We start from the raw sequence: 144,179 nt of genomic DNA on the forward strand, positions 1-144,179 counted from the left end.
TTCACATAATGATGAAACTCTAGGTGATGGCCTGTTAAAACCTACTGCCCATGGAATAATAAATAATATTAAGCATATATCTGCTGCCACCTACTGGGCACTTCAGAAAATAGCTGCCCATTTCTCCTTCTTTGAATGTGCTGCCCTCTAGTGGACACGTTGCAGCATCACTGACCTTTCCTTTTCACATTACAAGACTTTATCCTGTTCTGAAATATACTGGCCACTATGACTGACGGTTGTAATGCTGCGTAATCGAACCTAGGTGCAGCAGATTTAAAGAAATGAGCAATCTATTGCTTTGTTCTTACCCTCTGCTCTCTTCTGGAGTTAACTACAATGGATTTTGTAGCTGCCTCTTTCCATCCTTGATGCTCTTGTGTCCCCGTTGGTCATTGTTCCACCATGGTACACTTTTCCTCTCTTTAGGTAGTGTTGGTAACCTAGGACTAGCTAGGCTGGTTGTCTCTGATTCCCTTATGAATACAGCTTCAGAATTCCTCAATATCTTCAATTATACATTGCTCACTCACATGCCTCACTTTGGTTTCTAAAGATATTTCCAGTTCATTACATAGCAAAATTATTGATCCATTGATCCGCAAAATTATTTCCTCACCATTTACACTGATGCCTTCTTGACTGTATTATACAGCTTTACCTCTGTCCACTTCCCTTTGTGCGTCATTTGGCAACATAACTTCTTACATGACTTCCACTTTGGCTGCTATCCACTGGGTAACACCGCTGCACCTTTCCTATATCTCTACCCTCTAGTGACCCTAGAGAGCATAATCACATCTTTCCTCATTTCTTAGGTGTGCGCTGTTCCAAATTAGAGCCACTGGGAACAAAACTGTACAACAGCATGATTGCAACATTAGTGGTTACAAAAGCACATACAAGAATAGCAGTGGCTCTCAAAGGTTTAGCAGGGGTTTCCCATCCATCCAGTGCATTGCTGTTGCTGTGGGGTCTGCTTCCAATGGAAATGCATAGATTGAACCTGTGTTAGAGAGAGTCTGAGACTGTGCAGCGCGGAGACAACACAACACACACACGCAGCCGAAAAACATTTGAGAGAAGCTACTGTGACAGAATCCCAGTGACTCTTGAAGCTGAGATTCTCAGAGGCATCTAAGAGAGTTAAGCATCCAACAACCATTTCAAAGGGATTTGGTTTCTGAAGGGCTCAAGTCCTACCATTCTCACTGGTGCCCAGCTCCCCTGCCCCTGGCCAAGCCCTGATGTGCTCCCAGTGATTGAGCCAGCACTGCCATTTTGACATCACATGAGTTCTGCCCATTGGTAGGTTGTAGCCGCTTCATCTTGCCACAGCTTGCCTCACACCCCGAGGGGAGGGCCCTCCATGGAGCAGAGCTATCTAAGGCCTGGTCTACACTACGAGTTTAGGTAGAATTTAGCAGCGTTAAGTTGAATTAACCCTGCACCTGTCCACACAACGAAGCCATTTCCTTCGACATAAAGGGCTCTTAAAAATCGATTTCTGTACTCCTCCCCGACGAGGGGAGTAGTGCTAAAATCACCATTGGTTCGAATTAGGGTTAATGTGGCTGCAATTCGACGGTATTGGCCTCCGGGAGCTATCCCACAGTGCACCATTGTGACCACTCTGGACAGCAATCTGAACTCGAATGCACTGGCCAGATAGACAAGAAAAGCCCCACAAACTTTTGAATTTCATTTCCTGTTTGCCCAGCGTGGAGAACACAGGTGACCACGCTGAGCTCATCAGCACAGGTAACCATGCAGTCCGAGAATCCAAAAACAGCACCAGCATGGACCGTACGGGAGGCACTGGATCTGATCGCTATATGGGGAGAGGATTCCGTGCTAGCAGAACTACGTTCCAAAAGACGAAATGCCTAAACATTTGAAAAAATCTCCAAGGGCATGATGGAGAGAGGCCACAATAGGGACTCACTGCAGTGCTGCGTGAAAGTTAAGGAGCTCAGACAAGCCTACCAGAAAATGACAAGCAAACGGAAGGTCTGGGGCAGATCCGCAGACATGCCGCTTCTACGCTGAGCTACATGCAATTCGGGGGGGGGGGCACCACCCACCTCTGACCATGGATTCTGAGCAGGGGGTACTCTCAAACATGCCTGAGGATTCCCTGGACGGGGAGTAGGAGGACTAGGATAAGCTTGTGGAGAGCACACAGCACTCTGTTCTCCCCAACAGCCAGGATCTTTTTCTCAGCCTGACTAAAGTACCCTCCCAACGTGGTATCCCAGACCATGAAGCCATGGAAGGGGCCTCTGGTGAGTGTACCTTTGTAAATATAAAACATGGTTTAAAAGCAAGCGTTTTTTAGTGATTAATTTGCCCTGAGGACTTGGGACGCGTTTGCGGCCAGTACAGCTACTGGAAAAGTCTGTTAACGTGTCTGGGGATGGAGCGGAAATCCTCCAGGGACACCTCCATGAAGCTCTCCTGGAGGTACTCCAAAAACCTTTGCAGAAGGTTTCTGGGCAGGGCACCCTTATTCTATCCTCCATGGAGGACACTTGACCACGCCGTGCTAGTAGCAAGTAATCTGGTATCATTGCCTGACAAAGCCTGCCAGCATATGGTCCCGGTATTTGCTGGCATTCAAGCAACATCCGTTCTTTATCTCGCTGTGTAATCCTCAGGAGAGTGATATCATTCATGGTAACCTGGTTGAAAGACGGGCATTTAATTAAGGAGACAGAGGTGGCCGTTCCTACTGGGCTGTTTGCCTGTGGCTGAAAAGAAATCCTTCCCTGCAGTTCACCAAGCGGGGCGCGGTGGGGGGGCATTGGTGCTGAGCCTTTCGCATTTGGCTAGCAAGGACCTTCTCTGATACCAGCCACCGCGTGGAGGGGTAAAGCGGTCATTCCAGATAATTGAATTGAGGGGATATTACTTTGGTTTCTGCTTTTGCACGTTAACAGGAAAACCGCAGCACTCAACGGGCTTTGCTTTTTATGTGGGAAAGGAGGTCGCTGCTTTTAGGAAGGTTGCAGAAGCTGAAAGAAAATGGCTTACCATGGCCGCATGGAAGCCGAATTCTGTTGCCCAGACCTGCATCTGTGATCTCTAACACTGAAGCCGCAGGCACTCAATATCAAGATGCAAAATGCAACCTTGTACCAAAATCACATATGCTATGTAATGTGAATAGCGTTGCTCACAGTGAAAGAGTACAAGCATTGCTTGGTAAAATGTATCTTATAAAATATTTCTCTCCCTTTTTCCATCCCTCCCACAGCTGCAAATTTTTCAAGCCTCCCTCCTCCGTCCCGAAGGCTATCTCAGATAAGGCGGCTAAAAACATACACACGAGACAAAATGTTCTCTGAAATCATGGAATTGACCCGCAATGAAAGAGCTCATCTGAATGAGTGGAAGGACATGGTATCACAGTAAAGGAAAGCTGCCAGTGAACGAGAGGACAGGAGGGACGAACATGAGGACAGGAGGTATGAATGTGAGGACAAGAGAGATGCCCGAGATGAGAGGTGGCGACAGGAGGATCAGAGGAGGCAGAATGCAATGCTGGGGCTGCTGCGTGATCAACGGACATGCTCCAGCATCTGGTGGAGCTTCAGGAATGGCAGCAGGATCACAGAGTGCCGCTGCAGCCCCGTATAACCACCCTCCCCCATCCCCAAGTTCCATAGCCTCCTCACCCATACGTGTAAGAACGCAGGGGTGGGAGGCTCTGTGCACCCAGCCACTCCACCCCAGTGGACAGCCCAAGCAAAAGGCTGTCATTATTTTGAACTTTTGAGGTGGTCTTTTCCTTCCCTCCTCCCTCCTCCCAAACTGCACCTGGTCTACCTTGTCAGTTCTCTCCCTCTTTTTATAATCAATTAATAAATAATACATGATTTTTAAATGATAGTAATTTTATTTCCTTTGAAAGCAAGCTGTGATTGAAGGGGGAGGGTCGGTTGCTTACAGGGAATGAGTCAATCAAGGGGGCGTGTTTTCATCAAGGAGAAACAAACAGAATTTCACACCATAGCCTGGCCAGTTATGAAACTGGTTTTCAAAGCTTCTCTGATGCGCAGCGCTTCCTGGTGTGCTTTTCTAATCGCCCTGGTGTCTGGCTGCGTGTAATCAGTGGCCAGGCGATTTGCCTCAGCCTCCCACCCTGCCATAAAGGTTTCCCCCTTACTCTCACAGATTTTGTTATTGCTGCTTGCTGTGTGCTCCAAAATGGGAATATTGGGTTGGCTGAGGTCTGAGCGAGTCGGTAAAGTCCACCGGCGACCCTTTAAACATCCAAATGCACATTCCACAACCATTCTGCACTTGCTCAGCCTATAGTTGAAGGGCTCCTGACTACTGTCCAGGCTGCTTGTGTATGGCTTCATGAACCATGGCATTAAGGGGTAAGCTGGGTCCCCAAGGATACCTATAGGCATTTCAACATCCCCAATAGTTATTTTCTGGTCTGGGAAATAAATCCATTCCTCCAGCCATTTAAACAGTTTAGTGTTCCTGAAGACGCCAGTGTCATGAACCCTTCCCAGCCAGCCCACGTTGATGTTGGTGAAACGTCCCTTGTGATCCACCAGTGCTTCCAGCACCATTGAAAAGTACCCATTGCGGTCTATATACTTGCTGACCTGGTGCTCCGGTGCCAACCAGGGATAAGGGTTCCATCTATTGCCCCACCACAGTTAGGGAATCCCATTGCAGCAAAGCCATCCACTATGACCTGCACATTTCCCAGAGTCACTACCTTTGGTAGCAGCAGCTCAGTGATTGCTTTGGCTACTTGCATCACAGCAGCTCCCACAGTAGATTTGCCCACTCCAAATTGATTCCCGACTGACCAGTAGCTGTATGGCATTGCAAGCTTCCTCAGAGCTATCGCCACTCACTTCTCAACTGTGAGGACTACTCTCTTCTTGGTACTCTGGCGCTTCAGGGCAGGGGAAAGCAAGTCACAAAGTTCCATGAAAGTGCCCTTACTCTTGCGAAAGTTTTGCAGCCACTGGGAATCGTCCCACACCCGCAACACTATGTGGTCCCACCAGTCTGTGCTTGTTTCCCAGGCCCAGAATTGGCGTTCCACTTCATGAACCTGCCCCATTAACACCATGATCTCCAAAGCGCCGGGGCCTGCGGTTTGAGAGAATTCTGTGTCCATGTCCTCATCAGTCTCATCGGCGTGCTGCCATCACAGCCTCGTCCTCGACTGGTTTTTCAGGTTCTGGTTCAGCATAGACTGCACGATAATGCGCAAGGTGTTTACAATGTTCATGACTGCTGCGTTGAGCTGAGCAGGCTCCATGCTTGCTGTGGTATGGCGTCTGCACAGTTCACAAAGGAAAAAGGTGTGAAAAGCTTGTCTGCCATTGCTTTCATGGAGGGAGGGGTGAGGCTGTACCCAGAACCACCAGCGACAATGTTTTTTGCCCCATCAGGCATTGGGATCTCAACCCAGAATTCAAATGGGCGGGGGAGACTGCGGGAACTATGGGATAGCTATGGGATAGCTACCACAGTGCAACTCTCTGGAAGTCAACACTAACCTCGGTACATGAATGCACACCGCCGAATTAATGTGCTTAGTGTGGCTGCATGCATTTGACTTTATACAATTGGTTGCACAAAAACAAATTCTGTAAATTTGGAGTAATCCCATAGTGTAGACATACCCTAAGGCACGCGGGCTGTCTGGACACCGTGCCCTGAGAACTAGCCCTTTCGGGACTTGCATTCATTGCAATCAGTTTTAGGGACACTCATTGTAACAGGTCCCCTCCTTTTGAAATGCTCTGTGCAGCTGGCAGCAGCAAAGCAGCTTCTGCCCTGCAGGGTCACATGACGAATCCCTCCTCGGTGCCCATTTGACAGATGCGACCCCTGAAATGGCCTCCGTTCTACGTGTGCTCTGGCAAACCCCCACCTGGGTCTGGACAGTCCCAATGCCACTGACTTGTGAGTCTTCCTCTTTGTTTGCCCAAAATCCCTGCCTCCAAGGGCCCTGTGAGCCTGGGGCTGGTGCTTTGTCGGAGCTGGTCCCAGCTGGGCTTAGCCCAGATAAGAGCTATGAAGCTGTTTCTTGTGAAGTGTCCAAAGGACACTGCTGGGGCCTGGCTGTTTGCATCTGGCCTGTGTGAGTGCAATGAAGGTAGGTTTGCAGAGGGCTATGATGGCAGTAATCTCAATTTCAGGGGTGGTAGATTTACCAGGTTTATGTGCCCATCTATGCTGCACCAGGAGTTAGTATTTTTATTGTCCAAAAAATAATTATGATCAAAACCAGCTTTTTTTAATGGAAATAAAAAATTGGTTAAAATTGTCTCCACTCTGCCTGGTGCCTAATTAAACTCCATGATGGAAACATGGTTATGGCCACCTCCCTCCCTGGTCCTTCCACTAGATTGACAACACTGTCCCGCGTTCCGGCTGGATTTTCCATTGTGTCCTTAGGGGCATAAGAACTGCAGCAAAAAAACATGATGTCACCCATTGTGTTTTATTTTCTATTTGACTATCTGAATTAGATTACAAAACTTCATTATCTAACAGAGAAACAATGAACAGGGCATATACACAGGGATTTACTTTGTGTAAGGTACAAAATCCACTAACAATCAATGTCAGCCCTGTGCATTTTAAATGTCGTACACACTCCTCACGTAGGGTGAATGTTTAGACAAGACCATGGACAAAAATACCATCATACTGCGTATATCAGTCCTGAACATGAGAAAGTGACAGATGACCAGAATCATGCCATGAGTTAGGAGTCAAAATCAATAAATACATTAACTAAAATGTTGAACTGAAATTTCCAGTGCAGTCTATTTTCCTTAGGCAATAAGCTTCCGCTATAATTAATGAAAATTAATCTAACAATGTTTCCTGGTATATTCAGCATTTCAACGTCCTGTAAGAGAAGGAACAATTCCCGCTCCCCTCACAAGAGATCAGTTTATGCCATAAATTTATGAAGTGGAATAAATTCTCCCTTAGTTCCTGTGGTGGTGATGGTGACGTGGTGAGGGACTTGTCACACCTCAACGGTCCCCTCCCTCCCATAGGTCCCTGGGGAGGGCAGATCAGCATTGTATGTGGCTAACACTGTTGCAAGCATTGCAAAGCATGCTGGGAAGGGTTAAAGGTGTGAGTGAGGAGTGACAGTTTTCTTTGTAGGTTACAAGATGCCGAGAAGGGGGGAAGAATAAGAAAAGAGCAGAGAACGAGGAGGAGGAGGGATAACTCAGTGGTTTGAGCATTGCCCTACTAAACCCAGGGTTGTGAGTTCAATCCTTGAGGGGGCCACTTAGGGATCTGGGGCACAAATCAGTACTTGGTCCTGCTAGTGAAGGCAGGGGGCTGGACTTGATGACCTTTCAAGGTCCCTTCCAGTTCTAGGAGATAGGATAACGAGTTAACTCAACACTGTAGCTAGCTCAGTGTGAAGATAAGATGCTTGCCCCTGCCCAAGGACAGTGCTCACAGCCAAGAAAGACGGGGGCTTGAATGTGCCCGAGCGGCCGTGAGAAAGAAAAATCCAGCTGCATAGACCTGTACAACAGCAAAGCCAGCAGGAAGGAAAACAAAGTCTAGGGGCTGAAGAGATGGAAAACACAGATGAGATAGCGAAACGGGGAGCCGAGCCTCGTGTTCCTGGAACCGTGGTGTTTTGGGAACATCGAAGAGACCACAAAAAGCCGGTTTGGATTGGCACAGTGGGCACCAGGAACAGAGGTCCCCGAATGGAGTATCCCTTCTCCTCCCCCCCCAGAGGAGCCAGGACTTAAAACCCTCCTGAGAGCTGGAGCAATTTGGAGAGCAACAGCAGACCTGGATGGCCTGGGCACAGGACAGTACTCTCGTCCACCTCCCCGCACTTTCTTCTGAGGTTACACCCAGGCCTGGCCAGTCTTGGGTAGTGCGTATGTGAGTATGAAAGTGGGTTAGGGCTTGGGGTGCTAATGCTTTCTTCTCCCCCCGCCCCCCAGAGTGTCATGGGAGAGTTCCCAGAACTCTCTGCTGTTGTTTTTGTATTTTATTAATAAAGCTTTAAAATTTAGATGCTTGATATGTTCCGTCATCTCTTCTCCAAAAGATACTGATCACCTGACACTGCAGGCAGATTGGTAACAAAAATCTGTCACAGACTGGCAATGCCTTTTCTGTTTCCTGACGTTCACTATGTAGCTGTAATAAAATACAGCTCTTTGGAGAGTGGATCTTAGGAAGAGGCAAAACCAGGCTGATGTAAAACCCTAACTAAGTAGTGACCCTCACACTTCATAATGATTGTGGGATGATAACACAAGAACAAGAAAGGCACTGGGGCGGGGGGGAGGAAAGACACTGTCCCTGAACTCAAAGTCTCGAAACAATCTGGCATGTGTAATCTGGGCTAATAAGACTATCAGCATTCACCACCTCATTGGGGCACACAGTGAGCCAGATCCCCAGCTGGTGTAGATCAAGGTATCTTCATTTGTGTCAGTGGGGCAGATCCCCAATTGAGGATGTGTCACAAGACATGGATCTCAAGCTCCATCTATGTGAAATGGTCCTATGAACGCTGCTTGGCACTGCGGTGGGAAGGTGAGGCTAAGGGTCCATCTACAGTACGAAATTAATTCGAAGTTATTTTATTTGAATTTCGAGAATTGAGTTCATACATTCGATGTTATGTGTCCTCACTAAAGCGTGTGAATTCAGCAGAGTGCATCCACAGTACCAAGGCTAGCACTGAATGGCAGAGCGTTGCACTGTGATAGCTATCCCACAGTTCCTGCAGTCTCTGCTGCCCATTGGAATTGTGGGTTAATCTCCCAGTGCATGATGGGACAAAAACATTCTCCTGGGTTTTTCTGGGTGTGTGCCGTCACCTGCTCCTCCCTCTGTGAAAGTTACATCAGATGCCATGCTGCCAACAGATGGTGCAGCACGTCTCCTGGTATGTTGAATCCACTTCGAATGTCCTCTCCTATTTCTATCTATTCTTTCATCTTACCATTTCCCGCCATTTCTCAGCCATCGTGAACAGAACCGCACAGCTTCTGACGCTTTCTCCAGATTGTCTGTCCTGTGCTCCCATGGAAGCTACAGAACGCAACAATTCCCCACCATTTCTCGGCCATTTCCCTCCCCCTGTCCCCGCTAGCTGGGGCACATCTGCAGGGCAGAGAGTCCCCCTGCACCCTGGCTTCGGCCACGCCACAGGTTTTTTTTTTTTTTTTTTTGCTTGGGGCGGGTAGAAAGGCAGAGCTGGCCCTGGACATTCCTAGATGCACAGCATGTGGTGATTGGAAGATCATGGTGGCATTGGGCCAGGTTCACGCCATGGAACGCCAATTCTGGGCCCGGGAAACAAGCACAGACTGGTGGGACTGCATAGTGTTGCAGGTCTGGGATGATTCCCAGTGGCTGCGAAACTTTTGTATGCATAGGGCAACTTTCATGGAACTTTGTGACTTGCTGTCCCCTGCCCTGAAGCGCAAAGACACCAAAATGAGAGCAGCCCTCACAGTTGAGAAGCGAGTGGCCATAGCACTGTGGAAGCTTACAACGCCCGACAGCTACCGGTCAGTCGGGAATCAGTTTGGAGTGTGGCAAATCTACTGTAGGAGCTGCAGTGCTGCAAGTAGTCAACACAATCATTGACCAGCTGCTATCAAGGGTAGTGACTTTGGGAAATGTGCAGACCACTGTGGATGGCTTTAATGCGCTGCGGTTCCCTTACTGCTGCAGAGTGATAGATGTAACGCATATCCCCATCTTGGCCCCGGCACACCGTAGCGGCCAGTACATAAACCGCAAGGGGTACTTTTCCATGGGACGTTTCACCGACATCAACGTGGGATGGCTGGGAAAGGTGCATGACGCTCGCATCTTCAGGAATTCTGGTCTGTTTGAACAGCTGCAGGAAGGGACTTACTTCCCAGACCAGAAAATTACTGTTGGGGATGTTGAAATTCCTATAGTTATCCTCGGGGACCTAGCCTACCCCTTAATGCCATGGCTCATGAAGCCGTACCCTGGACAGTAGTAAGGAGCAGTTCAACTATAGGCTGAGCAAATGCAGCATGGTAGTAGAGTGTGCTTTTGGATGTTTGAAAGGGCGCTGGCGCAGTTTACTGACTTGGTTAGATCTCAGCACAACCAATATCCCCATTGTAATTGCTGCTTGTTGTGTGCTCCACAATATCTGTGCGAGTAAGGGGGAGACTTTTATGGAGGGGTGGGAGGTTGAGGCAACTCGCCTGGTGGCCAATTTCAGGGCGATTAGAAGAGCACAGCAGGGAACGCTGAGCATCAGAGAAGCTTTGAAAGCCAGTTTCATGACTGGCCAGGGTATGGTATTACAGTTGTGTTTATTTCCTTTCATATGTATAGGGTGTGGGTAACTTCAAGAGAAACAAAGTCAAAATTGTTTAAAAACTGTTCTTTATTATTTGATGCACAATGTACTGAGGAAAATTAGAAGGTAGACTGGGGCGGGGGGGGGGGGTTGGGTTAGGGTGGTGGAGGAGGAGGGAAGGACAAGTTCAGAAACTAAATCAAAAGTTTGCATATGCCAGCTTTATGGTGCTTGGGCAATCCTCCTGGGTTGAGTGTGTGGGTCCCCGTAGCCTTCCCCCTCATGTTCTTGGAGGCATCTAAGTGAGATAGGCACCCAAATCCTTTTGAAATGGGAGATGGATGGTTAACTCTGTTAGGTAACTTAGAAAATCCTTTCTGCAGTGATGAAGTCCTACATTTCTCACTGGTGCCCAGCTCCCATGCCTCTGGCCGAGTCCTGACGTGCTCACAGTGGCAGAGCCAACACTGCTGTGTTTGACACCATAGGCGTTCTGCTCGTTGCTAGGCGGTAACCACTTCCTCTCACCGTAGGTTGCATCATGCCTTGAGGAGAGCCCCTGCATGCAATAGAGCTGTCCAAGAAACCTGGGGGTGGTTGGACACCGGGTCCTGAGAACTAGCCCTCTGGGGACATACACTTACTGCAGTGAGTTTTGGAGACACTCATTGTAACAGGTGCTCTCCCTTTGAACTGCTTTGTGCAGTTGGTGGCAGCAGAGCAGCTGGTGCCTTGCATGGCCACATACAGAGTCCCTCGTCAGTAACCGTTTGACAGACCCTATCCCAGAAATGGCCTCAGTTCTGCGGGTCCCCTGGCAAACCCTCAGCTGGATCTGGACAGTCCCAGTGTCCCTGGCTTGTGAGTCTAGCTCTTTGTTTGCCCAACCTCCCTGCCTCCAAGGGCCCAGTGAGCCTGGTGCTGTTGCTTTGCTGGAGCTGGTCACAGCCAGGTTTAGCTCGGATAAGAGCTATAAAGCTGTTCCTGGTGAAGTGTCTAAAGGTCACTGCTTGGGCCTGGCTGTTTACATCCGGCCTGTGTGAGTGTAATGAAGGTGGTTGGTTTGTAGGGGGGTATGGTGGCGATGGAATTAGTCACAATTTCAGAGGTAGCAGATTTCCCCAGCTTACATCCCCACATAGGCTGCAGCAGAAGTTAGTATTTTTATTGTCCAAACATTATTTTGATAATAATGGCTTTTATAGAGATATAAATAAATGGTTAAAATTGTCTCCACTCTTCCTGGTGCCCAGTTGAAAACTCCATGATAGGAACATGGTTTTGGCCACCTCCCTCACTGGTCCTTCCACTTAGATGAACAATGGGAGTTTTCAACTTAATTTTAATGGGGCTATGCAACGGGACCCCCAGTGTACAACCTGGAGCTGTGGGACCGCAGTGTCCCCCTTACCGCTCCAACCCAAGCTGTTTCTCATGATGCTTTAATAGTGAGAACCAGCAATATCCCCCCCCCCCACCACCACCACCACCCCTTCCCAGTTACTGTTATCACTCAGTCACACTCAACTGAGTTGCATGAATGCTCTCCAAGCTACTTATGAACTATACGGAGGGAGACACCAACAAATCCCCCCAGCCTTGCACCCCTATAAATGTATCATCTTAAACTGCTTAAGAGACTTTCTCTTGAACAATGCTAGCTCATTAATTAGTTCACCACTATCAAAAGATAGTGGACACGCACCAGCCCTTGTTATCTGAGGAGATTCCCCATGCAATGTAGACAAACTCACTGGTTAAGATTAAACATTGAAATAAGTTTATTAACTACAGAAAGATAGTTACCTAACACTTATAATAACTTAAAATCTATCTATGACATTTATGCCTAAGAAAGAAAAAAAATAAAAACACATTCTAAATCCTAAACTTTCTCAGACTCAGTAAGATCTGAATCAAACAGCTTTTCTCACCCCACTGGATGTTTCAGGAAGATTACAGTTCTTAATACACAGGAAGAATCCCCTCTCAGCCTGAGACCAACCTCCCCAGTTCAAAGTCTTTGTCCTCCCAGTGTTCTTGTTGCCTCCAGAATAGGTGGGGGAGGAGAGAAGTGGTCTCATGCTGCTACTGTCACTTATTTTATACTCTCAATTCATGTCCCTGGAAAAATACTGGCCCAGACAAGTCCTGGTGGGCCTTGCTGAGTTACAGAGTTGAGCAATTCCCATTGTGTAGTGCTTGCATAACTGTCTCTTACAGAATTGTGAATTTCTTGTTTACAATATGCCTGCTGGTCAATGGTTGGTTTTAACACCTGCCTGGTGTTAAACCTCCTATGCTGTCATTGGAGAACTAACAGTGGGCGACTCCTAGATACCTAAAATATTTCAATAACATCCATATAACAAAATCTGATAATGACACATACAATGATGATATACATATTTTGACAGAAGAATGAGTTTCAGCAGATCATGATGTGTCATATGATACCTTACAAGGCATGTTTCTTTATGAAATATCACAGCCAAATACAAAAGGTGAATATGGGAGTTACAGGGGACTACTTTGAGGTACAGTGCATCACAGGCTCATTACTTCAATCACACAGGCAGCTTTCAAAATCTCAGGCTATTTTATTATCTCAGAGTCTCTGCATGTTTTTGTGAAAGCCACATTTACTGACTGCTTTGCTCAAGGCTTCCTTGACCTCTCTGTTTCTCAGGCTGTAGATGAGGGGGTTTACCAGGGGAGTTAGGACTGTGAAGCAAAGAGAGAGCACTTTCTTCAGATCTCTGAGTGTATCACGTTTCGGCAGCATGTAGAAAATCATTAGACTGCCATAGAAAATTGTCACCACAGTGAGGTGAGAAGAGCAGGTGGAAAAGGCCTTTTGTCTCCCGGTGGTGGAAGGGATTCTCAGGATGCTGGCAAGGATAAACACGTAGGACGTCAGGGTTAGTAGGAATGGAGGCAGGGTGAATACACAGGCTAGTATGAAATCCACCAATATGCTCAAGTGTGTGTCACTGCAAGAGAGTTCTATCAGTGGGATGGGATCACAATAGAAATGGTCAATTTCATTCGGGCCACAGAATGTTAACTGTGATAGGAATAAGACAAGGATTATAGTAGCCAAACAACCATTTAACCATGACCCAGCAGCGAACTGGAGGCAAAACCTGTTATTCATAAGAGTTGAATAGTGCAGGGGTTTACATATCGCTAAATACCGATCATAAGACATCGCTGCTAGGAGATAGCATTCTGTACCTACCAGAGCAGAAAAGAAATACAGTTGTGAGAAGCAGCCACTGAATGAGATGGTTTTGTCCCCAGTCAGGAGACTGGCCAGCATCCTGGGCAGAAGAGTGGAGGTGTAGCAAGTCTCCAAGCAGGACAAGTTCCCCAGGAAGAAGTACATGGGGGTGTGAAGGTGCTTATCAGCCACAACTAGTGCAATGATGAGCATGTTTCCAGCCACGGTTGCCATGTAGATCACTAGGAACATCAGGAAGAGAAGAATTTGCAGGTCAGGGAGTTCCCCGACTCCCAGGAGGATAAATTCTGTGACAGCCGTTTGGTTTCTCCAGTTTCTGTCTGCCATGAGTAGAGTCTAGGAACAATAAAGGAAACTGTGCAATTGAATGAGAAGAACATAGAGCTGAAAGGTAATCAAGTGTCTTGAATTAATTCCATAAATATTCAGAAACTATCCCTCTCTCTCCTAGTTACCAACTGAAATTTTAAGGCTAAATGTTGACTTCAGTCCATGTGCATGTAGTCTCAATTCGAGAACAGATCTTTGTATCTATATAGACCACCCTCTGCCACATCAGAGCAATGTCTAATATAACAGTCCATTTTTCTGGTAGTTGAGTACTGATACGACAGATCAGACTCTTTCTTTATCTACTATTGTATCCCATCTAGTGACATAATGAGGCTTAACAATGATGCTTAAATGCAGTATTTCACTTCTGGCAATTGCCAGAATCGTGCCATGACTTAGGAGTCAAAATCAATAAATACATCAACTAAAATGTTGAACTGAGATTTCCAGTGCAATCTATTTTCCTTAGGCATTGATCATCTGTTAGAATTAATGGAAATTAATCTAACAAAGCTTCCTGGTATATTCAGCAACTTCCCTGTAAGAGAAGGAATAATTCATGCCTCCCTCACAAGAGGTCAGTTTATGCCATAAATTATGAAATGGAGTAAATTCTCCCTTAGTTCCTGTGATGGTGATGTGGTGAGGGACTGGCAATGCCTTTTCTGTTTCCTGATGTTCACTATTTAGTAGTAATAAAATACAGCTCTTTGGAGGTTGGATCTTAGGAAGGGACAAAACCAGGCTGATGTGCAACCCAAGCTGGAGAGTGACCCTCCCCACTCCATACTGATTGTGGGATGATAATATAAGAACAAGGAAGGCACTGCGGAGGGGTGTGTGTTGGGGGAGATGCTGTTCCTGAACTCAGAGTCTAGAAACAATCTGGCATGTGTCATCTGAGCTGGTAAGACTAACAGCACCCCATTGGGCACATGGTGAGCCAGATTCTCAGGTGATGTAAATCAAGGTATCTTCATTTGTGTCAGCGGGGCAAATCCCCAACTGAGGAACCGTGACAAGACATGGATCTCAAGCTCCATCTCTGTGAAATGGTGCTATGAACGCTGATTGGCACTGCTGTGGGAAGGTGAGGCTAAAATTGCTAATATTCACCTGAAGAAGAGCTCTGTGTAGCTCAAAAGCTTCTCTCCTCCACCAACAGGAGTTAGTGCAATATAAGGTATTACCTCACCACCTTGTCCATCGAATATTCACAAAGCACATTTATGTCCCTGTTTGGTGGCAGTATAGAAATACAGTCAGGATGATGGTGCTCACCTGTAACCAGAGCACAGCCCAAGCTTGAAGCCATGAGCCCTTATTTCTCAGGGCTTGGCTGCCAGGACGTAGGTTCATTAGCTGAGGTTCTTGTCTCTCCTCTTTCTGCAGAAAGGGATTTTCTCATTGAAGAGACCTGCAGTTACCTGAAGGGATAAGCAGGTGCGTTTAATCTACCTTTGGATAATGAGCTTCTCCTTCAATTTACAAAGTGTAAATGCTGCGTCATATTTTTATTTGGTCTTCACGCTTTTTAATATGGTCCCATTTCAACCTCTCTCCCACTTGGTTCATTTTGTGTCTCCAAAGCTTTATAGCTAACAATGCCCAATGGGACCTGTACAGCATGACTTCTATAATTGCAACTTTTTTTAAGGCTAATGAACCTATGTGTAAAATATTTGAGATCATGAACAAACACCGCCTTACATTTTTGGGAGATGCTTATCCAAGGTGATGGCATGTTATATGGGCAGCTATTTTCAGAAATGCCCACTAGATGGCAGCATATTTTGAATATTATTAAAGGGGTGGTGTAAGTACATTATATCACCCTGACAACATGCTTTCACTTAGGGAAGAAAAACTAAATGCACAAATACAGAATGGGGGATAACTGGCTTGGCAGCAGCACTGCTGAAAAGGATCTGGGAATTGTGGTGGATCACAACCTCAACATGAGTCAGCAATGTGATGTTGTTTCAAAAAAAGCAAATGTAATTTTAGGTTTCATTAACAGAGACATGGCATGCAAGTCTCGGGAGGTGATAGTATCCCTCTGCTGGGCTCTGGTTAGGCCTCAGCTGGAGACTGTGTGCAATTTTGGTCACCAATGTATAGAAAATATGTAGAGAAACTACAAAGGATCCAAAGGCGAGCGACAAAGATGATAAAAGGGATGGAATGCAGCCATATGAGCAAAGGCTGAAGGAACTGGGTGTGTTTAGTTTGGAAAAAGAGGATATTAAGGGGGGGATATGATAGTGGTCTTCAAATACTTGAAAGGCTGCCATAAAAAAGATGAAGAAAAGTTGTTCTCTCTTGCCACACTGGACAGGACAAGATGCCATGGGTTCAAACTGCAGCATAGCAGATTTAGATTAAATCTCAGGAACAACTTCCTAACTTTAAAAACAGTAGGACAATGGGGAAAAAACTCATAAGGAACTCGTGGAATCTCCTTCACTGGAAGTTTTCAAAAGGAAGCTGGACAGCCATCAGTCTTGGATGGCTGAGACTCAACAAATCCTCTATCTTGGCAGGGGGTTAGACTAGATGACCCTTGTAGTCCCTTCTTACCCAAAGGTTCTATGCTGCCATCTAGTGGCCAATTATTTTATTGTCTGCAGAAATGTATTTGTCACTAGTCAGAATTTCTGACCGCCCTCCCCCTTCATTTCCTCTACTCTGCTGCCATCTAATGTCAATGTCCCAGCATTGCAGCCTGTTACTCTGCTCTCCTCTAGTGGATTTTTTGTCCAATAGCTGCCTCTTTCCCATTTTCAACTATAACTCACTCAATAATATCGGCTACTATCCACAGTTCATTACATACTGTAGAGTTCCTTTTCTCTTCAATGCTCTTTCCTCACCACTTATGCATCATTATACAGCTTCACCTCCCTTTCCACTTCCCTCTGTTGGTGATTTGGAAACATAATTTCTGCTTTTTTCCCCTTCCACTTTGGCTGCTGTCCATTGGGCTGCACCTCTCCCATTCCTCTGCCCTCTAGTGGCCCTACACAAAATAACTGCATCTTTCCTCATTTCTTACCTGGAAACTGGAAAGGATCCAAACGGTGAGCAACAATGATCAAAGGGATGGAATGCAAGCCATATGAGCAAAGACTGGAGGAACTTGGTATGTTTAGTTTGGAAAAGAGGAGATTAAGGGGGGACATGACAGCAGTTTTCAAATACTTGAAAAGCTGCCATAAAAAAGATTGAGAAAAGTTGTTCACTTTTGCCACATTGGGCAGGACAGGAGGCAATGGGTTCAAACTGCAGCATAGCAGATTTAGATTAAATCTCAAGAAAAACTTCCAAAATGTAAGAACAGTAGGACAATGGAACAGTCCACTTAGGGAAGTCATGGAATCTCCTTCACTGGAAGTTTTCAAAAGGAGGCTGGACAGCCATCAGTATTTGATGGCTGGGACTCAACAAATCCTGCATCTTGGCAGGGGGGTAGACTAAATGACCCTTGCAGTCCCTTCTAACCCTGTGGTTCTATGCTGCTATCTAGTGGCCATTTTACAGTATAACTTCCCCATTATTTTATTTGGTACTGAAATCTATTGATCACTAGTCAGTATTTCTAACACCCTATCCCCCTTTCATTTCCTCTAATCTGCTGCCATCTAATGTCGATTTCCCAGCATGACAGCCTTTTACTCTGCTCTCCTCTAGTGGATTCTTCTTGCTATAGCTTCCTCTTTCCCATTTTTGACTCTGTCACCTGGTGTATATTATTTAGTATAAAGCAACAGAGGGTCCTGCTTTTTACAGATTCAGACTAACACGGCTACCCCTCTGATACTTGACATTATTTAGTATAAAGAACAGGAGTACTTGTGGCACCTTAGAGACTAACAAATTTATTAGAGCATAAGCTTTCTTGGACTACAGCCCACTTCTTCGGATGCATATAGAGTGGAATAAATATTGAGGAGATATATATACACACATACAGAGAGCATAAACAGGTGGGAGTTGTCTTACCAACTCTGAGAGGCCAATTAAGTAAGAGAAAAAAAAAAACTTTTGAAGTGATAATCAAGCTAGCACAGTACAGACAGTTTGATAAGAAGTGTGAGAATACTTACATGGGCTTGAATAGAGACTGGGAATGCCTGAGCCATTACAAACATTGAATCTATCTCCCTTTGTAAATATTCTCACACTTCTTAGTCCAGTACAGAAAGTTTGATAAGAAGTGTGAGAATATTTACAAAGGGAGACAGATTCAATGTTCGTAATGTTTGCCTGGGGCGGCAAAAAAGCCAGAGCCGGCCCTGGTGATATAGAAATACAGTCAAGAAGCTGGTGCTCACCTGTAACCACAGGACATCCCAAGTTTGAAGCGATGAGCTCTTATTTCTCAGGGCTTGGCTACCAGGACATAGGTTACTCAGCTGAGGTTCCTGTGTCTCTCCTCTTTCTGCAGAAACTGGATTTTCTCCATTGAAGAGACCTGAAGTTACCTGTGCATTTGATCTACCTTTGTAAATCGAAGGAGAAGCTCATTTTCCAAAGTGTAAATGCTGCCTCATATTTGTATTTATTCTTCACGCTTTTTAATATGGTCCCACTTCAGCGTTTCTCCCACCTGGTTCATTTTGTGTCTCCAAAGCTTTGTTGCTAACAATGACCAATGGGACTTGTACAGCATGACTTCTATAATTGAAACTTTTTTTTAAGTCTAATGAATCTATGTGTAAAATATTTGAGATCATGATCAAACACCAGCTTACATTTTTGGGAGATGCCTATCCAAGGTGATGGTCTGTTATATGGGCATCTATTTTCAGAAATGCCCACTAGATGGCAGCATATTTTGATGGTGTAAGTACATTATATCACCCTTACAACATGCTTTCACTTAGGGAAGAAAAACTAAATGCACAAATACAGAATGGGGGATAACTGGCTTGGCAGCAGCACTGCTGAGAAGTATCTGGGAGTTGTGGTCCATCACAAGCTCAACAGGAGTCAGCAATGTGATGCTGTTGGAAAAAAAGGAAATGCAATTTTAGGTTTCATAAACCGAGGCATAACATGCAAGTCTTGGGAGGTGATAGTACCGCTCTGCTCAGCTCTGGTTAGGCCTCAGCTGGAGACTGTGTCCAATTTTGGTCACCAATGTATAGAAAGGATGTAGAGAACTGGAAAGGATCCAAAGGCGAGTAACAATGATGATCAAAGGGATGGAAGGCAAGCCACATGAGCAAAGGCTGAAGGAACTGGGTATGTTTAATTTGGAAAAGAGGAGATTAAGGGGGGACATGGTAGTGTTCTTCAAATACATGATAGTGGTCTTCAAATACATAAGTCTTGGATGGCTGAGACTCAACAAATACTGCATCTTGGCAGGGGGGGTAGACTAGATCATCCTTGCAGTCACTTCTAACCCAATGGTTCTATGCTGCCACCTCGTGGCCATTTTACAGTATAACTTTCCCATTTTTTTTTTTTATTGGCTACTGAAATCTTTTGGTCACTATTCAGTATTTCACCCCCCTCTCCCCCCCCCACCCCCGCATTTCGTTTTCTCTACTCTGCCATATAATGTCAATTTCGCAGCATGACAGCCTGTTACTCTGCTCTCCTCTAATGGATTCTTCTTACTATAGCTGCCTCTTTCCTGTTTTTGACTCTCATGTCACCTGGTGGACATTATTTAGTATAACAGCCCATTTCTGAATCCGTAACATCAGCTACTATCCACCGTTCATTACATAGCATAGAGGTCCTTTTCTCTTCAATGTTCTTTCCTCTCCACTTATACAACATTATACAGCCTCACCTCCCTTTTCACTTCCCTCTGTTGGTCATTTGGCAACATAATGTGTCCTTTCTTGGCCTTCCACTTCGGCTGCTGTCCATTGGCCATTGGGCTGCAGCTTTCCCATACTGGGAGGAAACACAAGGAGGAGGGCAAAAGACAGGAAGCCTTCTGATTCATACTGAGAAAGTAGGGCAATTGGCTAGATACCTTAGGTGCATGTACACGAATGCAAGAAACCTTGGAAACAAACAGGAAGAATTGAAGTCCTGGAACAATCAGGGAAATATGATGTGATTGGAATAACAAACTTGGTGGGACAGTTCACATGACTGAAGCACTTCATGGAAGGGTATAAACTGTTCAGGAAGGACAGGTACGGGAGGAAAGGTGGAGGAGTTGCATTGTATGTAAGAGAGTGGTATAATTGCTCAGAACTCCCATCTGAAACTGGAGAAAAACCTGTTGAGAGTCTTTGGGTTAAGTTTAGAGGCAAGAGCAACAAGAGCGATATCGTGGTGGGTGTGTGCTATAGACCACCAGATTAGAAAGACGAGGCTTTCTTCAGACAACTAACTGAAGTTTCCAGATCACAGGCCCTGGTTCCAATGGGGGACTTGAATCACTGCTGGGAGAGAAACACAGCAACACACAGACAATCCAAGAGGTTTTTCTATTGTGTTGGGGAAAACATCCTGGTACAAGTGCTGGAGGAACCCACCAGGGGTCATGCTCCTCTTGACCTGCTGCTTACAAATAGGGAAGAATTGGTAGGGGAAGTAGAAGTGGATGGCAACCTAGGCAGCAGTGACCATGAGATGGTTGAGTTCAGGATCCTGACAAAAGAAAGAAAGGAGAGTAACAAAACACAGACCCTGGACTTCAGAAAAGCAGACTTAGACTCCCTTAGGGAACTGATGGGCAGGATCCCCTCGGAGGCTAACATGGGGGGAAAGGAGTCCAGAAGAGTTGGCTGAATTTTAAAGAAGCCTTATTGAGGGCACAGGAACAAACCATCCTGGAGTTCAGAAAGAATAGCAAATATGGCAGGTGACCAGCTTGGCTTAACAGTGAAATCTTTGTTGACCTTAAATTCAAAAAAGGAAACTTACAAGAAGTGGAAATTTGGGCAGATGACTAGGGAGGAGTATAAATATATTGCAAGAGCATGCAGCGGTGTAATCAGGAAGGCCAAGGCACAATTAGAGTTCCAGCTAACAAGGGATGTGAAGTGTAACAAGAAGGGTTTCTACAGGTATGTTAGCAACAAGAAGGTGGTCGTGGAAAATGTGGGACCCTTAGTGAATGGGGGAGGCCACATAGTGACAGATGATGTGGAAAAAGCTGAAGTACTCAATGCTTTTTTGCCTCGGTCTTCACAGACAAGGTCAGCTCCCAGACTGCTGCACTGGGCAACACAGTATGGGGAGGAGGTGAGCAGCTTTCAGTGGTGAAAGAACAAGTTAAGGACTATTTAGGAAAGCAGGACATGCACAAGTCTGTGGGTCCAGATCTAATGCATCCAAGGGTGCTGAGGGAGTTGGCTGATGTGATTGCAGAGCCATTGGCCATTATCTTTGAAAACTCGTGGTGATCGGGTGAGGTCCCAGATGAATGGAAAAAGGCAAATATAGTGCCCATAATTAAAAAAGGGAAGAAAGAGAACCCAGGGAACTACAGACCAGTCAGCCTCACTTCAGTCCCCGGCAAAATCATGGAGCAGATCCTAAACGAATCCATTTTGAAGCAGTTGGAGAAAAGGAAGGTGATCAGGAAAAGTCAAACTGGATTCACCAAGGGCAAGTCATGCCTAACCAACCTGATTGCCTTCTATGATGAGATAAATACTCTGTGGATAGGGGGAAAGCACTGGGTGTGATATATCTTGACTTTAGCAAAGCTTTTGATATGGTCTCCACAGTATTCTTGTCAGCAAGTTAAAAAAGTATGGATTGGATGAATGGACTATAAGGTGGACAGAAAGCTGGCTAGATTGTCAGGCTAACCGGGTAGCAATCAATGGCTCGATGTGTAGTTGGCAGCCGGTATCAAGCGGAGTGCCCCTGGGGTCGGTCCTGGGGCTGGTTTTGTTCAACATATTTATTAATGATGCGGATTACGGGATTAATTGCACCCTCACCAAGTTTGCAGATGACACTAAGCTGTGGGGAGAGGTAGATATGCTGGAGGGTAGGGATAGGGTCCAGAGTGACCTAAAGAAATTGGAGGATTGGGCCAAAAGAAATCTGATAAGGTTCAACAAGGACAAGTGCAGAGTCCTGCACTTAGGAAGGAATAATTACATGCACCGCTACAGGCTGGTGACCAACTGGCTAAGAAGAAGTTCTGCAGAAAAGACCTGGGGATTACAGTGGACAAGAAGCTGGACGTGTGTCAGCAGTGTGCCCTTGTTGCCAGGAAGGCAAATGGCATATTGGGCTGTATTAGTAGGAGCATTGCCAGCAGATCGAAGGAAGTGATTATTCCCCTCTCATCAACACTGGTGAGGCCACACCTGGAGTATTGTGTCCAGTGTTGGTCCCCCCCCCACTACAGAAGGGATGTGGATAAACTGGAGAGAGCCCAGTGGAAGGCAATGGAAATGATTAGGGGGCTTGGGCACATGACTTACAAGGAGAGGTGGAGGGAACTAGGGTTATTTCATCTGCAGAAGAGAAGAGAGGGGGGATTTGATAGCAGCCTTCAACTACCTGAAGGGGGGTTCCAAAGAGGATGGAGCTCGGCTGTTCTCAGTGCTGGCAGATGACAGAACAAGAAACAATGGTCTCAAGTTGCAGTGGGGGAGGTCTGCATTGGATATTAGGAAACAGTATTTCACTAGGAGGGTGGTGAAGCACTGGAATGGGTTACCTAGGGAGGTGGTGGGAATCTCCATCCTTAGAGGTTTTTAAGGCCTGGCTTGAAAAAGCCCTGGCTGGGATGATTTAATTGATGTTTGTCCTGCTTTGAGCCAAGGATTGGACTAGATGATCTCCTGAGGTCTCTTCCAACCCTAACGTTCTATGATTCTATGGAAAGCTATGGGATCGCTACAATGTGGAGCACAGGGAGTCCATGACTGAAGTTGCCTTTAGAGAAAATACAGTCCAGGAATTTGACCATCGGGACTAGTTTGGACCTTTCCTCTGCTGTGAGGTCTCTAGCTTGGAATTGTATTTCTTCTTGGCATTCAAGATATGATTCATTTCTATCCAAACACTTGATCCTGCAGCATGTATTAATGCCAATTATTTCCATGAGTACATTTCAGGACTTCCAGTATTTCTTTAGGTGTCATTTTTCCTAGGAGGATATGGTGCATTTTTAAAATTTCCCAGTGCCGTGAGCATATGTCAGGGTCTGACAGGAAGAAAATCTCAGTATAAGCTCAAAAGCTAGCCTTTTGCCAAGAGAAGCAGGTCCAATGAAAGATATTGCCTCACCCACCTTATTTCTCTAAGGGTATGTCTACACTACGAAATTAGTTCGAATTTATAGAAGCCGGTTTTATTGAAATCGGTTGTATACAGCCGATTGTGTGTGTCCACACAATAAAATGCTCTAGGTGCTCTAGTCGGCGGACCGCGTCCACAGTAGGAGGCTAGCGTCGACTTCCGGAGCATTGCACTATGGGTAGCTATCCCACAGCTATCCCACAGTTCCCGCAGTCTCTGCCGCCCCTTGGAATTCTGGGTTGAGATCCCAATGCCCGGATTATGCAAAACAGTGTTGCGGGCGGTTCTGGGTACATGTCGTCAGGCCCCTCCCCCCTCGTCACAGCAACGGCAGACAATAGATTCGCGCCCTTTTACCTGGGTTACCTGTGCAGACAACATACCACGGCAAGCATGGAGCCCGCTCAGCTCAGCTGAGCTCACCGTCACCATATGTCCTCTGGGTGCCGGCAGACATGGGACTGCATTGCTACACAGCAGCAGCTGCTAACTGCCTTTTGGCGGTAGACGGTGTAGCATGAGTGATAGCCATGGGGCTGGCAGCCGTAGGGCTGCATTGCACCAGCCCCTTGCCAGGAGATGGTATATTGTGACTGGTACCCATCATCGTCGTACTGGTGTGGCTGTCAATCATGGCCACCTGGGCAGACATGCTACTGTTTCGATGATGATGGTTACCAGTCGTAATATACTATTTTCTGCCAATTGCCCAATATTGTCTGCTAAGCACCCAGAAGAGGCCGAGGGCGATGCTGGGTGCTGGCGGAGGTGGGGCTGGTAGACGTGGGGCTGCATTGCTACACAGCAACAGCCCCTTGCCTTTTGGCAGATGATGGTATATTATGATTGGTACCCATCGTCATCGTACTGGAGAGGCTATCACTCATGCTGCACCGTCGGCTGCCACCTTAAGATGTAAAAAATAGATTTGTTCTGTATTCATTTGCTTCCCCTTCCTCCATGAAATCAATGGCCTGCTAAGCCCACGGTTTTCAGTTTAATCTTTGGGGGGACCATTCTGTGTGACAGTTGTTTGTGTTTCTCCCTGTTCCTGTACCTGTACGCCATGTCGTCACTCGGCCCTCCGTCCCTCCCTCCCTCCCTCCCGCCTTCTCCTGGTCCATCAGATACTACTTTCGCGCCTTTTTTCAGACCAGGCGCCATAGCTAGCACTGGGATTATGGAGCCCGCTCAGATCACCGCGGCAATTATGAGCACTATGAACACCACGCGCATTGTCCTGGAGTATATGCAGAGCCAGGACATGCCAAGGCGAAACCCGGACCAGGCGAGGAGGCGATTGCAGCGCGGCGACGAGAGTGATGAGGAAATTGACATGGACATAGACCTCTCACAAGGCACAGGCCCCAGCAATGTGGAAATCATGGTGTCACTGGGGCAGGTTGATGCCGTGGAACGCCGATTCTGGGCCCGGGAAACAAGCACAGACTGGTGGGACCGCATCGTGCTGCAGGTATGGGACGATTCCCAGTGGCTGCGAAACTTTCGCATGCGTAAGGGCACTTTCATGGAACTTTGTGACTTGCTTTCCCCTGCCCTGAAACGCCAGGATACCAAGATGAGAGCAGCCCTCACAGTTGAGAAGCAAGTGGCGATAGCCCTGTGGAAGCTTGCAACGCCAGACAGCTACCGGTCAGTCGGGAATCAATTTGGAGTGGGCAAATCTATGGTGGGGGCTGCTGTGATCCAATTTGCCAGGGCAATGAAAGACCTGGTGATAGCAAGGGTAGTGACTCTGGGAAACGTGCAGTCAATAGTGGATGGTTTTGCTGAAATGGGATTCCCAAACTGTGGCGGGGCCATAGACGGAACCCATATCCCTATCTTGTCACCGGAGCACCAAGCCACCGACTACGTAAACCGCAAGGGGTACTTTTCAATGCTGCTGCAAGCCCTGGTGGATCACAAGGGACGTTTCACCAACATCAACGTGGGATGACCGGGAAAGGTACATGATGCTCGCGTCTTCAGGAACTCTGCTCTGTTTCGAAAGCTGGAGGAAGGGACTTTCTTCCCGGACCAGAAAGTGACCATTGGTGATGTTGAAATGCCTATCGTGATCCTTGGGGACCCAGCCTACCCCTTAATGCCATGGCTCATGAAGCCGTACACAGGCAGCCTGGACAGGAGTCAGGACCTGTTCAACTACAGGCTGAGCAAGTGCCGAATGGTGGTGGAATGTGCATTTGGACGTTTAAAAGCGCGCTGGGGCAGCTTACTGACTCGCTCAGACCTCAGCGAAAAGAATATCCCCATTGTTATTGCTGCTTGCTGTGCGCTCCACAATATCTGTGAGAGTAAGGGGGAGACATTTATGGCAGGGTGGGAGGTTGAGGCAACTCGCCTGGCCGCTGATTACGCGCAGCCAGACACCAGGGCGGTTAGAGGAGCACAGCAGGGCGCGGTGCACATCAGAGAAGCTTTGAAAACGAGTTTTGTGACTGGCCAGGCTACTGTGTGAAACTTCTGTTTGTTTCTCCTTGATGAACCCTCCAACCCCCCCCCCCCCCCGACCCGGTTCACTCTACTTCCCTGTAAACCAACCACCCCACCCCACCCTCCCCTCCCACTTGCAGAGGCAATAAAATCATTGTTTTTTCACATTCATGCATTCTTTATTAGTTCCTTACAGAGGTAGGGGGATAATTGCCAAGGTAGCCTGGGATGGGTGGGGGAGGAGGGATGGAAAAGGACACACTGCATTTTAAAACTTTAACTCTTATTGAAGGCCAGCCTTCTGATGCTTGGGCGATCATCTGGGGTGGAGTGACTGGGTGGACGGAGGCCCCCCCCACCGTGTTCTTGGGCGTCTTGGTGAGGAGGCTATGGAACTTGGGGAGGAGGGCTGTTGGTTACACAGGGGCTGTAGCGGCGGTCTCTGCTCCTGCTGCCTTTCCTGCAACTCAACCATACGCTCGAGCATATCAGTTTGATGCTCCAGCAGACAGAGCATCGACTCTTGCCTTCTGTCTGCAAGCTGACGCCACCTATCATCTTCAGTCCGCCACTTGCTCTGTTCTTCCCGCGATTCAGCCCGCCACCTCTCCTCTCGTTCATATTGGGCTTTTCTCATCTCCGACATTGACTGCCTCCACGCATTCTGCTGTGCTCTATCAGCGTGGGCGGACATCTGCAGCTCCGTGAACATATCGTCCCTCGTCCTACGTTTTCTCTTTCTAATGTTCACGAGCCTCTGCGAAGGAGAAACATTTGCAGCTGGTGGAGGAGAAGGGAGAGGTGGTTAAAAAAGACACATTTTAGAGAACAATGGGTACACTCTTTCATTACAAGGTCGCATATTTCGGCTTGCAGGCAGCCATCGTAGGCCACAGTGTTTTGGCTTTTTTAACCTTCTTAACATGCGGGAAAGGTTGCAAACAGCAGCGCATTTCCCATATCAAGGATGAATTGGGTTGTCCATTTAAAATGGGGTTTCAATGTAAAAGGAGGGGGCTGCGGTTTCCCGGTTAACATGCGGCACAAACACAAGTAAACCACCCCCCCCCACACACACACACGATTCTCTGGGATGATCACTTCACCCCTCCCCCCACCGCGTGGTTAACAGCGGGGAACATTTCTGGTCAGAAGAGCAGGAACGGGCGCCTCTGAATGTCCCCTTAATAAAATCACCCCATTTCAACCAGGAGAGCTTTCTGAAGATGTCCCTGGAGGATTTCCGCTCCATCCCCATACACGTTAACAGACTTTTCCAGTAGATGTACTGGCCGCGATTGCCAGGGCAAAGTAATCATTAAACACGCTTGCTTTTTTTTGTAATGTTTACAAATATTTACAAAGTTACACTCACCAGAGGTCTCCTGTGTGCCCTGAGGGTCTTGGGTGAGTTCGGGGTTACTGGTTCCAGGTCCAGGGTCACAAACATATCCTGGCTGTTGGGGAAACCGGTTTCTCCGCTTCCTTGCTGCTGTGAGCTACCTACAGTACCTCCATCGTCATCTTCCTCGTTCCCCGAACCGTCTTCCCTGTGTGTTTCTCCAGTGAGAGAGTCATAGCACACGGTTGGGGTAGTGGTGGCTGCACCCCCTAGGATCGCATGCAGCTCCGCGTAGTAGCGGCAAGTTTGCGGCTCTGCCCCGGACCTTCCGTTTGCTTCTCTGGCTTTGTGGTAAGCTTGCCGTAGCTCCTTAATTTTCACGCGGCACTGCTGTGTGTCCCTGTCATGGCCTCGGTCCTTCATGGCCTTGGAGATCTTTTCTAATACTTTTCCATTTCTTTTACTGCTACGGAGTTCAGCTATCACTGCTTCATCTCCCCATATGGCGAGCAGATCTCGTACCTCCCGTTCGGTCCATGCTGGAGCTCTTTTGTGATCCTGGGAGGACTCCATCACGGTTACCTGTGCTGATGAGCTCTGCGTGGTCACCTGTGCTCTCCACGCTGGGCAAACAGGAAATGAAATTCAAACCTTCGCGGGTCTTTTCCTGTCTACCTGGTCAGTGCATCTGAGTTGAGAGCGCTGTCCAGAGCGGTCACAATGAAGCACTGTGGGATAGCTCCCGGAGGCCAATAACGTCGAATTCCGTCCACACTACCCCAATTCCGACCCGCAAAGGCCGGTTTTATCTCTAATCCCCTCGTCGGAGGTGGTGTAAAGAAACCGGTTTAAAGGGCCCTTTAAGTCGAAAGAAAGGGCTTCGTTGTGTGGACGTGTCCAGGCTTAATTCGGTTTAACACTGCTAAAGTCGACCTAAACCCGTAGTGTACACCAGGCCTAAGAAGAGAGAAAGAGAGATACAACTTGTATGGAGTAACCCAGATGGCTCCAGTCAGTTACCATGGAATAACTAAGCACTAAAGTCCAGATTTAAAAACAACAACAGGTATTTAGGCACTGAGTGGGATTTTCAACAGCATCTAGGCACCTAATTCACATTAATTTAAACAGATGCTTTTGAAAATCCCACTCAATACCTAAAGATCTTTAAAAATCTGTCCCTAAGTTATTTCCATATGAGAGCAGTTCCATGTGCCTGATGTGAAGTGAGCTAAGGAAATTCAGTTCTGATGGGAGCTCAGGAAGGTATCCTCACAGAAATAAAATTGATGGGCAATTAGCCATACTGGCTGGCCTTTACTGGTCCTTTTTGTAGAGTCTCAACAACACATGGTGCAGGACAGAATGCCCTGGAATAGAGTAAATTCTTCTTTTGGCGCTGGAAAGGGGATATCCATAAAGGGGTCTGGGAGTCACTGGCAGGGCCATCTGATGGAGCTACCACAGCCCATGTTACGTCTGATGTGTGGATGCTGAGAGACTATTCATCCTCCAGGGCTGTCAAGCCAGCACCTTTCATCAAAATTGAAACTTTTGAGGGGAAAATACCAGTCTGTACCACCTCAGATCACTGGTCCACCCCATCTGGGTTACCATCTCCAGCTGTGGCCAATATTGCATGTTTCAGAGGTGGTCAAAAAATCCCCCCCAGAATCTGTGACCAGTTGTGCATTGGGGAAAGAATACTTGCTGCCCCCCCTGCAGATAACCAGCTGACATCCTGAAGCATGAGCTTTGATGATACGAGTGTAGGCTTTTGTTGATTTGAAAACTAAAGAAATTATTTTTAAAGGTGTCTGCTAGTCAATTTCATTGGCCACAGGTCCCTGGAGGGAGGAAATGCAGGTGCCTGAAACCTAGTTGGACCCGCAGGATGATAAGAACACTACCCCACGTACCAGCTGCTTAGGTCCTGGTCTAAGAGTGGAGGAACCGTGAAATTCCACCCTGTGGCAGCTGAGGGTAAGAAGAAAAATAAAAAAAAAGGCCCCGGGGGGAACAATTTCAGTTCATGAAAGATGAGAAATAGCCTAACCACCTTTGACTTCAAAGGGAGGAGAAAGCAGGGAGGGGGAGGGGAAAGTGATTGCTCTATGCAATGCTCAGCTAGTAAGTGTCTGAAAAGGAAAGATTTCCCCACTCACTAGTGCTTGTAACAGGATAATAGAGAGAGTGAAGTACTCAGAGAAGGAAAGGTCCTGAGCTCATCCACGGAGTCTGCAGGAGAAGCAGGAATTGAAGTTAGAACTCATGACACACATGCTCATGCTATCCTGTCTGCTGATGAATAAGCCGAGTCCAAGTGATTGCAATTCACACAGGGTCTTTCACTAGAGGGTTAGGGGCTCCACTCTGACCCAACAGACATTACCTTGGGAAGAAGCTGCATCCTAACTAATATGAACACAGGGAAAATGAGGCTTAGCATAAGATTTTGAAAGCGATTAGTGATTTGGAGAGCCTCAAGTTGGGCACCCCCCAAACATAAGACACCTTTAAATGAGCCTGATTTTAAGGACAGGTCCTGTGAATCAAGACCCTTTAAAGGGTCTCAACTTGGCTACCCAAAATCTCCAATCACTTATGAAAATTTAAGCCAATGTGCTAATAAGATCCCCTGGCTTAGTCACCGAGTTTTGAGTGGTCTGTATGAAATTCCTTTTGGAATTTCTAAAGTTGTCTGTTATTTGCAATCATTTACACCAAGATGGCGAGTCCTTGAACATGACTTGAAGAATGGATTCCCTTAACTACAAGCAAAAGGGCACCCTCTAAGGAACGGCTGGAACACACTGCAACATTGCAGACTAGGATGGGGTAGAGTGAAGGGGTTAGTGGTGTTAGTGCGGATACGGAGATCCTGGTAAGAATCCCAGTGCCGTAAAAATATAGGTCAAAATTCAGAGTAGTGACAAATCAGTGATATCATTTTACATTGGAGCAATATTAATCAATTAATCAGGTTTATGCTTTTACATTTGGAAGCACATCATGTCACCTATGATTTGCTGGGACATGGCATAGTCACTTACATTTTTCTCCAGAGGCCCATGGGGGGCTATGATATTTTGGGATGTAATCCAGATGAGTGAGGGGCTGTAATACACCTTCCCTGCAACTGTGGGTGCCTTACAATGCCTTGCTGCTGTCACTCAAACCTGGGCCGCTCACAAAACAGCCACCAGCAAGCAAGTCACACCCTGCATATCTGTGTATAGCTGCAGCCTGCCAGCACACTCCAGTCACACTCTGGTTTCCACCAGCCTTGGTTACCACATGAAGGGTAACCCCAATATGTGCCCAGTCCTGGATTCCACCTCCCCCCCACCCCAAAGTGTATATTCTGGAACCGCACGGTCCAGCTCTCTCCTGGACAGTTCAGATAGCAAAGGTCTGTTGTCCAGGTAAGGGAACATTATACAACAACTTTCCACTTTAATGGGGGTTACCCACACAGTTCACAACACAGGCATTAATTTTGATTAGCGAACAAAACAAAGTTCAGCTACAAAGGGATAAATTTTAAGTGAGTACAAGTATTAAGGTATTAGAGTCAGAAAAAGTTACAAGAAAAACAAAGACAAAATACTTCCTAGTACAAAAACCTTTACAAACTAGGTTTGGATCAAGGTAAAATTCTCACCACATGCTTCCAACAGCATTACTGAACAATCTTCAGGTCAGGATCCCTTCCAGAGGGAAAGAGCTGGAGTCTTTTCTCTTCTTAGGTTCAAGAAGAAGAATGGATAGGGAGACATAATTTTGTGTTTTTGCCCCTCACTTTTATAGTTCAGTTACCCTTTGAAATGCATCTTCCTGAGAGTGACCCCTAGATAACGTTCTTTCCAGCTGAAAGCAAGGAGATAGAGTCTGGTGGTGGTGGTGGAAGGTTTGCTAAGGTGTTTGCCAAGATGCAGCTCTGTTTGTTCTTGCCCCCTTCCCTTGCCAAAGAATGGCCACTTGACAGGTGATGGCCCATCAGCTTTGATGACACCTGGCCAGATGTCAACTTGTCATTTGTCTTCGAGAAACAGCTTTACTCACTTCCCAGACTTGTCTGGTAAACACACTTCAAATCATGATTTCATCTTATGTTCATAACTTTGCATGCAACTACATTATATGAATTTGACCATAATATTGACCAGCAAGTTGTTAGTTTCTAAATGATAACTTTCCAGGCATATTTTGTACAAAGATTATTACAGTAGTGTGTAGGGTGTCAATACAGGGGTGTATGCCATCACGGGGCCCAAATCTATTCCTTATGTAGCTCCACAGAAGTAAATGGATTTGCACGAGGGATGAGTCCAGCCCTTTCTGTTGAGTTATTTCCTCCTGAATCCACTTCAGTGCCCACTGGGACAACCAGAGCACTGTGCTCCCCATAAGTACCTCCTCAGGGAAACTCCACATGGTCTGTTTGGTTTAGTAGCTATAGATACCTGCATTCCTGAGATGATGGGATGATCCCTGTGCACTGAGCAGAAACTGAACATTGGGGCACAGTTTGTGCCCCAGTTATCCTGAGAAAGCATAACAGTTCTTGCTATTAACCCTGCTCTGGCCACTAGGAAGCAAATGAGGTCTCATTTTACACTACATTTCCCCATGAACATTACAGAGAGCTCAGTGTTGACAGGGAATGGCTGGCTCGGGGCACAGGGAATGAGATAGGCCCCTTCATCTATAGTGAACTTATGCAACCAGTCTAAGTAAGTAGTGCCCCAAAACTGTTATTTTTGACTCCTGTGTGCTGAGCTGTTGAAAGCCTGAGATTAAGCCCACATTTATTACAGAAGGAGCCAGCCCTAAGAAGGATCATACAATCCCCTTGTCATGGGGTTTACTAGTCACCACTGGGGCACCTCCTTGTGCCTCATCTAGTCTAATGCCCCCTCCTTTGGTTGCTTGCCCAGTAATCTCTTTCTCTCTGGACTCAATTGCTCATTCTTCATGACTCAGTCCTCCAGCCACATAACTATAATCTTCCCCTTCTGGGGGTAACAAAGTCCCTCTAAACAAACTATCTCTAGCAATCTTCCAATCCACTATGCAGTTTATGTCGCTTTCCTAGAGACAGGTAGAGAGACCCATGCCTGCTCATTACTCCAGGTTCTAACCCAGGGACCCTATGCTCAGCAACCATGGTCTGCTCAAGTTCTCACCCTATTGGTGTTTCACCTGGGCTCTTTCCTGCTTCCCTTCTCTAGCCTCTAATGCTTTTTTCATGCCTGTGGCTACTTCACCCCTCTCAGCTTCTTACCAAAGCTGATAGTCCAAGACAGGATCCCAGGGCTTACTCAATACCTAAAACGTCTCCTTGTGCCTAGCCAACTCCACTCCTTTCTAGGAAATGACTACAGAGATCTTCCCTACAGACTCTCCTTTTGCACACTACCTCCTGCTTTTATACAAACTCAACCTGTCTCTGCCCAGGTGGGCTTCGTTGTCCATTAGACCTTATCAGCCCTGACTCTCATTCAGGTGCAGCTTGTCAGACATTAATTGGCCCTTTTTAATCTGCTCAGGCATTATGTGAGGGTGGATACCCTTTTACAACCCTGTAAAGAGTAGCTGGAAACTGCAATGGTGCTCAGGAAGAGCAGAGGCTATTAGGAGTAAGCAAAGTTCTAGGTTTGGGAATTAAGACTCTAGCTAGGAAGGGTTGGGGGTAGCCTACTAAGGCAGGGGAGACCCTGAGCAAGCACAGAACTCACAGAGAGCACAGAACACTCAAGGCAGAAAGGCTTAGGAGTAGAAAAAGAAATGTTTATTTGTTGGACTTTAATTGGGGACTTTGAGTTTTATTTTGAGATTTTCTATGAATGAACCCAAACACCAAAAAGGGGGCTGTGAATGTATAACCTTTGAGTGGACTAGAGTTTACTTCACTGCCCTTCTCCAGTGCCTAAAAACCCCCAACTCCCATAGAAAAGCACCTCGTGACCCAAAATTCAGTCATTGAGGATTTTCATCAAGGATTACGCAGAGTCAACTTCCCCACAATCAAGTCCAAAAGAACAAAGGAATTAACTTAATTCTTAAGTACCAATTTTCTAAAATCTTATAATAAAGAAATATAATTAATAACTTGGCTAAGTTATAAGCCACATACGTTATTCTCAATTATACATAAACATAAAGAAAACAAATGAAATCTAAACAGGTCAGTCCCCCCAGAAACACAGTGAGAAGAAACTCTGAGTTCCTAAAAATTTGTCTGAGTTCACCTTAATCTCAGTTAGAGCCTTTGATCACCAAACATATATAGTCTGAGTCAAAAGCAACATCTTCCCTCCACTTGTTTGTAGAAATCTTCAGTTGGAATCCATGCAGACTCTTCCTCCTTGGTAGCTAGTCAACTAACCAATTAACCAACCACTCACTTAAGTATATAGATTAAAAAAAAAAAAAACTGTTACAGAAAAAATACAAAACTGAGAAGAGCAAAATAAATGACTTTCCCCAGTATTACATTTAAATAAAATAAAAGTTGGCGAATCCTACTAGTTGAGACAATTTAACTAAAACAGTTTGTCTAAAGTCAAACAACATTCAAAGTATTAAATTAAAATAAAAGAAATTAGTTTTCCTTTCCTGTAATTAACACTGATGGGGCTTCCCTGCTGGACAGTTAACAATATCACTAACCTGCTGCAAAATGCTTCAGAGTTTGGGAAACCAGCCTGCTTACTGCTCCTGGGCTCAGCTTCTCCCAACTCACACAGGGCATGTGGCCTTTTGCAAAACAGCTACCATCACTACTCGCCTTCATGGAGGCTGAGTCCAGCAACAGGGATTGAGCCTACTCAAAACTACCACACCCAATTCCAGAAACATCTGATTGTGGAGTGCTAATTGTGCATCTGCCAAGCAACAATGAGCTAGACGCAACACATTCTTGCCCCCTGCCCCCATATAGATCTCTTAAAAAAATATCTCCCTATTAGGCATGTGGGTTACAAATGGACCAAAAAAAAAGTGTGTGGAATCTGTGTTAAGGGCCTGAAGAGGGGAAATTGAGGCAGGCTGCCTATAGTGTGACCCTAGGCCATGAGGAGGTGCTCAGGAGGCAACTGACCCTGTTACAGGGACATTTCTCAAGGTCCTGAATGAGAAACCACAGCACATATACCAACCAACCCATCTGAGCTACTTGGTTCCTTTGAGACACTCAGCAGAGAGCAAGGACCAGCCCTGACTTGGAAAGACCTCTCTAAGCAGGAGAGAGAATTCAGTTCCCATTAAGCCATTGGATTCTCTGGAGAACGCACCAATTGCCTCCCCCCCCCCCCCCCCGCCCCAAGGCAAACATGACAGGGGTGGGTTTTCTAGAAGTGGGATAGAGCCAGAACCCTAGATCATAACCCTCCTCTTGACCCAGTTTAGATATTCCAGCCAGGAATATTCATCTTCTTTCTGCTTTATTATTCCCAGTGTTTATAAAGAAAGAAAGGCCCAGTTGCCCTTTAGAAACATTGGTGGGAAGGGACTCCTTAAATGGGACTAGATGTTGACCCTTACAGAGGCATTCCTGTTCCTTGAGGCTGTTTGTGTGTCTCTTTGTGTGAGATGTTATGAAAGTATATCCCAAGGTATAACTATAGCCAATCAAAGAGGTGAGCAATGCCTGCACCCATTCCAAGACCCAACTTAGGCCTGCTTCCATTCCAAACTCTAACTAAGGCCTACAAGCTTTCCAAAGCCTAACCAAGGTCTACAGCCATTTCAAGGCCTAATCAGGGCCTATAGATATCCCAAAGTCTAACTACAGCCTACAGCCACTCCAAGGTCTAACTATGGCCTATAGTAAATCCAAGGCCTAACCAGAGCCAACAGTCTTTCTAAGCTGAACATATAACCATTCCAAGGCCTAGTCAAGTTCTGTCTCCATTCCAAAGCCTAACGAAAGACCTGCACCCACCCCAAGGTCTAAATAAGGGCTGCATCCATACTAAAACATAACCAGGTACTGCAGCCATGCTGATACCTAACCAAGGCTGCAGCTATTCTAAGGCCTAACAAAGAGATGTCGCCATGATACAGGCTAATCACTGCCTGAAGACATTTAAATCACTGACCAAGGCCTGCAGTTATTCCAAGGCCTAACCAAAGCCTGAAGCCTTTCTAGGGACTACCAAGCCTTGCAACCACTGAAAGGCCTAAGCAATGAGCAGGACTGAATTCAGATTACAGGATACACATGTTGTTTAACAGTTTCATAGAGTTTAAGGCCAGAAGGGAATCATCTGTTCATCTAGTCTGGTTTATTGCATATCACCAACCATATATGTTACCCAAATATCCCTATGTTAAAAAGCAGAGAATACTTGGGACACCGTCAATAGATAGCTAACGCATATGTATTTTACCTATGGCTGGGATTATAACTCAGGATGCTTTGGATGCAAGCGCTGAGTTCAATTCTCTAGGCCTTTTTCTTTGTCTTTTCTCTCATTCTGTTTTGATAAACTGTAGAAACACATGGGACAGAGAAGTTATATTTTGCTCTGGGGCCTCTGCTTGCGGCCCTGCTCTGTACAGGGCTCTAGAGAGCATGTCCCCTAAGTCCCTGGGAGAAAAGACCTGGATAAATCTCCTTCCCCAGCACCAACAACCCTTTATTGAGAGTAGAGGCCAAAGTCAGCTATATGCAGCTCATCTGCAGAGAGCAACAGATGCCGGTTTGCTTATATCAGTTAAGTCTTAATGTGACGGGTGAAAGGGTCTTAGATAACTGTGCCTTTGACATCTGGATACTATCATGGTAATTTTTATTCCATTCTAATAAGGGAGACATTTAGGTGCCCAGCTCCCATTGGAATCAATAAGTGTTAGGCACCATTTGCTTTTTAAAATCCCAGTAGGTGTCTAAATATCTTTAATAATCTGTCCCTAACTCTAGAATGTAATATTTCCATTGCTCTTGAATTTCCACAGGAGTTTTGAGGAATGAGACATTGATCCACACTGAATAACTGCTCAAAAATCACCAATTTCTCAAATTCCAGGGAAATCTCTCACTTTTTAAAAATAACCTTCACCAAAGAAAATGTTCCACCCTAAGTTCTAACACTACAGCGACACATTGCTGAGGGGGCATTCCATCTACAATACCTGCTTTTAGGACCTGTTATTGGTTATCTCCCTCTCTTCCCCCCCCCATGACTGCAAAAACACCACCAAGGTATCACTACCACACTCACAAATGATGATATAAATGCAGTGGTGTGGAGAGGTCTCACTTCAGGTGTGGTCCTGGGAAGACCTCTACAGGGGACTTGAGGGCTTTCATAGAGGCTGATGATGTGCCATGGGCCAAGCAGAGGTGTGAGAGTGTAATCAATTTGTGAGTGTGTGTTACAGGCTCCCAGTAACACAGAGGATGTTCCCAGTAACATAGTGCCCAATCCACAGAGGATATGAGTATGTAAGAGTCACAGCTCAAGAGCCTTAGCTCCTGATCTCAGGTGCCCCAGGCCTTGAGTTCAAGCTTCTATTTTTATCTCTGGAGGTCCCCATTTCAGTCTCTGGTCTATCAACCACGATGACAACTGTCATAACAGCTCATTCCTTGCTTGTGATAGGTGTTCACTGAGGTGTTCTCCCAACCCAAGAAGGCCCCTCACCTTGTGGCTGGCTGGACATTGGGGAGGGACATTCATCCCACCTTGCATGTTCCCCCTTCTCTGCTGCACTGTATTCCAGATGTTGTGTCTTCCATTGCAGTCTCTCCCACATGTTGTGTCTCAGGAGGGGCCTGGGGACACTTCATTCTCCCTCATGGATGCCCACCATCTACACCCTCCCATTCAGCTGTCCACCTGCCCCACAGTAACGGCCCCTTTTATGCTGGTGTGATGGCCGACACTTTGGCAAACAGATCAAGGGCTAAAATGGGGACTTCCAGTGCTACATGAGTTGCTAGAGCTACCACCTGAGCCAAAGCTCCCTAGTCAGGGCTGTAACAGACTCAGATCCTCTGTGGACTGGGCACAGAGAGGGACCCCTAACATACACTGACCTCTGGGTTACACTAGCTCTTCTGAGCAGCCTCCAGAGGATGGCCATCTGCTTCCACCAGCTGGTGACCCACAGGGAGGAACCTGACAAAATCAACTGCCTGGATATTGGGGATGATGTCTCATCACCGCACAGAGACTCAGATGCCAACATTCACCCTCAGCATGCAGTGGGACACATTGCCCCAGAGGCTGGTGTTAAATGGATGGGTGGACAGCATGGATGGTGGTCTTCAGTGAGTACCTCCAAGTCCCTTGGAGTCACAGTACAGGACAGACAAGGGCAGGGGCAGCACTGTGAGATACTCATAGGTCTTGGCACAGATCTTACAACAGGAGAGGGGAGAAGGAAGGGTAGTAGCCTCAAAGGGGACCAGGGGAATATCCTTCCTTCCTATTCATGCTAACCCCACAGTGGCAGACATGCTGGGGTAACTTGCAATTTACTGAAAGGTCAGAGCCATGCGTGCATGTGTGAGTGTGTATGTGGGTGGGTATACTAGGGTACAATGCAGTGTCCCCTTCACAGGGAATAATCTGAGGGTTTTATTTGCAGGAAGATCCAAGGTAGACTTTCCTCTTAACTCGTTAAGGCTAATTATCTGGAGTAATTAATGTCACTCTTATACAAAATGTATAAATTACATTTTTCCAGCATTATTATTGAAAGAATGTGAATCATTAACACCACCAGAAATGACCAACAAAATAAATGCACACACTTATGCTTATGCTAGCAACACTGAAATTATGACCAAAATTGAACAAATAAAATTTAATGTACACCTTTTAGCAGCCACCTGAATTTAAGACAAGATATGTGAATGCATTCCTTCAAAATCATTATTTTTATTGTATATTTGATCTACAGCATTCTCAACTTTCATCCTAAATCAACAAATCCAGTCTTCAAATTCATTTTTATTGCTCTTCTCTGAACTCAGTCCATGTTTCCAAAATATTTCTGACATCAGGTTGCTCAGAAGACCATTAATTTCTCTGCATTGGGTGATACCAGAGGAATTGGACTTGAAGCAATAATGAGCTAAAACACATGAAACAAATATTGGAAATCCTATTGCTTCGTATTTCACAAACAACACTGAACATGATACAAGAAAATGTCCCAGAGATAGCAATCTTATACAGAACCCAGGAAGATGGGCTAGATGGCTCAATAGATTTTTCCATCCTTTACGCTTCTGAATCTTTGAAATTGTGAAGAGACAAATTACTAAGTCCTTGCTGTGGGATAAAATGTCTTTAGAGAAACGTGTCAATGAAGAATATCTGTGTATCCTCGTCTGTAAAAATTTAGACTGAGATTTTCAAAGTCACCTAATAGATTTGGATGATCAATTATTAATAAAATCGTGAAAATGGATTTCAAAACCCCTTTGGCCACTTTGAAAATCTCAACTGCTGTCACTGAGGGCAGAAAATAAAGAAAATAGAGTTGTACTGGGTAGATTGTGAAATAAATGATTAGCATGTGTCAAGGCTGTATCCCCACTTTGAACTTTAGGGTACAAATGTAGGGGCCTGCATGAAAACTTCTAAGCTTAACTACCAGCTTAGCTCTGGTCCCGCTGCCACCATCCCAATGAATTCCCTCCCTGGGAAGCCTTGAGAAACCTTTCACCAATTCCCTGGTGAATGCAGATCCAAACCCCTTGGATCTTAAAACAAGGAGAAATTAACCATTCCCCTCCTTCCTCCCACCAACTCCTGGTGAATACAGATCCAACCCCCCTGGGATCTAGAACAAGGAGAAATTAACCATTCCCCCTCCTTCCTCCCACCAACTCCTGGTGAATACAGATCCAATCCCCTTGGATGTAAAACAAGGAAAAATCAATCAGGTTCTTAAAAAGAAGGCTTTTAATTAAAGAAAAAGGTAAAAATAATCTCTCTAAAATCAGTATAGAAAATAACTTTACAGGGTAATCAAACTTAAAGAGCTCAGAGGACTCCCCTCTAGTCTTAGGTTCAAAGTACAGCAAACAAAGATAAACACTCTAGTAAAAGGTACATTTACAAGTTGAGAAAACAAAGGAAAACTAACACGCCTGGCCTGGCTATTTACTTACAAGTTTGAAATAGGAGAGACTTGTTTAGAAAGATGTGGAGAACCTGGATTGATGTCTGGTCCCTCACAGTCCCGAGAGCGAACGCACTCCCAAAGAACACAAACAAAAGCCTTCTCCCTCCCCCCCCCCCAAGATTTGAAAGTATCTTGTCCCCTTATTGGTCCTTTAGGTCAGATGCCAGCCAGGTTACCCGAGCTTCTTAACCCGTTACAGGGAAAAGGATTTTGGAGTCTCTGGCCAGGAGGGATTTTATAGTACTGTACACAGGACAGCTGTTACCCTTCCCTTTATAGTTATGACAGCATGTGTGTCACTGAGGGAGGAATTTGAAGGCAGCTGGGTTCAGTATGTGTGGAATTTAAGACAATGTTATAGCTCAGGTGTAAGTGAGGGCAAAACTGTCTGTTTTTGAAACTTAGCTAAGAATGCTCTTGCTAAAGCTGATCAGTGAGCCAGAATACTATACATGCTATTCTCCTATAGCTGTTTTGCTTCTACAGGGTTAACAGGAAAATAAATAATATAACTCATTTTGGTCAGTAGAGCCAGCAGATATGATTTGGAATATACACAGGCAGGCAGCCTGTTGAATAAAAATATATATTTGCTAAATTGTCATCTTTCAAAATAAAACTCCTCTTAACTATAATAAGAAATGTACATCCACATAGCAAAGCAAAAAAAAAGGAGAGTCCATTTGTAGTTCTTCAGTCCCCCGTATCTTTTCTGCTACATAATACTTATAAACAGTTTCTCTCCTTCTTTCTTTCTTTCCATGTCCATCTCTCCACAAAGTGTATCCAAGGCAAGAAATGTTCAACCAAACCACCCTGACAGAGTTTCTTCTCCTGGGATTCTCTGACATTTGGGAGGTGCAGATTCTACACTTTGTGGTGTTTCTAGTAATTTACTGGAAGCTGTGGTAGGGAATCGTCTCATCATCCTGGTCGTAGCCCTCAACTGCAAACTTCACACCCCCATGTACTTCTTCCTTGGAAACTTGTCCTTCCTAGATGTCTGCTACATCTGTTACTGTCCCTAAATCCATGGCCAATTCCTTAACCAACACCAGATTGATCTTTCTCTGGTTGTCACCCGAGTCTTTTTGGTTCCCACCTTAGCTTTTGCAGAGATGATTTTTCTAGTGGTCATGGCGTATGATCGCTATATTGCTATCTGCTGTCCCTTACATTACAGAGTGATCAAGAACAAGGCTTTATGCACCCAGATGGCATCTGGATACTGGATCAGTGGTGTCCTCTACTCGGTGCTGCAAACTGGTAACACCTTTAGGTTATCGTTCTGCCACTCCAAAGTTATTGGGCAGTTCTTCTGCGATATCCCACAGCTACTAAAGAGCTCTTGCTAGGATACATCAGCTAATGAAATTTTGATTGTTGTCTGTGTCTTATTTTTTGGTTTACTTTTCATTGTTTCAACCACCATTCTAAGAATCCCTTCTGCACAAGGCAAGTACAAAGCCGGTTCCACCTAACTGCCTCACCTGATTGTTTTTTCATTATTTGAGCACCACAATGTTCACCTACATGGGACCAAAGTCAATGTCCTCACTGTATCAGGACCTGCTGGCTGCTGTGTTTTACTCTGTTTTGCCACCACTGTGGAATCTGGTGGTTTATAGCCTGAGAAATAAGGAGAGAAAAGGTCCCCTGGGGAAGACGCTACTCCAGTTAGTCTTGATAAAAAATGCATCACGAAACCAATGTCAATGCAGCAGCATGTGCAGTGACAACAAATCCAGGCAAGGCTTCCTCTAACTTTCTGCAGCCAGAAGGATGGCAGAGATGCATTAAATTACCTTTTCAGGTAGTGCTAATTTCCCATCACAGTCTTGGGCACATTTTCATTCTCAAACCCCATCACTGAGAGAATGGGCTCACACACTCACAGGACATTATCCCTTCAATGTAGCCTTGCATATCCCAGGGCTGAGTGTTGTGAGCAGCAAGTTGCTTCATGCAATATTGAAGCTTGAATAATAAAGCCATTACCATATTTTACTAATGAAATAACCTATACTGGCAAATGTGTCTAGGGCTTTAGCACCCCTAACCGACATTACTATACCCACAAAAGTTTCTAAGGTAGAACTCGCCTAAGGATAGTGAGAAATGTAGCCCATAGGGCTAGCCTGCTAGCTTGCTATATTATATATCCTGTTTTTCATTATTGGTTTGATTATATTATTTTGGTTTTTATTTTTGTATTGAATAATTTCAGTAGACATTTATTCATTATATTGGGCTGTAAGGCAAGGAACCTACAGGCCTGTATCCTATATGATTAGCTAAAGCAAGTTAGCATGAGTTTTTGTAACCTTTGGCATAGATAAATGGCCTACCGGTTACCCTTTTAGACTTTGGGAAACTGAATGTGTTTACCAAAATTCTGGGACATACTGGGTAACCGCAAGAGACACCACAAGAACATGGAAATAATGGTTCAGGCCAAAGGTAACAGGTTTTGAGAATGAGATAATTGGTTTTAATATGCATGGATATTCTTTCAATATGTATGAATATGCTAGTCTATAGAGTAAGTGTACCCTAAGATTATGTGCGTGAAGAAATAAGATTTGGGGATGGAAGGCTGGGCACTGACATGAATATTTAGGATAGTGCCAAGACCCTATAAAAAGGCAAACCACCATGTGGAGAGAGCTTTTTAGTTCCTTTAGTTCCTTTTGTTCTTTTAATTTTAGCTGTTAGCTTAGCTTTTAAGTATAACTTAGCTATTCAACACCTGACCCTTACCACCACCATCTCGGCATTGAGGAACCTGGATCATCGGACTCATTTGCCTTGCCAGAGACAAGTCTGGTCCTTTGTCTCCCATCATCAAGTCCCCAGGGAAGGGTATTAGTGCGCTAGCCTAAATAGCCTTTTAAGGAATGTTACCACAGGGTTCCCTAGAATTGTATTATTTCTTTTTGGTTCTGTGGTTTGGAGCTTTGGTAACTTTTTCCTTTATTTTAATAAAAATCTTTAAAGCTTTGCTTTGTCCTCAGCTTGAGTGTTCTTAAAACACACCCCCAGGGTCCTTACAAAGTGTTGAACTCTCTACATTTAATTCTGTAGCCTGATTTTAGGACTAGAATCTGATTATCTTCTGGTCAGATCATTGGCGAGCCTATAATAAATCAGCCCTCTAAAAATCAGGTCAACAGAAACAAGGAGCTAAAAAATGTGCTGAGAAAATTGATAGGGAGGGTATTTTTCAGCAAGCAAAAATAATTCCTCATGTTGCACTCTCAGGCTATATCTACGTTTACTGTTCAGAGTTCCTTCTATGTAAGCCAGTATAAACCCTTTGCCATCTGCCCACCACATGTGGTCATTATTTCTATGTTCCTTAGCTTTGTTATATCACATGATACCCAAGTTCAGTGTTGTCTCTGAATCATGACCTGTTGTGTTCATTTCTGTGTTCTTTTCCATTGTTCCACCAGCAGTGAAACCAAACATTTACAAGTCTGAGAAACAAGAACCCACAGCTCCATAGATTCATGAGTATAGATGATGTGGATTAGGCTGTTATTCTCATCTTGTTTTTCTAGTTCTGTGATTTTGCTTATGTCGATCATGTTATTAATAAAACTCAATCTCTGTGTGTCTCACCAGTCATCTTCCTTATTAATCTCTAAGTAGCCACCAAAGAATGAAACTGTTATTAGTGACAAATTCATTTTGCACCCCAAATTAATTTAAAGGCTACAAGGTGGAGATTAGAGCTGGTTGCAACATGGAATTTACATTCCTTGTGAAATTCCGACATTTCAAAATTTGTTTTTATTCCAAGCCAAAATGAAAACAAAAATTCTGAAAAAAAAATTGATATGTAGAATGTCTGGATAGAAAAATAAGAACACAGTGTCAATGGATCGGAACCACATGCATCATTTCCACATGGCCAGAGCTAGAAATCAGGAGTCCCTGGCTCCCAGTCATGAACTCAGCCATTGAGCACTAGCCATTCTGCCCTGTATCTCTGTTTTCACATTAGTTTGGTGAAATTTTAGACCACACACACAGCACAAAAAAGTTAAGTTTTGCCTCTGGTCCTCTGCTTTTGAGTTGTGCAGGGCTCCAGGGAATGAGTCCCCCCAAACCCTTAAATAATGACTATGGATAGATCTTTCCAAAAGCTACCCCCTTTTGCTGCTAGTGAAGACCACAGTTAGCTATACACAACTCATCTGAAGACAGCAACAGAGTGCTAGATCAATAGATAGAGGGCCAGTTATAATGCAGAACAATCCATTTCCCTTATTGATCAGAAGAACATTGAAGTTGCAGGAGGAAACACATTATAAATCAGGGGTCATCTACAAACTCCATCACAGTAAGTTTTATTTAACTCACCAAACTTTATTTTATTTTACCTTTAAAATATAGGAAATTAAATTTAAACACCATACATCTTAATGATAGCATTAACTCACCTAATAGCTCACCTTAATTAATTACTCTCATTACAGTTGGTATGGCAACACCCATTTTTTTATGTTCTTTGTGTATATATATCTTCCTACTATTTTTCCAGTGCATGCATCCGATGAAGTGGGTTTTAGCCCACAAAAGCTTATGCTCAAATACATTTGTTAGTCTCTAAGGTTCCACAAGTACTCCTCATTCTATCTTGTGTAGTTTTGTATCATCTGCAAATTTTACCACCTCATTGTTTCCCTCTTTATCCAGATCATTAATAAATATGTTGAACAGTAGCTGTCTTTGCTATACCGCTAAACATGGTATAGCAGAGACAATCTTTCTAAGATCCTTCCCACCTCAGCGAGTGGTAGACATACACAGAAAACTCATAGTTAATTCAGACACAGTGCTAGACAAGCTGAAGTAGCAGCAATATATGTGAGGAGTCTTTCTTCACCACCTCTTTAAAATCTTTTTTCTAGGGTTAGTGCCTTGAAGCCAGGAAAAAGAAATATTGAGAGGTTAGAAACGTGAGTAAAAAATGTGATAATCTTTCACTCTCCTCTGGCTCTTTCCCCCACACAATATAACATGCTTTAGTCTCTCCCACCTGACCCCCCACTCCCCCCCCAAAAATCCATCTTTGACTCCTCTTGCCTCTCCAATCCTTCTCCCTTTCATCTCTAAGCTCATTGAATGTGCTATTAACAATCACTGATGGTAGTTCCTCTCTAGTTCCATTCTAGATACTCTCCAACCCAGCTTCTACCCTTGCTCTCCATTGAAATCACTCTCACCAAAGTCTCTAATGATCTCTAAAGCTCAGAACCAGTACTCCATCCTTATCCTCTTTGAACTGTCAGACCGTCAACACCTCTGATCATGCTGTTCTTCTTGAAAGCTTGTCCTCCCTTGGTTTCCATGTCTCTGTCCTCTCCTGGTTCTCCTTCTGCCTCTCTAATAGCAGCTTCAGCTTCTTCAGAGGATCCTTATCATCCCCTCTCCAATTTTCTATGGGGATTCTGTTGGGCTCTCTCCTTGGTCCCTTCCTCTTCTCCTTCTACATCTTACCTCTGGGTGATCTCATCCACAAACAGAAATTCAGCTACAATTTCTGTGCTGTTGTCTCATAGGCCTGGAATGGAGAGGTAGATCTATCTCCTTCTGTCCACATTAAATGTTGCCCTGTATGCCTATCTAGGCCAGGATTTTTAAACATGATTTAGGGTGTAGGGCACCTAGCTCCCATTAAAATCCCGAATTTATTTTGACATTTCTCTATCCTTATTATGGTATCTGAGTGACATATCAATTAGGTTTGATAAGGGATCACCAATCAGGCTTAAACTTTAGAGTTTGATATCCCTGCCAAAAAGACCCATGAAAAGCCGATTCATATCAGTGTACTATCAATTTTCCAGTAGGAGAATCAGAAAGAGCAGTAGGATTTTCCAAGGACCCTAATAGATTCAAGCACACAACTCCCAGTGAATTTCAGGTGGGATATTGAAAGGTGATTTAATTGGGATCAGAATTAGACCAGTGTTGATTATTTTGAAAATCCCAGGCAAAATGTCTATGAGAAATATGAACAAATACGAAATACTGGGGTTGGAGTGGGGTGGAGGTTAGAACAAGTTTGTTAACATTTCTGCACTGGTTGAGGATTAAAATAGCAGAGATGATCAAGTGAGGGAGACAGTTTCAGCTTCATGTCTGAATGTGTGTCTGGAGAGCTGTGCTTGGTCGCATGGCAGGATAATGATATAGTAGTGCTTAGCACCTAGAAAAGCACTCATTATCTATAGCACTCAAACCACTTTAAGCAGTATCTGTGTCCCCATTTTATAAATGAGGAAACTCAGGCACAGAGAGGGAAATTGACCGGTCCAAGATCATAAACAAGTTAGAAATGAAGCCCACAACTTTGCACTCCCATTTTGGTGCCTAGTCCACTGAACTACATCACAATCTCCAGTATAATAGTGGCTAAGTGACGCATCAGTCCAGAAACACAGTTTGAGACTATGATGGACTGAGATTTTCAAAGCTGTCTAGGAAAACTTGATATCCCTCCCCCATTAATATTAATTGGAATTGAGCATAGGGATAATTTAGGAAACTTTCTCATTTGTGATTTACAAGCACTATTCCAAATCTCAGCACTCTCTGCTATTACTTACACAAATCCCAGACAATTTCTAGCCTCCCCAACAGGACCCAGTCACCATCAAAGCAGTCAGGGTAAGATTTTCAAAGCCACCTTTGGGCTCAGTTCCCATTCACTCATCAGGAATTGTATGTCCAAATCCCTTTAGGAAGCTTTAGATTATGAGCCTCAAAACCCAACAGCAGATCAATGCCCAATTCCATAAGCCCTCCCCATCTCAACAGATTCAGGCTATTTCATATCAAGTGAGGAAGTGAATTCCAGCAATGTATGGCCCCTATGGACAGGGCTGGCCCTAGACCAAATGGTGCCCCAGGCAAGGAACGCCTTTGGCGCCCCCTCCATTTGATAAACTTTTGAATACCTTATTTGTATTGCATTTGTAGCCCGTTTCACGACTTTGCACAATTTGCCTGCATGATTTATCCCTGTCAGTCATCTGGGTAACCTCCCCTTAAATCCAGCCCTGCCTGTGAAGAATACTCTTCCAGCAGCTTCTCTGTATTATTTCAAGGAGGTAGTGGCATGATCTCTCCACGGGCTGCAGTTGTATCAATATGAGACAGAGAGACAGTCTCAAGTTTATAGGTTCTACCTACAATATAGGAGTAGAGCAAACATCTTTAAGTTCTACCCAGAAAGCCAGCAACCAATGCAGATGATGGAGCACATGTACCTTCTACTCTCACCAGGGGTGACAGGTGGTATCAGGTATGCATGCCTCAAGTCATTAAGGGTGTTAGAGGTTAGAATAAATTCTATCCAGAAGTTAAGCAGCAACCCATGTACATAACATAATGGCTGACGTACACCTATTATAAGACTCCGTTCTCTTCATGGCCCTATATATACAATGAAAAAAGGATGCTTTTAAAATTCATGTTAGCGAAACTTAATTGATTGAGCTAAGGTGACTGTGGAAAACTTAAACTCTGAATACATTAGGCATCTCAGGGTGTTTAGATCAGAATAGCTAACTCAACTTAACTAGCTATTTTTTTTTTAAATGGGACCTTTTTACATTATTCTCACATACCCCAAGAGTGCTTCCACTTTTTACACCAGTAACCTACCTCTGAATAGACAGTGGCATAGGTGATGGTAGCGAGAACACCAAAGAAAAAGCTATGTGCTCCTAGCAAGAATTAGGCAGGAGAAAATTGTCAGGGTCACTTCTATTTGGTCATGTAAACACGTTTCAGTCCAACCACATGCCTTTTTATGAAGTTGGGTAAAAAGTGGTGGGCAACCCCTTATCTGAAGTATTTTTTTTTTCCCAAACTCCCTAACATTTAATATAAAAGTAATAGGGAAAAAAAATTGCATCAGGAATACTTGACAGAGAATACTTGATCTTGAAGGGTTTTCATAGCATCATAGCATCTTTAGGCCAGAAGTGATCATTGTGATCACCTAGTCTGACCTCCTGTATAACATAGGCCATAAAAATGCTCCAAAATAATCCCTGTTTGAACTACAGTAGATCATTTAGAAAAACATCCAATTTTCATATAAAAATTGCCAGTGATGGAAAAGTCGATCCTCTCCAAATATTGGTGCCTGGCTCAATGATATGGCTGACCTCGCAGCTAAAGAATGACTGGCATTCCATAAAAAGGGAATGCCCTAACAATTCAAAGAAATTTGGGCTGACTTTTTTGTTTCTATAAGATCTGCTCTTGGATTTATTTTTTGGGAAGTTCTAGGGCCTGTGTTATCAGTCAGACTAGATGATCACAATGGGCCCTTCTGACCTTGGAATCTATACATCTATGAATATATAAAAACAAAGTTCAGATGTCTCCACCAGCAGAGACACTAGAATTAACCTTCCCAGTCTGGCTTCCTGAGCCAGCCATTGGGCTGGTAACCCGCAATGGAAGACAGCTTTTGAACAATTTGGAATTAAAATGTTAACATTATATTAAAATACTAAAAGTTTTGATTCCTTGAGTTTTGTTTCAGAGTTTGTTTTATTCCCTCGTAGACGCAAACCATAATAAATATAGAATGTGGAAATCACATATATGAACGACCATCACATATGTCATCCTCCTAGGATTTGGGGATCTCCCTGAGCTGCAGATTTTTCTCTTCCTGATGTTTCTAGCGAGGTACATTGTGACCATGGCTGTGAACATCCTCACTGTGATGCTAGTTGTGACTTATCAGCACCTTCACACCCCCATGTACTTCTTCCTGGGGAACTTGTCCTGCTTGGAGACCTGCTACACCTCCACCATCCTGCCCAGTATGCTGGTCAGTCTCCTGACTGAGCACAGAACCATTTCTGTTAGCAGCTGTTTTGTGCAGTTCAATTTGTTTAGTGGTCTTGTATCTACAGAATGTTATCTCCTAGCCTCAATGTCTTGTGATTCGTATTTTGCAATATGCAAACCACTGCATTATGCTAACACACAGGCACCTCTAGGAAGCAATAGACACTGGGTATGCGTGTGAACAGACTCCAAAAGTTTAGCCCATGTACGTCCTGACCTAACACCAGATAAGAGGGTTTGACAGAAGTGATGATTAGGGATGCTTTGCCCGAGACACCTGGAGCAAGGTACAAGAGGAGGTAACAAGCAGATGTCATGAAACATGTGAGGTGGGACATAAGGCTGTCTCAGTCTATAAATGTTAGGGTACCTCAGTTTAAACCTCTGTGTAGCCAAGGGACAGTAGAAATTCCCGCTGCTGACTGAGCCACTCCTTGGCACTGGGCACTCGTGTGTTAGTGTACCTGTAACCATAGAACCAGGATGCTAGAACTGTGCCTTGAGGCCAATACAGCTGGCCGAGTGCCTTTGTCACCGAACTGAGCCTGTGCTCTTTCTTTATGAGTAACATCGAGGTCTGCTGAATTAACATGCTGCACTGTCTGCTAGTGCCTCTGACATCAGAGCTCCAAGAACAGTAACAACATTGCAGGACCAAGAACATACTTCAGCACTTAACAACACTAACCTTATTGAGTATCTGTCCCTCTGAAAACAAGGGGAGTAACAGGTACTCAGCACCATACAGGATTTGAGGTACGAAGTTCTCACAGCTGTACCTCTCCCATCTTTTAGTTCAGATAGCTATCTATCTTGACTGGAGTACCATCTATACGTATTCACATGAAGAGAAGATATAGCGGAGGGCTCTTTATTATGGCAGACAAAGACAAAACAAGATCCAGCACCTGGAAATAGAAGTCAGCAAAACTCAAACAGGAAATAAGGTGCAAATGTTCATCTCTGAGGACAATTAACCACTGAAATGTTACACAGCATAATATTGTGATTTAAATGCAATGAATTGAACAACTCTGCAACTGTTCACATAATTTTCACCAATATCAATTCTCCACAAGTGTACATGCAAAGTGAGATTGAATTTCCAGGGTGAAGGATATAATAAACATTAGGTGACACTCACCTGGTTTTAGTCTTCTGAGGCAATAATGGAATTTTTCTCCTCCATCCAGTGGGGATTTCTCTGATAGGATTAAGAAAATCAGTAATATGTTCCTTCATTCCATCTGTGTGGACACAATAAAGCCATTCCACCTCCGGTCTGAGAGCCTCGGTGCTGTTGAGGAGGATGAAAGTCTTGGGGAAGGAGAACATCAAGCCATAGTGGAGGGCAATGATCCCATAGTTTGGACCCATCTTCCAGATGATGTCATGGTATCCTCTTGCACTGATGATACCCCTACAAGGGAGGGGAACCCAGTTATTAGGAAGAGATAGGAAACAGTAACAGGGGATTTGATTATTAGAAATATCGATAGCTGGGTTTACGATGACCGGGAGAACCGCATGGTGAATTGGTTGGGTGTGAAGGTTGCTGACCCCTTGAGACATCTAGACAGGCTTATGTGCAGTGCTGGGAAGAAGCCGTGGTTGTGGTACATGTAGGTACCAGTGACATAGGGAAAGGTAGGAGAGAGGTCCTGGAGGCCAAATTTAGTCTGCTTGGTAAGAGATTAAAGTCCAGGACCTCCATGGTAGCATTCTCTGAAATGCTTCCAGTTCCACACACAGGGCCAATCAGTCAGGCAGAACTGCAGGATCTCAATGCGTGTATGAGATGATGGTGTTGGGAGAAGGATTTTAGGTTTGTTTGACACTGGGGAATCTTTTGGGAAAGGACCAGAGTATAGAGGAAGGATGGGCTCCACCCAAGACAATAATGGAACCAGACTGCTGGCATGTAAAATTAAAAAGGTCACAGAGGAGTTGTTACACCAAGGTCTGGGTGAAAGCTGAAACTTACAGAAGAGTACATTGTTCAGACAGAGACATCCCTTAGAGGAGGATCTATTAATGGGGGTTCTTTATATCCTAGTAAAGAGGAGAGGATAGAAATTGATAAAGCACAGGTAGGAGGTGAAGAGAAACAGACAAATGAAGAAGAGTCCCATTCAATTACATCACATAAAGGCAGACAAATAAATATTGACAAATATTATAAATGCTTGTACACAAATGCTAGAAGTACTAAGATGAGTGAACTTGAGTGCCTGGTATTAAATGAGGATATTCATATAATATGCATCACACAATCCAATGGGAGCCTTTCCAATTACTTCCGTGGTCACTGGATCAATTCCATACTGAAGTGAGAAATTCAGGTCCTAGGAAGGGTTGGAAAACAGGGGGGAAGGAGAAAGCACTCACCATTCAGGAGGAAGAAGAGAGAGAAGAAACATCTTCCCCGCCCTTCAGCATGCAGAAGGGGTGCAGAATTTGGAAAGGGAGAGAGCGAGAGAGAGAAATGTGTTAAACCAGGCTTGATAGTTGGCCCAGGATAGCAAATAGTGTCACACAGGATCAAAAGTATCCCTGGTGCACCTTCCTGTCAATGTCTTGAGTCCTGATGGTGCATTAGCATTTCATAATATTACCTCAAGGTGGCATTTATTCCATGGCACAAATACTACAAAGCAACAACAGGGACAAGGATGGTACAGCTGTTCTTTGCAACTTTTTTCAGACACAAAGGGCCAGATTTTTAAAGATATTTGGCACCTAGTGGGATTTTCAAAAGCATCTGAGTATCTAATACCCATTGAAAATCTGTCTATGTTCCTAAATACCTCAAAAATTTGGTCCAAAGTGACTCTCTGTTTCCTTGAGTCTAAATCTCTTGTAATCTAAGATCTCCAGCTGTAAATCCATCCCTGTGGGAAATAGAGCCAGATGTTCCTTGCAGGATTCTGAATGTTTGATTTCTTTCCTCTCTTGTTACTAAGGGCAGTTGGAGTTTCTTGGCAACATCACGGCAGAAGATCTTTGGGGATAATTACCTCGTGGTCATGAAAACGTATATAAGTAATCGCAGTGTGGCACTTTGGGAATCCTGCTTAGGTTATGCCATTCACTTCTATCTAGGTGAATTAGGCCGGGATTTTTATTGAGGACATTAGGGGTGTCTGAGTGTGTGGGTGTGTGGATTCTCTGTTTCACTATTCCACTGGCATTTCCAGTAGATCATGTCTGAAGCAAATCAAAGCTAGCTGGCCAGATCCTAAGTTATATAAAGCAGTACAGCAAATGCTGAAGTCAGTGGAGCTACACAGATTTATGCAATCAGGGAATCTGGCCCATTGACTCCAAAGGGGCTATGCTGAATTATACCAGTTTAGGGACCTGGTTTAATATGGTTAGTGTGTGTTTGTCTGAGTTTGCGTACAGTTTGTTTGGTACATGTGTTTGTCTGTTTCCTTTACTCTCTCTGTGTGTATATGTCTAGAACTGTATTTGTCTGGAATTTATATGGATGTGTTTGTAGTTCTGTGTGGGTGAGATCATGTTTGTGTGATCATATTTGTGTGTTTTATTTTGTTTGTAGGTTTGTGTGATTCTGTTTGCAGCTATGTGTCATTGTGTTTTTATGGTCATATACCTGGGTTAATCATTTTTTTTTTTTGCGTGTTCTTAAGTGTGTGTCTAACTGCATTTGTCTGCTCATCTGTGTGTGTGTGTCATTGTGATTGACTATAGGTTTGTGTGCGAGATTCTGTTGTGAATGTATGTTCATCTGTGTATGCTTAATTGTTTTTGGGGGGGATTTTCCAAAGAAACCAAGTGAGTAAGGAGCACAAGTCACATAAAACTCCAGAGACTTGTATCTCTGTCTTTCTAGGCACTTTTAAAAATCCCACACAAGGTCTGAGGATCTGTGTTTGTAGATTGTGTCTTTGTGCTCATGTGTGTGTCATAGAATCATAGCTCTGGAAAGGACCTTGGGAAGTCATCAAATCCAACCCCCTGTGCTGAGGCAGTAAACTTAGACCATCCCTGACAGATGTTTGTCCACCGTCATCTTACAAACCTCCAGTGATGGGATTCCACTGCCACCCTTGGAAGCCTTTTCCAGAGCATAACAACCCTTATTTCATTATAGAGACAAGGTGGGTGAGGTAATATCTTTTATTGGACCACCTTCTGTTGGTGAGAGAGACAAGCTTTCAAGCTTACACAGAGCTCTTCTTCGGGTCATTATTTCATTATGTCCTTGTGTTTGTATTTGTATGTTGTGTAATATGTGAATGGTGGTTTCAAAGAGGATGGTGATCAATTGTTCTCCATGTCCACTAAGAGTAGGACAAGGAGGAATCAGTGTAGTTTACATCTGGAGAGATTCAGGTTAGATATTAAGAAAAACTTTCCAGCTCTATGGATAGTTAAGCTCTGGAACAGGTTACCTAGGGAGGTTGTGGAATCCCCGTCACTGGAGATTTTTAAGAACAGATTGGACAAACACTTGTCACAACTGATCTAAGTTTACTTGGTCCTGCCTCAGCACCGGGAGCTGGACTAGATAGCCTCTTGAGATCTCTTCCAGCCCCACATCTCTGCAATTCAATGTCTACTTATATCTGTTGATTTGTTTGTGTCAGACTGTTGTGTATGTATGTTGATGACTAAAAAACTGGCCCATATCTCCCTTTGAAAATTCTGGCCTTAAAGGTATTTAGGCACCTCATGGGATTTTCAAAAGATCTAGGTGCCTAACACCCATTGAAATCATTTGGACCTTAGTGATTTTGGATGCCTCAATTTTCAGTTTTCTAATGTGTGATGCCTTAAAGAGGGCTGGTTTTCAGAAAGTGGGGAAGAATCATGTCCCTTTAAGGTGACTTAAATTGTGCAATTCAGAATCTTTTGGGCAGCTTTGAAAATCTTAGTCATAGGGGGAGATTTTTTTAAAGGCATAAAGGATAGTTAGACCTCCAGCTCCCATTTCAAAGGCACCCTTTGTCTTTAAAAATCCACCCCTTTCCCCAGTGCCAACTCTCAATGCCATATTAAATATTGTAGCTGGGCTTCTGCTCAGCTGGGCAGCCCCATATTCTGCAGTTCACATCCCTCCCTTGTGACTGCCAGGTCCCTGCATCCCAAAGAAATCTATGGTTCCTGTGAACTCAACCTAACTTGACTAAGTATGAGTGTCACATCTCGTCTAAATGAACACTTAGTTTGCAGCAAGCTGGGGTGTACTAAGTATCTGACTGGATGCTGCTGCCACACACTAATAGCTCCCGAGTGCACTTTGAGCTACTCCCGTTGCAAAGCAGGCTAGATCAAAGCACACTAGGGGACTGTTAGTGAAGGGTGTAAATCTACCCCACACTAGCCTGCAGTGTAACAAGTGTCCATCTGAACACTGCTGCCGTGCACTAAGTGTCCATGCAGGTAAGACCTCAGCGGCAGTATGAAAGTCCTGGGGCTTGGGTGCTTTATGGCAGGGTGGGAGAGGGATATTAATTAGGTGAGGAGGAGAGAGTGGGGGGTGGCCACAGTCAGGAAGGACATAGAAAGAGAGCAAGAAATAGACAGACAGGCCTGGAAAGAAAGAAAGAGACTAATCTAGTCATGATGATGACAATAGATAAATTAGATAGGAGTGAGTGAGTGATTAGCAGGAGATAAGGGGAATTAGTTGATTCTGTCTTCTACCGCTGAAAAGTGTTGTTAGGTTTATGTGTGTCATAGTTAGTGATGTACCTGGGTATGGGCCCAGATGGGATGTAGATGAGGAAATGGTGTGTGCTGGCTGGCTCGGAGGTGGCACAGAAAATCCATGGAGGTGGTAGTGGGAAAGGTTGGTATGAAACACACCAGCGATGGGAGAGTTTTGTGGAGCTTTATGAATTTAGTACCAGAGTTGTATAGAGGGAATGTTCTGATACAGGATTCCTACTGTATTGACCTGACCAGAATTGAAACCACATTCTCTCCTCACAGAGCTATAGATGGGGTTATCCTCTCCTCAATCAATGATGAATTTAGGTCTGCAGCCAAATTTGTATTGAGTAGAAATAGCTAAGCACACAAGAGCACAGACATGCTCAAACATATACAGACACAGAAACCACAAATATACACTACTGCACTTACACATGCACAAACACAATTAAACACACACACTGACACTACCACAAATACACACACAAAAACATACACACATAACGCACACAATCATATACATACACATTGAAACACACATGTGCATGTGCTACCAGAATCACACAAAGGCACACACAATTGAATACACAAACATCTAAATACAAATCAGCAAACATTCATAACTGTATACATACACAAATGAACACAGAGACACTACCACAATCACACAGAATCACATACACAATCACATACACAAACAACACCACACACAGCACAACCATATATATATAGAAAATAGAAAATAGGCACTACTGTAATCATACACACAATGGCAAACATACACAACAATACACCCAATCAAATATAAACACACACACAAAATAAAACTCTCTCTCTCTCTCACATGCGCGCACACACACACACACACAACCAGATACAGTAACAAACACAATCATGCAATCAAACACACACATGAAGAGACACACAGATACACTTTCTTGCCTTTATATTGCACAATTTAAGATGAAATTATCCCCTAAAATTTTCTGTCCAAGTTCACAAACAACCTAAATCTGAGATTTCCAAAAGCCACCTAAGGGATTTAGATGCCCAGTTCCCATAAACTGTAATGAGGACTGGGCATCCAAATCCTTTAGGTGGCTGTGAGAACCTTAGCCTCATTCCTTACATTTATTCCCTTTAGAGTCATCCCTCTCAGCTCTGAAGAAATGGCAAATGAAACTGCCCCAACTGAATTCATCATCATGGGGTTCTCCAACCTCCAGCAGCTGCAGTTCTTGCTCTTTAGCATCTTCTTGGTCACCTACCTCTGCACTCTGGTGGGGAACATCTCCATCATCGTGATTGTCTGCACAGATCTCCGGCTCCGCACCCCCATGTACTTCTTCCTGGGAAACCTCTCTTTCCTGGACATCTGCTACACCACCACCAATGTCCCCCAGATGTTGGTGCACCTGTTGGCAGAAAGGAAGAGGATCAGCTATGCAGGCTGCATCATGCAGCTCTATTTTTTCCTCTCCTTTGTGGGCACAGAGTGCATCCTCCTGGCTGTGATGGCTTATGACCGCTATGTGGCGATATGCAACCCCTTGCACTACTTGGTCATCATGAGGAAAGCTGTCTGCCTCGAGCTAGCTGGTGCCTGCTGGGCCAGTGGCTTCCTCAACTCTGTGGTGCACACATTTTTCACCTTCCGGCTGCCTTTCTGCGGGGCCAACCAGCTCAATTACTTCTTCTGTGACATCCCACCCCTCCTCAAACTCTCCTGTGGGGACACCTCCCTCAATGAGATCATCCTGCTCGCCATCGGGGTCTTCATCGGGTGGACCCCGTTCCTGTGCATAGTCCTGTCTTATGTCTATATCATCTCCACCATCCTGAAGATACGCTCCACAGAGGGGAGACTCAAAGCTTTCTCCACCTGCGCATCTCACCTGACCATCGTCCTGATGTACTACGGAAGCTCCATCTTCACCTACGTCCGGCCCATCTCCAGCTACTCACTGGACAACGACAGACTGATCTCGGTGCTTTACAGCATAGTAACCCCCATGATGAATCCACTGATCTACACCCTGAGGAACAAGGATGTGAAGGGGGCTCTGAGAAAAGTTTTCATGGGGAAATTGTGTTTGCAATGAAAAGGGCAAATTTCCCCTCCCGGAGGATTCTCAATATTATCTGGGGGCTAAAGTTCTCTGCTTTGTGTTTTCCCATCTATGTTCAGTAGAATTGGTGAAAACATGAAAAAAAAATTACAACAATATACAATAAAAATCTAGACATTGTTTTCAATTTGAACATTGAAATGGTCCCATTTTTGTCTTTTTTTTTATTAAACATTGTACTGAATTGCTAATGATGGGGTTTTTTTTGTTTTTGTTTTTTTTTTACAATATTTAAGTGAAATTGTATTCAAAATAATTCTCAAAATGGTTAGCACAATTTTTCATTTACCGAAACTGCTCAGGTAAAAAAAAACAACTATTAAAATAAAAAAAATTATATAATAAAATTAATTGCAAAAAAAATAAAACCTAAAAAATTAAAATGTCCACAACTTTTTACACACTCACACCACACATTTATGAAAGACCATTTTTTAGGATTTTTTTTCTGTTTCAAAATGTTTGGTCTCCTATTAGTAACAAAACATAAAATAAAATAAAACAAAACAAAATCAATAAAAATCAACTCATCAGCTCATCTCACAGAACAGAGAACCAAAAAGACACAGCGAATTCCCAAAAAACATGCTTTATTTACAAAGCCCTGTAAATTAATCAGTAAATGAAATGGCAGAGAACAGTAACAAATAGTAAAGAGAGGTTTATACTGGTTGTAAGATAGTACCAAAGATAAGGAGTCACAATGTATAATGGATGCTGGTGGCTGTAGGCCTTGCTGGAGCCCTATGCATGAGAACCAGTATGAATCAAAGGCTAGAAACCAGAGTAGGCCTGGCTCTGGCAAAATAGCAATGCACCAGGTGCCAGCTAACCAAGTAAGCATATTCCTGACCAGAAAGGATGGTACAAAAACATACATATCTCTCAAAGAAGTATATGTAAACACATTCTTAAGAGATCGACCCCTTGTAAGAAAAGGAGGGAATGACAGGATAATGGGTGAGGATGTTTTGTTCGAACTAGCAGGTACAAGGACAAGGGTGGTAACTAACATCTGGAGTGTAAAACATAACTTGTTTGTATCAATGTATAAAAGGAGACATCCCAGGAGGGGTATCTTTGTGTTGGCCTAGAGGACAGGACCATGGTGTCCTGACTGAGCCGGTACCATTGTCACGGGAATATATGTGTTAGTGAACTTGTAACCATTGAGTCAGGGCGCTGGTGACGGGCTTCATCAACAATAAACCTGTCCGAGGGCCTTCACCATCCAACCGAGCCTGTGGTCTTTCTTTATGAGTAACATTGAGGTCTCCTGAATAGGCAACCTGTGTCCTCTGCTCGTGCAGCTGACACCAGAGCTCCAAGAACAGCAGCACTGAGCAGCCGGAACAATTTAGCAGCTTTAACAACTCTCCGCAGCACTAACAAGAGAAAGGGGTGGCTAGCCTGCACAATGGGCACTGGGGCAGCAGAGGGTGGGGGGCGGGGAAGGAGCAACTATTCTGTATAATGGGCATGGGGGCAGCAGAGGGTGAGGGGTGGGAAAGGGGCGGCTATACTGTATAATGCGCACTAGGGGGTAACAGGGTGAGGGTGGGACAGCAAGGGAATTTCAGCCATGTTGTGTGTACTTTTTGTTAGTTTAGCACCACTTTCCTCTTCAATAGTGATAGGAAAAGTTGTAGTAGTCACTGTATCACAAGTTACAACAGTGGTTGCAGTATTAGGATGACGATTAGTTCCTGTAGGCCAGGACCCTATCTCAAAGGGACATTCCCTGCCCTGCAGAGTGTCCAATCTAATGGTATGACTACACCCCATTGGATACCCAGGTCTGTGGGACCCAGGCTTGTGAACTCGGCATTTCCAAGCCCATGTTTGAGGACCCACATTGCGTCATAAGCCTGGGTTTGCAGTTGCTGGACCCAGGTCTCACAGCCATGCTAACGTGTCCATGCTGCACCATGCAGACCTTCTGACTCGGGACTGAGGCTTGAGCTGCATCCACACTGCAAAATGACATGGCTTGGACTTGAGTTGCAGTGGGGCTCAGGCTCCGATCCTGTAGCACTTCCAGTAGGTGGGCCTGGGTTGGGCTGAAACCTGAATCTGAGCCCAGGTTTACAGTGTGGTGTAGACATACCCTAAGACTAGGCTTGGAAGGATTAGAATTTCATCGGTAAATGTCAGTAAACATTGATTTCACTGAACACATACAAACCAAATAAAAAATATTTCCATTGATAATAATCAAAATTTACAGCTAAGCAAAGGAAGAGAAATGCTGCTTGAGAAATTCTCAGAGTTTAATGTAAAGTTATTTACTTTGTATATTTTGACCTCTAATGTAGACAATGTGTGTTTTAATGGTGATAAAACTTTAGCTCTTTGAAACTCAACATCTACTGTCGTTATCAACACTGATATTATTCATCAAAATTATTAAAAAAATAAAAATAGAATTCTGCCCAGCCTATTATTAGACATGTGAAACAACGAGACTATTCTGATCAGCATGAGAAAGAGCTGCCACAGCAAACCCGCTGTCTAACCATTGTTAAGTGCTTTTTCAAGTGTCATGGCAGGGAACATGTAAGGAAGGGATCTGAGGTGGCTTTGCGGGTGGGGAGCTCCTCCCTTGCTTGAAGGGTTTCATGGGAGAAAACATGAAGGCGCATGTTAGAACATGTTAGAAATGGGCCATCAGGACTGGCATGATTTGTGGAATGAAGGCAGGGGTCCATGTCTCTCACTATATGATCGGAGAGAGAGTTGTGATTGCGCCCTTTATATTACACCTGTATAAAGAGCAAAAGACACAGGCATGGTGAGCTCCAAATAAGAATGTCTACTAATTAGGTACACTATGCAAGACCGATCTACATGCACACGATTCTGCTCTGGCTGGCTTCTGGTGGCTTCTGAAACAAAGAACACAGTGAGCGCCACTAGTGTGACCACAAACTATTTAAAGCAATACTACCCAATTCCAATGCACCACTAAAAATAGCCATGTAGCTGTTCCTGCTTGGGCTGTGAAACCCATCCCCCTCCTTGGGTGTCAAAGTCTGAGCTCCAGCCCAAGCGGGAATGGTTACATGGCTATATTTAGCACCATAGCACAAGTCCCAGAAGCCTGAGTCTGTAGACCTAGGCTCTGAGATTCAATGCTGTGGTTTTTTGTTGGTTTTTTTTTTTTTTTCCATGCAGATGTATCCATAGGGTCTTGACCCTGTTCCCATTGAAATCAGAGGCAAAAGTCCTATTGTTTCCATGCAAGTAAAGTAGGACAGGGTAGCATTTATCAAGTGCCTAAGTGAGTTGGGAGTATAAGCCCCATTGTCTTTCAATAAGACTTGTTGCCTAGCTCATTTTGGTGCTTTTGGAAATCTGACCCGTGATAGCATATAGATTCTAATAATTATGGCTGGTTTCAATGGGACTGATGTGCCTAACTCCTTCAGGTTCATTTCCAGATCCTATCCTACAGGGGGTTAAACATGGGTAGACAGTGTAGTATAACACAACAGTAACGATCTAGCTAAGTTACTATTATTGCCAAGGGCAAGTCTTCACAATTCATGAATCAGGCTCCAAAAGAATCATAAGATTGGCTTAAAATTCATGAGATTTTTGAAAGAATAATATATTTTGCTTCGTATTTGCCGTCTGTTTTTGAACAGTTAGGATGCCTTTGCATCACATTTTCAAGCTTTTCTCTTCAACCATAGAACTATTATAGTATTAGCACAACTCACAGTCTTTAATGTATTTATTCTAACAACATCTGTGGGGTAGAGAAGGACAATTATCCCCATGTTTCAGGTGAGGAACTGAGACATCGAAAGCCAGATTTAAAAAGTGATTTACTTTCAATGGGAGTTAGGCACCTAAACTGCAAAGACACCTTTGTAAATTTCATTAGGCACTGCTCTGCATCATTAGGCATCTAAATACCTTTGTAAATCTGGCCACAGAGATTAAGAGTAAGAAGAAAAGTAAAGATATCTAAAGATGTAGATAGGCACCTAATCAGATTTTCAAAAGTATCTAGGCACGCCCATTAAAATCAATAGATTTTTCAAAGGTACTTAGTCACCTTCCATTGAATTCTTGGGCTCTTTTGAAAGCCTGATCAGGTTACTATCTACTTCTTGAGGTGCCTAAATATCTTTAAAAATGTCACCATAAGTGACTTGGCTAGAAACTCTGTGCCAGAGCAGAGAACTGATCCAGGGTCTCCCAAGTCACTGTTCTAGCCACTGGATTATCCCATCTCCCAGTGAGGGTGGTGATGGTGATGGAAGTCGGAGAAGCGGGAGGAAGACACAATCCTGGAAACTAACCTACAAGGGCTGTTTGCAGTGTTGTTGTACCCGTGTCGGTCCCAGGATATTAGAGAGACAAGGTGGGTGAGGTAATACCTTTTATTGGACTAACTTCTGTTGGTGAGAGAGACAAGCTTACACAGCTTTTGAGCTTACACAGAGCTCTTCTTCAGGGATGGACATTTTATTGTTAGGATGAAAATTTCTCCCAATCAGTTTTCCCAGGGCCTTTTTGATCTCTTGGTTTCTCAGGCTGTAGATGAAAGGGTTAATCAGTGGTGGCAGCACAGTATAGAAAACAGCCACCACCAGGTTTTGCTTAGATGGCGAGTTGGAGGTGGGCACTATATAGACAAAAATGCTCGTACTGAGGAATAAAGTGACGACCATGAGGTGGGGCAGACAAGTGGAGAAGACCTTATGCCGACCCTGAATGGAAGGTATTTTCAGGATGGCAGAGAAGATTTTAACATAAGACACAGCTATTAAAGCAAAACAGCTGAAACACAAACAAAGACCAATGGCGATCATCACAGTTTCACTAATATTGTCCTTGGAGCAACGGAGATTCAGCAGTGGGGGGATATCACAGAAGAACTGGTTGATAACCGAACCACAGAAGGGCAGAGAAAATGTACTTACAGTGTGCAAAGCGGAATACAATCCACAGCCCGCCCATGACCCACAGGCTAACTTAAGACACAGATTCTTATTCACAGTGATTGTATAGTGCAGAGGTTTGCATATAGCAACATAGCGGTCAAATGCCATAATAGTGAGGAAAATGAGTTCGGTAGCGATCAGGGAAACAAATGAAAACAATTGTCCAGCACATTCAGGGAGAGAGATCACTCTAGTGTTGCACAGGGAATTGACCATAGATTTGGGGACAGTGACAGAGATGTAGAGGAGGTCTATGAATGATAAGTTGCTGAGGAAGAAGTACATGGGGGTGTGAAGGTGGTGATCGACAGCTACGACTGTGATGATGATAAAGTTCCCCAACAAAGCTGCCAGGTAAATCACTAGAAACACTGCAAAGTGTAAAATCTGCAGCTCCCGAACATCAGAGAATCCCAGGAGAAGGAACTTGATCATGGTGGTTTGATTTCCCATCTTCTTCTTGTATAAACTGTGCTCAGCCTGCAATGACAAAAACAAGAAGAATGGTAAAGACAAGAAGATGTTAGAATATAACATTGGGAGCAATATAGACATGTCCTGTATTCCATATAGGGTTCAGTTCTACAACACCCTACTGAATATTCTCTGGGAGGGGCTGAAAAATCCAAATTTACATCAGTTTTAAAGAATTCCACAGGGTTTGTATGTATGTGCATGTGTACATGTTTGTGAACAACAAAGGACTTTGTGTCTGTGTGTTTGTACCATTATAGTTTTCCATGATACCCTTAACTCCAACTTTGAACAGGAAACTGTGACATCCAAGCCATCTAATGCATCAAGAGAAAATTTACAATACAGCACAGGTTCATAAAACATGAAAGAGAATGAGGAAATTAATACCTTTGAATGATATCATATTCAGTTAAATCCTCGCTATCAGTCCATTCCTGTGAAATGCTGAGTATCTAGCTATCTATCCTGGTATCTCCATGTCAGCTGATATTTTAGTTGTACAAATGTTACAGTTTATCTAAGAATCTAAAGGAATTTACCATTCTAGCACAGTCAGCTCTCTCTTCAATTATGAAGGTCTCTTTTCACCTCCTGCTTCACGATGAACTCTAAAAAGAATGATGAGACCCATATGGGAAGATCATGGAAATGCCCTCAGTCCCTTGGCTGAGTTTTCCAGGAACGAATTATGCTGTGAAAACCACACAGCCCTTTTACTTTGAATGCTGTCTGACTTCCTTTTGCCTTCACTGTTTTAGGATGACTGAAATGCTGAAGGAAGATTCACTGGTAAATTATCAGTTTCCAAGCACCTTTGGGGAAATGGCCGGAGGCCCCATAATGAGATAAGCTCTCACAATAAACAACACTGCGGCACTGTCTACGTTTTGCATGAATAATACATTACACTGAGGTTTTCAAAGGAGCCCAAGAGAGTTAGCTGCCCAGTTCCCAGTGAATTCCAATGTTTCAATATTTAATTATCCGCACAGCTATGAAACTGCATCTTATTTCAAGGCTGAATTTATCTAAACTCAGTTTCCGGGTACCAAATCTTGTTATGTCTTTGTCAGAAAGGTTCATAAATCCCTTCCTCGCTATCTGATATTTTGATTTTTTTTTATGGGATTTTACTGAAAGTGACTTTTTCATGGAAAAAATAATTTGCAATGAAATTTTGCATTTTAATGACACTTTTTACCCATATTTCTAGTTTCAAAATTAACATTTTTACTATGTAAAAATGTTTGAAAATTGAGGTAAAATGCCTACTTTCCCTATTTTTTTTCTAGATACCTTTCCAAGGAAAAAATAGGTAAAAAGTGAGCATTTTACCTCAATTTCCAAATACACACTCTCTCTCTCTCTCTCTCTCTCTCTCTCTCTCTGTGTGTGTGTGTGTGTGTGTGTGTGTGTGTATATATATATATATAGATAGATATAGATATATAGATAGATAGATATGGAAAAATGTAAGAGAAAGGAACACTTTCATTTAAAAAAATTACTTTTCAAGTTTACACTGTTAACTCTTTCAAGTGAAAATGTTACTTTCTCTCTGTAACATTTTCTCACATTTTGGTAATTGACAAAAGTTGGAGAGAGTCAGAAAGTGGAGAAAAAATGCTCTTTTTCCACACATTCTTACTGTTGTCTAACTGACAAATGTAGGAAACAGTCAGAAATGGGGAAACGTAGCAAATTGTTGACAGTGAGGATAATCCAGCATTAGAACAGCTTGCCTAGGGATGTGATGTATTCTCCGCCTCTTGAAGTCTTTAAATTGAGCCTTTTTAAAATCAGGGCTTTGGAGCAAAGCCCGGAGCTGGAGCGCGGAGCAGCTCCAGAGCAGTGGAGCTGCAGGTTTTTACCTGGAACTTGCTCTGGAGCCAGAGCACAGCTCCAAAGCCCTGTTTTAAATAGATCCTGTAGCTGAACTAGAAGATATGGGCTTTCTGCAGAAATGATTGGGTGTACTTCTCTGGCCTTTATTATGCAGGAGATCGGACTAGATAATCATACTGGCCTTAAAAAAGTCTTTCTGGCCTTAAAAAACACTGAATCTATTACTCTATTTTCCGATTGCCCTTCAGGAAAACTATTTTCCTCAACAGATAAACATCCAATGGGAATTTCTGTGGCAAAAATTCTCACAGGAAAAATTCCCATTTTTTTTGGCTATCTCCACCCTACTTCATATCCCTACATCAAATCTCCATCCCAGTTCAGATACACCCTCTTCCTCATTTCCCCTATGATTGGCCATGGTTATATAGGCTCCAATTTTAAATGCTGTCCACTCTGACTCAGAAATTAATGGAAATTGGACATGCAAATTCCCTTGGAAGTTTGAAAAAACACTCTATAACGGTAGTTTCAGGCAGACCCAAATATAGGTGCACACCAGACTTCCCCTCCCATTCCTACTTACACACCCTACCTAAGGCTCTGTGCCAATCCATTTGTCTGTCATGCAGCCAATACTATGTGCATTAGCCATGCAACCAGAGACTGAATCTTAGATTTGATCTTCCTTTTCAGCTAATGCATCATGCATCTGTCCTCCTTGAGTTGTAGCCATGCTCCCATCCAACTTTGGAATGAACCTTTCTCTGGGCTCTCTGAGTGCATCTCCTCAGGTCGCAGGCTTCATGTTGTCATCGCACTTGGGGTGGAACCCCCAAATTCCAAACCCTTGGTTATAGTACCATGTGTATTGACCATGCTTACCCAGCGGGTCCAGCTGCATTCTGGCACCTGCAGATCTTCCTTTTGGGAATCTGTGACCAGTGGTGAATAGAGTGACCCAAGTCTTTTTTAATCTTAACAGTAGGAACAAAACATACCATTAGTGAAAACAGGTTTTAAAACAACAAAAGGTCTACCAGCATGCTTACATTACCTTCCATCCTAGTCAGGCCTATTTTACCCCAGTCCCCTAATATTTGCAGTCTGGGTTCACCTTTGCTCCCTCTGCCATCTTTGAGGTCCTGTCTTTTGAAACCCAGATGAAGTTCTTTGTTCTCTCTGCTCATGTGCTTGGATCTGCTGCCCCAAACCAATCTAGTGAGTTCCACAGGGGGTTGGGGGCAAGAGCATCAGTGTGAATGGCTCTTGCATTGTGTCTTTAGTGTTGGCTGGGAGGGGTGTATCTGGTTCCACTTCCTTCCCTTCCTGGGTGCATTTCCTGATGGTCCTCCTTATTTGGAATTAACTCAATCTATGCCTACAGTAGACATGACAATAATCCAGTCAAGATATGGTAACCCTCCCCTCCCACACTTCCAATAAACATAAATATAAAAAATACAGTATTCATAAATTAATACAGGGAACTTCAAATTTCTGAGGGTAAAGCTGTCTTGTAAACTGAGTTCTTTCTATCTGAGCCACTGAGTAAATTTCTGACTCCTTTGGGCCATGTCCTGAGCTGATGTAAATGGATGTCATTCAACTGAAGTCAATTATTTGCAATATCTGAGGATCTAGCTTATTGTCTTCAGCTGTGTTGCCAGTATTACCATTAAAACAACTCCAGTAAACTGCAGACCATCGTAGTCTGGTTGATTATTGCAACTCTAGAATTTATTTATTGTCACAGGTTCTTCCCTTAGGTGGCTACACAGATAGAAGAAATCAGTCAGTGGAGCACATCAAAAGGAAGGTCCCGGTTCAGTCTGCTGTCTCGGGAAGCCAGCACACCCAAGTTCCAGGACAAATATTCAGATCTTCTATACCCTTATCTTATTACACCCACACATATCTCTGGCCATATTTGACTCTTTCCATGACCACACTTAAGTCTGGACCTGCCCCCTCTCCATGTGTGGTATGTGTGATGATAATTATACTTTTGATTGGCAATATAAGCTACTTGCGTCAATTAGTTGCTGAGAACAGCCATGACTAATTACCTTTACAAATCTGGGGCTAGATGACTAAATACTTTACAAATCTGGGCCCTAACTTGATTAGGCACTTTTTAAAAGCCTGCTAGGTTCCTTTCTGCATCTTTAGGCACCAAACCCATAGGCAATTTTGAAAACACTGCTCTACATCTACTAGTTTTGAAGCTGTAGCAAAACCACAAACTTCTTTATGTGTTTCAGGTCCTAGAGGGGGACAAACATCTTCAGCCAGTATGTTAAGCAAATATATGCAGAAGTTGGGGGGCATATGAATAGTTGGTGGGTGGAGCAATGGAGGATGGATAGTGCTGAATGTCAATATACACTATACCTAGGACTGAAGCCATCAGCTCTTAAGAAACTCCAACTAGTTCATATTGCTACAGTGCATCTCCTTAGCCACACAAAGCACCACAAGCACATCAAACCTGTCCTACACTCTTGGCACTGCTTACCCATAGAATAGTGAGTCGAGGCTGAGGTCTTGGTCCTTATCTTCAAGTCGCTCAGTGGCTAAAAGATGTCCTAAAGCTCCAGAATGAGGTCTGTGATTGACAACTGGAAGGAACGTGGGGGGCAACGGGTGCAAAGGGGTGGGGATATAGGAGGGAATAGGGTTATGGGGAGGCAGAGGGAATGAGTGGGGCTATATGGAGAAGGATATAAGGGCAGGGGGAGCTGAGAGGTGAGTGGGCATGAGGAATGATTATCTGGACCAGGGATCAGCAACCTTTGGCCCGCGGCCCCACCAGGGTAAGCACCCAGGCGGGCCGGGCTGGTTTGTTTACCTGCCGCGTCCGAAGGTTCGGCCGATCACAGCTCCCACTAGCTGCGGTTCACCATCCCAGGCCAATGGAGGCTGCGGGAAGTGGCACGGGCCGAGGGATGTGCTGGCTGTGGCTTCCCGCAGCCCCCATTGGCCTGGAGCAGAGAACTGCGGCCAGTGGGAGCCGCGCTCGGCCGAACCTGCGGATGCGGCAGGTAAACAAACAGGCCGGACCCGCCTGGGTGCTTACTCTGGCGGGCCGCGCGCCAAAGGTTGTCGATCCCTGATCTGGACTATAGGGAGATATGTGGGTGTTGAGTCATATTATAGAAGAATATGGGGTTGTGAGTGGAGCTATAGGGGAAAAGGGGCATAAGATAGTCTGGTGTGGTGAGCCAGACTACAGGGACATGGGTGTGTGTGAGGAGGTTTATGAGGGGCACAGGAATACTTAGAAAGAGAGACACCCTTAAATAAACAGATATCTACCGGTCGAGGGTGCGTTACTATTCCACTCAGGTCAGATTACACGCTTAGTGCATTGGATTGACGTGAGTAAATACATAAGTATTTGGCTCAATAAAGACCGGTAGGTCCACATTACACACAAAGAGCAGTCACTTACAGAGTGTTAACCTTTATTTTAACATTAAGGACAAAAGTAGAGGCTGCATTAGAGATCCCAGTGTATGCCTGTGTGTGTGTCTCCTTAACAGCCTTCACCCTACTCAGCACAAGAGGTTTGTAGCTGGGAATAAGGATTTATCTGCATGTGAAGCTAGAGTACGCAGAGAACAAGTTAGCCGTACTGATGAAAGCTGCATTCCCCAGAGTTTGCAAGTATCTGGTGAAGCATTTCATACTTTGATAGGCATTAGGTGCAAATTCACCCTCTGGTGGTTCCAGTTGCATTTATACAATGAAATGGTCTCCAATTCTGCTGTAGGCCATTTAGAGCTTTACCATTTCCCATCCTTTTGTGCTGTTTGTTGTTTGGTCTCATCCCTATTACATTTTCCTCACAGGGGAGTTTACAGAGTTCTGACGTCTTATCCATAACATTAAAAGAAAGCCAGGAGAGAAACAAAAAATGGGAGGATAGATGATAATAATAAGACCTTGCTCTTATGCAGCATTTTTCACTGATGGCTCTCAAAACACTTTGTAGAGAAGGTCAGTATCATTATTCCCATTTTAAAGGTGGGGAATAAAGCAGATGATAAAAGTTATGGAGGATCAGACAGAGTTGCTCAAGTCTCTGATACAGCTACAGACTGAGAAGATCCGAGTTTGAGCGCCTCTGCAGCAGATGCACAGTTCTTTGCCAACCCTACCCCCCTCTATGCCCACACATTCCTTTTCATTCCACAGCACTCCTGAGTTACCCCATCACTCCACCCCCTCTCACAGCTTGCACAATGATAGCTGGAGCTACACACAGTTGTGAGGTTTTACCCTTTTTAACAATAAATAAAGGCTAAGGTATTGAATGGCACAGCATTTTTATTCTGTGTTCTACAAACTGTATAGCAATCAATTCACTCTCGGGAACAGGTTCCTAAAGCATTGCATTGCATGGACCTAGGGCCCCCAAATTGTACATGGATGCAACAGGGAAGCAACTCCAAAGCAGACGTTTTTATGCCCCTCATTGTCAAAGTGGTTCCTCAAAGCTTCTCTGATGTTAATAGCAGCCCTCTGGGCTCCTCTGACAGCCCTAGAATATGACTGTTCAAACTGTGCAGCCCAGTGCTCTGCCTCAGTGCTCCACACCTGAGCAAACATTTCACCCTTAGAGTCACACAGATTATGCAAAGTGCAGCACGCAGCTATGACCACGGGAATATTATCCTCGGTAAGGTCTATCCTGCCATTTAAACACCTCCACCGAGCTTTCAAACGGCCAAAGGCACATTCGACGACCATGCAGCACCTGTTCAGCCTGTTGTTAAAACGCTCCTTTCTGCTGTCCCGGTGCCCTGTGTAAGGTTTCATGAGCCAGGGCTGTAAGGGGTAAGCCGGGTCTCCCAGGATTACTATGGGCATTTCCACATCCCCCACTGTAAACTTGTGGTCTGGAAAGAAAGTCCCCACCTGCAGCTTTCTGTACAGGCCCCTGTTCCTGAAGATGTGTGCATCATGCATCTTTCCAGGCAGGCCTGCCTTGATGTCCGTGAAACGCCCCCAGTGATCCACAAGCAGCTGCAACACCATGGAGAAGTAACCCTTCCTACTGATGTATTCAGAGGCAAGGTGGTCTGGCGCTAAAATTGGAATGTGTGTGCCATCAATCCCCCTGCCACAGTTAGGGAAACCCATCTCTGCAAAGCCATCCACTATTGCATGCACATTTCCCAGAGTCATGGTCCTATGCAGCAGGATGTGATTTATTGCCCTGCACACTTGGAGTAATACAGCCCCAACAGTGGACTTTTCTACTCCAAATTGATTTGCGACTAACCAGTAGCAGTCTGGATTCACCAGCTTCTACACAACGATTGCAACACGCTTCTCTACTGGAAGGGCAGCTCTCAATCTGCTGTCCTTGCACCGCAGGTCGGGGGCCAGCTAAGCACATAGCTCCATGAAGGTTGCTTTATGCATTCTAAAGTTCTGTACCCACTGGTCATCATCCCATACCTGCATGACAATCCGATCCCACCAGTTAGTGCTTGTTTCCCTAGTCCAGAAGTGATGCTCTACCGTATGCAGCTGCTCTGTGAATGCACAAAGCACTGATAAGTTGCTAAAAGAACAGGAGTACTTGTGGCACCTTAGAGACTAACACATTTATTTCAGCATAAGCTTTCGTGGGCTACAGCTCACTTCTTCAGATGCAGAGAGTGAAACACACAGACAGAAGACGCCCCAAAAGTGGACACGGACTGTCGACAGAGGGAGCAAATGTAGACACGCTTTGGCAACTTTGCTTTTGTCAATTTTTCCTTGGTTACATTAGTTTAATCGGAAAAGTTTGCCAGTGTACACAGGCCCTTAGATGGTGTAAAAATCAGCTCTCAGTGTGACAAGGCGATGCATTTGGCTTTACTTGTGAGCATGTACAGAAAGCTGTCAATAGTCTCAGAGCACTGTGAAGATTTTAAATACTTAAGTTTACCAGAAAGATAACAAGCCACTTTACAAGGTACCATTATCCCCATTTTACAGCTGTGGAAACTGAGGTACAGAACTACATGGCTTTTTCAAGGTCACACTGAGTCAGGAATAGTACCTTGCTTTCTTGACTCCCAGATTTCACCCATGGCACATATTACACAGCATAACCGGGGATAATTGCAGTACCAGCCCAGCTTGAGGTGTGGGGTTACAGTATCTATGACCATGGTACTGGCAGGAAAAAGATGCATAGAAAAGCAGAGATCCTGCAAAGCTCATCCATGACTACATTTAAACATCAACAACATTAAATGACACCACATAACCTATGAAATATGATATTAAAAAAGATAATGTGGAGTTATTTATTTAACCACATTTCTTGATATAGCCCATGACAGACACAGACCAGAGAAATCAAATGTTCATCACAGAATTCATCCTCCTAGGATTCGGGAATCTCCCTCAACTGCAGATTCTTCTCTTCCTGCTCTTTCTAGTAATCTACATTGTGACCATGGCTGGGAACATCCTCATCATTGCACTAGTTGTGGCTGATCAGCACTTTCACACCCCCATGTACTTCTTCCTGGGGAACTTGTCATGCTTGGAAACCTGCTACACTTCCATCATCCTACCCAGGATGGTGGCCAGTTTCCTGACTGGGGACAGAACCATTTCTGTCCAGGCCTGTATTGCACAACTTGATTTGTTTGGTTCTCTGGTAGCTGTGAAATGTTGTCTCTTATCAGTGATGTCTTATGATCAGTATTTAGCGATATGCAAACCACTGCAGTATGCAGCCATTATGAATGGCAGGCTCTGCTTCTGGCTGGCAGCTGGGTCTTGGGGAAGTGTTTTTTATGGCTTTCACCATCACTGCATGTTGGATATCCCAAATGATTTTTTGTGGCCCCAATGAAATTGAGCATTTCTTTTGTGATTACGCCCCGTTAGTAAAACTGTCCTACAGTGACACCTGCCTGATGGCTCTTGTGACTTTCCTGTTCTCCTCCATATTAACACTGCCTCCCTTTCTATTAACCCTGGCATCCTACATGTGTATCATCGCCACCATCCAGAGAATTCCTTCCACCACTGGAAGGCAAAAGGCATTTTCCACCTGCTCCTCTCACCTCATTGTGGTTACACTCTACTATTGGACACTAATCATTGTCTATCTGCTACCAGACACCAACACACTGAGAGACCTGAACAAAGTGTCCTCTCTCCTACACTGTCCTGACTCCCTTGGTCAATCCCCTCATCTACAGCCTGAGAAACAAAGAGGTCAAGGAGGCCTTGAGAAAAGCTGTTAGTGAGATTATGAATTTCATGACAAATAGCAAACTATTTTGTATGTAATTATTGTACATTACAATAAAATCAAGATAATGGGAACTCATCTGATGGGGTGATGCTGTGAATCCCTGCTCGTGACGGCAGCCCTTACCCATTAGAGCAGTTCTATTAAATACAATGGGACTCCTGGTGTGAGGAAGAGCTACATGTCTGAATAAGGTCAGCAGGGCCAAGCAATCCCCGATTCATGTTTTTCTCTGCTGGTATGGCAATATCAATTAACATGGGCTTGTTTGTCATAACGAGTTTTATTATTTATTATTATTGTTATTATTTAGCACAGAATAGCTCTCTTTGTTTCTATCTGAGGCTGTCATTCACACTTCCATAGGTTCCTAGAAATGAGAAATCAGAATGATTTGCTGTGTAACCTTCCCTTTCTTCAAAATGGGGATCATAATAGCTACCCCCCTCATGTGGCCCATGTGAAGCTTAATATATTAAGATTCATACTGGACTTTGCATTTACTGGCCATGATACAACACCTTGCTGTGTAATGGCTTTGACTTTAGTGGGTCGACATCAGTGTAAAATCACAGGAACAGTTATGAGGGTGTGTAGAACTATTATGATAGGGAGCAGCAGGGTAGCTGGAAATGAATCTAAAATTGGTGGTATCTGAGTGGCTTCCTTTCCAGGCAGTAGAATTACATTGGTGCTAATATGGACAGAATCAATGGAACAGTAGTGTAAGTGGGAGGAGTATCAGACTCTATAATCACATTATCCAGGTAACGAACACTCATGGTGTGAGAAAATTGCCTACGTGGTCAGGAATAAGCAAATCCCCCCCCCCCCCACACACACACACTATGTGGTCTGGTTATATTCTAACTTATTTCAGTTTTACACCAGTGTAACTGTGATGACTCCACTGGAGTTACTCATAATTTACACCAGCATAAGTGAGAGGTTGATTTGGCCATTGATTTCAGTAGAGTTACTCCTGATTGGTATTTGGGTGAGTGAAAGGGGAATCAATCACTACTGACTCCAATGGATTTATTCTGATTTACACCAGGGTGAGTGAGAGGGGAATCAGCCCCACTGAATCCCATTGAGTTACTCCTGATTTGCACCGAGGTGAATGAGAAGAGAATGAGCCCATATGATTATAGAACATTGCACTAACAGTGAAGTTTATTATATGGATTTCCCTATTCACCAATACCTGCAGAGCTCAGTCCATAACAACCCCTACTGCTGCCTCAGTACTGGCCACTCTCAATGAGATTTCCATAGCGACCTAACAGAGTTAGATGCCGTGCTCAGACTTCCAATGGGAACTGGGACCTAATTCCCCTAGGCCCCTGCAAAAACTACAACCTTAGTGAATATCAGACAGATAAATTCGGAGGTCACGGGGAAATATAGCATTCCCATTAGAGAAGTGGGGAGCTAGAGACACAAAGTTTATCCAAATGTTCAGACTTGGTAAATGGAAGCTGAGAAGCTTAGTGGCTTTGAAAATCAGGCTTTGTTTCTTTAGGCTTCTCAGCAGATATTTGGTGCCTACGCTTAGCATCCAAAGTGTGGAAAAGTTGCTGTTTAAAGTGCCCCACTTGAAAACGAGGGGTTATAATATCCCTGCTTTTGTCTGGAGAGCTCACAACGCTGTACAATGTGAGGCAAATATTATACCCAATCTGTAAAACCTTCATTATTATATTTGAGGCCCTGACAGGGGTGAAAAGTATCATTAAGGTCACCCATGAGAAGAGATGGGAATCCAACTCAAAGATTTCCTGCTTCCAAACACTCTACTAAGGGCAGTGGGGCCAGATCTTTACAGGTATTTAGACACCTAAAGAGATTTTCAAAAGCACCTACACTTCTAAAACTCATTGATTTCAATTGGAGATGCTAATGAAAATACCACTAGGTGCCTAAATGTCTTTAAAAATTGAGCCCATTAAGCTTGTGGGTGCAACATTGGGTACAAATTATAGTAAATAATTCCTCACCAATCTTGGCCAATGGGAAATTTGAGTGAGCAAGGAAATATAGGAAATATCTTCTGATGTCTATGGTTCCAACTTCTTACTCTGTGGGAGAATGGGTATTTTCTATGTGGGCATCTTATTCCATAGGACCAATTATCACAAAAGAACCCAATGGCCATTAGAAGTCAATAAGAGTTGCATAGTTAACTCCTTTATCTTCCTTTACAAAACCCATCCTAACAATGTGGCTTTTATTCAGCTTTATTAAACACATGGGCTGAGATTTTCAAAGCAACCTAAAGGACACCCAGTTCCCATAACAATTCATGAGAATGTGGCACACAAATCCTTTAGGCACCTTCGAAAATCTCCCCCTTTCTGTATGATTGTAACTATCTTACCAAGCAATCAAATCACTCTGTAACAATTAATTATCCTAATTATTATTAACCAACCCACCGATTTATCATTATAATTATTGCTGTTGTTCTTGTTTATGTTATGGTAGCACCTAGAAGCTATGGCACTGTTGTGCTGGGTGCTGTACAAACACATAACAATGGACAGTCCCTGCCCCAAACAGCTAACATCTAAGAATAAAACTATAGACAACAGGTGGAACAGACAAACAGATGAGGAGAGTACAAGGAAACAATTACATGTAACTGGTCAACATGAAGAACAGTGTGTCCAGTGACACAGCTGCCTAACCATCGTCAGGGTATTTTTGTTGGCTTCACAGCAGAGAAGAGTTTTAAGAAGGAGATTTTTGTGTCATCCACAAACTTTACAGGAATGATTTTATATTTAAAATTTCTTCACAAATCAAAAGGAAAGCTTCTGTCCATAACTTTTCTCAGGGCGGTTTTTATCTCCTGGTTCCTCAGGCTGTAGATGATGGGATTAATCAAGGGTGGCCACCACTGAATAAAATGCAAGCCACCAGATGCTGCTCCAGAGCAGAGTCGGAGGTTGGTGCCATGTACGAGAACATGCCACTGGTGAGGAATAAAACAATGACAGTGAGGTGGGGTAGGCAGGTGGAGATGGTTTTACGGCGACCTTCCACGGAAGGGATTTTCTGCACTGTTGAGAAGATCTGAACGTACGACACGTTATCAATGCAAAACAGCTTGAAGCTAAACACACACCAAAGACGATCAGTGCAATCTCACCAGTGTGGGATTCAGAGCATGAGATCCTCAGCAATGGCTGGATGTCACAGAAGAACTGGTTGATAATGGACCCACAAAAGGGTGATGAAAACGTGTTAGCAGTGTGCAAAGCAGAATAGAGACCACCACCCACCCATGACCCGCAGGCTAACTTAACACACCTCCCCTTGTTTATGATCATTGCGTAGTGGAGAGGATTGCAGATGGCAACATATCGGTCAAAAGCCATGATTGTGAGGAGGATAGCTCTGTAGCTAAGAATGACATAAATAGAAATAGCTGTGCGACACATTCCTGGAACGAAATGGATGAGCTGTTCATGAGGGAGTTGATGAAGGACTTGGGTACCGTGACAGAAATGAAGCAAATATCCAAGAAGGATAGATTTCTCAGGAAGAAGTACATGGGGGTGTGAAGGTGGCAGTCCAGGGTTATTGCCATGATGATGCTAAGATTCCCTGACAAGGATACAATGTAAATAAACAGAAACACCACAAAGTGTAAAAGCTGCAGCTCCCGAACATCAGAGAACGCCATTAGAAAGAATTCATTCATGGTGGTTTGATTGGCCATGATTTTTCTGGGAATAAAATTTCTCTCTGCAGAGGAAAGGATAAAGACACTGGTATAATAACAATAACGAGAACAGCAGGAGTCATACATACAGATATCTCCAGGTCTTAAATTCAGCTGGAGCTGTCCAGAGCCGAGCTTCAGTAAATATTTTCAAACCCCTTGGAGTTTTTATAGAATGTTGGGAAGGGGTGGCGTAAGGGGATATGGGGGGCTTTGGGAAACACTCTATAGGACTTTAAGCCCTGAATATCTCCCTATATTCTACTCCTAAACACAGTCCTTCAAACTGTTGCATACAGCCAGTTGGAAAACCGAGAGTAATCACCTAAACTATTTTCTGTTTCTCATCCAGGATTGTTTTGATGGAAAGTTTCCAGTAATCTCTAATGCTCAGTGATTCCTAGGTGGAACCCACTAACTACAAGGAATCTCCCTGTTTATTATTATTTTTGTAAGGTTCTCAAAAACGAAATGAGTGTGGGTAAATGCCTGGAGGATTCATAGATTCATGACAGATAGTTAGATAGATGGATAACTAGATCTGTCTGCGACACTCTTTCACCTAGCACATAGAAACGTCAGTACATGGCCCTACTGTGGGTGGGTAAACTAGTTCTAGCAGGAATCATTTAAAGAATCTGGAGATCATTACATCTTATGGTCCTTCGATTTGCAAGGGGATGACAAGGTTTTCAAAAATAAAATGCCAAACCCTCTGCTCTTTACCCAGTCCTTTCTTAAGGAATAATTAAGGATGCCAAAATGTAAGTACAGCTGGCAGGACGTGGGCCAATAATAATAGCAGAACTAATAACTGAATCAAAATAATAAGAAAGTAGTGCATAGAATTAGAAAATGAACAAAAGTTATGAAGACTATGAGTAGGAAATAGCTGAGATTGCCTGCCTCCCAGAGGTTCTCATTGAGATTGCCTGCCTCCCAGAGGTTCTCATGTACCACACCATCACTGTAAGTGTTAAAGGGCTGGCTTCTGTTCTCAACAACACCGGTGTAAACCTGGAGTCACTAGAGGAGTTTGGGGTTTACACTGGTGTAAGTGAGGTCAGAAACTGGCCCAATATCTTATTTCAGTAACAAATCCTGAGTACTGCTTAGCAACTCCAACTTCAACAGACACAAACATCACACACCCTCTCAGACTCAGCAATGCACAATTGAGGGAGTTCAGCATCTCTGAATTTCCCCTGCACATCTATCTATCTATCTATCTATCTATCTATCTATCTATCTATCTATCTATCTATCTATCTATCTATCTATCTATCATTTCTGGGATGCCTAGCAGTATGTTATCTGGGGTGGGGGGGGGGGGGTGTTGTCTGTGCCAAAAAAAATAAAATAAAGCTAGATCTATTGCAGTGGAGCTAAAGATATTGTATTTTCAAAAGTCTGAGGGAATCATACCATGTTAAAACAGGCGTCTTCCTCTCCGTTTATGACAGTCTCATTCTTCCTCTGGCTTCATGCTATTTGCTAAGAAGGAAATAATGGTAACATAGACACGCCCTTGTATCCCAAGGCTGAAATATTGTTAGGGACCAATATATGAGGAAACAAACCCCAACAGAAGTAATTTAACTGCACAAACCATGCTACATATGTGCAAAAAAGGGTGCCTATTCTCCTCCATAATCCACCTTCATGGAGTGAATGAAGTACACCCCTGGAGATAACTGTTGCCATATAGCCTTCAAAGGTCCTTGGGGGAAACATCTCTGGGGTCCCATAATGAGATGTGTGCTTACAGCAAACACTTCCCCACCCTGTATACTCTTGTATGTTCACAGCAAGGCACAATAATAGATGTAGGAGCTAACTTCCTCCTGGGTGTAACTCCATCAACTTCTGGGGAGTGATAGCAAAGAAAACTCTGGGACATGGTTTCTTGTAAGCCTTTCTGCAGTAGCTTAAACTGCCTGATTCAAAGATTCATAGCTTCGCAGAATTCAAGGCCAGAAGGGGCCATCATGATCTAGTCTGACCTTCTAAGTGTTCATTGCATTTGGGACCACCAGATTCTTATCATTTATCATGAGGACAATGTAGTTACTCTGCATTTAAACTGCAGAACAGGATATGGCTCTGTGGCAAATTGCCGGCACTGTTGTGATGGGTCCTGTGCTTTTTTCTTCTTATGGGGTGGTCAGGGCATCATTTCTCGCCCCTTTTCTTGGGCATTAACTGCCTCACTAATGTCCCGGAGAAGGGGGAATGAGGGGGAGAGATCTGGGCCTGCCCTCTACTCGTGTCCCAGCCCAGGGGCCTTAGGGATAGCAGCAAAGAGCTTGAAACTGCGATTCCTTCCCCTGGGCCACTTCCCTCTCTGCCCCTTCAGTTTGTTGGGCTTCCCACCCTCTCTCCACTTGGGTAGGATTTCTCCCAAACCCTTGTGTCTGGGGAGTCCCTCTGCTCAGCGTGAGCAGGGTTTCCTTTTACCTAGTGTTCTGGTCTTCTGGCCCACAACAGTACTCCTCCAAACTCCTCCCTCTGTTTGACTGAAGCAGGGGTTTTTATCAGGTGTCTGGCAGGGCCTTAATTGGCTCCAGGTGCTCTCATTAACTCGTAGTAACCTCTCCTCCATCTACAGGGAACAAGGCTCTGACCATCCTGGGGCTTACATATCTCTCATCTGTCACTCTTCTGCTGTATCACAGGCCATTATAGTTTTCAAAGCTAACGGTGTGAAACAAATCATACCAATGGAGAAGAGAACTGGGAGGGAGGAGAAATGGTGCATGGACTATAGAAATCCAACTACCCTTTCATCTAGAGAGGTTGCCATTGGTGAGGGATAGAGTTGGTTGGATTTTTTACCCCTGTGGAAAATTTTGACTATTCAATGAAAAATAGAAAACTGAGATATTTCAATTCAGAAATGATATCATGGAGCCTCATGGGAATTGTAGTTCAGGTGCCTCATGCTCCCGTTCATCTCTACAGACTGAACTTATTGGTCCGACTACATCTCCTATAATGCACCATGGTCTTGCCTCTTGGTGAGGGGAGCTAGTGCATCATGGAACTCCCTTGGCATGGTGGATCATGGGAGATGTAGTCCAGCTGGGAAGTCCAGTCCATAAAGAAGAATGAGGTCATAGAAAAAGGTACAGAGAAGAGCAACATAAATGATTATGTGTATAGAACAGCTTCCATATGAGGAAGAATTAAAAAAGACTGGGACTATTCAGCTTGGAAAAAAGATGACTAAGGGGGGATATGATAGAGGTCTATAAAATAATGACTGGAGTGGAGAAACTGAATAGAGAAGTGTTATTTGCTCCTTCACATAGAGCAAAAATCAGGGGAAACCCAATGAAAGTAATAGGCAAAAGGTTTAAAAGAAACAAGAGGAAGTACTTCTCCACTTAACGCAGAGTCAACCTGTGGAACTCATTGCCAGGGGATGTTGTGAAGGTCAAAACTATAACTGGGTTAAAAAAGAATTAGTCATCTATGGACCTATCCTCCACGAGCTTATCTATTAGCCAAGATAGTCAGAGACGCAGCTTCAATTCCCCCCTCTCTGCCGGAGGTGGAAGAAAACATTTGAATAGGGTATCCCAGCCTCAGTCTCTACTGTTGAAGCTGTTCAATTGTGGATAAATAATGGAAGAGTAATTGGAGCAGGGGAACTGGACCCTAGGTCTTCCACCTTCCTGGACTACAGAATCATTCCGACTCTCAGTCTCTCTCTCTTTGGCCCAAGGACTATTTAAATATTTATCCACAATGGAACAGTCACTGGGCCAGAGAGAGCGATGATGGGCCTATTTATGTTACTTTACATTTTTCAAACACACACAAAAAGGCATCACCTGGAAAAGCTTTAGTCAAAACCATTGTGATGAGATTTGACAGTGAAGTAAATAACCAGGAGCTTTATTGATCAGGCCTGCACTGCTGGGACATCCATACAACACTGATGGAAGTCCCAGGGTCAGATCTCCAGATTATAAGGTAGTTCTTTAATGGATCTACTCCAGTTCACACCAGCAGAGAATCTGGGCTCATACAATCTATCCATCATTCAAGGGAATTTTGCCATCAGTTAATGGTAACATGGTTAATTCTTCACTGAGTTAGTGGCCCTGATTCCCCACTTTGTAACACCTATTCATAATACAAAAAAATCCTAATTTACACTGGTGGGATTTTAAAGAGAATCAGACCACTTGAAGTCTTTAAATCAAGATTTGAGGATGTCAGTAACTCAGTCAGACGTTATGGGTCTATTAAATGAGGGAGTGGGTGAGGTTCTGTGGCCTGCAATTTTCAGGTGAGACTAGATAATCACGATGGTCCCTTCTGAACTTAAAGTCTATGAGTCTATTATGGAGTTAGACCATCATTACCTCTCACCTATTACTTCTCTTCATCATCATTTTAGGATCTCCCTCAATCTTCTTACATCCTGGAGGGAAGGAAACTTGTTTCCTCTCTATCTTCCTACCCTTGAATGCTGAGTATCTTCTTTCTGCCGTTATCTCCCAGCTCCTTTTGGGGTGCAATTTTCCCACCGCAATGCATAAATAGTTCAAACCACATTGTACACTGTGGCAGACAGGAAGAACATGGTCTCTGGGCAGTATCTGGGTGGAGATGGGCTGTTTCCTCCACGCCCCCTGTCCATTCCCATATATCACACTCAATAATAGGGACTGGTCCTCTTTAGCAGCCAGTCATTACTCTGCCTCAATTCTGTCATAGCCTTGAATGAGGATCTCCATGACAGCCATGTATAGCAACTCCAAATACTTGAAAAAGTAAATATCAAACATTCAGGGACTTATCATTGGAATTTTGTCTGAGTAAGAATTCAATGTTAATGGGGCTACTCACATGAGTCATGATGAGGCCCAATAATTAACAGACAATTGAATTTTGACCCCTGTCCTAACCCATACCCCCCACACACACCTAATGTAAATAGATTTATAGCACAGGGGTGACATCACTCAACTCTAGAAACTTATCCCATAGCTGAATGCAATTGGAAATGTCATGCATGCTGCAACCATGCTAGCTCCCATCCAGGGCTGGCTCTGGCTTTTTGGTGGCCCCAAGCAAAAGAAAAAAAAACAGCGGCGCAGCCAGAGCGCGGGTGCAGGGGGACCGGCTGGGGCGGGGGAGAGGGAGCGGGCAGGAGAGAGAGAGAAGGGGGCGGCCAGGGCTACAGCAGGGGCGCTGCCACGCGGCCCCTCCCGCTGCGCTGCCTCCTGCCGCCTGCCGCGAGGGCTCCGCTCTGGTCGGCGGGGAGGGAAGGAAGAGGACTGCCCTGCAGGGAGCTCTAGTTCTCCGCGCCGCCGCCGCCCCCTACAGGGCAGCCGGAGCGGAACAAGAACATAAAAAAACAAAAAACAAACAAACAAACAAAAAGCAGCCGTGCCACCCTAGGATTGGGCAGAATGCTGCCTCCAACAATCTGCCACCCCAAGCACCAGCTTGCTCAGCTGGTGCCTGGAGCCGGCCCTGCTCTCATCTCTCCTCTTTGGTGGATCAGCAAGACCTCATCAGTTCAGTGAATGTGGTATCCTATTGTAAATATGCACCATCTATGTGCAGAAGATCCTGTCTCCCTCTGGTGTCTGGACAAAGCAAGTATAGCAGCCTGCAGTTAATTGACGTGCAAAGATGTTATTACTTTAGGTCCTAGAGTCCTCAAATTTTGTTACAAATGATTCTGGATTTAATAACTTTGTTTGGTAGCTAGCTAGCTAGTTCTATCTACCCTATACATAACTCTCTTATATGCTAATTGTTAAACTATTTGCAGATGACACTAAACTGAAAGGGGTTGCAAGCACTTAGGAGAAGAGGTTTAGAATTGTATGAGTCATTGGAGCTGGCATTGTCTCTCTGGCCACCTTAGTGATCTGGGTACTTTTAAACCAGTTCCTTAATGATTCTTAATTGCACTCAGACAGGGAGGAGACACACACATCTATGTCTTTTAGGCTGCCCTGAGAGCAAACTTAATCATTTTCCCCTCAGTGGGTAGTCATGACAAATATAGAGGAAATTAAGGGACCCATAGGAGTCATAAATTATTACAAACATTTCTACCTTGAAACAGGTGTATTAAGAGGAGCATCATGTTGAAGACATGAAAGGTAACACTGCTGTACAGCCAAAATGCTTCTGAAATAAATGTAGTCAAACTTTACTAATTCTGGGTCACTGAGAACGAAAATGATGCTTAAAATTGTTGATTGGCTCTAGTTTTCAAGATATGCTATTGGGTCAGTATATACGACACTTGACTTGGGAATGGCGGAGGATAAGTGAGTTATAAAGGGAAGGGATCTCAATTTAAACCAGAAATGACTAAAATACATATTTGACTGGATCTATGAATAAATCTATGACTGCATCATTCATTGTTTTGCCTAAAAAGCAAGTACTGTCCAAACCCAATCTGAAGCTGGTATTGCGTCATATATGATATGAATTGCATCATGTTATTCCTAGAAGTCATGGATGATGCAATCATAACGAAGCTTACATCACTCTGCTGAACAAATTGCCCTTTATCAGCTCTAGAAATCATACAGTGTCGTGCTCTCTTATTTGTCAGTGTTTGATTTTGCAAAGGGACACATTTCTGTTTAGCCAAAGTAAGCAGAGATGCCTCGTACTTGTGTGAACAGTGCAGATAACTTCTGCTATGTTTGTGGTGAAGTGACTTTTGCATCACAAAAGCGCAGTATAACCACTATGGTTAAGAAAGCCTATCACCTTTATTTTGGCTGCAAAATTGGAGATCAGGACAAGAGGTGGGCCCCACACATATGCTGCAACACTTGTGCAACAAATCTTTGCCAGTGGTTGAACAGGAACTTTTGCAGTGCCAATGATTTGGAGAGAGCCAACAGATCATACCAGCAATTGTTACTTCTGCATGGTGCCTCCAGTTGGGAAAGGTGTGTCAAAGAAGAAAAAGTGGACTGTGCATTATCCAAACTTTCCATCAGCTATACGCCCAGTACCCCACGGAGAAGGACTGCCAGTTCCTGATGCACCAGAATCATTCTCACTTGAGTCAGATGAGGAAGAGGATGAAACTTCTGGTCCTGAACCATCAATGTCACAGAACCCACATTTTCTCCCATCCTCCTCCTCTGAACCACACCTCATAACACAAGGTGAACTGAATGACCTTGTCAGGGATTTGGAACTACCCAAGAGTAAGGCAGAGCTATTGGGCTCCAGACTACAGCAGTGGAATCTCCTGGCAGGTGATGTTAGGGTTTCCATGTTCCGTGACCGTCAAAAGGATCTTGTCCCATTCTTCTTCATGGAAGGTGATCTTGTAGCCTGCAACAACATCGATGGTGTGATGGCAGCCGTCAACATCGTTCACGATCCAGATGAGTGGAGACTGTTCATTGATTCATCGAAGAGGAGTCTTAAAGCTGTTTTACTGCATAATAGCAATGTTTTGCCATCAATTCCAGCTGGTCATGCAGTCCATATGAAGGAAACCTATGACAACATGAAACAACTTTTGAGGTGCATAAACTATGACCAACATCAGTGGCAGCTTTGTGGCAATTTGAAGGTTGTTGCTCTCTTGCTTGCTCTGCAGACTGGATACACAAAGTACTGCTGTTTTCTCTGTGAATGGGATAGTCGTGCAAAAGATTCACACTACATCAAGAAAGATTGGCCACTCTGACAGTCATTGGAGCCTGGGAGGAAAAATGTTCAGCATCCATCACTTGTTGAATCAAGGAAGATTTTGTTACCACCCTTACACATCAAGCTGGGTCTGATGAAGAACTTTGTCAAGGCCATTGACAAAACACAAGCAGCTTTCAAGAACCTCCGTGGAAAATTTCCAAGGTTAAGTGAAGCTAAGATAAAGGAAGGTGTCTTTGTTGGTCCTCAGATTCGTGAACTTCTTCGAGATGATGCATTTGACCGTGCACTACGTGGCAAGGAAAAGACGGCATGGAAAGCCTTCCAGTTAGTGCCAATAAATTTTCTCTGAAACAACAAGGCAGACAACTACAGGTTGTTGGTGGAAAACCTCCTCAAGGCATACAAAAGCCTTAGTTGCAACATGTCACTAAAGATACATTTTTTGCACTCTCATCTAGATTTTTTTCCACCGAACTGCGGAGCAGTGAGCGACGAGCACGGCAAGCGATTTCACCAGGACAGTGCAACAATGGAGAAATGCTATCAGGGCAAATGGAGCCCATCAATGCTTGCAGACTATTGCTGGAGAGTGACAAGAGATGCTCCATTTAATGAATACAAGAGACAAGCCAAGAAGTGCCGAGTAGACACTGAATAGGACTAAACTATGGACATAATAGTTTTTTGCCTTTTGTTTCATAATTAAAAATCAGCAAAAGGGTTATATAAATAAAATTTAAGTGTTACATAAACAGGACAGGTGAAATATTATCATGTAAAGCAACCATAAACACATGAAAAGACCTAGGTTTACAATTTATGATTAAAACTCTACTATCTACACAATATACTTAGACATAAAATGTAAAAACTTAAATATGTTAGAAACAGTAGTCAATCAGTTGTTTTAATTGTCATATTTGAATTCAGCACATCAAAATACATAATAAATAGCACATTTTATCTCTGAAGCAGACGACTTCTCAAAAATTGTAGACCAGTGTAATTGTTCCACTCTCCTCGGCACCAGTGAGGACTGAGATGGAGAATTTTGGCCAGATTTGGGCACGACACTTTAAGAAGGCTGTAGTCTAGTTTAACAAGCTGTGGCCAGGAAGAATCAGGGAATGGTAGAATTTTAATTTCCAGCCTCAATGACCTGGCCAGCAGCAAATTACTGCTGCCAGGGAGCAAGGGGTGGCAGAGAGGAGGGAACTGTGCCTTCCTGAGTCAGAAATCCTTCCCTTGGCTGGTCCTTGGACAGCGTAACGGAGAACCACCACTACTCTGATGAAGCACAGGAGCAGGTAGCTTGTGGCCATGGAGCCTTGAATAACACCGATGGGGGCCAAGCCATCATTGACAACACTTGGCCCACCTGTATAGTTACCTTCCCTTGGAGCCATTTCACCTAATAGAACTGTAGTATGCAAATTATCAGGAGAAAAAGAGTGAGGATTCATTGAATTACCTCAGATGTCGCCATGGCCCAATTTAAGAATGACCTGACCTACTGACTCGGCCATGTGTATAATTTATTCTTAATCTAATGATTAGACACAACTTTTCTTAACAATTTAGCTTCATTAAAACTAATATCTTCAAACAAAGCCTACACACTTATTTGAAATGAGGATTAACGCTGTGGAAAGTGGGAAGAGTATGTTTATTCCAGTTTTAAGATCACTCGGGAGAAAGAAAGGCAATGGCAAAAGCTAAATTTCAAGCAGAACACATTCTTAATTATTTTATTCTCATGATCTAATTAAGGTATTTACTTGCAAAGTCATCCAGACTCCAAGAATAAATAATCCAAGATCAGGGAGGATACAGAGTATTCTTCAGACCTTAGAGTGGGAGCAGGAGGTGCAGTGTATTTTTAAGGCTTTGGCTTGGTGTTCTAACTTTCCTCCAAAATGTGTCAGACGGCCAGAGGCAGGCAGCACTCAGAGTCTGCACTTGCTTTCAGGGAGTCCTGATTTTGATATGCATGAGTTCAACAGGCACACAAAGATGAGTATGGACTACTTCTGTGAGTCAGATTTTTTATATATATTTAATGGACCAATCATGGAGATATGATCTTGCAAACTAAGGACAGTTTTTCTCAAGGCTTCCCTCACCTCCTTGTTTCTCAGGCTGTATACCAGGGGGTTGACCAGTGGGGTGAGGACTCCATAAAAGATAGAGAACACTTTGTTCAGGTCCCTCAGTGCATCAGAGTCTGATAACAAATATACAATGACTAGAGTTCCATAGAAAATTGACACCACAATGAGGTGAGAGGAGGAGGTGGAAAAGGCCTTTTTTCTCCCGGTGATGGAAGGAATTCTCAGGATGGTGGAGATGATACTACCATAGGATGCTAGGGTCAACAGAAATGGAGGCAATATAAATATGGAGGAATTTATGAAAGCAGTAACTTCCAGGGTGTGGGTGTCACTGCAGGACAGTTTCGTTATTGGGTTAAAATCACAAAAGAAATGGTCAATTTCATTGGGCCCACAGAATGTTAATTGTGACATCATAGATATTAAGAAGGCAACAGACATAAATCCACCTATCCATGTCCCAGCCACCAGCTTGACACAGAAACTGCCATTCATGAGTGCTGAATAATGCAGAGGTTTGCATATCGCTAAATATCGATCATAAGACATCACAGATAAGAGAGAACATTCAGCGCCTGTTAGAGAAGCAAAGAAATATAATTGTGTGAGGCAGGCATGAACAGAAATGGTTCTGTCCCCAGTCAAGAGATTGGTCAGCATCCTGGGCATGATAGCCGAGGTGTAACTGGTCTCCAAGCAGGACAAGTTCCCCAGGAAGAAGTACATGGGGGTGTGAAGGTGCTGATCAGCCACAACTAGTGCAATGATGAGGATGTTCCCAGCCAGAGTCACAATGTAGATCACTAGAAACAGCAGGAAGAGAAGAATGTGCAGTTGAGGGAATGTCCCCAATCCCAGGAGAATGAATTCTGTGATGATTGTTTGATTTCCATGGCATTTGTTTGTTGTGGGTTTCATCTAGGGGAAATACAAAAAATTTTGCAATTTACAGCAAGACTTCCATTTCAAAGTGGTCAGCATTTCAATTCTGGCTTCTCCCTGCTGGTTCCGTCCCAACGGTTAAGTAACAACACCAGTTGGTGGTGGTATTTTGGGAAAATTTCTCCTAAGGCCCTAAGCGGAATCACCTTGGAAATGTCCCTATTGTCTAGTATCTCTATGGTTGAACACATCTCAGCTGCAGAACTCCTGACCATACTTGTATATTACTTTAGCCACAATGTCTGAGATTATCAGTGGAGACTAAGAGAATTAAATGCCACTTTCCTGGGCTCCTGTGAAAACCCAAGCCAAAGGCCATTGCTGGGCTCATACCTAATTTAGCCATACTTACACTGCAGAGTCCAGCAGATTCCAGTGGAGTGGATACAAGAATTCAATTCCAGGGACTTGGTTTTTATTCCTGGCTCATCCACCCCCAGACCTTGAGATTGTCCTTTCCTCTCTCTGTGCCTCTGTTACCTCCTCTGTGAAATCGTTGATGACAATACCACTTACTGTTCTTTTAATGTGATTTGAGGTTTATGAAACAAGAGCTCTCAGCATGTGCTCTGTTGTTCTTGTGGAATATGGAGATGCTACTTAAGAGACTTCACAAAGTTCTTTAATATCTGTTAATGAGTGCTATGTATTTTCTAAATGCTATAATTCTGCTATGTGACCATGCATAAAACTTTCAATACACAATAGGAAGAGAACTTAACCATGCCTCACAGTCACAGCACACGTTTATATTTTCATCTCAATTTCTGCAGTGACAAAGCCATCAAGGGCGATTAACACTGAATGGCTTACCCCTTGTGAAGCAGTGGGAGTGTGCTGAGAGAGACAGAGCTAGGAACAGTGATCAGTCACTACCTAGATCAGGGGGCTCAGCAGCACATGGGATTCAGAAGCTGGAACAGGACTAAGATGTCACAGTTGCATCTAGGTTTCCGCTGTGACTAAAATTTTAAATAGTCCCGTAAACAAACCCATAGGGATATTCAATCATCCAAAGAAGAGAACTCACCCCTTGCAGGATCTGCTGATTTCTAGAGCCACCTACGAGATGCAAGGATTCTGATGACCATCAGAGATTTACTACTAAAAGCGCTGTTGTCATGGGTTATTTGACCGTCACCATTTTTGTAACCTCATTGCTACTGCCAGAAAGCACAGATAGGGTTGAAATTTGGCAATATGATGGAATGAGGTCACATATGTGGAAATATGTTCTTCATCTGTTTAACATAACTACAGATATAATCTGACACACAATTAATGCCCAAGCCCATACATGTCCTCACCCCTCCCTCCACCTCCCCCACCCCCCAACACACACTCACTCATTCAGGTGTGTATGCCCTAGTTCACAAGAATCTAGTAATTTTCCAGTGGATGCAGGAGAATGACTCACATACAGTGGAAACATGAAATGCAAGAAATGGGGCCACTCAGAAGGAAATTAACCCAGTTTGGAATTTTGATTAAACTAGAATGAAGGGGCTGAGGTTTTTGAAATGCTGAAAGTGTTTCAATGGGACTTATTCACCTAATTGCCATAAAGGGAGATTGTCAATGGCAAAAATAGGGCAGACAGGTTGAAATTCCAAACATTGGCCATGACTGTCTCGGTTGAACTTAAAATATATATAGTAAGATTCCAGGATAGTGACTGTGTGTCACTCTAAAGCATACTAAGCCTGAAAAAACAAAGGGATCCTGTAAAAGGTGGAAGCATAGACTAATAGCTAAGGATGAGTACAAAAGAATGCCACAAGTACATAGGGACAAAATCAGAAAGGCTAAGGCACAAAATGAGTTACACCTAGCAAGGGACATAAGTAAGAAAAGGAACTGTAAGTACATTAGGAGCAAGAGAAAGATGAAGAAAAGTGGGGGTCCTGTAGCTGTCAGGAAAGGAGAGCCAATAATGTATGATATCAAGAAGACTGACAAATCAACACAACCACGTACACAATAAAACAACTAATCACACACAATAACCCCAAGCACACATAGCCCCTCACTACAGTGCACACCCGCACAAATTAACACAAATGTCCCAGTATAACACAAAGAACACACAAATCAACACAACCACCCACACAACTCAACCAGAACACACAATAACCCCTAACATCACTCTGAAAACTAAAATTTCTGTTGAATCTATATGAAATGATGGAAACAGTTACAAGCATGGTTGATAGCGCTTTCTGTTTAGATTATTGCTTGGTTCCATTATCACTGGGATTAACGGTCTGTTATCGTCCAGTTTTTAAGTTGTCAGCCATTTTGCGGCTTTATAACACACAAGTTTACAAATTACACTCGTGTGAGAGCACAGGCTTTCAGCTAGTAGAGAAGTGACCAGATTGCCTCCAGGGATAGAAGCTTGGCACAGTGACCTGGGTGACATGGCAGCTAAAGGGCAGGTAACATTTAGAAGAACAATCTCAGACATACTTGAAAAGATTAGCTTTAACATTTAAAAGCTGTCCATTCGTCCTTAGTGGATGGAAATCAAGATGTTGCTTTCCTTTGCCCTCCTTACTCTGCTTCTTCCCTTCTTTACCCTCATATCCAATTTGTTTACCTTTCTGTTCTTCTTTTTTTTTTAATTCTCCCATTACTTTTGTTTCTGTGTGTCAGGGAAATCAATAAAATATAAATAAATCAATCAATAAAAATAAATATGCACACTTAAAAGTGAATTACAGTAACTAAGTTCACATGAAAAATAAAATGAAGATTTAAGCTTTTTTGAGGAGTTAATTAGGAAACAATTCCCCCTCACTTACCCTAGTATAAATCAGGAATAGCTGCACTGAATTCAATAGAGCTGCATTGCTATAAAACTGGGGTAAATGAGAGGAGAATAACGCCAAAAGAGAGGCGTCGTCTTCTTCAATTTTTAATGTCTCTATATAAATTCATGCCCAATGCACCTGCACAGACACAGATTATCATTTTCACAGCACAATTCCCCATGTGCTGTGTTGCAGTCACCTCCATATATATTTTGGTGACCATATGGGAATTGTTCCCAAAGAGCATCTGCTGTGATGTTGCCCAGCAACCTGAGCCATCCTTAGTAGTAAGTGACAAAGAGGTCAGCCTTCCATAACAACACAAGCTTTTCTTCTCCATATGATACAGGGATGGGTTTTAGAACAGAGAGCTTCAATCCATGGAGACTGGAAGAGCTGAGGAGAGGTCGATTGGTCATCAGACAAATCAGCAAAGAGGTGCAATAGGATCATCATTCTGTAGCCATTGCCAGCCTGGGGCACCAGGGTTATTGGCGACCCTCCACCACCCTCATTTCATACTAGGAAGCAGATTCAGTTTTGCTGTATCTCCAGTATCTTTGATGGAGTTGGACCATCATTACCTCTTTCCTATTACTTCTTTCCTTTAACATTTCAGGATCTCCCTCAGTTTTTCCACATTTTTCCCATGTGTTTGTGGTCAGAATTTATTGGTGACTCATGGAGGTATATTTTAGACAGTAGCTTTCCCTTATTTATTCTAAAAGATCTTGTATGTTATGAAGGCTATTGTTAAACAAACGAACAAAAAAACCTCACCAGGATGTAACATTGAGGGAAAATAATAAGAATAATAATTGGAGCACTCATGAAAAAGTATGCATGTTTTAAATTTAGTAATGAGAAATCAATGGGTAAGTCTTTCCAGAATCCTACACATGATGATATGCAATTTGGAAAGATTAGATAGATAGATAGATTTAAAGGGTCTGGATTTTCAAAAAGTGCTGAGCACCTGCCTTTTGGAAATCAGGCACCTTTAAGGTTTTTGAAGTTGGGATCACAAATTCACTAGTTCCTTTTGAAAATCTTAGCCCAGCCTGGTTTCTAGAAACATATAACCTCAATTTCCATCAGCGGTATGGAGTAGTCAGAGCATACCAATGAATCTGGTTTGTCTACACTACAAACACCAGAGTAACACACCTGTATCACTGCAGCTGCACAATGGTAGTGTAGATACATGCTACAGTGATGGAAGGGTTTTCTCTGTCGCTGTAGAAAATCCACCCCCTCGAAAGGCGGTATTCTATACCGGGTGTCTATATTGGGGCTTAGGTCAGCTGAGCCATGTCTTTCAAGGGGGTGCACGTATCAGCTGGAGAGCCATAGTGAGTTAGACCCAATGGTCAGATTGCTGGAAGGTCTCAAAACATTTTCTTGCATTTGAATGTCCCCAGACTTTGGATCTGGATTTTGCACCTTGGAACCATTGCTACTGAAAACTGAAGTGAGGAGATAGTCATTGAAACATCCAGATATATCTTCTTCCTCCAATGTTCTGTGAACAATAACAACCTTCACTCCAATCACTTACAGGCTTAAAACCTGAGCACAGTATTAAGAAGTTAGAACTGATCAAATTTGTTTTAATGTCTTCATACATATGTAAACAAATAAAAACTAAGCTTTGATTCCTTGGGAACTGTGTTATGTCTTTCTTCTGATTATTTAGAAATCAGCACTGTGTTTGTGAATACATTCATGAGTGTCATAGCAGTGCAGAAATCTGGAAAAGTGGAACCAAGAGTAACTACTAGAATAGCATCTCCCTGAGTCTGCAGAGAGCCTGAACCAATATCCATGAGGGGAAACTTCCCTAAGTCAGACCATTGCAGCAACATCTACCTGCATCTGGAGAGGCCTGAAACAATCGCTCTAAGATGGATACATTTTGTTGTTGATAAAATCCTATTTTCTGAAAATCCTTTTATCAGGATATTTTTCAAAAATTCTAATTTAGGCATATTTGAAAATCCATCCCCTTTTGTTCCAATTTACTGCGAACTATTAGGAAGCCATGAGACATACCCAGGAGATTTCTGATGCATTATAGGTTTTATTTATTGAATGTTCAATGGACAGCACAAAAGAATGTTGCACCATCTTATTACAAACATACCAGGGCCAGTGATACAGAAATTAACGAGCAAAAGAAGAGGACTTTATTACAAATAATAGGTCAGATTGTACTCTCAGTAGGAAGACAAAGGAACAGCTTCCCAGATGGCTTAAATCACTGGCTTCTTTGGAGTCAGTTGGCCAGATCGCCACCTGGTAAAAATCAGTGACGCTCATCCATTGACCTCCAGTGGAGTTAGATAGAAAAAAACAAAATGTATATAGCTCGAGTCCCAACTACACTAATGCAGTTGTGCCACTGTAGCGCTTCTGATGAAGACACTCTAAGCTGACGGGAGAGAGCTTTCCCAACGGTTTAGTAACTCCACCGCTGCAAAAGGCTCTCCCGCCAACATAGCACTGTCTACATGTGGGGATTAAAGTTGCTATAACTACGTCGCGCAGGGGTGTGGATTTTTCACACCCCTAAGCGACGTAGTTATACCGAAGTAAGTGTGTTGTATCGACCTGGCCTGAGACAGCATGAAAAATATTCTATACCCTGGTGGTTAGAGCAATTACCTAGGAAGGGAATGGCCCAGAATCCCATTCCTTTGACCTTTTGTTATTTAGCCACAGTGGAACAGCTTCAGTAGGAGCGACTGAGGGTACACCATGTCAGAATATCCCATAGCCCAGTGGTTCTGGCACTCACCTGAGACGTGGCAGATCCCTGTTCAAATCCCTTTGCCCCCACAGACGGGGGGAGTTTGGGGGGGGGGGTCTCCTGCATTCCAGGGGAGTGCTCTAAGATTTGGGTTAGAAGTCACTATGGAATTCATCTTCCTCCCACCCCAGCTTCTTGCAAGAAACGTGTTAGGCTCCTAACTCAAAGAGAATGTTCACAGCTGAGCATCCCAAGCAAAAGTAGGCACTGAACTCCCTGCAAGGGGCTGGGCTTAGCACACAGCCCTATCCTTGGCATCTCCTATGGGCTAGCTTGGTCAGCTCCCAGCATGTGCTGGCTTTTATGGATCCCATTCTTAGGTGTCTATCCCTCCCCTTCATTGCATAGGGGCCTGGGCACCTAATTCAGGCTTTGTGATGCCAGTGATTTTCTAGGCACCTAAAAGTTAGGTGTGGTGACTCACGTAAAACTCAACAAGCAGAAGGAAAGAGAGTTGTAAAGTGTTATTGTCTCACACAGCACAAGAAAAAAATATTTGGAAATTAACAAGCAAGAAAAAAACTCACCATTATAAATAACAGGCCAGATTCTAACCTCAGTGTAAATGTGGAGTAACACCATCAGCTTCAGTAAAGTTACTCCACATTTACTGGGGGGTGTAAATGAGATTGTAACATGGCTCAGAGCTGGGCACAAAAATCTTTTCTTACTTCCTTTCCCTTTGTAAACTAGGAAAGCCCACAGAAAAATCTTGCAGACACATTTGTTTTCCAGGCAGCTGTAATATTATGATTCTGCACAGTGTAAATTTCTGTGTTAGAATTTGTAAGCTACATATACATATATGTTGGCTAGTCAATGATCACATGGCACCACTCTATGTATCTATCTAGGGTAGGATTCCCAAAGTATTTAAGACATATAGGAGATAGATACTCAATCAATGGACCATAAACAAATCCCTAAGAGGTGGGATGTTTAAAATGTGTTAAGGGAGTACGAAGAGCATATTCCGTCGAAAGTGACCTGAGCACCTAAGTGGCCTCTGTTGCCAGTGCTCATGATTTTAGTGCCAGTCTCATGATATTTGGTGTTTCTCTTAAACCCCGAGCTTCAAGAGTCTTGAGATTTCCAGCAAACCTCACCTTTCAAAGGAGTACGATTCTAGCCCTCATGGTTGCAGAGAAAAGCTGGAAATGTGACCTCTAAATGCTCAGGAGCCAGAAGACGAATAAGCCCCACTCCAACAATGTATCTTTTTTCAATATCTCATGATTATTCTCATCATTTTTTCAGACCTGTCTCATTAAATTTGCATTCTTGGGGTTGAGTTTATGGGCTTGTCTTTGGGTCAGTTTACCCTGCAATCATGGGGTGTGATTTCAGCTGGTGTAGACAGTCCCCAGCGAGCTTTACTCTAGCTACCAAGTACTGGAGCATTAAAGCTGCGGCAGCGCACGCTTCAGCTGAGACTAGCCATGCCAGTAAGTTCACAGGGTTGCGGGTGGGCCGTTACAGCCCAGGCTGAAGCACAGGCTGGTGCAGCTCCATTGCTCCGGTACCTGAGCTAGCTAGATTAAAGCTGACTCGGGTGTGTCTACACGGGGTGTGTCTACACAGGTGCAGTCACACCCCATAATTGCAGTGCAGACATACCCCAACTGCAACGTTCGCTCGAGGCCCAACTTCAGCTTAACATGAGCTGTGGCTTTTGTCTTTTTTTTTTTTAATTATTGTAAAACCCATCAATTATGGGGTTTTCAACTGTACCCTGGATTTTTAAAGCTTTTTTTTAAAAATTAAGGCAGAGCAGTTCTTGCTGGGTTGTCTTTTTGTATTCTGGGCAATTTTACTTTGTTTAGGCAAAACTTTAAAAAACACAGTATTTTGATAAGAGCTCCTTTAAGCTGTTAGAAAGCTATAACAGGTCTTTTTACATTTTTATTTTATTATTGTAAAACCTTTCTTTGAATGAGGGTTTTGTATAACATTGTTATTCCTCAGGAACTTATTTCTTCACATTTTACATTCCTGTAAGCTATTTTTACTGGGTTTTTTCTTACTACACAAGGCATTTAGAGAAAAAAATTACTTAAAATCTTTCTTTAAGTTGTATCACAGAGATGATAGTTATTTAGTCATGGAAATTAAGTAAACAGCATCTTTTTAAAATGTAACAACATGCTTATATTATTTTTAAAATTTGTGCTTGTGGTGTGTTTTCTGCTTGACTGAAATATACCGTGTGCTCTGTTTGTTTGTTTGGGGGACAGTGTGCGGACCCTATGTGTGCTGAGCCTAGAGGCCTGCTATGCCAGGCTGAGAGCTTCTTAAGGAGGCTGTGATCCTTCTGCCTTTCAGCACCCATCAGCCCTTAACCAGGGGGCGGGGCTACTCAGGGAGACCAGGGCTTTAAAAAGCCCGCTCATAAGCAACCAGAGGAGCTTTGCGAGGGAGTTTTTACAGGGAGAGTGTGAGCAGGGGCTAGAATTCAACATTTTTTAAACTTAAAACCTAAAAACACCCCCTTGATATAAACAAAACAACAACAAAAGAACCAGCTGCAGGAGTAAAAAGGGACTGCAGGCAGAAGTCCAGCAACAGAGTCGGGGCTACCCAGTTTATTGCACCCAAGGCAGCATGTATGATTACCTGCCCTATGGGCAGGTGGCGTATGTGTGCATTCGGTGCAAGGAGCTCCTGGCCCTCAGAGACCATGTACACAGGAGCGCCACCAGTTTTTCTGCCGCCCTAGGTGGAGGAAGGTTCCACCCCGAAATGCCACCCCCCCACAGAGGTGGCGGAAGTTCTCTCCATTGAAATACCACCGTGGTCGCTGTCCCCCAAATTGTAGCGCCCTAGGAGACTGCGTAGGTCGCCTAATGGGTTGCACCGGCCCTGCATGTACGGGCTTTGGAGACCAGAGTGGCTGAACTGGAGGAGCTGAGGGAGACAGAGAGGTACATAGATGAGACTTCCTTGGGACACAGTAGAACGGTCCCACCCCCAGTCTGACAGCCTCTGTGCTGTTGAGGAGGATGAAAGTCCCAGGGAAGGAGAGCATCTAACTGGAGCAGAGGGAAACAATCCCATAATTGGGACCCTCCTTCAGATGATGTTGTGGTATCCTCTCGCACTGAGGATACCTCTCCGGGGGAGGGAACTCCAACTATTAGAAAGAGACAGGCATTAGTAATGGGTGATTCAATCATTAGAAACATAGATAGCTGGGTTTGTGATGACCAGGAGAACCGCATGGTGAGTTGTCTGTCTGGCATGAAGGTTGCGGCTCTCTCGAGACATCTAGATAGACTTATGTGTAGTGCTGGGGAGGAGCCAGTGGTTGAAGTACATGTAGGTACTAATGACATAGGGAAGGATAGGAGAGAGGTCCTTCAGGCCAAATTTAGTCTGTTAGGTAAGAGACTGAAGTCCAGGACCTCCATGGTCGCATTCTTTGAGATGTTCCCAGTTCCATGTGCAGGGTCCGTTAGACAGGCAGAACTGCAGAGTCTCAATGCATGGATGAGAAGATGGTATAGGGAGGTGGGGTTTAGATTTATTAGGAACTGGGGAAACTTTTGGGAAAGGCAGAGCCTATACAGGAAGGATGGGCTCCACCTAAACAAAAATGGAACCAGATTGCTGGCACTTAGTTTAAAAACTGCTCCATGACCTTTTTAATACTAAGGGCTGGGGGAAAGCTGACAGGTGCGGAGGAGCATATGGTTCAGACATCCCTTAGGGGAAAATCTATTAATAGAGAATCTCTATGTCCTAGTGAGGACAAGAGGATGGGAAATGATAAAATACAGGCAGGGTCTGATCAGAAACAGTCAAATGAAAAAGAGTCCCATTCGATTACATCGTGTAATGGCAGACAGCTAAAAGGAGACAAGTTTTTAAAGTGCTTATATACCAATGCTAGAAGTCTAAATAATAAAATGGGTGAACTAAAGTGCCTCATATTAAATGAGGATATTGATATAATAGGCATCACAGAAACTTGGTGGAAAGAGGATAATCAATGAGATACAGTAATACCAGGTTACAAAATATATCGGAAGGACACAACAAATCATGCTGGTGGGGGAGTGGCATTGTATTTGAAAGAAAGCGTAGAATCAAATGAAGTGAAAATCATAAATGAATCAAACTGTACCATAGAAATCTCATGGATAGACATTCCATGCTCTAATAATAAGAATATAGCAGTAGGGATATATTACTGACCACCTGAGCAGGATGATGAAAGTGACTGTGAAAGAGAGGCTATTAAAATAAAAAAACTCAATAATAATAATAATGGGGGATTTCAATTGTCCCCATATTGACTGAGTACATGACACCTCAGGACGGGATGCAAAGATAAAGTTTCTTGACACCTTAAATGACTGCTTCTTGGAGCAGCTGGTCCTGGAACCCACCAGAGGAGAGGCAATTTTTGATTTTATTCCTAAGTGGAGCACAGGATCTGGTCCAAGAGGTGAATATTGTTGGACCGCTTGATAATAGTGACCATAATATAATTACATTTAATACCCCAGTGGCAGGAAAAACACCACAGTGGCCCAATGCTGTAGCATTTAATTTTAGAAAGGGGGACGACACAAAAATGAGGAGGTTAGTTAAGCAGAAATTAAAGGGTACAGTGCCAAAATTGAAATCTCTTCAAGCTGCATGGAAACTTTTTAAAGACACCATAATAGAGGCTCAATATAAATGTATACCCCAAATTAAAAAAAAACATAGTAAGAGAACCAAAAAAGAGCTACTGTGGCTAAACAACAAAGTAAAAGAAGCAGTGAGAGGCAAAAAGGCATCCTTTAAAAAGTAGACGTTAAATCCTAGTGAGGAAAATAGAAAGGAGCATAAACACTGACAAATAAAGTGTAAACATACAATTAGGAAGGCCAAAAAAGAATTTGAGGAACTGTTAGCCAAAGACACAAAAAGTAATAGCAATTTTTTTTTAAGTACATCAGAAGCAGGAAGTCTGCTAAACAACCAGTGTGGCTACTGGACAATCGAGGTTCTAAAGGAGCACTCAAGGACGATAAGGGAAGGTGTGCTCCTGGATTGGTAACTGGTTAAAAGATAGGTAACAAAGGGTAAGTATAAATGGTCAGTTTTCAAAATGGAGAGAGGTAAATAGTGGTGCCCCCAGGGGTCTGTCCTGGGATCAGTCCTATTCAACATATTCATAAATGATCTGGTAAAAGGGATAAACAGTGAGGTGGCAAAATTTGCAGATAATAAAAAATTACTGAAGATAGTTAAGACACAGACAGACTGCAGGGAGCTACAAAAGGATCTCTCAAAACTGGGTGACTGGGCAACAAAATGGCAGACGAAATTTAATGTTGATAAATGCAAAGTAATGCACATTGGAAAGCCTAATCCCAACTATATACGTAAAATGATGGGATCTAAATTATCTGTTACCACTCAAGAAAGAGAACTTGGAAACATTGTGGATAGTTCTTTGAAAATATCCACTCAATATGCAGCAGCAGTCAAAAAAATGAACAGAATGCTGGGAATAATTAAGAAAGGGATAGATAATAGGACAGAAAATATCATGTTGCCTCTATATAAATCCATGGTACACCCACAGCTTGAATACTGTGTGCAGATGTGGTCACCCCATCTCATATATTGGAATTGGAAAAGGTTCAGAAAAGGGCAACAAAAATGATTATAGGGGTATGGAATGGCTTCCGTATGAGGAGAGATTAATAAAATGGAGACTTTTCAGCTTGGAAAAGAGGTGGCTAATGGGAGATATGTTTGAGGTGTATAAAATCATGACTGGTGTAGAGAAAGTAGATGAGGAAGTGTTTTTTACTCCTTCTCATAACACAAGAACTAGGGGTCACAAAATGAAATTAATAGGCAGCAGGTTTAAAACAAATAAAATGAAGTATTTCTTCACACAACGCACAGTCAATCTGTGGAACTACTTGCCAGAGGATGTTGTGAAGGCCAAGACCATAACAGGGTTAAAAAAAAGAACTAGATAAATTCATGGAGAATAGGTCCATCAATGGCTATTAGCCAGGATGGGTAGGAATGGTGTCCCTAGCCTCTGTTTGCCAGAACATCTTGTCACAGAAATACACATGTTAGTGTCCCTGTGATCCCTTGGACAGGGCTCTGGTGCTGTGCTTTGCTGACAATAAACGTGGCCAAGCTCTACCTCAGCTCTATAAACCTTCTGTAAAAGCATACGGTCTTCTGAACATTGTGCATACCCCCACCATTGCAGTCATCTTCTTCTCAACTAATGCAAGACTGCAACTTGCTGGGATCATTTAAGTATCTCCCTGTTTGTGAAAAAATCAAATCAATGGATATCAAAGGTATGTCATGACTTTTGACATTGAAAACTGTTTAAGTTCCTCTCCTCAGCTGTTTTTAATGAATATGTTTCTGCTCTGTATAACAGAGTTGTCATCACTACCATATTGAATACTTGTCTCTTAGTTGTCACATAGACATTCTGCCTCCCAAACAGAGGCCCTTGAAGATTCTGAAATGTCATTGACAGAAGACCCATCAGATGTGTGACTTCTTCAGATATAGAAACTCATGCTGTTGAACAACTAGCCAGATAGAAAAACCTATTCACCCATTCAGTGTGGTTGCTATCTACATGCAGCATCAGCAGGTCCTGAGCAACCCCTGGGTAAAAGAAATTGCCCATCCAAATTATTTGTCAAAGTATTTAGAGAAATCAGGAGGACTTCACAAATAACTCAAGCCCAATATTCACCACTGATGTTTGACTGACTAATGATATCCAGCAACATGGGTCTGTGCATTTTTCAAGAGATCAGAAACTGCTCCGTACATTTCTGAACATCTCCTCATGTGATTGCTATGAATAATTGTGGATTGTATAATATGTTATGTCACCGTAAACTATCAGCATTATTTCTCTTTGTTCCTCTCTATGTGGCCTTTATCCTTCCATCAGCATCTATCTAATCTATCTATCTGAGTGACAAGATAGGTGAGGTAATATATTTTATTGGGCCACTTCTATTGGTGAAAGAGACAAGCTTTCAAGATACACTGAATATTTCTTCAGGTCACTGTGCAATGGGTAGGACAGCCTCTGTGAGGCAGATACTCCATATCTTGTGGACATGAAGTCAGCCTGCACCTCAAGGGAGCTAAACCTGCATTGGGAAGACATTGTTTTCCCTAGGAAAGGGATCTTGGGGCTTGGAACCAGCAACTGGAAGGCGACTCTCAGGGTCTGATGAATAGGGTTTTCTCCTTACATCGGGCACATTGCAGAGGCGAATTTACAATGAAACACACACCCCCAACTACAGGGGGCCCCAGGGCCGGGCAGCCCAGCACTATCCAGCACCCCCTGCGGGTAGGACCACTGTGGGGGCAGAAGCTGTGAGGGAGAGAGCTGTTTAAGAGCAGTGCTGGAGGCGAGGGGTGCGGTGCGCTTTCCCAGCCGGTAAGCCGGGCTCCTGCTAGCTCCAGGGACTCCTGCTGGAGGCTGGTGCTGGCGGCCCTGCATGCCACAGCAGGCACCCGGAGGAGGCAGGCTGGTGAGGGGCTGGCTGGGGGCGCACTGTAGGGGAGGCCTGCATGCTCCCCTGGTGGGGTGTCCATCCGTGCTTGTCCTGCTGCCCTGCTCCTCTGCATGCCGGGCAGCACAGGTGCAGTCTCTGGCGTGCACTGCTGGTGGCAGCCCCTGGAAAAAAGCCAGGGGAAGGGAGCGGCAGGCCATGAGGTCTCAGCACTCACATGCTGCTTTAAATATACTGAATTCAATGAGAGATAAACAGAGAAGCTGGATGGAATTTGTGTGTTTTAATTAGTCAAAATAGGCTAGATACCCAAAAGGACTTGGGCACCTAACTGCCATTTTAGATACCTAAATTGCAGAATCTGGTCCCACTGGTGTTCACAAAAACCCTGCTCAGCTGTGAGTAGCAGACAGGCTGATGTGGGGCTCCCTAAGTCTCTTCTCTTGAAGCTGATCCAATCTAGCTCAAATATTAGAGAGGAAATGCAGCAGGGTTACTGGGTACTTGGTCTTCTGCATCCACGATAAGGCTCTAACCAACAGTCTCTCTCTCTCTCTCTCTCTCCTAATGTTTCTTTAATCCGGCCTTATGACTTCAACACAGCTACAACTGAGGTACACCATCATGGGAATTGGCAGATTGACCCCAATGGAGCTATGGCCGATTTACGATAGTTGGGCATGTGACCAAATGTATAAAAAGAATCTCCTTCTCTATATTTTCCTGTCACTTGTTCTGGACTATTTTGTTGAAAACACTATTTCATATCTATAGTATATAATTGGATTCTTACCTATTAAAATCATTAGGATCTTTCAAAAAGCAACAAAGAGTCCCGTGGCACCTTATGGACTAACAGACGTATTGGAGCATAAGCTTTCTTGGGTGAATGCCCACTTCGTTCGTCCATAAGGTGCCACAGGACTCTTTGTTGCTTTTTACAGATCCAGAGTAACACAGCTCCCTCTCTGATAATTGAGGATTTTTCAAGAAGAAGAAGAAATGAATGTGACCAGCAAACATTCCCTCGGCACAGTGACGTAATTTTGAAAAGAGGGACCTGATAGAAAATTAATGGGACTTTTGTTCATAAGGGATTTAAACTCCGACTCAATGGGACTTTTTTTCCATTGTTCTGCACATCTGAATATCAGGCTTTAAATATAGTAACAAGCTACCACTAACAGTGTGCTGATTAAACCTTTACGCTCTACCATGAGTAAGAATGAGAGCAATGATACTTGGATTATCAAAAGAGCCTAATGGACAATCAATCAAAAAGACACATATTTATGTTCAGATTCTCAAAGCAGCCAAAGGAGTTAGACTCCCAAATAGCAAATATTTTTATCACCCATTCAATCCTTTGAAGATCCTAGCTATAATGTATCATTACCACAGGAAGGCGGAAGAGAACAAAGCATGGAAAATGGCCAGCCATCACTGAACATCATCAATAGGCAAACACATAGGTTAAGGAATGAGAAATGAACAAATAGACTGTATGAGATGGCAAGAAAGAATAAGAGATGAGACAAAGAAGATGTATTGTATAGAGCTGTGCAAAATTTAGTGGTAAATCATTTATTTACCCAAAAACAAAAAACAAAACAAGCCCTGGGTTGCCTGCCCCTAAATCCGGGCCTGCATTTGCATTCCCTTCTCCCCCACAAAATGTCCTAGGACATCCACTTCACTCGTATTGTCCCCAATAATCCTTTGAAGTTCCTAATAGCTCTAAGAGATTGCATTATTCATTGCTTCCTCCTAAGGAATCTCCATGCAATCTCACAACAGTACATAAATATTTGCATTTTTAATACAAAACCTCCAAAGATGTTAAACTTAATTCAGTAAGGTTTTTCCAAGATATTACAGGATATTGTCATTTCTGTCATGACAATCTTGCAATATAGTGTCTGAATCCCTGGCTGCACTCAAATCCTCTAGGCTTACTCCCATCTATATGCGGTTGGGTCTTCAAGTTCTTCTTATCCATTCTAGTCTGTCTTGTATATATTTCCTCTGAAACCCAGAAGCTAACCAAATCCTTTACTATGACATCCATCTATCTAAATTGGGGTCTTCCAACACTTCTCTTACCCTTCACTACTAAATTTAACTCCCTGTTTCCTATATGTTCTCCCGATTTTATTTTTGCATAGCCAAACCATCTAAACCTGGATTCCCTCAGCTTTTTTTATATATATGTAATTTGTATCACCTTCACACTTCCCCTACTTTGTTCCGAACATGGTCCATCCTTGTAACTCCAACCACTGATCTTAAAATATTCATTTCCACTGTATTCAAGATTTCCTGCTTTCTCTTCCTCGCTGCCCAGAATTCAGAGCCCTTCAAAAATGCAGATCTAATTAGTATCTTGTAGGCATTATTTTTCAATTTGTTTGGCTTAGTGAAAACTCAAATGCTCATATAAATATTCATGTAGTGACCAATCCTGCAAAAGGGCTACTCCAGTGCATAGGATGAACACATGAGTAATCATACTCCAATTAAGTGTGACTATGGACCACTACCAAGATTCTGAATTTGTCCGCAGGACTTGGATCACACAGAATCTTGATTGGGCTCAATCCCTTACAAAGTCAAAAAGAGGAAGTCCTGTTAGCCTCCGTTGGAGTTCTGAAAGCAGACAGGCTGTAGGGATACAACCATTTAGTTTATTGCTGCATCTGAATGTAGTCTATTGCTGCATCTGAAAAAATTAGTTTTTTTTACCCATGAAAGCTTATGCCCAAATAAATCTGTTAGTCTTTAAGGTGCCACCGGACTCCTTGTTGTTTTTGTGGATACAGACTAACATGGCTACCAACTGATACTTGACAACCGTTTAGTCTAAACACTCAAGTGTATGCAATATCATGTCTATAAAGAAGAAGAGATGCACATAAACATAATAGATGAATGAAAAAGCCCATTCAATCAAGTTAGACTTTCTTTCTTTAATATTTGCTTTGGGTGCGGGTGTCTGTTTGGTGAACCACTGTTGGGAGGGTGTTCTATGCACAAATAAGACACATAATTAAACTTTAAGCTTCAGGGCTTAAACCAAACTCTAACAATTAGAGACTCTGCTATAGGGGCAGATTATCCCACATCTGTGTACTGTCAAGAAAAGCCATATTGAGTCAGACCTGCCATGTAGTCTAGAATCCTCTTTCTGGCAGTGACCAGAACCAGCTGTTCAGAGGAAGACTCAATAACCTATGTTCCCATGACACAGACAATGGCAGTACAAGAGGCAATCAATTTTCTTCAGCAGCTTCCTTTATCTGAAGATTTCAAAGGACTTTATGTGTATCACTGTATGTTCTATTAATTTAGATGGAATATATGGCCCCAAAGGTGTTAACATATCCCAGTCACTGTCCAGCATTAAACAGTATTAAACAAGCTTCAGAATGTGGTATACAGAGAGCTCAGCCTACTTCTTACCATGGCAAACACACCATTAAACATCCTTTATGGCTTTTATTAAAGACACAGAAAAGGAGGACAAACAATTTAAGTCTTTGAAAAGGAAAGTGTTAAATAAAGCTTTTATTTTAACAACTTCCGTTATTCCCCTCCGCTTTAGCTGAAGGAAGTTTCTGGAAGGAAAAAAAACACACCCTTGTTCAACAGACTTTTAGATGGCATTAAAGATGGTAATAACTGTTCTTTTGGGGAAAAGAGGAGAAGTTAGTAGAGCTGGGCGGGAGCTATCCTTGCTGTTCTTGTTGAAATCCAATCCTGTTTGCTAGAAGACAAAACAAAAGAAAAATACACACAAGGGGAGAGTAAGGAACAGCAAAAATAGAAAATGCAGCTTCAGTCTTTGGGGTTGACTCTCATTTGCAACCTCACAGCTGGAGAAACACAGGCACGGCCCTCAGTCTTATTAGCCATTTAGAGACCTGGCAAGCTTGTACCAGCATCCAGCTGTTTAGGGCATTATTTTCAATGGCCTCTTTCTGGTCCCAGGCTGACAGCAGTGCTGCTAAGTATACAGTCTTGTCCTGCTAAGCCAGACTCCCATTAGACAGAAGGGAAAAGGGGAGGGATAGGAAAGAGAAGAAATAAAGTTGCGAAGGAAAAGGAGGCAGGGCAAAAGGGAGGAACATGGAGTGAAAGGAAGTCTCTCATCTTAGGCGGTATTTGGAATTTAACTGGAGGCAGTGATGGAGTCATCTTCCTCCCTCTCTCTGGACCAGTCTGGTCAGGACGTCTCTCAGGGTTAGGATAAAGAAGTTCTGGGGTTCCAGGAAACAGTGAGTGTGTTAGCCATGATGGTGACGCTCACTCCAGTTGCCAACTTTTCTACTCAAAGTCTCTTTCTTTAAGAACCCCAAAAGGGACTGATGGATGCAGTAGCTCATTCCCTCATTACTTTGCTTACCAATTAGGCCTAGTTTGATACACTGATTTTGGTTAACTGATTTTTCGGTCTCACACTGCCTTAATTATGAGGGATGATCTTAGCACAGTTTGTGAGTTCTATCAGGAAACGTTTTCCATTGGACTAATTCAGTCTCTCTTTCTCCCTCCCTTTTGTGTCTTTTTCCATCACCATTTGCTATTTTAGGCTATTGTGACATCTGATGAACTGTCACGTACTTTTTTACAATTCAGCTCATAATGAGAGTAAGTTTGTAGGCTGAATTATTACAAAGTGTATTGAACTCTGCAGTCCATCTGTGAGGTTCTTTTCCCCAAATTACAGAAGGTTATTACCACTAATCTGTTAGGCACAAACAAAATACCAGTCGGTGCACTTAAAATGAAATTAAAGAGAGTCTATGACCCAGAGATCTTAAATGTAATGGACTGAGACACTGGAGAAACCACTTCTTTATTATATATAATCTGTCCTGTGTTATACAGGAGGTCAGACTAGGGGATCACAGTGATCCCTTCTGGCCTTTGAATCTATGAAATTAGTTCCTTGTTATACTTGGCAGTGTACAAATATTAGAGATGATACAGAAATTTCCATCACACAGGAAGCTACGTATGTTGACATTTCATTTAATCCCAACAGGGGCCAAAAAAATGAAATGTCAAAATTTTCATGAGATTAAAAATTCTAAAAGGTTTGGATGCAGAAATGTCTGAACATTTCATCTTTAAATTTGATTGTAACAAAACATTTCCTCTTTAAGTGTCCATTTCAAACAAAATCCTTCTTATTGAATGAATATTTTTATTTACAATGAGCTTGAGGAGTCATTTTATTGTCAATTTTAGTGACAATATCAATTCAAAATGAAAGTTTTCATTTCAATTGGACATTTTGAAACAAAAACTCTCATTTCATTTTGAAATGTCAAATTGAAATGGAATCTTCCCCCCGCCCCAAACAAAAAAATTCAGATTTTCCCACAGAAAATTTCTATCTTGATGTAAGAACATTTTCAGATTTTGTTTTCCAAACATGGGAATAAAATTGACCAGAACTAACAAACCTAGAAGTGGTCATCACTCCTGTTCTAAAGAAATTACAGTCCAACAGAGTGACAATTAGTAGGCAGGACACCTACTAAGCAAGAGGGGACAGTAGTTATATCATGCTATTTTCTATTCAATGAGCTGGTTGCAAAAGTTGTGAATTTTAACAAGAAAGAGGGACATAATGTTTTTTTTATGACAATATTCCTATTTTCAACCAGCTCTATTCATTTCTCGTGAAGAATGGGAAAGAAGAAATTCTCCCTTGAAACCGGGAGGAGAGGGTGGTATCTTTCTTAGCAGGGACAGGGAGTGCATTCTGTTAGTACTAGGCTGACATGGGAAGAGATATGGGACTACCAGTGGCACATGGATCAAGCTTCAATATCTTGCTCTCCACTGACTTTCTTACTGACCTTGGGCATATCGCTGTGACTTCATTTTTCCCATCTAATAGAAGTAGGGTACCTAACTTGCCTAAAATCTTTTGAAAATCTCACCCTGCTGGTTGACTCTTCATTTACCCGAGAAAATATCTCTGTAAGTCCAACTTTGACAAAAGGTGGATTCTGAATCATAACTGTATTTGCTGAGGCAAGATCCTCAGCTGACATATATTGGTGTAGCCCGGTTTCTTTCAATGGAGTTATGTTGCTTTCCACCAGCTGCAATGCTGCATCTAAGGGTGAATATCACTGGGGTGCATAGTGCCAGCACCACTTCCTATTATGTTTAGTATTTAAGTTGAAACTCAATGACACAGGGGGCTTTCCAACTCAATGGTGAGGGAAATTTGAGGAATGTAAAATCACTTTAGAATATGGACACTATGGGCCAGATTCCCAGTTCACGTAAATCCACCTAGTTCCATTGATGTAATGGCACTATGTCAATTTATACCCAGAGTTAGATTCATAAAGGGACATAGCTCTTCTAATGCTGAGCATTGCAGTGGGTAACTTTTAGGTGATTTTTCCATCCAATCACTTGGTTTCCAGACCCTGAGTTGGGCAGCCAGGCTCCTTACACAGTGAATGGGGAGACATAGGTACCAAGAATGGGATTAAAAAAAGCCAACATGATAGATGGCTCCTTAGCCAATGGGAAAGGCCAAGCAGAGGGTTGTGTTCTAAATCCTGCAACTATCACAGGAGTTCAGTCTCTATATATTCTCTGGGGGAAGGCACCTCCTTCACCTTTGGACTCTCAGCTGGGAAGCCTCTAACCGCACCTAAGTTGTAATACCAGTCAGCTCTGTGTTTTCGGGGAACCAGGGTGCAGTATCCAGCCTGTCTGACTCATGAAGGACACACCTCCAGCATCTGCTTGAACCCAAGTTAATCAGAGAAAACACTTACAGAGAGCAGTGAATGGTGGTGGAAGACAGACCTAGACCCCTCCTAATAAGGGTAATAGGATTAAGGCAACTCCCCTAGCCTCATCTGCATCTAAGATGGAACAGGGAGGCATCTCCATTAGCATACAGAACGGAGAACAGAGATTCCAAGGCAAGAACAGCACCAAACTCTGGGACCAGAAAAGAAGGAAGCAATGCATCCTGGGGGATCTCTGCTCCAGATGTTAATGAACCTATGCCTGCACACACACAGCTCAGCAGTTACCAGACCCATTATAGTAATGAATCCTTGATTGATAGCCAAAATACTGAAGCTGCCTAATTGCATTGTGAGCGCCCTGGAAGGAACACCACCCATAGCCAAAAGTGATCAGCTCCTATTGTCTAGACTAAAGAAAACCCTTGAGTCATCAGTTTACCCATAAACAAATCTAGTGTTCTCCCTTGAACCATTGTTGTTTCCCTACAAATAAAAAACCCACACACACACACAAAACCCCTACCCACGCTCAAGTAAGTGTTCTGATGAATGAATCCAAACTCTGCATCAGTTAGACTTCATCTTCTCCTGACTGATCGTGCTGGGGACTCTCCCTTTCTCCAGCACTCAGGACGCTGAGCTACCACCATCACCTGGGAACCCCCACCAGTTCAAGCTTCATGGAGTGCTGAGATCCCTCCCTCCCTCTCTCTGTTTTCTTTTCTACGTCAGGTATAACTTTTTAACCCTGACTTGTTTGATCAGGAATAGTTTTCTATATATGACTTCTGTAATCTTTTCTAACATAACAGTTATGATTGTTTAGGCTCTCCTTGTGTGGTTATCACTATTATTCAATAAATAATTTTTATGGTTAAGCTGGTTGCTTCCCTCACTATCTATCTGAACTTTACTCTTCTGTTTTTCTGGCTTCCCATTTACTCTGCAGAAATGCTTCTCTTACCTAAGCTAAAGATCCCTGTAGTGCTCAAAAATCCTGTGGGGTTTGCTCATCAAGAGGGATACTACCAGAACAAATGTAATGTGGAAGAGGGGATAGGGACTTGCTGAACCTGTGACAGACGAGGGTGGCAGCACTGCTCGAGCGAGACTACTGAGTCTAGGGGCATATAAGGGTGGCTGCTTGGAAGTGTTAATTACCAGAGCAAGTCTGAGTGGACCAGGTCAATGTGTGTGTGTGTGTGCACGCGTGTTCAGCTGCTTCTGGGGCTGGAGGAACCCAGCCCTGGGGAACCCAGGTCCTGCAGGATAGCTCCATTGGGAGGGGACTTGCAGAAGGGAGAAGAAGGGCTCGATATGAAGACACAAGTGACACAAGCAGTACATTGATAGAATTACAGAAACACCCCTCCTGTCCCCCCCACAGAAAAGTAACTCTAATAAATGAACATACCCCAAAGTAATGGGCAAATCTGGTAACAGGTAGCAAGAACCATGGCAAAAGAGGGGAGAGAAGAAGAAGGAATTAGGTGGAAGAAACCCCTAAACTTTTATACTAGCAGTTAGGGATGTAGCAGACCCTTTTCAAGTGCCCGATAATGAGAGAGATTTTAAAAAGGGATCTGCTTCCTCCCATGTGGGTGCCCTAACCACTGCGATATGGGATTCCTGATATGTGTCTCAATCGCTCCTAACAGAGCCTTAATTCCTTTGTGCATCTTGGCCCAGCTGGGGATCACACTCATTATTAGTTATTATTAGTGGAGACAGAGACATTAATAGTGATGAATCCTACAAGATACTACAGATATTAAATAGGGTTTTCAACAAAATACTCTAGAAGAACTACAGATTGCAATAGACAAAGATGTTCTTTTCATGGAACTGGCCAGATCCTCAAGTGCTATGAAATAGCCATAGGTCCATTGCAGTCAGCGGGTCAGATTGAAAGAAATATTGGCCTAGAGAGAGAGAGAGCGTGCGCATGAATGGCTCTAGATCCTGGTGCTTCTAGCACTCACCCAAGATGGAGACCCAGGTGTGACGGGTTGGGTCACAGAAACCCCCTTAGAGCTGTCAATTGATGTGCCAAGACTACTACTGCCCCTGCTCTCCTGCCCTGGGAGCTTGGGACTTCAGTCTCCTGCCTGGTTTGAGCCAGACCCGCTAGCCTGCTGCAAACCCAGAACCAGGTCTGAGCCACGTCCCCCAACAGCTGCAGGCTTGAACTGAAAGCAGCTTAAGAAGTGTTTCTGTCTTCAACACGCAGATGCCCAACTCCCAATGGGGTCCAAACCCCAAATAAATCCATTTTACATAAAACATAAACATAAAGCTTTATACAGGGTAAATTCATAAATTGTTCGCCCTCTATAACACTGATAGAGAGATATGCACAGCTGTTTGCACCCCGGTATAAATACCTACTCTGGGTTAATAAGTAAAAATACAGAAAGTAGGATTTAAGAGGTTCCAAGTAAAATAAAAACCTGCAAGTCTATGCCTAATACAGTAAGAAAATGAATACAGATAATACCTCACCCTCAGAGGAGTTCCAGTAAGCTTCCTTTTATAGACTAGTCTCCTTCTAGTCCGGGTCCAGCAATCACTCACGCCCTTGTAGTTACTGTCCTTTGTTCCAGATTCTTTCAGGTATCCTTGGGGGTGGAGAGGCTCTCTTTTGAGCTAGCTGAAGACAAAATGGAGGGGTCTCCCAGGGGTTTAAATAGACTCTCTCTTCTGGGTGGATACCCCTCCCTCCTCCTGTGTAGAATTCCAGCTACAAGATGGAGTTTTGGAGTCACATGGGCAAGTCACATGTCCATGCATGACTCAGAACTTACAGGTAGCAGCCAGGGTTTACACGCTACATTGAATGTCCTCATATAGACTTATGTGGATTGGAGCCTTCCAAGATCCATTTTCCGTTAAGTGCTTCTTGATTGGGCACTTAACTTGCAAATTCCTTTCTAAAGAAGCTGACCAAATGCCTTACTAAGGCTATTTAAAAACCAAACAAGTATGCAGCCAATATTCATTACTTCAAATACAACAATAACACATGAATACAAATAGGATGAATATATTCAGTAGATCATAACCTTCACATAGATATGTTATATGACATAGGTAGCATAAAACATATTCTAGTTATGTCATATACATTCATAAGCATATTTCCATAAAGTCTTATGGGGTGCAACATCACAACAGGATCCCGTCCCCTTGGGCTCCAGTGTCTCTTCTATCCAATGGGGATATGGCCTGCTGAGTTCAATGGAAGCACAGCTGAGGCTTTGGCCCAAAATGTCAGATACCTGAGCTGAGAATCTCCCAAACACAAGTTACCCAGTTCTATGCTCATTTAAAAAAAAAATAACATTGACACTACTTGAGAAATTTGATTTTCCCCAACATTTTCCCTACAGCTGTTTTCACCTCCTTATTTTTCAGGCTGTAGATGATGGGATTTAACATGGGGGTCAAGATGCTGTACTGGAAGGAGAACATTTCATCCAGCATCACAGAGGAGACTGAGCTGGGTTTTGTGTACTGGAAAAAAGCTGTCAAGTACAACAAACCAACCACAATAAGGTGGGAGCTGCAGGTGGAGAAGGCTTTACGCCTGCCCTCCGCAGAGCATATCCTTAGGATAGTGGAGATGATGTGAATGTAGGAGATTAGGGTGAAGAGAAAGGAGCTTGATCCAAATATCACAATAGAAGTAAGAAGCACCACTTGATTGGTGAGGGTCTCAGTGCAGGACAGTTGTAAGAGAGGAGGGAGCTCACAGCTGAAATGATGGATTTGGTTGTACTCACAGAAATGCAACTTGAGAGTAAAAACAGTGTTAAGAAGGGCATAAAAGAAGCCCATGGTCCATGCCCCACTCACCAGCAGAACACAGATCCCTTTGCTCATTCTCTCCATGTAACGCAATGGGTCACAGATGGCAGTGTAGCGATCATAAGCCATGGCTGAGAGAATGAAAACTTCAGCACCAGCTGAGAGGAGGATGAAGAACATCTGAGTAATGCAGCCATTGACAGAAATAGTTTTGTGGTCTGCGAGTAAGTTAATCAGCATATTAGGCACCGTGACCGAGGAATAGCAGATATCAACAAAGGATAAATGGAAGAGGAAGAAGTACATAGGGGTGTGAAGGTGAGAATCAGTTCTTATCACCAACATGATCACTATGTTACCACCCAGAGTTATTAGGTAAATAACTAAAAACACCAGGAAGAGGAAAATCTGCATCTGTGGGTCACTGGAAAGTCCCAGGAGGATAAATTCGGTCACCATGGTTTGATTTTTCATTTATTCAGGAAATCTGTGACCTGGAAGACCAGGAAAAAAATGAAATTAACACTTATCATAAAAATAAACTGAAAGAGTATGTGGAGATCATCTGTTCCATAGGATGAATGTAAAGAGCGTCCTATTCCATTCTGTAAAATATGTGTTTTAAGTAGACTAAATTGAGAGAGAGAGATGTCAGATGGTATTTGTGTGTTTTAAATAGACAAAATAGACTGGCTACACAAAAGGCCTTGGGCACCTGCCACTTTAGACGCCTAAATCCCAGAATCAGGTCCTACTGTTATTCACAAATACCCTGCTCAGTTCTGACTAAGGGATAGTCTGATTTGGGGCTCCCTCAGTCTCTCCTCTTTAAGCTGTTCCTCTGTGGATAAATCATAAAAAGAGGCAGTGTAGGGTTACTGGATACTTGGTCTTCTGCATCCAGGGTGAGTGTTCAAACCACCAGGCTATAGAGGAATTTCTCTCTCTCTCTCTCTGATTGGCTGCAATGAAACTATGGCCAATTTACAATAGCTGGACATCTGGCCAAATCTATAAAAAATAATCTCCTTCTCCGTTACAGTCTGTCAGTTGTTCTAGACTATTTTGTTGAAAACCCTATTTAATATTTGTAGTATAAAATTGGATTCTTACCTATTAAAATCATTAGGATTTTTCAAGAAGAATAAGAATCATAGAACTGGAAGGGACCTCGAGAAGTCATCTACTCCAGTCCCCTGCACTCATGGCAGGACTAAGTATTATCTAAACCATCCCTGACAGGTGTTTGTCCAACCTGCTCTTAAAAATCTCCAATGAAGGAGATTGCACAACCTCCCAAGGCAATTTATTGCAGTACTTAACCACAGTTAGGATGTTTTTCCTAATGTCTAACTAAACCATCCTTGCTGAAATTTAAGCCCATTGCTTCTTGTCCTATCCTCAGAGGTTAACAATAACAATTTTTCTCCCTTCTCCTTTTAACAACCTTTCATGTGCTTGAAAACTGTTATCATGTCCCCTCTCAGTCTTCTCTTCTCCAGATTAAAGAAATCCATTTTTTTTTCCAATCTTCCCTCATAGGTCATGTTTTCTAGACCTTTAATAATTTTTGTTGCTCTTCTCTGGACTTTTTCCAGTTTCTCTACACCTTTCCTAAAATTTGGCGACCAGTACAGGACACAATACTGCAGTTGAGGCTTAATCAGTGTGGAGTAGAGTGGAAGAATTACTTCTCGTGTCTTCCTTACAACACTCCTGTTAATACATCCCAGAATTATTCCTTGACTTTAGCACAGCTTTTGATACGGTCTCCCACAGCATTCTTGACAGCAAGTTAAAGAAGTATGGGCTGGATGTATGGATTGTAAGGTGGATAGAAAGCTGGCTAGATCATCAGGCTCAACGGGTAGTGATCAATGGCTCCAGGTCTAGTTGGCAGCCGGTATCAAGCAAAGTACCCAAGGGTCTGTCTTGGGCAGGGCCGACTCCAGCTTTTTTGCCACCCAAAGTGTCGAAAAAAGAAAAAAAAAATAGAAATACACGATTGAGCTGATGCCAAAGTGCGGCCAAAGAGGAAGACAGGGAGTGAAGGACCTGCCGCCGAATTGCTGCTGAAGACTGAAGCGGAATGATTCAGCTGCCGCCGAATTGCTGCTGCCCCAAAACAGATGGTCTGCCGCCCCTTTCTATTGCCCTCCTCAGGCACCTGTTTCCTTCACTGGTGCCTGGAGCCAGCCCTGGTCCTGGGGCCGACTTTGTTCAATATCTTTATTAATGATCTGGAGGATGGTATTGATTGCACCCTCAGCAGGTTTCAAAATGACACTAAACTGGGAGAAGTGGTAGATATGCTGGAGGGTAGGGATAGGACACAGTGAGACCTAGATGAATTACAGGATTGGGCCAAAAGAAATCTGATGAGGTTCCATAAGGACAAGTTCAGAGTCCTGCACTTAGGATGGAAGAATCCCATGCATTGCTACAGACTAGGGACTGAGTGGCCAAACTCTCATTAGACAGAAGGGAAAAGGGGAGGGATAGGAAAGAGAAGAAATAAAGTGGCAAAGGAAAAGGAGGCGGGGTGAAGAAGAAGAAGACAGAGCAAGAGAAAGTCTCACATCTCAGGCTGTATTTGGGATTTAGCTGGAGGCAGTCATGGTGTCATCTTCCTCCCTCTCTCTGGACCAGTCTGGTCAGGACGTCTCTCAGGATTAGGATGAAGAAGTTCTGGGGTCCCAGGAAACAGTGCGGGTGTTAGCCATGATGGTGACACTCATTCCAGTAGCCAACTTTTCTACTCAAAGTCTCTTTCTTTAAGAACTCCAAAAGGGACTGATGGGTGCAATAGCCCATCCCCTCATTACTTTGCTCACCAATTAGGCCTCATTTGATACCATGTGAGACTGAAAAATCAGTGTCTTATTTATTTATGAGGCATGATCTTAGCACAGTTTGTGAGTTCTATCAGGAGACCTTTTCCTTTGGACTAATTCAGTCTCTCTTTCTCACTCCCTTTATTGTCCTTTTCCATCACCATTTGCTATTATAGGCTACTGTGACATCTGATGAACTGTGACATACATTCTGCAGTTGAGCTCACAGTGGAGCTTGGGTTGTTTAGTCTGACAAAGAGAAGGCTGAGGGGGGATATGATTGCTATCTTTAAATATATCAGAGGGATAAATACAAGGGAGGGAGAGGAATTATTCCAGTTTAGTACTAATGTGGACACGAGAACGAATGGATATAAACTGGCCGTGGGGAAGTTCAGGCTTGAAATTAGACGAAGGTTTCTGACCGTCAGAGGGGTGAAATATTGGAACGGCCTTCCAAGGGAAACGGTGGGGGCGACGGACCTGTCTGGTTTTAAGATTAAGTTAGATAAATTTATGGAGGGAATGGTTTAATGGTAAAACATAGCAGCCAAGGAAAACCAAGCAATGGTACGTAAATAGTATAATGGCCAACAGGGGTCAGGCTAGAGACTCTTGCCTACATGCTCGGGGTCTTACTGATCGCCATATTTGGGGTCGGGAAGGAATTTTCCTCCAGGGTAGATTGGCTGAGCCTCTGGAGGTTTTTCGCCTTCCTCCGCAGCATGGGGCAGGGATCACTAGCAGGAGGGCCTCTGCCGATTGAAGTCACTGAAACACAGGATTGGGGACTTCAAAGGCAAAGTCCAGGGAAGGGTTTTGTGGCCTGCAGCATGCAGGGGGTCAGACCAGATGATCATAATGGTCCCTTCTGACCTTAAAGTCTATGAGTCTATGAGTCTATGAAGGTGAACTAGGCTGAATTATTACAACATGTATTAAACTCTGCAGTCCATTTGTGAGGTTCTTTCCCCCAAATTACAGAAGGTTATTACCATCAATCTCCATTAAGCACCAACAAAATACTAGTCTCGGTGCTTAAGATGAAATTAAAGAGAGTCTATGACCCAGAGAGCTTAAATATAATAGATAATAAAGAAGTGGTCTCTTCAGTTTCTCGGTCTATCTATCTAATCTGTCCTGTGTTATATAGGAGGTCAGACTAGGGGATCACACAGGTCTCTTCTGGCTTTTGAAACTATGAAATCAGTTCCTTGTTATACTTGGCAGTTTACAAATATTAGATATGATACAGAAATTTTCATCACACAGGAAGCTCCGTATTTTGACATTTTGTTTAATCCCAAAAGGGGCCGAAGAGAGAGAATTCTTCATCTGATGAAAATGTTGACATTTCAAGAGGCTAGGATGAGGAAATGACTAAATATTTCATTTTAAAATTTGATTGTAACAAAACATTTCCTCTTGAAGTGTCCATTTCAAATGAAATCTTTCATGTTAAATGAACATTTTTATTTACAACGAGCTTGAGATGAGTCATTTTGTTGTCAATTTAAGTGAAAATATCAATTCAAAATGAAAGTTCTCATTTTAATTGAACATTTTGAAATAAAACTTTCATTTCATTTTGAGATGTAAATTTGAAATGGAATCTCCCGCCCCCCCCCAAAGAAATATTTTTCTTCAAAATTCAGATTTTCCCACAGAAAATTTCTATCTTGAAGAAACAACACTTTCAGACTTTGCTTTCCAAACATGGGAAAAGTTTTGACCAGAACTAACAAACATAGAATTGGTCATCATTCCTGTTCTAAAGAAATTACAGTACAACAGAGTGATGCTTAATAGGCAGGACACCCGGCAAAAGCAGGAGGTGAGAGTAGCTAAATCATGATATTTTCTATTCAATGAGCTGGTTGCAAAAGTTGTGAATTTTGATGAGAAAAAGGAGCATGATTTTCGTCATTAAAATATTCCCATTTTCAACCAGCTCTATTCATTTTTTGTGAAGAATGTGAAAGAAGAAATTCTCCCTGTGAAACTGGGAGGAGAGGGTGGTGTCTTTCTTAACTGGGAAGGGAGTTCATTCTGTTAGTACAAGGCTGAGATGGGAAGAGATATGGGACTACCAGTGGGAACATGGATGATTGTGTGATTCAAGTCAGAGACAGGAATGGAAGAGATCAGGCTTCAATATCTTCCTCTCCACTGACTTTCTGACTGACCTTGGGCATGTCACTGGGACTACATTTTCCCCATCCAATAGGAGTAGGGCACCTAACTTGCCAAATTCTTTTGAAAATCCCAGCCTGCTGGCTGACTCTTCATTTACCTGAGACGATATCTCTGCAATTCAACTTTGACAAAAGGTGGATTCTGAATCATAACTTTATTCACTGAGGCAAGATCCTCAGCTGACATATCTCAGTGTAGCCCTGTTTCTTTCAGTGGAGTCATGTTGCTTTCCACCAGCTGCGGTGCTGCATCTAAGGGGGAATTTCACTGGGGTGCATAGAGCCAGCACCACTTCCTATTATGTTTAGGATTTAAGTGGAAATTTGATGACACACGGGTCTTTCCAACTCAACGGTGAGTGAAATGTGAGGAATGTAAAATCACTTTAGAATATGGACACTATGGGCCAGATTCCCAGTTCATGTAAATCCACCTAGTTCCATTGATTTAATGGCGCTATGTCAATTTACATCCAGAGTTCACAAAGAGACATAGCTGTTCTAATGCTGAGCATTTTAGTGGATAACTTTTAGGTGATTTTTTTTTTAATCACTTAGTTTCCAGAGCCTGAGTTGTGCGGCCAGGCTCCCTACACAGTGAAAGGGGAGACAAAGGCACCTAAGAATGGGATTTTAAAAAGCCAACATGACAGATGGTTCCTTAGCCAATGGGAAAGGCCAAGCAGAGGGTTGTGTTCTAAATCCTGCGGCTATCACAGGAGTTCAGTCCCTATCTCCTCTGGGGGAAGGCACCTCCTTCACCTAGGAATTATCAGCTGGAAAACTTCTTATCCCACCTAATATGGCAAGAAACCATGGTGAGAGAGGGGAGAAAAGAAGAAGGAATTAGGGGGAGGAAACCCCTCAGCTTTTATCCTAGTAATCAGGGATGTAGCAGACCCTTTTTGAGTGCCTGATAAGGAGAAAAATTTTAAAAAGGGATCTGTTTCCTCCCCTATGGATGTCCTAACCACTGCGATATGGGATACTTGATATGTGTCTCTCTCAATCTCTCCTAATAGAGCCTTAATTCCTATGTGCACCTTGGCCCAGCTGGGGATCACACTATTTATTATTCTTAGAGATGGACATTAAAAGGGATGAATCCTATAAGATACTACAGATATTAAATAGGGTTTTCAACAAAATGCTCTAGAAGAACTACAGAATGCAAAAGACAAAGATGTTCTTTTCATAGAACTGGCCAGATCCTCAAGTGGTATAAATTGGCCATAGCTCCATTCAAGTCAGTGGGTCAGATTGAAAGAGATATTGGTCGAGAGAGAGCATGAATGGCTCTAGATCTTGGTGCTTCTAGCACTCACCCTAGATGGAGACCCAGGATCCCGTCCCATTTGCTCCAGTGTCTCTTCTACCCAATGGGGATGTGGCCTGCTGAGTTCAATGGAGCCACTCTGATTTACACTAGCTGAGGCTTTGGCCCAAAGTGTCAGATACCTGAGCAGAGACACAAGCTATCCACATTCTATGCCCCTTTTTTTAAATAAGATTGACAGTACTTGAGAAACATGAGGGCAGAAACAGTGTTAAGAAGGGCATGGAAGAAGTCTATCACCTATGCACCACTCTCCAGCTGAACACAGGTCCTTGTGCTCACTGTGTTCATGTAACGCAGTGGGTCACAGATGGCAGCGTAGTGATCATAAGCCATCGCTGAGAGAATACAAATTTCAGTAGCAGCTAGTAGAAAAAAGAAGAACATCTGTTCAATGCAGATATTGACAGAAATGGTTTTGTGCTCTGCTAGGAAATGCACCAACATATGAGGGACAATGGCTGAGAAATAGCAGATATCAACAAAGGATAAATGAGACAGGAAGAAGTACATTGGGGTGTGAAGGTGAGGATCAGACCTTATCACCACCATGATCACCATGTTTGCCAAAAGCGTGACTAGGTAGACAACTAAAAACACCAGGAAGAGAAAAATCTGCATCTGCAGGTTATTGGAAAGTCCCAGGATAATAAATTCAGTCATCTTGGTTTGATTTCCCATTGATCCTTACTCAGGAAAGCTGACCTGTCAGACTGGAAAAAATAAAATTAACACACAAGTAAATTGAAATGTCCTGTGGACATCATCTGATCACTAGGATGAATGTAAAGAGAGGCCTACTACATCCTATTAAATGTGTATTTAAAATAGACAAAAATGGGCTAGATGCAGAAAAGGACTTTGGCACCAAATTACTCCTTTAGTTGCCTAAATCCCAGGATCATGCCCCACTGGTATTCACAGAAACTCTGCTCAACTGTGACATTGGGACAGTTGGACATAGGGCTCCCTCATTCTCTCCTGTTGAAGCTGTTCCACTGTGGTTAAATAATAAAAAAGCTTTGGAGCAGAGGGACTGGATACTCTGTCTCCTGCATCTGAAGGTGAGTGCCCTAACCACCAGGATATAAAGTCACCCTTGTTGTCTTTCTCTTTCCTAATATCTCTTTCATCTGTCCTATTAACTTCAATAGAGCTATGGCTGATTTACCGCAGCTGGCGATTTGGCCTATTTATGCCTATGGAGCTATGGCTGATGCACACCAGCATGGGATCTGGCCAATTCTATAAATACTCTACAAAAACTACAGAATGTAATATCTGTAGTATCTTACTGGATTTATCCCTATTTGTCATAGGTTTCACCCCCCACTCTGAACTTTAGAGTACAGATGTGGGGACCTGCATGTGAATCCCTAAGCTGAATTACCAGCTTAGATCTGGTCTAGCTGCCACCACCCAAATAGTTTGAGTCATTTGGGAAACTCTGTCTTCCCCCCCAAAACCTTTCCCTTGCTGGGTAGCCTTGAGAGACTCCTCTACCAATTCCCTGGTGAACACCGATCCAAACCCCTTGGATCTTAAAACAAGGAAGAATTACTCATTCCCCCCACCCCCTTTTTCCCCCACAAATCCCTGTTCAGTCCAGATCCAATTCCCTTGGATCTAAAAACAAGGAAAATTCAATCAGGTTATTTTAAAAAAAGGCTTTTAATTAAAGAAAAGAAAGGTTAAAAAAAACAACAACACACACCTCTGGGAGAGATTAGCATACCAGCTACTCTCACAGACAACAGATTCAAAACACAGAGGATGTTCCCCTGGGCAAAAACTTAGTTACACAAAAGAATAAACCAATTAGATTAACTACCTAAAGACAAGTTATAATAAGAAAATAAACATAAACCTATTTATTCCCTTTCTAATACACACTGCTCTGTAAAGAGGCTGATTCCTTGATCTTTTCCACTCTAGGGTCAGTTTCAGTTTGGCCAAACAAAGGAATCTTCCCTCCTTCCTTTTGAAGCAGCTTATCCCCCCATTGTTTCCTCTGGTCAGGTGTCAGCTAGTCTAGGTGAACTTCTTACCCCTTTACAGGTAAAAGTGGCATTAACCCTTAACTATCTGTTTATGACACCATTAAAATCTCTAGAAGAAGAGGAAGAAACCTCCAAGGCCTAGAAATTCTGGTGTCCAACCTAATGGGATATATAGCCTGTCAACCCAAACCAGTATGGAGAATGTGACATTCATAATAATTATCAATTACCTCTAAAGTGTGCCTCAGAAGACCTTATCTGAATCACAGCTTCCTCCCCAGGAGAGTGTTTCGTGTGGAGGTGGGCAACCTCATGTATCAGGAAACTGTTCCAACAACCACAGATCATTTGTGACAACAGAGTGAAAAGGACTCATTTTATAAACCAAGAAGTGATCTGAGCTTGTCTTTTGGCAAAACCAGGAGAGAGAGCCTGGAACAAATGAATGCTCCAACACTGGAAATAATCAAACGACAACACCGGGAAACAAATGACTGAGCATAGACTCACTGCAGAAATGAGAGCTTTATTCCAAAGAGGAGAATTTACACAAAGGAGATTGAAAGCCTGAAAAGGGAGATTAGTCATATAGAACTACATACAAACATTTTGGTGGGAGCAGTGACATAGATTAAAACAGAAGCCAGAAATGGAAGAAAATTTGAGGACAAATAAGAGTGAAAGAGCACCTGAAGAAAGTCGAGAAAATATGAAGGATTTCTTAATCAAGATCATGCAGACTGATCATGCAAATTGATCATGCAGCGCTACCAACTGTAAAATGTGCAGACCATCACACACTGGATGACATAATGCAAGCACTTAATGAAGTGTTCAAGGAAACTGGAGAAAAACACAACAAGGATTATCCAGTACAATTATATAATTTATGGTACAGTAACAGTAGCAGATCATTGTTTAACATCAAGTCATCTGAACATATGAATCATTGGAAAACTTCCTATCTTCAAGAACCTCCATGGAAATTAAGGTGAAAAGAGAAGAGTACGGTTTTTCATTGAGATACCAGCCTACTGGATGAATATGAGAAACATCGTTTAAGAGAAAAGAGCAACAAACAGCCTTGGAAATGAAATATCAGCTGAGTGAAAGGATATGAAAGTTATGAAGGAATAATGTAAAGAGAAGCTGATCACTTGGAGCAGGGGAGGGCAAACTTTTTGGCCTGAGGGCCGCAACGAGTTTTGTAAATTGTACAGAGGGCCGGTTAGGGGAGGAGGTTGTGGCCCGGCCCCCACCTCTTATCTGCCCCCCCTGGGATTCCCGCACCATCCAACCCCCCTCCCCCCCGTTCCCTGACAGACCCCTGGGATCCCTATCCCATCCACCTCCTCCCGCTCCCTGTCCCCTAACCATCCCCGGACCCCCGCTGACCCATCCAACCCCTCCTCTCATTCCTGATGGCCTCCCTGGGACCCCTGCCCCATCCAACCACCCCTTCTCCATGTCCCTTGACTGCTCCCAGAACCCCTGCCCCTGAGTGCCCCCTGCCGCCCCATCCAACCTCCGCTCCTTCCTGACTGCCCCCCCGGGACCCCTGCCCCATTCAACCCCCTGTTCCAACCACCCCGACTCCTATCCACACTCCTGATCCCTGAACACCTCCCTGAACTCCCCTGCCCCGTGCTCCGTGCCCCCTTCCTGTGCTGCCTGGAGCACCAGTGGCTGACGGCCCTAGAGCCATGCCGCCCGGCTGGAACCAGGCCGCCCCACTGCACCGTGTCAGGCCCGGCTCTGCAGCAGAGCTTCCCCAGGAGTTCACAGCCCAGCCGCCCAGAGCATTGTGCTGGTAGTGGAGAAAGCGAGCTGAGGTTTTGGGGGAGGGGGAACAGCAGGGCAGGGGCCGGGGGTGAGTCTCCCGGACCAGGAGCTCGGGGTCCAGGCAGCACAGTCCTGTGGGCCGGATGTGGCCCGTGGGCCATAGTTTGCCCACCTCTGACTTAGAGTCATGGACTTGAAAGATTTCAGCACAGACTTATTAGTATAAAGCGAACAGTCACTTCACCAGAGACCGGAGAAGATTCTTTCATCTGATTGATGTTAAAAAACAGAATAGGCAAACATAGAGAGCCAATAAATGACACTGACGAGTTTCACTGCTTCTGGAAGGAAATCTGATGGATGGTGACAGGGAGAACTCTTCTCATACAGGAAAAAGTAAGAAAGAAGTTTGTATTGATCCTATGAATTATAGACTGACCACATGTTTACCAGCTATATGGAAACTTCTAACAATAATACTGGGAAAGAAGATCTGGATAGTGCTAGTTCACAATGGAATGCTGGTTCCTGAGCAAAAATGCAGCACAGTAAACATGAAAGGAACAAAAGGCCACCTCTGGCTAAACAGGAAGATCACACGATGCAAAACAAAGAAAGAAAAAAGTTAGCAATTTTGTGGATAGACTATCAGAGAGCATCCAACAGCGTCTCACAATCAAGGGACATTGAGACACTGAAAATGTCCAAGGTTCATCCAGAGATCATTTCCTTTCTGCAGCAATCTATGTTTAACTGGAGCACTCGATTGATGAGGTTCAAATTAAAAGAGAAATATTGCAAGGGGATTCCTCAGCACCAGTGCTGTTTGTGGTAACGATGCTGCCACTGACATGGATGCTTGTTGAGATATCCACAATTTACCATATCAGCAAAGAGCAACAACCAGTTAACAATTTGTTAGACATGAGCAGTCTGAAACTACATGAACAGTCACAAAAAGGAGCTACAGAGATTGATGATGTATGGAAAAGTTTGGTGAAGATATAAAACTACGGGTGGGTTGGCTAACTGTGTGTCAGCATCTGTAAAGATGGCCAGACTGGTACAACCTCATGACATACAGGTTAATTAAGGAACTATCTATGATATCTCAGTATGACCCCTACAAATATCTTGGAATCAGGGAACTGTTGGAGCTACAGCATAAGAAAAAGTGAGGAAAGAATATTACAGATGTATAAGAACTACCCTACAGAGAAAACTCAATGGCTCAGATCAAATTCTTAGACTTAATATGTGGGGGGATGCCAGTAGTACAGAACTTTGCTGGAGTGATCAAGTGGAATCAAGAGGAGAAGAAAAAACTTAACATCCAAAGAAGACAGCTTCCGGTAATGCATAGGATATTAGATAGCAACCAGGTCATGGACAGGATGTACATCCCATGATGCGATGAAGGAAAACATCTGCTATCTGTGGAAGAAGCAATTGACAATGAAGACTATAATATCAAAATATATGAGGCATTAACCAGAATAAAGATCATCTGGTCACGATAACAAGCAATGACTGAGCTGCATCCAAGCCCAAGAAAGCATGAAAGAAAGGAGAAAGCAACCTGCCAAAAAAGATTTGAAAGGTTTACATAGAGATCAATGCATGAACAGTGGTGGAGAGAGATCAAACCTATTGGTGATAGAAGATTAACAAATTGATGATTTTAGAAGCATCCCTCAAAAAAGAGACAAAGCCTCATTATGAGTGGACAAGAAAAATCTTTAATTATTTAAGAAGTAAAATTGACTGACAACTGCTCCCCGAAGATATTGTGTAGCCTGTGTTGAGCAACTGCTAGAGCCTATCTGGGAGAGAATATATGAACAGACACAGTGAGGTTGCTAAGTGTCTGCACTGGAGACTGTGCGCAAATCCATGCTTGCCACAAACTATGTGCTATTACGAACACCAAACTGAAAGTGTTCTAGAGAACGAAGATTTATGGGATCTGGCAATTGTCACAGACTGAATGGTGTGGTAAAACAGGCCACACATAGTTGTAGAAAAGACAACAAACAAGCCCATGTTAATTGATGTTGCCATGCCAGCAGACAGAAACATAAAAAAAAAAACAAGTCGAGAGGATGGCAAAGTATGAAGAACACAGCATTGAAGGCACGCAATTATAGAAAACTAGAACAAAGACAATCCCAGCAGTTATTGGAGCACAAGGTGCAAGCACTAGGGGTAAAACATGTTAGGATTCCAAGACATCTTGGTCAGTGACTTGCAGCCGACAGCGCTCTTAGGCACTGCGAGAATATGCAGGAAAGTCAAATGACAATAAATGTACTTGAGAACCTAAAATGTAGGAATGCTGTAGATGTTTTAACAAAACTCCTGAGCACACAACCCTACAGAGTCCGTTCAGCCAGGATTTATTGGTGACTCATGGGGATACATGTTAAACAGCAGATTTCTTCTTTTAAAGCTTAAAGATTTAATACGTTGGGAAAGCTATTTCTTTTTTTAAAAATCTGGCTCATGAAATACTGAGGGACATTAATAATGGTCATAATAAAGGAATGTGCCCAGCAAACACTTTCTAGGTACACTGACATAATTTGAAAGAGAAGGGTCTGACTGAAAATTAATGGGACTTTCGTGCCTAAAAATTACTTAAGTTCCTTTGAAAATCTGACCCAATGAGACTTTTGACTCAGTGTCCTGCAAGTCTGAATATCAAACTGCTCATACATAAGAGAATCTTTCCTGCCCTCTTGGAAGTGAGTGACTATTTTGACATTGATTTCTAAATGGAAATGGGAATGAAGCCAGTGTTCTGTCCATCACCAAATTGATGTTTAAACACAAATGTCCGCCAGAGAGAAACTAAATCTTTTTCCCATTATCAGCTCATCAGACAACTGAAGAGATCTTGTACTACATCCTGAATGTCACAGACAGATTCTGTGCAATGGGAACTCCAAAGCTAAATGCCTTCTCCAGAGAATGCCCTGCCCCTAACCTCACAATCCAATAACACACACACACACACACACACACACACACACACACACACACACACACATTACTGCTAACATGCACCAACTGATTTCATTTGTCTCAGTGCTGTTGAGAGTGAACAAGTGAGAGAGAGAGAGAGAGCAAGATCTGGGTGATTCATAGAGTAACTGGGTTGCCAGTCATGGCCTCTGTGCTGTAACTGACAGTGGGAGCAGAGTGTTGCATCCAGGCAGAAGTCTATGTTACTCTGCAGATAGACCCACCCTTGGATAAGTGGAGCAGATTCTGGTCCTTTGTAATTGAAAGATTAAAATGAATAGGAATATGAATCAACTCACCTGCCTTTTAAATGTGGATCATAAATATGGTGAGATCATTCTGACCTGTGATTTTCTCTGTATTCTTAGCCAAATCAATAAGTAGGTAGACTATCTAGTCTGTCTATCTGTATCTGGAATACAGCATCTCAAGACATCCAATAGGTCTATGGATGTGACCCTTGAACCCTTTACCCGGAGCAGTGAAACCACTCAAGGTGCGTAGGGTTATCTGTGGGAATGGAGCAAAAAGCCTTTCCTGAACTGCCTCCAAGACTAAAAGCTGATTTCTTGAGAATGGTTTAAATGCTGTTTTGTTCCCCAAGATCCCTGAAGTTCACTCTCTGTAAGAAGCTACCAGTAACACTGGGCTGGGTCAGCACTCAAGCAATCCTCTGTAGTGCCTGAAAATAAGAGCAATGAGACTTGGCTTATCACAGGATTTAGGTACACAATTTCAGCAACTGTCACTAAAAAAAAAAAAGTGTGTATTTAGGCTCCTATTTTCAAAACAGCCAAAGGAGCAAGACACCCTAATAGCAAACAGAGATAAACACTCTAGTAAAAGGTACATTTACAAGTTGAGAAAACAAAGATAAAAACTAACACGCCTTGCCTGGCTATTTACTTAAAAGTTTGAAATATGAGAGACTTGTTCAGATAGATTTGGAGAACCTGGATTGATGTCTGGTCCCTCTCAGTCCCAAGAGCGAACAACCCCCAAAACAAAGAGCACAAACAACAGCCTCCCCCTCCCCCAGATTTGAAAGTATCTTGTCCCCTTATTGGTCCTTTGGGTCAGGTATCAGCCAGGTTACCCGAGCTTCTTAACCCTTTACAGGTAAAAGGATTTTGGAGTCTCTGGCCAGGAGGGATTTTATGGCACTGTACACAGGAGAGCTGTTACCCTTCCCTTTATAGTTATGACAGGAGTAAATAGACTATATATATGATTTTGATACTGTCTCGCATGACCTTCTCATAAACAAATTAGGGAAATGCAACCCAGATGGAGCTACTATAAGGTGGGTGAATAACTGGTTGGAAAACCATTCCCAGAGAGTAGTTATCAGTGGTTCACAGTAATGCTGGAAAGGCATAACAAGTGGGGTCCCGCAGGGATCGGTTCTCAGTCCGGTTCTGCTCAATATCTTCGTCAATGATTTAGATAATGGCATAGAGAGTACACTTATAATCCTATCCTCCAATGCACTTGCAACCCTTCCCTGCTTGTTATCATGCGCAAACTTTATAATTCAAAATGTTCTGGACAAACTGGAGAAATGGTCTGACATAGGATGAAATTCAATAAGAACAAATACAAAGTACTCCATTTAGGAAGGAACGATCAGTTGCACACGTACAAAATGGGAAATGACTGCCTAGGAAGGAGTACTGCAGAAAGGGATCTGGGAGTCATAGTAGATCACAAAATAATATGATCAACAGTGTAACACTGTTTTAAAAAAAGCAAACATCATTCTGGGATGTTTTAGCAGGACTGTTATAAGCAAGACACGAGAAGTAATTCTTCCACTCTATTCCACACTGATTCGGCCTCAACTCGAGTATTGTGTCCAGTTCTGCGTGCCACATTTCAGGAAAGATGTGGACAACTTGGAGAAAGTACAGAGAAGAGGAACAAAAATGATTAAAGGTCTAGAAAACATGACCTGTGAAGGAAGGTTGAAAAAAAATGGGTTTGTTTAGTCTGGAGAAGAGAAGACTGAGAGGGGACAGGATAAAAGTTTTCAAGTACATAAAAGGTTGTTACACGGAGGAGGGAGAAAAATTGTTCTTCTTAACATCTGAGGATAGGACAAGTAGCAATGGGCTTAAATTGCAGCAAGAGTGGTTTAGGTTGGACATTAGGAAAAACTTCTTAACTATCAGAGTGGTTAAGCAGTGGGAAAAAAGTCCCTAGGGAATTTGTGGAATCTCCGTCTTTGGAGATTTTTAAGAGCAGGTTGGACAAACACCTGTCATAGATTCATAGATTCTAGGACTGGAAGGGACCTTGAGAGGTCATCGAGTCCAGTCCCCTGCGTGCATGGCAGGACCAAATACTGTCTAAACCATCCCTGATAGACATTTATCTAACCTACTCTTACATACTCCAGAGATGGAGATTCCATAACCTCCCTAGGCAATTTATTCCAGTGTTTAACCACCCTGACAGTTAGGAACTTTTTCCTAATGTCCAACCTAGACCTCCCTTGCTGCAGTTTAAGTCCATTGCTTCTTGTTCTATCTTTAGAGGCTAAGGTGAACAAGTTTTCTCTCTCCTCCTTATGACACCCTTTTAGATACCTGAAAACTGCTATCATGTCCCCTCTCAGTCTTCTCTTTTCCAAACTAAACAAACCCAATTGTTTCAGCCTTCCTTCATAGATCATGTTCTCAAGACCTTTAATCATTCTTGTTGCTCTTCTCTGGACACTCTGGTCCAGAGAAGAGCAACAAGGCATGGTTTGGATAATGCTTAGTCCTGCCTTGAGTGCAGGGGACTGGACTCGATTACATATCAAGGTCCCTTCCAGTTCTATGATTCTATGATGGCAATAAATAGCCATTGAGACAAAGGAGGAGATAAATTGTATGTTTATTCACCAAAAAGAACAAGGAGTCCAGTGGACCTTAAAGACTAACAGGTTTATTTGGGCATAAGCTTTCATGGGTAAAAAAATTGCACTTCTTCAGATACATTAATAGACTTTCAGGTGAATGAGCCCTTGATGGTGTGGCTGATGTGGTTGGGTCCTCTGATGGTGTCGCCGGAGTAGATATGGGGACAGAGTAGGCAAAGGGGTTTGCTACAGAGATTGGTTCCTGGGTTGGTGTTTCTGTGGTGTGGTGTGTAGTTGCTGGTGAGTATTTGCTTCAGGTTGGGGGGTTGTCTGTAAATGAGGACTGGCCTGCCTCCCAAGGTCTGTGAGAGTGAGGGATAATTTTCCAGGATAGGTTGCAGATCATTGATAATGCGCTGGATAGGTTTTAGCTGGGGGCTGTACGTGATGGTCAGTGGTGTTCTGTTATTTTCCTTGTTGGGCCTGTCTTGTAGTAGTTGATTTCTGGGTACCCGTCTCGCTCTGTCAATCTGTTTCCTCACTTCCCCAGGTGGGTACTGTAGTTTTAAGAATGCTTGGTAAAGATCTTGTAGGTGTTTGTCTCTGTCTGAGGGATTGGAGCAAATTCGGTTGTATCTTAGGGCTTGACTGTAGACAATGTATCATGTGATGTGTCCTGGATGGAAGCTGGAGGCATGTAGGTAAGTATAGTGGTCAGTAGGTTTCTGGTATAGGGTAGTGTTTATCTGACCATCACTTATTTGCACTGTAGTGTCCAGAAAGTGGATCTCTTGTGTGGACTGGTCCAGGCTGAGGTTGATGGTGGGGTGGAAATTGTTGAAATCATGGTGGAATTCTTCAAGGGCCTCCTTTCCGTGGGTCCATATGATGAAGATATCATCAATGTAGCACAAGTAGAGGAGGGGCACTAGGGGACAAGAGCTGAGGAAGCATTGTTCTAAGTCAGCCATAAAAATGTTGGCATATTGTGTGGCCATGCAGGTACCCATAGCAATGCCACTGACTTGACGGTATAAGTTGTCCCCAAATCTGAAATGGTTGTGGGTGAGGACAAAGTCACAAAGCTCAGCCACCAGGCGTGCTGTGGCCTTATCAGAGATACTGTTCTTGACAGCTTGTAGTCCATCCTCATGTGGAATATTGGTGTAAAGTGCTTCTTCATCCATGGTGGCCAGGCTGGTGATTTCAAGAAGATCACCAATGGATTGCACTTTCCTCAGGAAGTCGGTGGTATCTAGAAGATAGCTGGGAGTGCTGGTAGCGTAGGGTCTGAGGAGAGAGTCCAAATAGCCAGATAATACTGCTGAAAAAGTGCCAATGCCTGAGATGATGGGGCGTCCAGGGTTTCCAGGTTTATGGATCTTAGGTAGCAGATAGAATACCCATGGTCGGGGCTCTGGGGATGTGTCAGTGTAGATTTGTTCCCATGCTGTAGCCAGGAGTTTCTTGAGCAGATGATGTAGTTTCTTTTGTGTATTCCTCAGTGGGATCAGAGGCTAGTGGCCTGTAGAATGTAGTGTTGGAGAGTTGCCTGGCAGCCTCCTGTTCATAAATCTGTTAGCCTTTAAGGTGCCACTGGACTTGTTGTTTTTCACCAGAAAGGAAGTTTTGGGCAACACAAAATTATTCATGATTTTAAAACAAATTTTACTGAATTGTTTCAGCAGAACAATAAATATTGGGCTATATTCACAAAACAACAAGAGGTACAGGAGTCCCTCTGCTGTTACTTTTCTTGTAACTTCAGTCCATTGGTTAGGTCACTCTCCTTGCAGGTGGGGGACCATGGTTCTCTTCCCCTCTCTACCTGGGCAGGGGGAGGACAGAGATTTGAAGTGAGATCTCCCATCTCTGAGGAAAGTGCCTTAATATCTGGGCTATAAGGTATTCTGGAGTATCGAAGCTGTTCCACAATGTATAAATAACTAAAAAAAAATACTCAATGGACCAATGAGTTGAACCTACCAAAGGAGTCCCCTAACACTGAGCTACAGTGTAATTTTAGCCCAATGATTAGCCAAGTATTTTATATAAGTGGAATAGCCTTCAATAGGAAAACTTGAAAAAAGTCCACCCCCATGTATTTATATAGTGGTGGTTAGGGCCTTCAGCTGGGAGGTCAAAGTTTCAGTCCCTGCTGTGCAGGAGGTAGAATGGGGAATTGAACCCAGGTCTTCCAGAACACCAGTAATTAACACTGGGCTAATGGTTGGAAGAAGGGGCACCACCTCCTCTTTCAGGTAACTTGGTCAACCAAGTCCCATTGACTTGTGCTCTAAATCATTTAGGCACTTCTAGAAATGCCACATGCAGTTTCCATTACATGAGGGAAAATGTTGTAATTTGTTAAAAAGGAGAAATGCCCATGGTGCTCTCTCAGGCAAGACTTTATTCTTCCTTGTTTTGTTGAGCACCTTAAGGTCTGCCTGAGAAGAGTGCAATTATGATTTCTGTGTGTAAAGCAATGCAAGCTGGGATTTTCAAAGGAGCCTAAGGGAGTTAAGCACCCAACATGCATTGAAATGCAATTTTCACTCAGTCAGTGGGAGCTTTACAGGGAGTAAGGTCTGAGTAAAAGTTGAGATCAAACCTAAGGATTTGAGTATTAAAAAAGTACATTAGATTGGAATCTTGCTCATGAACGCTTGTCAGTCAAGGAAGAAACAAATATCTATTGTCTAGCACAGCTGATCTCAATCAGTGATTCATTGTCCTCCAAAGGTCTGTGGGCCATATTTTAAAAGGTCTTTAAGTGACTGAAGACACAGATAAGTACCTAGGACTACCTAGCTCCCATTGACTTCAAAGGGAGTTATGTACCTGGATGCTTTTGAAAATCCCAGTAGGCATCTAGCTTTCGAAATCTGGCCACATGGTCCTCTTCCTTCTGGCCTAGAGAGAGGAATATTTTGAAAACCAAGAACTGGGGAGACTGAAGTATTGGAAGTAGCAGTACAGAAATGAAAGAATTTGGAAGACCACTGACTAGTCCATTATTACATTTAGCAAAGTCACAAACACTCTAATTTAGTAAGGCAGATAGAGAGACTACAGAATGTACATCTGCACATCCATATACTCACACCATCCCTTGCAGAACAACCTGAAATATTAGCCATTATCTTCATTCTCATAAGCAGTGGCCATCATTCTGGCCCCTCCAAAGGGATAGATCTCTCTCTCCTACCATCCACAGACTGGGATGCAACTTCTATAATATTTTATGCCAGAGGTTCTGAAACTTAGGTTCATAACCCCCGCCCCCCCCCCCCTCCAGCCTCCAGGGTGTCATGTGGTTATTATATATGTCGCAAGCTGACAGTCTCCACCCTCAAATACCAATCCGCCTACAGGATTTATAATAGTGTTAAATATTTTTTTTAAATGTGTTTTTAATTTATAAGGGGGGTCACACTCAGAGAATTGCTATGTGAAAGGGATCACCAATACAAAAGTTTGAGAACCACTGTGTTACACTGACACCACTATATCTTATGCATATTTAGTAGGGTCCCCACCCCCTTATTTGTATTTCCTCATCCTACTAATATTGATGTGTCTTTCTTCTATAGGTTAGTATATTAATACATGTAACAACCATTTCAGATCATGATCAAACCCATCACCCCTTGTTTAAGCAGATTTGCAGTTATTACTTCCATGATCCTTGTAGCAACACTTACTGGAACATTCTCGCTCCTGCCATTGCGCAAGCTCTTCTTAGTTCCCAAAATCTAAAGGTAACGGCTGATCTGTGCCAAGGGTTACAGCCTACTTGACCACACTTATGCTAACTAATGCTTCAGCTAATATCATAAGGATACAGGCCTGTAGGTTTCTTGCATTACAGCTGAATATAATGAAAGCAGCTAAATATAATGAAGGTAAGGCACTGAATATAGTAAAGGCAAGCTAGTCCTATGAGCTACACCAGTCCCCAGATCCATGGGATATTTGGAAGACTATCAATATCTGGAACTCAAAAAGGGCAGTCAGGGAGAAGGGGCAAACCTGAGTCTAGGAGTAGCAAAGAGTTCATAGTCAGTTACAGGCCAGGGTCAATACCGAGCGTCAGAGTCCAAGTCCGGTTTCAGGGACCGAGTCAGGAGGCAAAGTCCAAAACAAGCCACAGTCAAGCCAGGAGTTCAGGAACATAGATCCAGAATAGTTATAGCAACTACAGAAGATCCATACTGTTGCCTGGACACTTCCCAGACCACCCCTTGGGTTTATATAGGGCAAGAAGCCAATCAGGTGCCGTGGGGCTATCTGCCTATCAAACCCTTGGGGTCTAACTTCTCAAGGTCTGTCTCCACAGCAGTCATGGGAAGTGGAGTGCAGGCTGGTTACAGCTGCTGCTGTGTAGTAGTTTGGATTGCTTAAGTGGCTAATACCTCTGCAGACCTGCATTCTGGACCCATGGGGTCTTATCCTTCAAATAAATAGAAATAAGAGTCTTGGTCTGGTTTAGGGTTTTAAAGTCACTGGGAGAATTAATAGGATTTGGGCGCCTCCCTTACAATCCTTTCAAATCCCAAACTTGATCTCTCTAACAACCAGGGTAAATCTTCATTGCTCACATAGGCTGAACTGAGTGTTTTCATTGTAAATTGCTTTTTAGGTTTTCTGAAGACACAAAACCAAACAAAAACCCGACACATGTATACAATAAGAATCTATGGATGTGACCTATTACTCTGCCATGGCCCATGGCCCCATTTGGGACCTCAGGACTGCAAAACCTAGCTAGGCAGGTTGGTCCAGCGTGGGAGTAAGGGGCATAGATATGGGGGGTGGGCAGAGTGGAGGTGAAAGGTGTGGCCATTTTACACTTGATTCTAACCAATAGGGAGGAAATGGTTGCAAATCTGAAGGTGGAAGGCAATTTTCGGAGAAAATGCTGGTGAAATGATAGATTTCATGACTGTAAGAAAAACAAGGAGTTCTGCAATTTCATATCTGAGTTTCTTCAGGACTCTTGGATGAAAGACACCTGGTCCTTGTGACTAATTACTGTTTAATTTATCAATTTGTTCCAAAACCTCCTCTATCGACAGCTCAATATGGGACACTTCCTCTAATTTATCACCTAATGTGAAGGGATCTCCCACCCATCTTCTGCAGTGAAGATTAATGCAAAGAATTCATTTAGCTTCTCCACAACAGCAATGTCTTTCCTGAATGCTCCTTTAGCATCTTGATCATCCAATGGCCGCACTGATTGTTTGTTTAGCTTCCTGCTTCTGATGTACTTAAAAAAAAATGTGCGGTTAGTTTTTGTGTCCTTAGCTAATTGTCCATCAGTTAGTCCCTCACTACGTGAGCAAGAATAACATAGGCAAACATCTGAGTGAGAGAAAACTCGGTACCACCTCAGAGCTCTGACCCATCCCATCCAAGATCCTATCTCCAACTGTAACCATCTCTGATGCTTCAGAGGAAGGAGACAAAGAAAACCCTCCCAGAATACATTGGTGGGAGGATGCAGGATTCCTTCATGAACCGTGGTGTCTGGCTGAAACCCTGAAGCATGTCCTTCAGGAACGAAAGACATAAACCAGAAGTGAGGCCCAGGGTTGCTGAACCCTGCTCCACACCATCACACCATCATAAATTTATCCAAATCTTTCTTAAAACTAATTAAGTTGTGCATCCCTACAGCTCCTATGAGAAGGTTGTTCCAGAACTTCACCCTTCTGAGGGTGAGAAACCTTTCTCTAATTTCCAGCCTGAATTTGTTCATGGTCAGTTATATTAATTTGATTTTGTGCAAACAAGGAGACAGAATTAGGAACAGGAGCTCTGGAATAACCTTTTCCCCAGTGGTTATGGTACTCATCTCAGATGTGGGAGACCCCCACTTCAAGTGACTGAGATGGAGAAATGACTGAAACAAGGATCTGTCCCCACCCATGCATATGCCCTGGCCACTGCGTCATGGGATATCTCTCTCAATTTCTCCTGTTCAAGACCCTTTGTGAGTCTAACTCCAGCACCCATTGGTTCCAACGGAGCTTTGCTGATTTATACACCCTGGGGATTTGGCCTATTTACTTCAATGGATCTGCACTGATTTAGCAAGTGGAGGATTTGGCCCAAAGTGCCATTCTCTGAGCTGAGAATGTCCCAAACACTAATTACTCACAAATCTACACTCTCTGACTTAAAAAAAAAGAGAGAGAATCAACACTAATTGAGAATCCTGAATTTCCACAATATATTCCTTAGAGCTGTTTTCACCTCCTTGTTTTTCAGGCTGTAGACAATGGGGTTTAACAAGGGGGTCAAGATGCTGTACTGGATGGAGAACATTTCATCCAGAACCACAGAGGAGACTGACCTGGGTTTTGTGTACTGGAGAAAACCTGTCACGTACAACAAGCCAACCACAATCAGGTGGGAGCTGCAGGTGGAGAAGGCTTTACGTCTGCCCTCCGCAGAGCGTATCCTCAGGATGGTGGAGATGATGTGAATGTAGGAGATTAGGGTGAGGAGCAAGGAGCTCAAACCAAATACCAAAGCAGAAATAAGTAGCACCACTTGATTGGTGAGGGTGTCACTACAGGACAGTTGTAACAGAGGAGGGAGCTCACAGCTGAAATGGCTGATTTGATTGGGCCCACAGAAATGTAACTTGAGGGCAAAAATTGTATTAAGAAGGGCATAGAAGAAGCCCATGATCCATGCACCACTAACCAGCTGAACACAGATGCCTTTCCTCATTGTCTCCACGTAACGCAATGGGTCACAGATGGCAGCATAGCGGTCATAAGCCATGGCTGAGAGAATGAAAGCTTCAGCACCACCTGAGAGGATAAAAAGGAAGATCTGGGCAATGCAGCCATTGACAGAAATAGTTTTGTGCTCTGCTAGGAAGTTCATCAGCATATTAGGCACCGTGACTGAGGAATAGCAGATATCAACAAAGGATAAATGGAAGAGGAAGAAGTACATAGGGGTGTGAAGGTGAGAATCAGCTCTTATCACCACCATGATCACTATGTTACCACCCAGAGTGATTAGGTAAATAACTAAAAACACCAGGAAGTGGAAAATCTGCATCTGTGGGTCACTGGAAAGTCCCAGGAGGATAAATTCGGTCACCGTGCTTAGATTTTTCATTGTCATTTCTTCAGGAAATCTGTGACCTGGAAGACAAGAAAAAAATGAAATTAACACTTATCGTAAAAATAAATGGAAAGAGTATGTGGAGATCATCTGTTCCATTAGATGAACGTAAAGAGAGTCCTATTCAATTCTGTAAAATGTGTAGACTGAATTTAGAGAAAGAGAGATGCCAGATGGCATTTGTGTCTTTTAAATAGACAAAATAGGCTGAATACGCAAAAGGACTTAGGCGTCTAAAGTGGCAAAGTTCCAGAATCAGGTCCTACTGGTATTCACAAATACCCTGCTCAGCTCTCACTAAGGGATAATATGATGTAGGGCTCCTTCAGTCTCTCCTCTTGAAGCTGTTCCTCTATGGATAAATCATAAAAGAGGCAGTGCAGGGTTACTGTATACTTGGTCTTCTGCATCCAGGGTGAGTATTCTAGCCACCAGGCTATAGAGGAATTTATTCTCTCTCTCTCTCCAATCTGGCCTTATGACTTCAATAGAGCTACAGCTGTGTTACACCAGCATGGGAACTGCCAGATTGGCTGCAATCAAACTATGGCCAATTTACAATAGCTGGACATCTCGCCAAATCTATATAAATAATCTCCTTCTCCATTACAGTCTGACAGTTATTCTAGACTATTATGTTGAAAACACTATTTAATATCTGTAGTATATAATTGGATTCTTGTCTATTAAAATCATTAGGATTTTTCAAAAAGAATAATAATCATAGAACAGGGTCTAGTCCAGTCCCCTGCCCTCATGGCAGGAATAAGTATTATGTAGACCATCCCTGACAGTGGTTTGTCCAACTTGTGTTTAAAAATCTCCAATGATGGTGATTCCACAACATTCCTAGGCAATTTATTCCAGTGCTGAACCACTCTGACATTTTAGGACTTTTTTCCCATTTCTTAACCACTCTGATAGTTAGGAAGTTTTTCCTAATGTCCAACCTAAACCACCCTTGCTGCAATGTAAACCCATTGCTTCTTGTCCTATCCTCAGAGGTTAAGAAGAACAATTTTTCTCCATGCTCCTCATAATAACCTTTTATGTACTTGAAAACTGTTATCATGTCCCCTCTCAGTCATCTCTTCTCCAGACTAAACAAACCCATTTTTTTCAATCTTCCCTCATAGGTCATGTTTTCTAGACCTTTAATCATTTTTGTTGCTCCTCTCTGGACTTTCTCCAATGTGTCTACATCTTTCCTGAAATGTGGCGCCCAGAACTGGACACAATGCTCCAGTTGAGGCCTAATCAGCGCACTGTAGAGCAGAAGAATTACTTCTCGTGTGTTGCTTACAACACTCCTTCTAATACATCACAGAATGATGCTTTTTTTGCAACAGCATTACACTGTTGACTCATATTTAGCTCGTGGTCCACTATGACCCCAGATCCCTTTCCGCAGTACTCCTTCCTAGGCAGTCCTTTCCCTTTCTGTATATGTGCAACTGATTGTTCCTTCCTAAGTGGAGTACTTTGCATTTTTCCTTTTTGAATTTTATTCTATTTACTTCAGACCATTTCTCCAGTTTGTCCCGATCACTTTGACTTATAATCCTATCCTCCAATGCACTTGCAACCGCTCCCAGCTTGGTATCATCCGCAAACTTTATAAGTGTATTCTCTGTGCCATTATCTAATCATTGATGAAGATATTGAACACAACCAGACCAAGAACCAATCCCTGCTGGACCCCACTAGTTATGCCCTTCCAACCTGACTGTGAAACACTGATAACTAAAGTCTGGGAACTGTTTTCCAATCAGCTATGCACCCATCTTATAGTAGCTGCATCTAGGTTGTATTTCTCTAGTTTGTTTATGAGAAGGTAATGCGAGTCAGTATCAAGAAGAAATGAATGTGACCAGAAAACATTATCTCGACACTGTGACATAATTTTGAAAAGAGGGGCCTGATAGAAAATTAATTGAACTTTTCCTCCTAAGTCACTTAAACTCCGACTCAGTGGGATTTTTGACTCAGCTTTCTGCACATCTGAATATCAGCCTGTATATACAGTAGAGAACTTATCGTGCCCTCCTGGAAGTGAATGGCTAATTTGACCTCAGTTATTAATGGAAAAGGGAATGAAAGCAATGTTCTGTCCAATGACAAAATTACGTTTGTCCCCATACGACCCTAGATAGAAATTAAAGCTTTCCTCCATTATCAGCTCATGAGACAAATGCCTAAGAAAAGAGATGGACCTTTAATTGAATCTGAATGCCAACACAGGCAGATTCTGTGCACAGGAAAATTTAATTCCAAGTGTATTTCCCAGAGAATGCTCCCCCCCCCACACACAATCAATACAAACTACTGCACCAACTGATCTCAGCTATCTCAGTGCTGCCTTGAGAAAAAGAGAGAAAGAGAGAGCTGGGTGATTGAAGAAAATCAGTTTTGCCAGCCATGGCCCCTGTGCCATAGCTAAGTCTGTGTGAGCAGACTGCTGCAGCCAGGAAGACGTCAATGAGACTATGCAGAGACCCACCCCTAGATAAGAGGGGCAGAATCTGGCCCTTTGAAATGAAAAGGAAACAAAAAATAAAAAGGAATAAAAATATGAATCAACTCACCTGCCTTTTAAGTGCAGATCATAAATATGGTGAGAACATTCTGACCTATGATTTTCTCTTTTCTTCGTCTATCTACCTCCTTATTGCTTTGTCTATCTAATCTCTGTCTCTCGAATACAGCATCCAAGGAGATCCAATATTCTTTATCCAGAGCAGTGAAATCAAAGTGAAGCAAAGCGATTTTCTTTAGCTGACTCCAAGACTAGGTGCTGATTCTTGAGAGTTGTTTAAATGTTGTCTTGTTCCCCTTGGGACTCTCTGTAATAAGCTCCCAGTGACATTGTGCTGGGTCAGCCCTTAAGCAATGGTATATGGTACCTAAGAATGAGAACACTGAGGGTTATCATAGGATCCAAGTGATTTAGGTACCCAATCTCAGTGATGGTCAATTAAAAAGGCATGTATTTAGGCTCAGAATCTCAAAGTAGATGAAGGACTTAGATGTGCAACCAGCAGCACATTTCCTCTCCCTAAGACTCCTTTGAAGGTCCTAGTCTTAATGTATAATTACAACAAGAGTGCAGCAGAGGAGAAAGAATGGGGAATGACCAGATATCCTTAAAAAATCACCAATACCTGGATACACAGGTTAAGGGATGAGAAAGGATCAAATAGACTGTATAAGATGGCAGGAATGAACAGGAGATGAGACAAAGGAGGAGCTTTTCTGAATACAACTGGGTAAAATTTTTCAGACAAGTAGTTTATTCTCTGAAAAATGCAGTTTGGTTGACCCAATACTATATGTGAATTAGAAAAATAAAAGTGAAATTGTTTCATCCAGGGTCAAACAAACAAACAAACAAAAAAACCAACTACGTTCTCAAAGCAACACAGGGCACCTTAGTGCCTCCCCAGTACCTTTAACCTAGTGGTTAGGGAACTCACCTGGGTCATGGGAGTCCTCATGCAATTCCTTCTCTGTCTGATGTAGAGAAGAGATTTGAAGTTAGGTTTCCTATCTCTCAGGAAAGTGCTTTAATCTCTGTGCCATAGGCCTTGCTGGAAACCTAAGCCTAAGTAACTGTATTAACCAAATGCTTGGAACCAGAGTAGGCCTGTCTTTGACAGAATAGCAATGCACCAGGTAAGCCCATTCCTGACCAGAGAGGATGGTACATAACACACAGCTCTCTCGAGTAACAACGTAAACACATTCCTAAGAGATGGTACAAGAACATACATACCCTTCATATAGATAAGGGGGGGATGACAGAATAATGGGTGAGGATGTTTTGTTCTAACTAGCAGGTCCGAGTATAAGGGTTGTAACTAACAACATCCGGAGTGTAGTCCTCTGAGGGGCATCTTTGTATCGGCCCAAGGGTCAGGACCCTGGTGTCCTATTTTGTCACAGAAATACATGTGTTAGTGTCCCTGTGACACCTTGGACAGGGTGCTTGTACCATGCTGTGCTGACAATAAACCTGTCTGAGGTCCTTCGCCACAAAAACAAGCCTGTGGTTGTTCTTTATGAATAACATAGAGTTCTGCTGAATCGGTAAGCTGCATTCCCTGTTCGTGCAGCTGACAGTGGAGATCCAAGAAGAGCAGAACTGAGCAGCTTTAAGAACTCTCCACAGCTCTAACAACTCGATCTATAAGGTATTTTATGGCAGGGCTTTCTCAGGCCTGGTCTACACTACGAGTTCAGGTCGACTTTAGCAGCGTTAAATAGAATTAAGCCTGGACACATCCACACGACGAAGCCCTTTTTTTCGATTTAAAGGGCCCTTTAAACCGGTTTCTTTACTCCACCTCCGACGAGGGGATTAGCGATAAAATCGGCCTTTGCGGGTCGGATTTGGGGTAGTGTAGATGGAATTTGACGTTATTGTCCTCCGAGAGCTATCCCACAGTGCTTCATTGTGTCCGCTCTGGACAGTGCTCTCAACTGAGATGCACTGACCAGGTAGACAGGAAAAGCCCCGCGAACTTTTGATTTCATTTCCTGTTTGCCCAGCATGGAGAGCACAGGTGACCATGCAGCGCTCATCAGCAAAAGTAACCATGATGGAGTCCCAGGATCGCAAAAGAGCTCTGTAGGGAGCCAGGGTGGCTGCCCTCCGAACCTGAGGGTAAAGTGCCTTTCTCTCAGCCTGAGTGGGCGGGGCCAGCCCCAGGTTGCTCCACCCCCCGGAAGGGGAGGGGTGGAACAGGAAGTATAAAGGGCGGGGCCCTTAGCTCAGTTAGGGCAGCACCAGGGAGGGAGGCAGACGCAGACCATGGGCTGCTCCCTTCAGAGCCTGCTGCCACGCCAGGGGAGGCCCTGGACCCGTGGAAACCTCACCTGGAGGACGGACTGGGGCTGCCCGGACTGCTTGCTGCCGAGTACCCAGAGGAACTGGAGGAGCCGGAGCCTGAGGGGGAGCTGGAGCTGCCAACAGTGGACTACCCCGACGCACTCATGGGACCAGACGGATTCGGGCGAGCAATTGGGTAGGAAGTAGCCCAGGGACAGAGCTGCCCCGTGGTGAGTCTGTATTGCAGAAGGGCCCCGCTGATCCAGTGGCGGGACCCTCGTCCTGCTACTGTCAGGGCCCTGGGCTGGAACGCAGTAGTGTAGGGTGGGCCTGCGTTCCCCTACCCGGCCAAGCAAGCTACTGACTCTTGCCAGCGCTCCCCTGCCTGAGGGGCACGCTACTGACCTTTGCCGGCGCTCCCCTGTCTGAGGGGCGCACTACTGACCTTTGACGGCGCTCCCCTGTCTGAGGGGCACACTACTGACCTTTGCCGGCGCTCCCCTGTCTGAGGGGCGCGCTACAGACTCTGGCTGGCGGCCGCCCCACCGCTAATTCCCCGCTGACGGAGGCGTGACCCAGGCCGGCCGGTGACCTCGTGGCTCCCCACCGCCCCCTGGCGGGTGGGTGGGCCGACGCGGATCACAAGCTCCAGCATGGACAGAACGGGAGGTACGGAATCTGCTCACCATATGGGGAGACGAATTAGTGCTAGCTGAACTCCGTAGCAGTAAATGAAATGGCAAAATATTAGAAAAGGTCTCAAAAGCCGTGAAGGACAGAGACCCTAACAGGGATGCACCGCAGTGCCGCGTGAAAATTAAGGAGCTAAGGAAGCCTACCACAAAGCCAGAGAGGCAAACGGAAGGTCCGGGGCAGAGCCGCAAACATGCCGCTTCTACGTGGAGCTGCATGCGATTCTAGGGGGTGGAGCCACCACTACCCCAACTGTGTGCTTTGACTCCATCAATGGAGAAACACACAACAGGGAAGCGGGTTCAGGGTACGAGGAAGATGATGATGAAGACAATGAAGAGAGCTCACAGCAGGGAAGCGGAGAAACTGATTTCCCCAACAGCCAGGATATGTTTATCACCCTGGACCTGGAACCAGTAACCCCCGAACTCACCCAAGGTGTGCTCCCAGACCCTAAGGGCACACAAGGGACCTCTGGTGTGTGTACCTTTGTAAATATTACACATGGTTTAAAAGCAAGCGTGTTTAATGATTAATGATTAATTTGCCCTGGGAATCACGGCCAGTACAGCTACTGGAGAAGTCTGTTAACATGTACACGGATGGAGCGGAAATCCTCCAGGGACATTGCCAGAAAGCTCTCCTTCGTGTACTCCCAAAGCCTTTGCAAAAGGTTTCCGGGGAGGGCTGCCTTATCCCGTCCGCCATGGTAGGACATTTTACCACACCAGGCCAGTAGCATGTAGTCTGGAATCATTGCATAACAAAGCATGGCAGCGTATGGTCCCGGTGTTTGCTGGCATGCAGACAACATCCATTGCTTATCTCTTTTTGTTATCCTCAGGAGAGTGATATCATTCATGGTCACGTGGTTGAAATGGGGTGATTTTATTAAGGGGACATTCAGAGGTACCCGTTCCTGCTCAGCTGAACAGAAATGTTCCCCGCTGTTAGCCACGCGGTGAGGGGGAGGGGTGAAGTGATCATCCCAGAGAATTGTGTGTGTGGGGGGGGGGGGGGAGATTGTTGGGTTTGTGCTGCATGTTAACCCGGAAACCCCAGCCCCTCCTTTTACATTGCAAACCCATTTTAAATGGCCAACCCAATGGGTGCTTGGTATGGGAAATGAGGGCGCTGCTGTTTGAAACCATTCCCACATGTTATGAAGGTTAAAAAAGACAAAAGACTGTGGCTTACCATGGCTGCCTGCAAACCAAATTCTGTTGCCTGGCACTGCGTGTTTGATCTCTCACACCAAACCGGCAGGCCCTCAATATAAGAGGAAAAATGTGACCTTGTAATGAAAGCACATGTGCTGTGTAATGTGAACAGCAAAATTTAACATGAAAAAGTGTACCCATTGTTCTCTAAAAGGTGTCTTTTTTAACCACCTCTCCCTTCTCCTCCACCAGCTGCAAATGTTTCTCCTTCACAGAGGCTAGTGAAGATTAGAAGGAGAAAACGGCAGAATCGGGATTATATGTTCACAGAGCTCCAGATGTCCTCCCATGCTGAAAGAGCACATCAGAATATGTCGAGGCATTCAATGTCAGAGTGCAAAAAAAAGCACAATATGAATGAGAGGAGAGGTGGTGGGCTGAATCATGGGCTGAACAGAACAAGTGGCGGGCTGAATATGATAGGTGGTGTCAGCTTGCAGACAGAAGGCAATAGTCGATACTCCGGCTGCTGGAGCATCAAACTGATATGCTCCAGTATATGGTTGAGCTGCAGGAAAGGCAGCAGGAGCAGAGACCACCGCTACAGCCCCTGTGTAACCAACAGCCCTCCTCCCCAAGTCCCATTACCTCTTCACCCAGATTCCCAAGAACACTGTGAGGGGGGCCTCCGGCCACCCAGTCACTCCACCCCAGATGATTTCCCGAGCATCGGAAGGCTGGCCTTCAATAAGTGATAAAGTTTTAAAGTTTTAAACTGCAGTGTGTCCTTTTCCTTCCATCCTCCCTCACCCATCCCGGGCTACCTTGGCAATTATCCCCCTAGTTGTGTGATGAATTAATAAAGAATGCATGAATGAGAAGTAACAATGACTTTATTGCCTCTGCAAGTGGTGCTGGAAGGGGGGAGGGGAGGATGGGGTGGTTGGTTTACAGGGAAGTAGAGTGAAACGGGGCAGGGATGCGGAGGGTTCATCAAGGAGAAACAAACAGAAGTTTCACACCGTAGCCTGGCCAGTCAGAAAACTCATTTTTAAAGCTTCTCTGATGCGCACCGCGCCCTGCTGTACTCTTCTAACCACTCTGGTGTCTGGCTGCACGTAATCAGTGGCCAGGCAATTTGCCTCAACCTCTCACCCCGCCATAAATGTCTCCCCCTTACTCTCACAGATATTGTGGAGTGCACAGCAAGCAGCAATAACAACGGGGATATTGGTTTCGCTGAGGTCTATCCAAGTCAGTAAGCTGCGCCAGCGTGCTTTTAAATGTCCAAATGCACATTCCACCACCATTCGGCACTTGCTCAGCCTGTAGTTGAACAGGTCCCGACTACTGTCCAGGCTGCCTGTGTACGGCGTCATGAGCCATGGCATTAAGGGGTAGGCTGGGTCCCCAAGGATAACGATAGGCATTTCAACATTCCCAATGGTTATTTTCTGGTCCGGGAAGCAAGTCCCTTCCTTCAGCTTTCGAAACAGACCAGAGTGCCTGAAGACGCGAGCATCATGTACCTTTCCCAGCCATCCCACGTTGATGTTGGTGAAACGTCCCTTGTGATCCACCAGGGCTTGCAGCAGCATTGAAAAGTACCCCTTGAGGTTTATGTACTTGGTGGCTTGGTGCTCCGGTGACAAGATAGGGATATGGGTTCCGTCTATCGCCCCACCACAGTATGGGAATCCCATTGCAGCAAAGCCATCCACTATGACTTTCCCAGAGTCACTACCCTTGATATCACCAGGTCTTTGATTGCCCTGGCAACTTGGATCACAGCAGCCCCCACCGTAGATTTGCCCATTCCAAATTGATTCCCGACTTACCGGTAGCTGTGTGGCATTGCAAGCTTCCACAGGGCTATCACCGCTCGCTTCTCAACTGTCAAGGCTGCTCTCATCCTGGTATTCTGGTGCTTCAGGGCAGGGGAAAGCAAGTCACAAAGTTCCATGAAAGTGCCTTTACACATGAGAAAGTTTTGCAGCCACTGGGAATCGTCCCACACCTGCAACATGATGCATTCCCACCAGTCTGTGCTTGTTTCCCAGGCCCAGAATCGGCATTCCACGCCATGAACCTGCCCCAGTAACACCATGATTTTCACATTGCTGGGACCTGTACCTTGTGAGAAGTCTATGTCCATGTCAATTTCCTCATCACTCTTATCGCCGCGCTGCAATCGCCTCCTCGGCTGGTCCTGGTTTTGCTTTGGCATGTCCTGGCTCTGCATATACTCCAGGACAATGTGCGTTGTGTTCATAGTGCTCATAATTTCCACAGTGATCTGAGCAGACTCCATGATCCCAGTGCTATGGCGTGTGGTCTTAAAAAAGGCATGAAACTAGTGTCTGACGGAGGGAGGGAGGGGCAAGTTACGACAGGGCGTACAGGTACAGGGAATTAAAATCAACAAAGGTGGCTGTGCATCAGGGAGAAACACAAACAACTGTCACACAGAATGCCCCCCCCCAAAGATTGAGCTCAAAACCCTGGGTTTAGCATGCCGTTGATTTCACGGAGGGAGGGGGAAGCAAATGAAGACAGAACAAATCTGGTCCATCTATTTTTTACATCTTAAGCTGGCAGCAGATGGTGCTGCATGACTGATAGCCATTGGCATCTTCTGGGTGCTTGGCAGAAAATGATGTACTACGACTGATAGCCATCATCGTCAAGAATCAGATGCCCAGAATAGAGAGTTTGGTTCAGTATTTCTTAGAGGAATCTGCTGAAGAACTTTCCCGGGTGAACTCACGGAGGAGTACGACGAGGACGGATACCAGTCGTAAAACACCATCCACTGCCAAAAGGCAAGGAGCTGCTGCTGTGTAGCAATGCAGCCCCACGTCTGCCAGCACCCAGATAGCCAATGACCGCTACCAGTCATAGTGCACCGTCTACTGCCAAAAGGCAATTAGGTGCTGCTGTGTAGCAATGCAGTACCACGTATGCCGGCACCCAGATGACATATGGTGATGGTGAGCTGAGCTGAGCGGGCTCCATGCTTGCCATGGTATGTTGTTTGCACAGGTAACCCAGGTAAAAAGGCGTGAATCGATTGTCTGCCGTTGCTCTGATGGAGGGGGAGGAGCCTGATGACATGTACCGAGAACCCCCCGTGACACTGTTTTTGCATCATCAGGCATTGGGATCTCAACCCAGAATTCCAATGGGCGGCGGAGACTGCGGGAACTGTGGGATAGCTACCAACAGTGCAATGCTCCAGAAGTCGACGCTAGCCTCGGTACTGTGGACGCGGTCCACCGACTTCATGCACTTAGAGCATTTTATGTGGGGACAAACACAATCGACTGTATAAAACCGATATCTATAAAACCGGCTTCTATAAATTCGACCTAATTTCGTAGTGTAGACATACCCTCAGTCTCTCTTAAGTTGTTGTGCTGCTGAATTTAAAAAAGCAAAACAGCAGCAGCAGAAACACCTGGCTTTAACGCAGCCATGGTGGCATGTAGGATGGGTTTCCATCTTGAATGGTCCTTTGCAAGTCTTCTTCATTTCAAAAGAGTCAGGATGGAATGATTTAGGTTTCTGAAATCCCACAGAATTGCATCTTTCAATCTCATTTATGGTTGCACTCGTGCTCTACTTCCTTCTACCTCAGCTCTTTGAACCTTCTGTAAAACCATACTGTCTTCTGAACATTGTGCATACCCCCACCATTGCAGTTGTCTTCTTCTCAACTAATGCAAGACTGCAACTTGCTGAGATCATTTAAGTATTTCCCTGTTTATGACAAAATCAAATCTATGGATGTCAAGGATATGGCATAACTTTTGACACTGAAAACTGTTTTATTTCCTCTTCTCAGCTGTTTCTAATGAATATGTTTCTGCTCCGTTTAACAGGGTTGCCATCACTACCATATTGAATTGTCTCTTAGTTTTCACATAGACATTCTGCCTCCCAAACAGACGCTTTTGAAGGTGCGAAATGTCATTGGCACAAGACCCTTCAGATGTGTGACTTCTTCAGATATAGAAACTCATGCAGTCAAACAAGTACCCAGATAGAAAAACCTATTCACCCATTCAATGTGGTTGCCATCTATATGCACCATCAGCAGGTCATGAGTAACCCCATGGCAAAAGAAATTGCCCATCCAAATTATTTGTCAAAGCATTCAGAGAAATCAGAATGAGTTCACATATAACTCAAGGCCAACATTCACCGCTAACATTTAACTGACTAATGTATAACATGTGTCTATGCCTTTTTTAAGAGATCAGAAACTAACCCATACATTTCTGAACATCTCCTCATATGATTGCTATATATAATTTTGGATTGTATGATATATTATGTCACAGTACACTATCAGCATTATTTCTCTTTGTTCCTCTCTGTGTGGCATCTATCCCTCCATCAGCATCTACCTAATCTATCTATCTGAGTGACAAGATAGGTGAGCTAATATCTTGTATTGAGCCACTTCCATTGGTGAAAGAGGCAACCTTTCGAACACATCAATCGTCCATTAAGCACCAACAAAATACTGGTCTCTATGCTTAAAATGAAATTAAAGAGAGTCTATGACCCAGAGAGCTTAAATATAATAGACTGAGACACTGGAGAAACCACTTCTTTATTTTATACACACATATATATATAATCTGGCCTGTATTATACAGGAAGTCAGACTAGGAGATCACACTGGTCCCTTCTGGCCTTTGAATCTATAAAATTATTTCCTTGTTATACTTGGAAGTGTACAAATATTTGAGATGATACAGAAATTTCCATTACACAGGAAGATCCATATTTTGACATTTCGTTAATCCCAACAGGGGCCAAAAAGATTAAATGTCAAAATTTTCATGAGATGAAAAATTCTAAAAAGTTTGGATGAAGAAATGTCTAAACATTTCATTTTTTAAATTTGATTGTAACAAAACATTTCCTCTTGAAGTGTCCATTTCAAATGAAAACTTTCATATCTAATGACATTTTTTATTTATGAGCTTGAGTTTTTTTTGTCAATTTAAGTGATAATATCAATTCAAAATGCAAGTTTTCAATTCAATTGGACATTTTGAAACAAAAAATTCATTTCATAATGAGACGTCAAATTGAAATGGAATCTTCCCCCCATAACAAAAAAATGAAATATTTTTCTTCAAAAATCTTAATGTAACAACACTTTCAGATATATCAATGTATCACCATTTGCTATTAGAGGCTACTGTGACATCTGATGAACTGTCACATACTTTTAACAGTTGAACTCATAATGAGGATAAGTTTGTAAGCCAAATTATTACAACATATATTAAACTCTGCACTTCATCTGTGAGGTTGTTTTCCCCAAATTACAGAAGATTATTACTATCAATCGTCCATTAAGCACCAACAAAATACTAGTCTCTGTGCTTAAGATGAAATTAAAGAGAGTCTATGACCCAGAGAGCTTAAATATAATAGACTGAGACACTGGAGAAACCACTTCTTTATTTTATATATATAAATAAATACATTTGGCCTGTGTGATACAGGAGGACAGACTAGGGATCACAGGGGTCCCTTCTGGCCTTTGAATCTATGAAATTAGTTCCTTGTTATACTTGGCAGTGTACAAATATTAGAGATGATACAGAAATTTCCATCACCCGGGAAACTCCATATTTTGATATTTTGTTTACTCCCAACAGTGTCCAAAAAGGTGAAATGTCAAAATGTTATGAGATGAAAAATTCTAAAAGGTTTAGATGTCTAAACATTTCATCTTTAAATTTGATTGTAACAAAATATTTCCTCTTGAAGTGTCCATTTAAA

The 144,179-nt window shown here is 43.6% G+C and overlaps 7 protein-coding genes and 1 pseudogene across 7 annotated transcripts; 2 read left to right on the top strand and 6 right to left on the bottom strand.

Moving 5' to 3' along the window:
- Positions 1-12,281: 12,281 nt before the first annotated feature.
- LOC101938452 (olfactory receptor 6N1-like) lies at positions 12,282-15,333 on the bottom strand. The gene is made up of 2 exons (XM_008177436.2): positions 15,195-15,333; positions 12,282-13,916 (listed from the first exon to the last, which is right to left on the bottom strand). Exons 1-2 carry the CDS (start codon positions 15,270-15,272, stop codon positions 12,945-12,947), a joined length of 1,050 nt encoding a protein of 349 aa, XP_008175658.2. The 5' UTR covers positions 15,273-15,333; the 3' UTR covers positions 12,282-12,944.
- A 39,491-nt stretch (positions 15,334-54,824) lies between these two features.
- Positions 54,825-55,772, top strand: LOC135974608 (olfactory receptor 5V1-like). Its single transcript, XM_065563026.1, has one exon. The coding sequence runs from the start codon at positions 54,840-54,842 to the stop codon at positions 55,770-55,772; it is 933 nt and encodes a 310-aa protein (XP_065419098.1). The 5' UTR covers positions 54,825-54,839.
- Positions 55,773-60,226: 4,454 nt separating this feature from the next.
- LOC101940988 (olfactory receptor 14A16) lies at positions 60,227-68,269 on the bottom strand. The gene is made up of 2 exons (XM_065562954.1): positions 68,000-68,269; positions 60,227-61,234 (listed from the first exon to the last, which is right to left on the bottom strand). Exons 1-2 carry the CDS (start codon positions 68,267-68,269, stop codon positions 60,227-60,229), a joined length of 1,278 nt encoding a protein of 425 aa, XP_065419026.1.
- Positions 68,270-69,416: 1,147 nt separating this feature from the next.
- Positions 69,417-70,387, top strand: LOC135974532 (olfactory receptor 10A7-like; annotated as a pseudogene).
- Positions 70,388-83,765: 13,378 nt separating this feature from the next.
- Positions 83,766-84,770, bottom strand: LOC135974533 (olfactory receptor 11A1-like). The gene has a single exon (XM_065562955.1). It carries the CDS (start codon positions 84,768-84,770, stop codon positions 83,766-83,768), a length of 1,005 nt encoding a protein of 334 aa, XP_065419027.1.
- A 23,299-nt stretch (positions 84,771-108,069) lies between these two features.
- On the bottom strand, positions 108,070-109,002 carry LOC103306802 (olfactory receptor 5V1-like). Its single transcript, XM_008175964.1, has one exon. It carries the CDS (start codon positions 109,000-109,002, stop codon positions 108,070-108,072), a length of 933 nt encoding a protein of 310 aa, XP_008174186.1.
- Positions 109,003-115,133: 6,131 nt separating this feature from the next.
- On the bottom strand, positions 115,134-115,556 carry LOC112060724 (olfactory receptor 5I1-like). Its single transcript, XM_024112471.1, has one exon. It carries the CDS (start codon positions 115,554-115,556, stop codon positions 115,134-115,136), a length of 423 nt encoding a protein of 140 aa, XP_023968239.1.
- Positions 115,557-130,754: 15,198 nt separating this feature from the next.
- Positions 130,755-131,693, bottom strand: LOC101941537 (olfactory receptor 5A1-like). Its single transcript, XM_024112464.1, has one exon. It carries the CDS (start codon positions 131,691-131,693, stop codon positions 130,755-130,757), a length of 939 nt encoding a protein of 312 aa, XP_023968232.1.
- Positions 131,694-144,179: the final 12,486 nt, after the last annotated feature.

Source organism: Chrysemys picta, chromosome 12 (genome assembly GCF_011386835.1).
Source record: "Chrysemys picta bellii isolate R12L10 chromosome 12, ASM1138683v2, whole genome shotgun sequence".
NCBI lineage: Eukaryota > Metazoa > Chordata > Testudines > Emydidae > Chrysemys > Chrysemys picta.

Excerpts from the sequence above, each read along its gene's own strand:
- LOC103306802 (XM_008175964.1), bottom strand. The coding sequence starts at position 109,002 with ATGAAAAATCAAACCATGGTGACCGAATTTATCCTCCTGGGACTTTCC.
- LOC135974608 (XM_065563026.1), top strand. The coding sequence starts at position 54,840 with ATGGCAAATGAAACTGCCCCAACTGAATTCATCATCATGGGGTTCTCC.
- LOC101940988 (XM_065562954.1), bottom strand. The coding sequence starts at position 68,269 with ATGACTCTGGGAAATGTGCATGCAATAGTGGATGGCTTTGCAGAGATG. Across the intron at positions 61,235-67,999 it reads GCCTGTACAGAAAGCTGCAG|GCTGAGCACAGTTTATACAA; the intron begins GTGGGGACTTTC and ends TTGTCATTGCAG.
- LOC101941537 (XM_024112464.1), bottom strand. The coding sequence starts at position 131,693 with ATGACAATGAAAAATCTAAGCACGGTGACCGAATTTATCCTCCTGGGA.
- LOC101938452 (XM_008177436.2), bottom strand. The coding sequence starts at position 15,272 with ATGAACCTACGTCCTGGCAGCCAAGCCCTGAGAAATAAGGGCTCATGG. Across the intron at positions 13,917-15,194 it reads GGGCTGTGCTCTGGTTACAG|ACTCTACTCATGGCAGACAG; the intron begins GTGAGCACCATC and ends TATTGTTCCTAG.
- LOC112060724 (XM_024112471.1), bottom strand. The coding sequence starts at position 115,556 with ATGACTGAATTTATTATCCTGGGACTTTCCAATAACCTGCAGATGCAG.
- LOC135974533 (XM_065562955.1), bottom strand. The coding sequence starts at position 84,770 with ATGAAACCCACAACAAACAAATGCCATGGAAATCAAACAATCATCACA.